The sequence below is a fragment of the Uloborus diversus genome, chromosome 4 (assembly GCF_026930045.1).
Source record: "Uloborus diversus isolate 005 chromosome 4, Udiv.v.3.1, whole genome shotgun sequence".
Classification (NCBI taxonomy): Eukaryota; Metazoa; Arthropoda; class Arachnida; order Araneae; family Uloboridae; genus Uloborus; species Uloborus diversus.
In genome coordinates, this window is record NC_072734.1 from 122,139,561 (window position 1) to 122,263,312 (window position 123,752).

The 123,752-nt window shown below is 32.5% G+C and overlaps 1 protein-coding gene across 1 annotated transcript; it reads right to left on the reverse strand.

Annotated features, from left to right (window-relative positions):
* Positions 1-21,439: 21,439 nt before the first annotated feature.
* Positions 21,440-107,476, reverse strand: LOC129219852 (host cell factor 2-like). Its single transcript, XM_054854163.1, has 24 exons — positions 107,317-107,476; positions 102,047-102,356; positions 96,241-96,449; positions 95,957-96,148; positions 93,883-94,028; positions 91,529-91,646; positions 88,207-88,422; positions 86,416-86,475; positions 80,099-80,211; positions 79,093-79,270; positions 76,277-76,449; positions 71,165-71,317; positions 65,897-66,173; positions 64,823-64,984; positions 62,816-62,940; positions 61,138-61,296; positions 57,539-58,103; positions 54,543-54,743; positions 53,843-54,012; positions 52,753-52,890; positions 50,757-50,939; positions 48,342-48,657; positions 26,863-26,917; positions 21,440-23,208 (listed from the first exon to the last, which is right to left on the reverse strand). Exons 1-24 carry the CDS (start codon positions 107,474-107,476, stop codon positions 23,163-23,165), a joined length of 4,425 nt encoding a protein of 1,474 aa, XP_054710138.1. The 3' UTR covers positions 21,440-23,162.
* Positions 107,477-123,752: the final 16,276 nt, after the last annotated feature.

Sequence of the window (123,752 nt, forward strand, 5' to 3'; positions counted from 1 at the left end):
CAATATCGTTACACAATTCAACTCCTGCTTTCTGTCTCAGTCTAACATTATAAATTTTCATTGTAAAATTTTGTGCTTAGTTTCATTATACTTTAAGAATTAAGATCCCCGTTAAAAAACTAACTTGATAGGTACCAGAAAAAGATATTGGAGAAAATTCCTAACTAATCAACAACAGACTTAAACTGGTTTGACAAAAATATTTCTAACAGGTAATGAATGTTTTGTTGAATAATAACTAATGATAATTGGCGAATCAAGTTACAAGTCATTGAGTTAGTAGCTTCTGAAATAAACCAAATTAATATCAATTTTTAAGTAATTTTGATTGTTTAGCGTTTTAACCCGATGATTTATGAATTTTAGTTCTGTTGTTAAGAGAGGGAATTGTTTTACTTTCCGTTTTGATGTACTCGTCACTTGGTGGATGAGAACTGAAGATTTGATGTTTAATTTGGAATGTGTTCTCTAATTCTAGGAACGCCGTTTTTAGGTTTAATTAAAGTATAATTTTTTTACATGTCAACTAAGTTCTAACATAGCATTTTACCTGCAATTCTGCACTACATTTTATATAATGACACCTAAGTCATTATATAAAATGACATTTTCTAAGTCTCAAAAGTTTTTTCAAAAAGAGGCCCTTTGGCTATAAAGTTTGGTGACCTTTGCTTTATAGAAATGATTGTTATATTTAACTCTTTAGTTTTATATAAAAAAATAAACTTAAATACATCTAAGCAAGTATGAAATGTTTCTAAAATATTTTGTTTTGACAATTGAGATAAATCCTTCCCCTATTTTTAATCTCTAATATAAATGTTCCTTTTTGGCTCTTTTATTTGCATTTTTAAGTAATTAAATTACAGAAACTAAAGTATTGTGATTAACCGTCCAAGTTTATGAAGTTGACTACTGGTAAAGAAACTACGATAGATAATAAAATGGGCACTGCTGTTGATGCTAATTACTCTTTTTAAGATTCAAACTTACGAAAGATTTAGCTCTATAATTATTTTTATTCATATTATGGATAACTTGTACATAATCTCCCCCCCCCCCTGATATTCCCCTTTTTTTTTTCTTTGTAAAATAAAAGTTTATAAAGAATGCCAAATATTTAAGGTGAAAAGAACAAACGTTCACATAATGTAAAGCCAAATCATTGGTCTTTCACAATAAGTGTAAATAAATGCCATTAAATGTTGCATTTCTTTAACTGCCCAACATTAGTTAGATTTTCTTTAATGTTTAGTCATATTTTATAAAATGCCCAATACGTTTTTGTAATCTTTAAAAGTATTAAGGTTGAATTTTATTATGTGTAAGACATAGTCCTTTATCAGTTTATGTGTGTTGTATCATAAAATTATAGAATTTTTGCATTGATACCCCACTCTGCATTTTGCTTTTAACTAGTCAGTTCTGAGAATTGTTTATAATTATTTTTAATTTTAGCTGCTAAGCCAAAGATTTTTCTACTAATGGTATTTTGTGTTGTATGAATGTTATACATATTTTACTGCTACGTTTTATGGTACCTTTTACAGATACTTTTATTATGTTTCCTGTTCAATTGGTGTAAATACATTTTTAAAAACTAAGTCAAGCCCGATATTTTTACCCTACTAAAAATACTTTTTGTTCCGAAATATATAGACTTTTAAAAAGCGAGTGGTGAAAACAGATTTTATTGTTTTGTTGGATGTATGGTTATATATATTTATATTATTCCTACAAAATTTGTGATAAAGTGAATACTTTTAAAAACATTAATTATGAAATATTTTAATGTGTTTGAATATTTTGAATGGGGCAAATTTTAAACAATTTTGCACATTTTTTATATTTTTTGATAAAGTAAGAACACAGACATTTTATAGTGTTAATCACTATCTGTTAAGATGTTTAAAAGTTTGTGTTGAAATACAAAATTAATATCAAGTTAATGAGTAGTTTTACTACTATTATTTTATTTATTTACAACTTATACTCATATTATCAAGGCAGATTATTTTTTATAAATGATTCCTTTTAAATTAGGTAGCATTTTAAATTTAACAGTTCTTTCATTATGTGTGATATTTTTTTTAATGATAATCAAACCTGTTATGATGAACATTCAGATAATTTTTGCAAAAATACATACATAATTAACGTTGTTATTGTATTTTAAGCAGATTGTTAGGGTTTGAAAAATCTTATGACTGTGTTATTATCAATATTGATGTTATGAACAAAATATTTTTGTTTTAATGTGAGAACAATATATTAGAAATTTATTTATTCCCTTTGCATGGTAGAAAATGTAAAGAACAACTTAAACTTTAGTGTCCAAGTGTTTAGCTGTTATTTTGTGATAAGTATTCTACTTTTAGATAATTCCTTCATTCTGTATTAGAGTTATCTGTTAGAAGCTGTGCTGACTATACATGGGCAATAACTGCTGGCTGGCCAGCAAAGACATCTTGGTTTTTATCTTACTTTAATGTTTTTATCTAATTCTGCAAGAGTAGATGCATGACGTTTCTCATTCCCTGATGCTAGTTTGATTCATTAGACATGTTGCCAAAATGGATTTTTATATCTTCATTGTAATTTTATCATCTGTCACTCTCTCTCTCAGCTCCAACTTTAATTATATTCAAATCCAGGCCCCGGATCTATAAATTTTTGAACCCCTCTGCAACAAAATCCATAGGGCCCTCTCCCTTGAGGCCAGGAGTGTATATTTGCATCGTTAATGAGTCTTAGTGCTATTTTTTCTCCCAATTTCATGGGCCGTCGGGCCCCTTAAGGGTGTCTCCCCCCCCCCCCCCCCCCCCCGCTGCATAGTCTGTGGGTACGCAGATCCAGGCCTGTTCAAATCATTAATTAGTGAGTTACTACCAATAATTCCACTGTATGTTGCACTCTGAACTGCCTCCTTCGTAAATGAAATATTAAATTAAGACTTTTGTTTTGTTGGAAAAAGGGGAGGGGGCAGAGCTAAACAGACTGTTAGATTATGAAGGAGTTTTAAATATTCATCACATCGGACAAATCAGAACAAATATATATATATTCATGAAACAATGGAACTCTTCAAAGATCCGCCTAACATAAGCAAAAAACTTCTAAAATTGGGTTTTTTAAACTAAAATATTTAGAAATGGTCAGAGGTGTTTCCCTGAACCCCATACCTTTCCTTCTGTTAAAAAGATGGTCAATACAATCTCGTTTTAAAGATTTCAATTTCAAAAACAAAAAATAAATGTGGAAGACCATCGAACTTCTCTTGTTCTTATCATCACCAATTGTCTGAAAGTGCGTTTTTTAAAGCTACAATATTGCAAAATTGCCAGGGGCGCTTTCTTAAACCTATTCATTTTGCAAAGATGGCCTACAATTACGTAATTTTGACATAAATTTCAAAAATGTTTAGGGGCTGGCCTAGAGGCAGATAAAGGACTACCATTTTGGAAGAAGCTGCTGAAAAATTATCCCCTCTCCTACAAAAAATCAATGGTTTTGGGTGCAAAAAATTTCTGAAGCTGCTTTTGTATTAATAAAAAAGCCCCAAATCGGACAGGAATAATGCACTTAATAGGGCAAAATTTACTAATTTATGTCACAAGCAATGAAAAGAAGTAGCAGTTCAATTGTTCACATTTTATTCATAAATTATTCACACCTGTGAAGGTAATGTCAACGGTTCAAGGGGTCATGATCCCCATGGGCCCCTCTGACTGGGCCTCGAATCTTGTCCCTTTAACATGGCCAAAAATCGTCTACAATTGCGTTTTTTTGTTTGCAACTATTATTCAGAAAAATGTTCGAGGAAAGTTCCTGCTATTCCCCTACTTTTGCTCAAACCTGCATTTACAACTAGAAACATATTACTGATGTAAAAGTGTAATCAAACTTGTTGTCCTTGTAACAAAAGATATATTAGTAATATATATATATATATATATATATTATTTCTTTCTTTCACAAAAAGTTTATTTGAACACTGATGACTTTAAAATCGAAATCTAATGTAAAGGGCGTAAAAAAAATTGTTATCTTCTCCACCAAAAAAAAAACGGCACTGGTATAGCATTAGCCACAATTTTAGACTTTTGTTTACTTTGGGAGGGCAGCGGTGAAGGGAGGCCAGTGAAACGGGTCTTTATGTGTCCGGGGAAAAAAAATCCTGCAATACACCATTGTATAAATATAATACAGTAGACCCTTGTTTTATGCGGATTTATTTTACATGGTTTCGATTATACACGGTTTAAGATTTGACACCTTTTTTTACGCGGATGAGTTTCGGTTTTAAGCGAATTCGGCAATGCAAACAGATTAAAATTTTCCCCTCTTTCAAAATCCAAACTCCTAAATACTGCAGATAACATGTAACAAACTGCATTTTGGCGTGCTAATAATCGAGCTTGGGCCACTGTAGGCATTTTATGCAATTGGTTCCATAGCACTTTGCAGAAGTGAAGTTATTAAACTCACACAGTTCAGAACTCGCTGGAAGAAGAGCTTTTAGGAGGGATAAAAGAGGACAAAACCTACGAGGATATCGACATCCGTGACACACTATCAAAACCATTCAGATTGAAAATTTTGAGCCATTCCTAGACAATAGAAATGATCTTTCTGATTTGTAAGTGAAGGAAGATTCTATTATGGAAATGACGCAAGTGATCATGGATGCGTTAATGCTCTGCAAAGAATTACAGAGAGAAATTCTTAATGACTGCCAAAAGACTATCATAGCCAACTCCTCTTTATAAACAGAACACGAAATATTAATTCATGTTTTCTTTATGCATGTTGTGCATAAAAATCGATATAAGTACACATTAAACTTATTATACAATTAGTCATCACTAGAATGAAGTATTCTTTTATCTACGGAACCAAACCCCTATTTTAACTCTAGTACAGTAAAAACCTGTAAAGTTGACCACCCTTGTAAGTTGACCACCTGTCTATGTTGACCGCTTTTGTCGGGAACGGAATTAGTCTTATCTCATATAATGAAGGAAAACCTCTGTAACTTAACGACCTCTCTATCTTGACCACCTGTCTATCTTGACCACTAATGTTCATCAAATTTGGTTAGGAGTATTGTAAAAAACCCTTTGTAAGTTGACCACTTGTTTTTTTTTTTTACTTTCTTCAGCAAATTATTTTATTTTATATTTATTTATTATTATTATTATTATTATTATTTTTCATAGCTTTCTAAGAATGATTTTAATGCTTTGATGACGGAACAGCATTTTACTAACTAAACAGCAGCATAAAGCTTAACGCTGCTCTTTATTCTCCAAACTTGTTTTTCATTTGTTGTTCTATTTGAGATAGCTTTTTGTACTCTGTTCAATGAAAATAGGTGTCAGTAGTAAAGTTCAAAGTCTTTTCTTTCAGCGATTGTTGTGACAACACAGGAACTGTGCTAAAAAGAGAAGGGCCCGGATCTATACATTTTGATTCCCCTGCAACAAAATATGTAGGGGCCCATACCTACAGGCCAGCAGTGTCTCTTAGTAAAGTGAATAAGTCTTAGACTAGTTTTTTTTCTATTTTTTCTTCAATTTCTAGAGCCTTTAGCCCCTTTAAGGACGCGGGCCTCTCGCACTGCGGGTACGCAGATCTGGGCTTGCTAATGAGTAAAGTTACATGTTTCTGGTGCAAGGGATTAAGAGATAGGACATTTTGATTTTGCCTTTATGAACTGGGAGAATCGAGCTTGTTGCTCTTTGTGCTATAAGTTTTACATAAAAAGGCTTCAAAAAGAAAATTAGCTGAACTTGAGATTAATAAAAAGTATGAAATATTAAAATTAACTGAAAATGGAAAAAGCCAGAGAATATTAGCTGGCATATAAGAAATTTCTAAAATTAAAGTGTCTAATATAGTTAAAAACAAGGAAAAAACTAACAAAATTATTTGAATAGTATTTTTAATTATTGTTTCACTTTCAATAATATTAAACAATGAAAATGAGTTGAACAGAAAGAGTAAGGGTGAATTCCTCAAAAAATGAATACATAGTGCAAGAAATGACAAAAAATAAAGAAAAAGTATTACTGCCCTTTATAAGTTGACCGCCAAAGTACTGCACCGCGAGTGGTCAACTTACACAGGTTTCACTGTATTAGGTTTCAATTTACAGTTTTGATTTACGCGGCATTTCCGTGGAACGTAACCCCCGCGTAAAACTGGGGGTCTACATTATTCACTGGATATATTTTTTAATATAAAGATACCTGTATAAGTATACAACTAAAGGAAATAGTTTTAAAATTTTAAAATATAATACAAATGTAAGCAATTTTAACTAAATGAAAGCATATGAGAACTCATACAGGCTTTGGTTTATTTATTAGTCAGAAAATGTCTGCCGCCTTTGGAACTGTAAAAGGCCTAAACACAAAGGTGAACCCTTTACCAAAAAAAAAAAAAATCTTGATAGTGGTAACGGACCATTTTTAAATACTAGTAGATGTAAAAAACATTAGGAATAATTGATTTTGATACTTTAATTAACAATATTCAATCAGGAATGAATGACGAAAAAAATAAATATCTGTACAAACTCAAGATAAGGCTGACCACAGACAGAAAGAAAGGCTCAAATAGGGTTGGAAGCATGCAGGGCTAGAAAAATCTTTAAATATTGATCTGTTTGTCTTAAAGATACATGCCCGAACTTGCATTTGAATTTGTCGTGCAGCATTAATCAAACAAATTATTTTTATATAAATCATTAAAAAAATAGTTTGAATAAATAGTACATAATAAGCCCGTCGTTGAATTTAACAAAATTTAAATTATATAATGGGAAGGATCGCAAACTGGAAACAGCAAACCATCTTAACAGTAGGTCTTGAAATAAATTTTGAGCTCCAAGTAAGGATACGGTAATTTTTCAATAAAATACGAAAGGGGGCATGTAAGGGTAAAAGATTCATGCTCGATCGGAATTTTTACATACCCCGGGCATGTCGGGCAGTACAATTTTCGAGCCCTGGAAGCATGCTGTTCTAGCTTCTTTTCAACTAAAAAGAAACATATAATCACCACTTTTAGTGACTGGAACTTTATTCTTTGGTAGCCATTTTGAATGGAATAATTGCCAGTTGGCAACCACTAATCTAGAGCTTTACTTCCAGAACAAATATATTTAATGATAAAAGATCTTTAAAATTTTAATTTTTTTTTTTTTTTTTTGTGTGTGTGTGAAAAATACCTTTTACTGTATACTTTTTCCAATCATTTTGATTGAAATAGTTAATGTCACTTAAATGAAAAGGTTTTTTAAACTGACTCACTACTGGTTTTCAAAAGATATTTAATGTTGGGTGGCATATTTGAGGAAAATTTACAAAATGTAGAAGTTTGAAAAGCTGACAACAAAATTCGCAAGCTCCAAAAGCATTTATATAATTGAAGTTGGAGTCTGAGGTCTCACTGCATCTTCATTTACCATCTGTTCACAGTTCTTAATGTATAATTGTTCATCATCTCTGCTGGTTCTTGAATCTGTTTTGAATACTTACAAATTGTAGCTAACATAACTGATGATATCCCTAACAATAGTATGATGTGTTTGTTCCACACCATGATAATCCATGATTTTTTAAAGGAATCTTAAAAGTTAAGAAAAAAAATGCAAATTATATTTGTTGACTTTCATTTAATCAGGCATACCATGCTCCTGGGATGAATTTACTTTTGGCCAGTACCGTAACACCGTGAGAAATAATTGAATCCTGAGTTGTGACCAGCTTTCTGTGAAAGAGTACCAGAACAACGGCGTTCTGGCTTCAACTCACCCTGTACTACACATCAGTTAACCATACCAATGAAATTTTGCTTTAAATATTGAAAAGAACATCACTTTCTACAGCAGAAATAATATGTTCATTTTTGTAAAAAAAAAAGTTTCCCTGGTTAGACTACAGCACTCTCTTGCAGGCAAGTCGGTGTCCTTGATCTTTTGAGTAGCTGGTAAAGCCTAAAAAGATGCTTTTTGATTCAAACCTTGGTCTTATCGGTGTGAAGGCGACTGTTTATGGGTATATTACTATGCTATTCATTAACAATAAGCTCGAAAGTTTCATGTGAAAAACAGTTAGAGGAACAAAATTTTAAAACAGGGTTGGCAATTACATGCCAAACTTGGTCTATCAGAAAAATTTTCTGACAAAAAAAAGAGGGTCTATTTAATTAATTTCAATTAAAATTAATTAAATAGACCAATATTTTCAACATCACAAAATGATGCTTTAGCAGTTGATTTTTCTGCCAAAGGCTAGAAACATATTAGCCGAGGGCAACTCTGCAGCATATGTTGTTCTGGATTTCACATAAAGCAGGAAACTCATACTTATTAAAATATCATATACTTTTGCCACCTATATTCTTTTAAAAAAATAATAAAGGACAAATGTTGTATTTTATCAGGTTTTAAAGAAATATTTCTTACGATAAGAATAACTATTAAGGTACTGTGCATATAAATGACATTGAAAACAAGGGTGAAAGTTACAAAAATTATCAAGACAGAAATTTTTCAAATTAGAAGGAGCTGTGTCTGAAAGTTAGTTTTTAAGTAAAAGGATTGAATACAGAACTTTATACTTAAAAAATAAAAACTTATTTTCTGAAAAAAGTGTTCAAAACAGAAAATAGTAAGGAACAAACTTAAGAATTATGATATAAGAAAGAAAATTAGAAGTTATTTCATTGTATTTATTCATCAAAACAAAATTCTCAACTTCCTAAATTTAACTCACTGATTATTTATGTACTCTTATCTTGTTACTCCATTTCGAATTTTTTCAAACAGCTGGAAACCTGTCAAGAAACTGTAAATTTTCACCCTTGGTTGAAAAGCATTACATTAGATTTCAATATACAGTAAACTCCCGATTATCCACAGAATAGGGTGGCACAGTAATCGCGGTTAAGCGAAAACTGCGGATAATTCGAACAACGGGTAAAAAAGATACTACTGTATACAATAGCTAAAAAACTCAAACATACATTTAAGTTATAGCTAAAAACATTGCATGTACTAACATTGAATGCAAAAAATATATGCATGTAAAAGCTAAAAACAATCAGTAACACAACCATAAGTTTAAAAAAATATTTAATGAGTTTAAAAAAGTAATAAAATAAATTGTGAAAAGAGCCAAGGAATAATCTGACCACCGATAATCAGGAGTTTACTGTATTTTAATTTTGATAAAATCCTGCTTGCCATCCCTGTCATGGAGCAAAATTTTTACAAAGAAAAAGAGGTGGGAGGGAATTCTGCCATAAAAATTAATATTGAAAAAAAAAAAACCTTACGAAAATTTCTTGGTTAATGCATGTACAAAGTTTAAATACGTATCTGTACATTCATATTGTGGTGAATGGTTAAATATGTTAGTTCATGTTTTTAATGCCAGTTTTGTACTTTTGTGATAAAATAAATGTCCATAACTATTTTAACATTTATCATGAGTGTTATTGATGTTGTGCAGCACTGTTTAATGAAAGGATCAAAAGATATTTTCAGATCTGTTTGTATAAAAGTCGATTATGAAATTTTTGTCTGTGAAGCATTTTTGTGTAAATGCATGCACTCATCGCATTCATAGATGGCTTGTGATCTATACTCCAGTACTGCTGTAAGGGAGGTGAGTAATGTTTGTAATAAATTATTTTCACTATTTTTGTCTCTTATTTTTATGTCTACTTCTCTTTATTTAGCATACTTGCGAACCTTTGAAGAAAGAAAAAAACAGGAGATTCCACTAGAGGTATATAGGTGATTCACCAACGACATATCTTCACAACATAATTATTAAATTGTGCTTTTAAATAACATGAATACTAAATTTAAAGTGAAATGGGGATTTTTTGCATATGTAAGCTAATTGGTAGCAGCAAGAAAAACATACTGCAAAGGAAAAACCTAATAATAAATAGTAAACTTGCTTAAAAAGTTCTGTACATTCCCCAGTCTCTTCCAGAAAAGTAGCTACCAAAATTTAATTCCTAAAATCCGAAAAAAAAATCTATTTCATGAAAATAATATATATAATAAGTAGGTATAGGGTAGCACATGTTAAAATAACTTCAAACTTTCGAAATAATTGAAATATTTTCAAGATGCAAAAAGATTGAAATCTGCTAGGACTCGACCGATGCATCGGCGCCGATGGTTCAACAATTTAGCCATCGGCATCGGCGGCCGATGCTAACTTGCAGGAAACATCGGCCTATCGGCCATAAAAAAACATCGAAAAGCCGATGGAATTGGCCGATGTTTTTGAAAAAAAAGGATCTTTGTTGTTTTACTTTTCAATACAAAGTAAATTGAGTTACCGTTTTCATATAAAATCGTTTACTTAAATTTCAGTATAAATTTCTATTTTAGTCACCCCTGAAAGTTTTTAATACCGCATTCAGGTACCGAACAAGTTAATTGTTGCTTTGTTTCTTGCAGCTGGATGTACGTATGTACCTCTCATAAGTCATAACTCAAAAATGGTTAGCTGTAGAATGCTAAATTTTCGCATGTGGGGTGTGCGTATACGTTCCAGTTGTGCACTTCCCTTTTTGTTTTCGATTGGGTGTTCTAAAAAGCCTATTTCCTTTTTTTTTTTTTTGTGGCTATTAATTACTTATTTCAATGCAAAACTAATTTAGCGTATCAGACTGACGATCATTTGGTGATATTTTGCCGCATTGGAGACCATGGAAACAAATATGAGATGGCGAAACCGGTTTTGTTTCATTTTGTTAGATTCCCGTTGAACCGACGGTAATTTTTAATTTTTCGATATTTGTAATATGAATCACAGTATTGCAGTTTTTTCTGTATTGCTTCGGCGGAGCTACAAGTTTGAGGCCCGTCGAAATACATTCTGGGGCCCTATTTCTCTATCACAGAAGTTGTAAAACATTTATCATAGGCATTTTTGTAATTCCTACGGTTCCCCTATGGTTATGGGGCCTCTCGCGCAATTGCAACATTTGCTATATTTTAAATCCGCCACTGCACATCAAAACAAACTCGGGTGCAAGTATTAAAAGGGTTTTTCTGCTCAATGTTTATGATTATTTTGAACTCTATTTTTTCACGACTATGTTTGTATTTCCGAGAACACTTATGTGCCCCTCCTCCCACTCCCTCAATTTCTGAAACTAAACCCTAGTTGCACTTCTGAGTTGTTTAAAACTAACACCATTCATAAAATTAGAGATTTTCAAGTTTTATCTATTGTTTAGGAAGAATTTCGAACATTAATGTAAGAAATTGATTAAAGACGTTTTGAATGGTGACATAATTCGGAAATCAAAGGGACTTTTGAATTTTTTTCTTCGGAAGTGCTGACGTAGATTCAGAAACTCTTCCGAGGCATTGGTGGTAGCGGTTCTGTGTTATAAAAAGGGGGCCGAAGTTGGGGCCAAAGTTTAATGTTGTGAATTACTCCAAAATCAGAGGTTGACCCCCCCTAACCCACCCTCGTCGTTTCAAGCATTTCTTAAATATTTAACGATAATTTGTTTTGGTCAAGAAATGTCATTTTGCATATTTCTTATACTTGTTTCACCTATATTTCATAATGAGCCATCTTTTTTGCATCATTAATAGCGATCGATTTTTTTTTCTGTTGTAAGTAACTATTTTTATGCATTTATGTAAAATCAATGAATAAGTTATTTTTGTTTTTATCATATTTTTAATAATATGTTGTAGAAAAGTTTCAAGGATTTTCTATTATGCATTTTTTTTTAACTTCAGAAAATTATTGTTAAATTTAAAAATTTAATTTGAACTTGTTTCTAGTGCTTCAAAAGAGATTAAACAATCAAATTGTTCAATATTACGTGTGCAAACATCAGATCAAGTAGTACAGTAAAACCTGTAAAGTTGACCACCTGTCTATGTTGACCGCTTTTGTCAGGAACGGAATTAGTCTTATCTTGTATAATGAAGGAAAACCTCTGTAACTTGACCACCTTTCTATCTTGACCACCTGTCTATCTTGACCACTAATGTACCCCAAATTTGGTTTGGAGTATTGTAAAAAACCCTTTGTAAGTTGACCACTTGGTTTATTTTTTAAAACTTAATTTAGCAAATTATTTTATTTTATTATTATTATTTTTTTTATAGCTTTCCAAGAATATTTTTGATGCCAAACCAGCATTTTACCAACTAAATAAAACAGCAGCATAACTAAACCTCTTTGTAAGTTTAACCATTTTGGAAAACTACTTAGAACCAGATTCTCCAAACTTGCTCTTCTTTTGTTGTTCTATTTGAGATTACCTTTTGTACTCTCTGTTCAATGAAAACATGTGTCAGTAGAAAAGTACAAAGTATTTTTTTCCAGTTGCAATATTTTGTGGCAGCACTGGAATTGTGCTAGAGTAAAAGTTACTTGCATTGCAATATTTCTGGTGCAAGGGATTAAGAAATAATACATTTTCATTTTCAACTGCCTTTTAGAACTATGAGAGTTCAGCTTGTTGCTCTTTGTGTTATAGTTTTACATTAAATGGCTTCGTAAAGAAAGTTAGTTGAACTTGAGATTGATAAAAAGTATGAAATATTAAAATTAATTGAAAAAAAGAGAAATCCAGAGAAATTTAGCTGACTCATATGGAATTTTCAAAATTAGTGTCTAATAAGTGCGCCAAACTTTAATAAGGAGTTATTTTGTTGAAAAGTAGATCATCAGGGTTATAAATGTATTAAATGTATATGAGAAAAAAAATAAGCGAAAAATTTGTTTTTTTTTTTTTTTTTTTGATTAGCTATGAATTTTTAGAAACTATTAATATCAAATAACTTTTTATAAACAATGCTTTTTTTTTTTTGATCAATTTTCTGAAATTTTAAATTTACATGACACATTATACATCATTCTGAGAAAATAACCTCTAAAAATAATTTGACTAACATTTTAAATTATTGTTTCAAAGTATTGTTAAACAATGAAAATGAGTTGAACGGAAAGAGTAAGTGTCAATTAGTCAAAAAATGAATACATGGTGCAAGAAATGACAAAAAAAAAAATCATTACCCCCTTTATAAGTTGACCACCTGTCTAAGTTGACCACCAAAGTACTGCACCGCAAGTGGTCAACTTACACAGGTTTCACTGTATATGTATTCAGTGATTAAGTTGGTGTAAATATTGAGTTTGTTTATTTTGACTGCGTTTTAAGAACCTCGCTCTTTTCATGGCTATTTCTTTTTTTCGTAAAATTTGTGTCACTGTTATAGTTTTTATGAAAAATGCAAACTTTTCTGTTCATAAACTTTAATTAAGTATAAAAATATTCCGGTTAGGATTTAATATTGTAATTTATCTGCTACCTTTTTTGTTTAATTTGATGACTAAAAAATTTTTATGGTCTTCCACTTTAATTGCGTAATTTGTTGACGGTTTCATAGTTTTATTCTTATTATTTTTTTGAATGATTAAACAACATAATTTAATGTTTTTTAACTATCTTTAGTGTACCTAAATCCATACATTATTACAATATTACTGAAATCTTAGTTATATGTTCAATTAAAAAGGAAAACAAATCAATTGATTATTAAACAGTCTCGTTGTTTTTCTTTCTTTTTTTTCTTTCTTTCTTTCTTCTTTTTTTTTTCCCCATCATAAGGTAGTCAAAAAAGGAGAAGCATAACTACACCCTGTACAGATTGTACGTAGTACGATCCAAAAGTTCGAGGGACAAGCTGTACTATCAAACCTTACCCAGAATAGTTCACATTACCGAAGCACATCCACCTTCAAAAGGTCACCTTGAGGGACTATGTATTTCTGCCAGTCTTCATATAACTTTTAGAAACACTCCTGGAAGCCACTTCTTCGCTACCTTCTGTGATGCAGTTTTATCTTCTCCTGATGGAAGAAAGCGGCGCCCATACAAATGTTTTTTTGCTGAGAACAGGTAAAAGTCACACGGAGCTAAGTCCGACGAAACGTTATGTTATTTGTTTGTCATATCAGAGTATTGACTAATCGAACAGTGCATTCTCAACATGAAAGTCGACTTCTTCCCCACGATGAAGTTAATGCAGCAGCGCAAGAGACCTTACAGAAGGTTGCGACAAATGTGTTCCAGGAGTCCTTCTAAAAGCTATACCAACGTTGGCATAAGTGCATAGTCGTTCAAGGTGACTATTTTGGAGATATATGTACTTCGGTAATGTGAACTATTCAGGGTACGGTTTTATACAACTTATCCTCGAACTTTTAGATCATACTACGGGCGTATGAGTTTTCAACTTACTATTTCATAACATTTTTGAGTGACACAAGCTTTCGCGCATAAAGACATCACAAAAGAATTTGCGATAATTAACTAAGGAGGTGTTCAAAATGGATATTTTGGTCATCTATATGTTCTTAGGTACATATGCATGTACACATGTGCCGAAAAAACTTGTGAAGTTTAAATTGGGTAATCGTAAAGTAGAAATTTAGGTCGAAATCTGATTTTTTTTTTGTTTTGTGATTACAATTCCTTTTTCGGAGCAAGGAAGCAAAGTGAAAAGAATTAATGATCCTTTAAATCCCTGACAATCTTATCAATTTATTTCTGTTAGTTTTTTTTTTGGCATCTGCCATTTGGAGGAAAACAATCGGCAATCTGCCATCTTTGAACAATCGGCATCGGCCCATCGGCCAAAAAATGCCATCGGTCGAGCCCTAAAATCTGCTGCAATTTTCGGCAGAGCACGTGCTTCGTTGAACATTCAATGTGGAAAGCTTCCAAAAAATTAATTTTTACTAACGGAGTTATTAATTGGAAAAATTCTTATCCCCGGACATTGGTAGACTAGAAAGAGGCGCCATCTATTGAGAAGAAAGTGAAACTTTTTGATGATTGACTGATAAAACGGGAGAAAATCGTAAGAAACAGGAAATCGGGAGATGGAAGCAAAAAACGGGAGTCTCCCGTTAAATATAGAGTTGGCAAGTGTGATTTAGTAACACCAAATTATTTTTGATGAAATTTATGACTGCTTCTGAGCTTTTAAAAACTATTCATTTTTATCTATTCATAAACGATCTGACTATCCAAAACTCAAAAAAAAAAGTGAATGAGGTGTGTGTGGATTAAGTACAATGCTTTTATGCCAGTGAGGCATAAATTGAGCTAAATTCTGAACCATAGCACCAGATTGACGCAAGTCCAAAAATTGCGATTTTCTGTTTATTAGTGCATTGTATGTAGAAGCCTATTCCGCACCAAGCCATGTAAACTTAATTCTGTGGTAAAAAATTGAAAAGGATTTTTTTTTAGAGTTAAAAGGGTGTGCGTTCCATCCTTTGCATGCGTCCGAAAAAAGTTTTCCCTTCTCCTGTAAAATTACCATAATGTAACTTATGGCCTTTTGGCTCTCAGGTACAGAATTAACACTATGCATAGCATTAAATCAGTAGCGGATTTTAGGGGGGAGGGGGCCCGTGCCCCCCCCTAAAAGATGAATTAGTTAACTAATTTATTTTTTAATTGACTACTCTTTTGCATTTTTTAAATATAATGTAGTTAATTAAAAATAACACAAAACACTAGGGCTCGACCGATGGCACTTTTTGGCCGATGGGCCGATGCCGATTGTTGGCCGATTGTTCAAAGAGGGCCGATGGCCGATGGCCGATTGTTTTCCTCCAAATGGCCGATGGCCGATGCCGTTGGCAAAAAAAAATCAAACAGAAATAATTGATAAGATTGTTAGGGGTTTAAAGGATCATTGATTCATTTCACTTTATTTCCTTTCTGCGAATAAGGGATTGTAAATCACAAAAAAAAAAAAAAAATCAGATTTCGACCTAAATTTTTATTTTACGATCATCCAATTTATACTTCACATGTTTTTTCGGCACATCTGTACATGCATATGTACCTAAGAACATATAGATGACCGAAATATCCGTTTTGAACGCCTCTTCAGTTAATTATCGCAAATTCTTTTGTGATGTCTTCATGCGCGTAAACTTGCGTGACTCAAAAACGTTATGAAATAGTAAGTTGAAAACTCATACGTACTAGTATGATCTAAAAGTTCGAGGACAATTTGCATAAAACCTTACCCTGAGTAGTTCACATTAACGAAACACATCTATCTACAAAATAGTCAGCTTGAACGACTATGCACTTCTGCCGACGTTCGTATATCTTTTACAAGCACTCCTGGAAGAAATTTTTCGCAACCTCCTGTAAGGCCTCTTGCGTTGCTGCTTTGACTTCATCGTGGGTAAGAAGGCGACTTTCATGTTGAGGATGCACGGTACGATTGGTCAATACTCTGGTATGACAAACAAATAACATAACGTTTCGTCGAACTTAGCTCCGTTTGACTTTTACCTGTTCCCAGCAAAAAAACATTTCCAAGGACGCCGCTTTCTTCTGTCAGGAGAAGATAAAGCTGCATCGTAGAAGGTAGCGAAAAATGGTTTCCAGGAGTGTTTCCAAAAGTTATATGAACACTGGCAGATGTACGTAGCCCCTTAAGCTGACCTTTTGAAGGTGAATATGCTTCGGTAATGTAAACTATTTTGGGTAAGGTTTTATACAACTTGTCCCCAAATTTTGGACCGTACTACGTATCATCTGTATAGGGTTAAGCTTCTCCTTTTTTGACTGCTGTATGATGAAAGAGAAAGAACAACAGCCAAAAATAAAAATAAAAAAGGAAGAAGAACAAAGAGACTCTTTAATAACCAATTGATTTGTTTTTTTTAATTGAACATATAACTAAGATTTCAGTAATATTGTAATAATGTATGGATTTAGGTACACTAAAGATAGTTAAAAAACATTAAATTATGTTGTTTAATCATTCAAAGAAATAAATAAATAAATAAAAAATAAAACTATGAAACCGTCAACAAATTACGCAATTGAAGTGAAAAGATTTCACGTAGACATTTTTTAGTCATCAAACTAAAGAAAAAAGCTAACAGATAAATTACAATATTAAATCAAAACAGGAATATTTTTATATTTATTTAAAATTTATGAATAGAAAAGTTTGCATTTTTCATAAAAGCTATAACAGTGACATAGATTTTGCTGAAAAAAGAAATAGTCATGAAAAGAGCGAGGTTCTTAAAACGCATCTACAATAAACAAACTCAATATGTACACCAAGTTAATAACTGAATACATATACTACTTGATCTAATGTTTGCACACATAATCTTGAACAATTTGATTGTTTAATCTTTTATGAAGTTTACAAACAAGTTCAAATTATTTTTTTCAATTTAGCAATAATTTTCTGAAATTTAAAAAACTGCATGATAGAAAATCCTTGAAACTTTTCCATAAAAAACAAAAGTAACTTATTCATTGATTTTATATAAATACATAAAAATACTTACTTACAACAGAAAAAAAAAATCGATCGCTATTAAAGATGCAAAAAAGATGGCGCATTACGAAATATAGGTGAAACAAGTATGAGAAATACGCAAAATGACATTTTTTGACCGAAATAAATGATCGCTTAATGTTAATATTTAAGAAATGCTTGAAACGACGAGGGAGGGTTAGGGGGGTCACCCTCTGATTTCGGAGTGACTCACACTTCGGCCCCAACCTCGGTCTCGTTTTTTTAGTACAGAACCGCTACCACCAAAGTCTCGGAAAAGTTTCTGAATCTACTTCAGCACTTCCGAAGAAAAAATTCAAAAGTCCCATTGATTTCCGAATTATGTCACCATTCGAAACGTCTTTAATCAATTTCTTACATTAATGCTCTAAATTCTTTCTAAACAATAGATAAAGTTCGAAAAAAAAAATCTCTAATTTTATGAATGGTGTTAGTTTTAAAGAACTCAGAAGTACAACTAGAATTTAATTTCAAAAATTCAGGGAGTGGGAGGAGAGGCCTCGCAATGTTCTCGGAAATTCAAAAAATAGTCGTAAAAATAGAGCTCAAAATAATCATAAAGATTCAGCAGAAAAACCCTTTCAAAACTTGCATCCGAGTTTGTTTTGACGTGCAGTGGCGGATTTAAAATATAGCAAATGTTGCAATTGCGCGGGAATCCCCATAACCATAGGGGCACCGTAGGAGTTACAAAAATGCTTCTGATTACAACTTCTGTGATAGAGAAATAGGGCCCCAAAAGTATTTCGACGGGCCCAAAACTTGTAACTCCGCCGAAGCGATACAGAAAAGACTGCATTACTGTGATTCATATTACAAATATCGAAAAATTAAAAATTACCGTCGGTTCTACGGGAATGTAATAAAATGACACAAAAACCGGTTTCGCCATTTCATATTTGTTTCCATAGTCTCCAATTCGGCAATATATCACCAAATGATCGTCAGTCTGAGACGCTATATTAGTTTTGCATTGAAATAAGTGATTAATAACTTAAAAAAATGAGTAAACAGGCTTTTCAGAACACCCGATCGAAAACAAAAAGGGAAGTGCACAACTGGAACGTACGCACACCTCACATGCGAAATTTATCCTTCTACAGCTTACCATTTTTGAGCTATGACTTCTAAGAGATATATACGTACATCCAGCTGAAAGAAACAACGCAATAATTAACTTGTTTGGTACCTGAATGCAGTATGAAAAACTCTTTCAGGGGTGACTAAAATGGAAATTCATCCTGAAATTAAACAATTATATATGAAAACAATAACTCCCTTTACTTTGTATTAAAAAGTAAAACAGCAATGGTCCTTTTTTTTTTTTTTTTTTTGTCAAAAACATCGGCCAATTCCATCGGCTTTTTGATGTTTTTAAGGCCGATGGGCCGATGTTTCCTGCAAACTAGCATCGGCCGCCGATGCCGATGGCTAAATTGTTGAACCATCGGCGCCGATGCATCGGCCAGGCCGATGCATCGGTCGAGTCCTACAAAACACACACAGCATATTTTGAATAACAGCATTTTTGTTTACTCTTCAGAAGTAATATTGGAGTCAGAGGCCCAGAGTGGCAGAATACATTTAACTCACGGGTTTCTAATTCAAGGGGACATATTTTCGCAATTCATTCACCAATTCTTCTTTAATGGAATCGATATTTATCATTTTTTCAAAAAATGTGTAGGCACACCTAAAATAGTCATTTTGATCCAAGAACCTATTTGCAATATAATAGATTTCTTTTTCAGCTCATCAAAAATGCAAAATGAAGGAAATCATATGGTAGTTTCTTGAAAAAACCCTAATTATTAACGGAAACGGCATGCAGTACCAATATGTTATCTCAACTGTATCATGGTTTTAAAAACAAATCAGCAACTGCTTTGGAATTCATACATAAATAGTTTCTGAATTCTTCAATAAAACTTATATGCTATGAAGTTGTGATTTTCTTAATCAAATAACATTTTATAGTTAAAATATATAAATTAATTTTAAAAAACTCAAATGAGGTATGGATTTATTTAATAACATTGCCATCATGTTATAAACATCATGACAATGTACCTAATTAAAACCCCACTCATTGTATAGCATCTCGGTGACATTTGATTGGCTAGAAACATTAAAGATAATTTCCGTCTACATTCAACGTATATTAGTGCAGCATAATATTCATGTACTTAGAAGTAGATTCATTGACCTAAAGGAATCCTTAAAAAATAATAATAAATAAAGTTATGAAAACTATGTTATGAAACATCAATTGTGGGGAGGGGGGGCTGTTCAATCTCCCCGAGCCCCCTCTAAAAGATTTTTCAGCATGCACCCCTGCATTAAATGCTATGCTATATCAGAAACTTCCAAATGAGTTTCTCTGAAATTCACTAACCAAGTATGATACAATATTCCCACTTTCTTTCGTGACCAGTAAGTATTTAAAAATAATCCCTGCCGTCCATCTGTCTCCTTTAATTTTAAGCAATATTTTAATTGGTGTAGTTGTATCATAGTTTAAACATACATATACACTCAAACCTGTTTTTATGCGGTAGATAGGGACCGCATAAAAAAAAATTGTTTGAAACTTCACAAGTAGCTATAAAAAGTTGTTTTTGCAACACCGTTTTTAAAACAAAATTTTTATGCATTGGATAGGGACTGCATAAAAAAGTCTAACGTAAAAAATAACTCAATAAGTTATCTTTATACGAAATCAAAACAAACCAAGTGATGATAATTTTGCAGACTCTCCAAAAATTTTCCGAATAAGGAAATTTTTGGGAGGTCCCTGTCATCACTACCTTGCACTCGTTTTATAAATAATTTCCGTTCATTTTATAAATATTTTTCATATACTGCCTAAAAACAGGTTTGGGTGTAATGTTTTAAATTATGTGATTCATAATGCTCTTACAATACCATCAACAGTGAGAGGTTAAACACCATGATGTCATTGTTGCAGCACATAAATTACAGTAATTTTACTTTAAGAGGAATTGTAGATTTTTTTAAAATTTAACTACACTAAAATAGTGAAATAAAATTTGTTACTGGTTGAAGTTTTTGTATCTAGTGATGAAATATAGTTTTGGAGAAATTTTAAATTATACTACACTAATGATGTTTTTCAAGTTAATTTCTTGTCAAGATTTCTTACGTTTGGAAAGTAGTGAATCGCAAATATTTATAGACAACTTTTGAAAAACAAAAGTGCTTTGTTTTTTTGATCATATAACTTACAAAAAGAATCATTCTTTTGAAATTTTATGAATTATTACGCAACCTGAACTTGATATCTCAAACCTCCTTATTTTGAAAAAAAAAAAAATCTTTCTCTGCAGTTTACATAAAAACTCGTCTCAAAACTTAAGACTTTAAACTTTATTTAAAACCTTGATAGGTCGAAATTTTGCACAGATGAATCAGTCAGATAGATTTTTTTTTGGTAAAGACTAATGAGAACGATCAAATGCAGGGTTGCCAACCTTGGAAAAACAATTGGAGGAGCATTTTGAAATTTTGTGAAGCACCTCAGTATTTTGCATAAAATTCAATAATGAAACTAAGATCTCTTTTCAAAAATACTTTTTAGCTTTGTTATTCATTTTAAGGACTAGCGTAGAAATTAAAAAAAAAAAAAAAAAAACACTATTTCATGCTTGAGGAGCAAAATAACTTTTTGTGGAGCTATGGTGTTTTGCTATTTTTGCGGAGCAACTCCGCAAGATGCGGAGCAGTTGGCAACCTTGCAAATGACTAATTCGACTATTTTCAAGGGCATAATACCAAAGTCCCCACCCTTAAATTCAGCACCTGCAAATACCAACTTCAATTAGTCAATTCTAAAATTTAGCAAAAAAATAAATTTCATTACATTTTTCAGCTCTAGAAGAACAATGCATTACTTATTGTGTGTTAGGAATTATGTTTTCCAATAATTTAACAATCAAAATATCTGATTTTCGAAAACAATAAAATTTTGAACTCAAGATCTTTGACAAAACAAACTCAAATAAATCTAAAATTCATCTTTATTTTACACAAACTGGAATATGATTTAACAGCAAATAATATAAGAGTATTTATTGAAGATGGTTTAGAATATACACACAAAGTGATGTGAAATCACATTTCTCTAAAAACAGATGAAATCCTATGTTTATTTTTCATGACATATGAAAAATGCATTTAAAATCATAAATTTAAACAAACAAGGCAAAAAAAAACAAGTATGGTTTAATGAAGGACTTTCCATGTATATATGTACAATATGTTTTCAATTCTTCAAGTTACAATTGCGGCATGTAGCATTTGATGATGAGAAATACAGCATACTGTTTCCTCTAATTTTAAGGACTTCGGAGTTAAAACTTTCCAATAAGTGCACTTGCAATATTAACTTTTTCACTCACAAAAATTTACAAATAAGGTGTGCAAACATACCAAATTCATTGCAGCAAAGCATAAGCAAAAACATAGCGAAGAAAAAAAAATCAGTGTGACCAGCACTTCTTTTTCATGTTATTGCATCTTTAACTCATTGTGATAAATTAGTTCTCAAAATGAAAGATATCAAAATTTTAAAAGTTTTCAGCTTACAAATGAAAACAATGCGACTTTATGAATTTGAATCAACATGAAGTAGCATCTGGCAAAAAAAAAAAGCCAGAAACGTGATGCTCTCTTTCCGAAAAGAAACAATGTATGCTTTTCAAATATTTTTGAAAATGAATTGTTTTTGTGAGTCAAAAGTACTACTTTTAGTCACTGGAATAGATAGAATAAGCAAAAGAAAAAAAATAACATGGGGCCAGAAAGAAACTTTTTTTTCCCTAACAGTTATTTTTTATTTAGTTTTTTTAAATGTCTGATTTTGGAAATAAGGTATGATCCTTATGACATCACAAATGGTGTACTTTGGCGCACTAATGTTTACGCTTTGCTGTCAACCTAGTTGCCAGGACATGATAATTTGCTCTGTGCGCTAATGGCATTTCATCACATGTGATGTCCTGTGCAGAAGCATAAAAAATGAATTTCAATCTGCGCAGTTTAAAATAACTGTTAAAAAAATAAACTTCTCCAAATTATTTAAAAAGTGGTTAAGAAAAAATGCTTCTAAAATTTCGGAAACAACCAAATCATAACACAAATTGATAAAAATATTTATACTTGGAATTGGGGAATTTTTTCGCACATACAGTTAACACAGCAAGTGAATTATCAGTAAATAATTACAATACGCAATTAAACATTTAATTATGAACCAACTCACCCAATAAACATGTTGGTCAAGGTTTATATGCAAAAAATATCATGCATTAGTAAATTTTGTCGCAGGAACTGAATGAAATCCAGAATTATTCAAAATGCATAGCTCATGTATTGCATAGAATGCTAGATTTCATACATTGCTGGTAATACATATATTTTGTTTTAAAACTAGAGGGATATTGATGATGCTTTATGAAAACATATTGCATAACTTTGTAATATATAGTGGAGTTTCAAAAATATGTACAATCGTGGTACATAGTGCTTAAAATAGGGTCTGGGGAGTATTTACAATGTCCTCTCATCAATGCATTTAAACTTGAAGTAGAGAAAAGATGAGCCTTTTTACAAGATGTAAGGTGACGATGTAAGATTAGAAATTTACAATAAGCGCTTGCAGCATTTTTAGCATGAAGAAACAAAATATACAATATTTTTTGTGGCACAAGTGTCCAAAAATTATTTATGATTCATCAGATTTGATTTTTTTCGAGGCAGATGTATTCCTCCTAGAAAAGGAAAAAGAAAATGTATTCCTCCTAGAAAGGGAAAAGGAAAATATATAACAGTAACAGTCTTCAAAAATTATAAGTAAAATTTAAGATCATAACACATTTCACACCCAGTCTTCAAAAATTATAAGTAAAATTTAAGATCATAACACATTTCACACCAACTGTTCAACTATAAGGCTAAACAAACAACACAAGCAACCATGAGTTTAAAGTCATTTAAACATTTGGAAACTCTTTTTTTTTTTGCACACTTAGGGAAACATAGTAGAGAGCTTTTTTTTTTTCTTTTTGTGTGTGTGTACTATTTAATTAAATAAAGTGCAAGTTTTTTTATTGCTCTTTGTTTTTGTTAGTTCATATTTTGTAAATTCTTCAAATTTTTATATGCTTCAATTCGTGCTTTTGTTTCTAAATGAATACTCTTTTGCTCTTTATACTTATTGCTATTTTACTTTTATGGGTGAGGAAGAAACTTTATTTTTAATCACATCAAAGCGGCATATTTTCAGTTCTTTCAGTTAAAACAGAAAATGAAAGAACATAGTGATTGTTTCTCACAATTATTACTGACCCAGGCAATGCCGGGTATTTTTGCTAGTGATATATATTTATCCATCACTGGAATGATTTTTTTTTCATCTCTTGAACCTAACCCCTATTTAAAAACTAATATTAAGTTTTAACACAGCATTTCCGTGGAACCTAACCCTCGCGTAAAATGATTGTCTACTCTATTTCAATGTTAATACAAGCTATAAAACTCTAAAATAGGAAGATAGTATCTTTTTTTTTTTTTTGGAAGAAAGAAGAATGAAAAAAAATTAATAAATAAATCTTATTAATTCAATAGAAATTTCACAGGAAGAAGAAATCTTGATTCAGTTACTGAGAGAATCTATTTCACCCCATACTCCCCCCCCCCTTCCTCTGTTCTTCAATGTCCATCCAGACATACCTATTTAATAATGGTACATGACATAATGCTGAAAATGTCCAGCTGATGCTTTCTAAATGGCTGAATGCAAAGGACGTATTAGAAACTTCAAAATTAAATTCTCATTTAGCTCGAACTTTCGTAACAGAAAAGAGAAGCCATTAAAAGGCGAAGTAGAGTGTAATCTTGTGGTTAGGACTGTTTAAAACAAAAGTATTAAATCAATTTTCCTACGTCAACTGACTATCTATGAAAGTATAGCAAAAATTGTGCTGAACACAATTTACTACTTTCAAAAAGGATTTTTTTTTTTTTTTAAATCCTTTATTTATTAAAACCATAAACATCTGAGGACAAATTTTAAAATTCAATTAATGATTACAGAGACCTTTCAGTGAAAGACCACTTTTTTTTTCTTTTTTTGAACTTTTGGATTCCATTTAACACATACAAATTTTATCTGAAGAAATTATAAATTAATTATCATAATAGAACTTGGTTACGTTTGAAATGGAAAAGGTGACCAAACAGTGACCCCTGAAATACAATTTAAATCAGTTTTCTGCAGTGCAACTAAAATTGAATGTTATTGGAAAATGAGTAGAAATTTTTCCTTGGATAATTACCACACATTTCAATAAACATTTGAACTTTTATCTACACAGGGCTGAAATTGCCTTTAGAGTATAACAAATAGTAACTTGTAAAATGTGATCATTTCCTCGTTTTGTTACAAAAACGGAATATAACTTGTAAAAGAGCAGTTTTGTCAAAGTTTAGAACATTTATTTTTTCATTTTTCAAAAACTACAGTCGAACCTCCATGTATCAAACTTCCACATATCCAAATTTTTCTATATATCGAAATTCCAGCAAATTTCTACGTTCATTACATAGAAAAATTGTTTCTATATATCGAAAAAAAACCTCTATATATCGAATTTTTTTCGAGACAATCGTAGATTTTTTTCCTCTTTAGGTTGTTTGTCCCATGAAAAATAAAGGTTTAGGGAAGAAAATTATGTTCACTAAAGGTTGCTACGAAACTCATAAGGAATCTGGGGTTGAGGGGTGTGTAGATAGGTCATTGTTTCATTCCAGAGTTCTTAAATTCCCTCAAGTTTTTTTTCAAATATCTTAGTTGTAACCAGTAACATTGTAAAATCAGTTTCAAGTCATCTCTTTTGTCTGTTAATTATCGTTCCTAGTCGTTTTAGCTGCAGTAAAAATCATTTAAGTTAAGTAGAAGGGGTGATAGTGAGTTTATCAAAAAATACCTGAAAGTTTTAAAGCAAGAACGGGGGGGGGGGGGGGGGGGCTATCTTTGGCCCCTGTTACTTAAGTGCACCTTTGCCATAGTATTAAATGTATTAAATAGTTCTGAGTCAAAATATTGTGTGTACATTTGGTTAAATTTTTAATGGCTTACAAAGTTACTTTTGAGCTGGTGTTATACAAGTTATCTTGACATTTGTCCATCTTAAGGGATAGGTGTCCATCTTAAGGCTCTTGCAGGTATATTTCATGAGTATTATATAATTTGAAAAGATTGCGGAGGTAGGGAGATAAAAGCATAACAAAAAAAACCCACATAATTCCGGTATTTCCGGACATAAAAATACCGGAAATACTTCCGAAAATACCGGAAATTTGGTAAAATACCGGAACACAATCACCCCTGTAAGTAGGTTAATTTTTTACTTTTCTCCCGATTTGTCAAAACGAAATTCCCCTATTGTTGCAGATAAAGTTGAATTGCCGAAGAATGAAGATGCATGAAGGCGGTAATTTCTGTTATTTTTTTGAATTATTAACTTTTATTTAATATGGTGCTCGTATAAATTAGAAATTAGGTTTCATACACAAAAATTAGCTTTAATTTTAATGTTTTAGGAGATTTTTAGGATAAAATAAGATCATTTCTATATATCGAAATTTCTATATATCGAATGTTTTCTGGAAATTTGCTACTTCGATATATGGAGGTCCGACTGTAATTCATAACTTACTCAGAAACAAGAATAACTAAAATCCACGCCTATATTCATATCATTGTCATTTATTAGAAGGCCCCTTACAATACTGTCAAGCTTTAAAATAAATACACTGATTATCATGAAAAAAAAAATCAAAAATAGCGATAATTCCCACAAAAAGAAGTCAATCCTTGTAAAATTTGAATATAGTCCTTCTGTGGTTCATAAACTTTGGAGCTAATTTCAAACCACAGATGCGAAATACAAAGAGGTTCAGCCAATAATGACTATTACGAGCGCCGATGACTGATATTTGACAATGTGTACATGTACAAATCGAACCCCTGCTCTGATTCATCTCAGATCCTCCCTTGCTGCAGCCGGAAGGTTGGTGTCAACATAAAACATGCACAGAAGGTTTCTGCTTTATTTTGATAGCATTTGAAAGCCTATCTGCAAATGATCTGCACATTGCATTTTTTTAAAAAATATGTTTTAAAATCTTTGCATTAAATATGAATGGGATGCCAAATAATCTTCAAACTTGTTCATACTTTAAATTAATTTTCCTTAAAATATTTTAATAAGTTGCTAGTTCACTTTGTAAAGAGTAGAGCAAAATACGTTTAAAAAGGAAAATAGTTATCTATGTCTAAAAACGGTAAAATGTACTATGTTGAAAAATAGCTGCATTTTTAATTCAAATTCAATTGTTTGATAAAAAGAAAGTTAACTTACTCGGTTGAGTGTGACTTCTTGCTTGTTGATTTGTTGCCGACAGAATTCATCCCATCTGAAAAAAGAAAAAATATGATTAAAGTATCATTTTTTTAAACTCTATAACTACTAATTATAAAAGAACATAATTGCCAGGCATGAGAGAAAAAGCTAGAAAATAATAAAATGTGCATAACAAAAGTTTGCAAATGTGCAAAACAGCAGCAGCCTGAATTATTTTTCATTACAACGTTCATTATTTGGTAAATTGAATGCATAGGTATCGAATTCATCAGTGCTGAAAAATCATGCGAAATTGTGGTTACAGTATCTTCTTACCAAGAAACCACACGATAGCATTATAATGGAAAAAAAAATAAATAAGTAGCAATCGGAAGACTAGCGTAACACCTTTCTGGATTCATAAATTATTTGCCTTTGTATCCCTGTTATCGAAATATGAAGTTTTAAGGTCTGCCAAAATTTTAAGAAAAGAAGCCAAATTTAGCGAGTTTCGGTGAGTAAGGGAAGACATCTTTCGCACGATTTGTAGATGGATGCAGACGGTGAAATTGAGGAATCAATGTCTTGCCAAGTATTTGAATTTGGTGCTTTTCTCAAAATTTCAGCATATTTTACATCTTGGTAATAGGCAGATAAGGGCAAATAATTTTTGTGTGAAATTTTTTCTCCTTACATTGTTACAGTGAAATCTGTCTATAACAATACTGTCTATAACAATAAACCGGTTTATAACGCTACTTGCCTTGGTCCCAGCAAAATGGCAGCATAGATAATAATCAAACTGTCTATAACGATAACCTGTTTATAACAACATTTTTTTGAGGTCCCCATAATACTGTTGTAGACAGGTTTTACTGTACCATTTTAAGCGTTTTTTCATCACTGTACTGTTCCTACGGTTCCCTGGTTAGTATCAAAGAAAGTAGGTCAATAAACTAAGTTGTCCCACTCTGCAGAATTATGACTATTACCTATTTCAGCCAAATACATGTTCCTTAAGTTTGCAGTACATTTTGATAACTGGTTATGAGAAGAATTTAATCAAGTTCTGAACTGTCACAGCTTATGTCACATTCAGTACAGCAGATAGTACTTACTCAATCGCTTTTAACACTTCAATTTTTACACAGCCTTTGTACTGTCCCAAAAAGAGAGAAGTTTAAAAGAGAAGAATTGTCAGTTTTCTTCAAATATGTACCAATCAATCTCATTTGTACATGCGTAAAGACGTTTGTCCAGATAGATTTTTATCAGGCAAGAGATATACAGTAGAATCTTGGTTATTCGAGGTAATTGAGACAATTAGTACCTCGGATGTCGGAAAACTTGGTTAATGGAAACTTTGTATAAAAACTTGTCAGGATCACAAATTGTATTAACTAAAAATACAATAGAATATTTTTTAAAAGATGGACAGATAAAAAGTAAAGTTTTACGGTTTAAAATGGAAAATAACGTGCAGTAAGTTTTAAAAAGTCAATGGAACTTTTTTTAGTCATACCAAGTTAAACATTATAATATGCATTAAAAAACGCTAATTTCCAGAAAATATTTTTATTTTCCAATTGGAAACTCATTATTTTATAAAATTTATGTTTAAAAAAAATAGGCTTCAATATTGGCTTGATTAACAGGAAGCTCAGTTAATTGAGGTTCTACTATACTTTAAACTTGAAAATATAATAAAGCATTTTAAAATTCAGTGAAAATTTTAATTTTGTGTAATTTCATGAAAGAAAGGTTTTGAATCAGTAATTTCTTACAGTAGCACCTCGTTTAACTGGTCTCCATTTATGCGCATCTCCAGTTTATAAAAAAATTAATATTCACTTAAATAATAATTCTAAATTATGATAGAAAGAACTATAAACATGCCAAATATAAATTTTTTATTTTGATTAAATGTAAAATTCCTGCATACGCATACAATAAATAATAGTTAACTAACAAACAACATGATGTACTTGGAGCTTCAGTCCCAATACCACTGCAGCTGAACTATAAATGTTCATATGTAAAAGTTGTTGTATGTGACTATCTATGTATGTCATCGCCACTCCAAGTGAACGACAGAAAACTGAGCACTGAACCAGGTATCGATATATTCATAATTTTCTTGGCTACATGTTTAACTATGAGGCATAGTAGTGCGACTTTATTTAGTGGAGATATTAATTAAAAACGATTAAAGCCAAAATCTTTTCCCCTAGAGGTTCTTCTTCGGAACACTTTTCCCTTCTTTTAGAACACTTTTCCCCATAATATTCCCAGTCATTCTGGCAAGTGACTCAAAGAGCAAAGGTTTCTCTTTATCTCTAAGCCACGTTATCCTGCGCTTGTAATTTCTCTTTTTTTTTCTGCAAAACCTGAAGTTATTGAATAGTTTGGAATCGACTGATTCTAGAGCTGCACCGCAAAAAAATTAATACACTAATTGTACTAACGCAGGCGATGTGTTTTTTGATGAGATACTTTTTTCATCTTTCCTCTAAAAGAATGTAATACACGTATCAAAAACATTATTTACATTTATCTAAGGAAGTACAGTGCAAAGGCCTGTACTTTAACATTTTCAGGGCTCATAGCAAGCGAGAAAAACTATATAGGAGTTTAAAAGGGAAAATATAGGAGTTTTGAAAAAAATATAGGTTTTAGAGTATGTTTAAAGCACAAAAAAAAAAAAAAAACACACACACACACACAGCTCCATTATGAATACAATTTTACAATGCATGAAGTTATAGCAATGTAGAGAGTAACAAATGTGAGAGCAAATGAATTTTTGAACCTACAGGAAATAGTGAAAGTGAAACACTCACAAGAGAATAAGCGGTTGGAGCACATTTAGAAAATTATCAGAATCCTACTACACTGACCGCTGCTTATATGAATCATATTTGCAGTAAAAAAATTTGATTCCATAAAGCAAAATTCTGTTTTTGCTTTTATGTAGAATTCTACCGAAAATTTAAGATAACTTTATTCAATTTTTTGTCAAACGAGATATCATTAGAAGCATACGGTTCACTCAAAATATACATTCTCTGATTATACTTCTTATATAATTATTTATTCATTAAACAATTATTTAAAGAATTTTATCGCAAAACAGTATGAAAAAGCATTTACAAAGTTAAGATTTTACTTATGTTCTTCGAAAAATGCATCTCTTATTAATTGCTAAAAACAGGTAATAATTAAATTAGACATTCTTTTTTCAATGTCATAAATCTACCTATAGTCCTTGGTATTGGTACTTCATTGCTTCAATGCTAACACAAACAAATAAGAAAGCTGAGAGCACAGAAGTCCCGTGGACTCCATGACTCTTCCCTTGTTTCACTATTTACAGATTTAAAAAAAAAAAAAAAAAAACTTAGTTTGCTAAAACAAAGGCAAAGAAAAAAAAAGTACTAATGCATCACTTTTATGAGAGAAATGGTCAGTCACATATGCTCGATTCACTTAAGCGGCATGTTCGATTCAAATATTTAGCAATTTTTAAATCTTAAAACTGGATTTCGTTCTGATTTTGAGGAATCAATTCATTACAGCGACTGATTCAATTACCTGGAGCTCACTGTAATGGCATTTTTAAGTTAACATCCATAATTCACAGTTAATATATGTATTGTACTGTACACACATTTATATAAATGCATGATTTTTTTTCTGTTAAAAAGAAAAGATAACATGGATTGCAGACATCTTTAAATATTGAACATTTTTTATGTTTGAGAAAATAGCTGTTATATGCATTTTAATATGTAAAAAATTAATTTTTCTATTTTTTTCAGAAAAAAAGTTTTTTCCCCCTACTTGCTCAAAATTTCTGGAAATTTTACATTTTTAACAAAAGCAGAATTTTTTTCTATGCAGTTTCCAATCAGGAAATGAATATGATCTCATATTCTAAATTTGTCACATGTAGCTCAAAAACAGAGTATTTGAACTACATGTAAGATTACATGAGACAAAATTAAAAGCTTTTGAAATCTTTACAGCAGTACTCTTAAAGTTAACATGTTATACTATTAAAATTGCACAAAATAAATTCATTAAAAGAAAAAATGTATTAATTTATGAATATGAATCAAAAACCAGTTTAAAAGTTGCAAGTAAAATCATCTATATTTTGTAGACAGTAAACTTCCAACTATGTATGAGCGGATCGAATTATCGGTGAGTCAGTCAACAAGAAAAAGTAATATGTATTTTCGTAGCAAAAAACAAATGGCTTTTTTTTTTTTGTGTTGAAAAATTGTAAATTTAAACTCAGTTGCTTTTGTTTTATTTAGTTATTTGCTCATTTATTTATTTGTTCTTTGTTGATCCGTCTTGTTGGGAAAAATACAAAACATTTTTACTGTATTGTATGTAGCTTTGCTGTTTGTAGAAAGAGTATTATTAATCATTACAGCCACTTTTAGGGGGAATTATTTTTACCTTATTTGTCCTTCTAGCCTTTTTGCGGTTTATCAGTGTTTTCTATTATCTGTGCCACTTAACTCCACAGATAATAGGGAGTTTACTGCATTTCATAAAAGCAAAAAATAAATAAATAAATAAACAGAAGTTTAATACATATGCCAACATTAAAGATGTATAAGTGCACAGTGCAGGGAAGAAAAAAGAAAGAAAATGGGTCCCAGGTTTTAGCATTTTTTGGTAGCATTTAACATCTGATGAAAAAAAAATATAGGATATATAGAAGAATATCTGAAAAACTGTGAAAATATAGAAAATATAGGAGGACTATGAGCCCTGTATTGCGGAAGAAGAGTTGTACATTAACCCACCGGAGGCGTATTGTGCAAACTGCCATAGGTGGCGAGGCCGAGGTCAGCGCAGCAAGGGCTAGTCCTTTATATGCAGTGAAATCCCATTAAAACAAACTTGAAGGGACTGCGAATTTTTTCCTTTATAACAGGAATTTTGTTGTAATAGAATTTAAGCAGCGCAATGGAAAATGAAATTAGGACTGAAATTGTATTTCATTGAAACGGATATTTCATTGTATTGGGATTCATTGTAACAGGATTTCACTGTATACAGACAAAAGTGTTTGCAAGAAGGGATTCTATGTCATATTGTTACAAAGTTTGTTTTATGCTGTAATAAAAAATAAGTCTTTTAATTTAAGAACATGTTCTTCTAACTACCCATACTTCCTGGGTTCTTTGTATTTTCATTTATCCGGATTGCTTTTGATCCTAGTTAGTCTGGATTAAACAAGTTTGTACTGTTCTAAAATATATCAGCACAATAGATTGACCAAAAAATATGCTGAAGTGAGACAGATGCATGAATGAAATTCATCTTTATTTTAACTCAATTTTAAAGGAAAATAAATAGTAAAAATCCAGGTAAATAAATGGTAAAAATCTAATTTGCTGGTTGCCGGGTAGCAAGTAAAAGCACATTTATTACTCAGCATTCCTTTTTCTCTAGTTGCCACTTTTTTAGAAACCAAAAAAGATTGTTACTACAAATTAGCTTTTAAATTGCTACTGAAACATTACAATTATCAGTTAAGTAAATGTAAATGATTAAAGGCAGCAATGTTAATTATGTAATCAGGTTTTAATTGTGTGAATGGTAAATTACTTCATTTTTGTTTTCTGAAAATTTACACTTTTATTCATAATTTTACTCGTCTATCACTTATTAAGAACAAAAAAAAATCTCCCTAAAAGGAATTCACCCTCCCTCCATTCCCCCCCCCCCCAAAAAAAAAGAGGACTTGTTTGCAAAAGGGAAGTTTTCGATTTTTCAATTTTATTTTTATATGATAGAGTAACATGTATGAACATCATAGGTGAAAAAATTTTTGCGATACAATAAGTAGTTTTCTTTAAATTAATTTTTAAACTTCAAGCGCTTGTGATGTCAAATGGCGTAGGAAGTGACGTCATGCGCTCTTCCCATAGGGGAGAAGCCGAAGGTCATGCATTCGACTTCGAAGACGAAACGTAAAAGGCTTATCTCCTCGCGTTTCTGGAACATTAAACCTTTCATCCTCTCGGAAATATTCGAATATCATCATTGATGTTACATGAGGAAGATTATTTAGATTGTGCTTGTGCGATGCGGTCTCCATAGCGTGTTCAAAAGGATTATTGAATTTCTAAAAAATAAAAATATCAGCACGCTCAAAATGTCCCTAGCGAAAACAAGGGATCTTCGGCGGAAGGCTGCCCATTCGCGCCCTGTGACGTTTCAGAAGAGCGCACTTTTGCGCATGGATTTTTAAAAATTCATTAAACAGGGTTCATACTCAACTTTGAAAATGAAAAGTAAGGCGTTTTTAAGGAGTTTTGCAAGAGTTTATTTTGTTGTTTAAGGACTAGTTTCTTGTTTAAAGATGCATTTTTTAAAATGTATTTCAGAAAAAATATGTACAATCTAATATTTATATTTGCTTTTATACAATACATAAAAATAATAAATTTATAGTAAAATATACATTTACTGCTTCTTAGACTTGAGCCATCTTGGAATCAAATTCAAATATGGGGGGGGGGGGTAGCCATTGAGATGTGTTTCATTTTGAAAATGAATAAAAAATAAGTGATATTAATTGAAAATTAGTACTTTGTCAAAATCTTTAATCAAAACACGTACTAACAATTTCCTAACCAAAACATAAAATAAAATAATTGATAAAATAAGAACTATAATAAGCCGACTGAAAGTAATAGAGGCCAAAATAACTTCCAACTGTCAAAACAATTGAAATATTTACAAGATACAAAAGGACAAGTTTCAAATACAACAAAAAAATTTCGGAAAAGCTTGTGTTTGATTGTGGCATAGGAACCATAAGGTTACTCATACAAGACTGAAATACAGAAAATTCAATTAAAACATTAGGAATCCTTTTGAAAAAATTGTACAAATTTTGAAGGCCATTTCAAAACTTTTATGTGCTGATAAATATATAAAACTAACTAATTTTAACAATTTTTCTTCTAAAAAGTATGAAAATTATTATTCTAAGAAATAGTGGTACCACTGTTTATCTATTAAGTTACTTCTATTGCTTAAAATATGTTATGTTTATTCATGTTTAGTAATTAATATCTACAAATTTTTAAAATAAAAAAAATTCATTTAAATGAAAAAAGTAAGATTTTTTTTTTAATCTAAAAAATCAAACTTTGCTAACTACAGATGTTACCTATGTGTTAAAACACTTGAAGTTAAAACAAAAATTAATTTCAGTCATCAATTCCATGATAAACTTTCTGATATCCAAAAATCTTAAAGAGCATGAATTTAGTTAGAAACTTTTCAATTTAATGATTTTAATAAAAATACAAACGAACTTAATTTCTTTACCTCTTCTCAAGGCATAGTAAGCATCATAAATGCAAAACATCTTACACCCATGGTGGATGCAAAGGGATTGCGATTTTCAATTTGAACGCCTTAAAAGTATAAAGAACGGCACATAAAAGAATCTATTTAAGTAATTTTTTTTAGAATTGAATTTTAGAGCTCTACAATTAACGTCTTATAAATAACAATCGATGTAATTGAAGCAAAAATCAAATTAAACCAGCGATTTAGATTTCAACTTTTTGACTCTCAAAAAGAACACAGAATTTGGCTTGAAAATTTTAACCTTGTGATTTTCATAGGAATAAAAAGAAATTTCATTTATTTGCCCTCCAAAAAAGCATAATAAGCATCAAAAATCAGAAAAATTCGATTCTCATATCAAATGCAAAGAGATTGCTTTAATCGAAATGAAAGCACCAAGTCTAAAAACGGCAAATAAAAGAATTTATTAAAGTAAAAAAAAACTTTAGAATGGTACTTTAACAAGTCTACAAGATGTTATATTATTAATAATTATCGAAAGAATCGTCAGAAATTTGGAAGAATATTTCGGATGTGGGAAGTATATAGTCTTACGAAAAAATCTCATATCTGGAATTAACAGACAAAAAAAGAGGAATTTCTGTAAAATTTGGTATAACGTAATCACTTGTATAGGATTAGAGACAGAAGAAAATCTTTAAGATAATGTAGAATAAAAAATAAGGAGTTTGTAAGGAGATAATAGTGAAATTCAGGAGTTTTAAGGGCCCTTATTTTCTTTTCTTAAAAAGCAGGAGTTCATAAGGAGTTTGTAAGGAGCGTACGAACCCTGTTAAAAATCAACCACGGTGTTTTAAAATTCGGCAATGGTGAATTTTTTAGTTTTGAGGGTCAATTAACAAAATCCAATAGCCAAAATATGAACATTAAATAGGTTGCAACTTCCCTATTGTTATAAATCAAGCTATCTGCACTGCAGCATCCAACCACCATGACCTCACAGCATTATTTGCATAAAAATCTTCCAACTGAACTTTAGATTGCTTTGTTTTTAATTGAAAAAGTAGCTAGTACGTAACTTTTTTTTTCATGTTTGTAGTGAATATATGCTGTTGGGTTGAAATTGCTGTAGATAGAAAGGACTAATAATAACATAATGAATGGCAAATTATAGAAAATATTTTAACAGCCCTTTTTTTTACTTAGTCACCAAGTGGCTAAGCTTGATCTCAAATAAAATAGCTGAAAAATACCGAAGTGATATCAACCTTTATCATCTTCCTTCATCTAAATTCTTTTCAACGTTGTTTCTGGAATTTTAAAATGTTCAAACAATCTGTTCATTACATTGCGCTAACTTCCATTTTAAATTAAATAAAAATTTCTGACCGTTGATAATTTTACAGCATTTATTCTTCAGCCTGATACAGTTCACAAAATGAAGTTATTTAATATAAATTAAAGAACATAACCAAGGAAGAGGTCGTTTCGGCAATCAAACATAATGAAATTTTGCATTTTGAGGTTTTTTCCATATAAAATACCTAGAATATATACCCTTTGACCCCCACCCCCTGGAAAACATTGAAATGATGGCCTGTTTTCAACCAAAATCTCAAACTTTACATTCCAGCTATGTCCCAAAGTCTCTAAGTGGTCTAGTTGCTGAGATATAAGCAAAAGCAGGCCTCAGATTTTTCTGTGACAATCAGACCAAGTATAATAAAAGTGCTTAATAATAAAATGAAGTCCCCAAAAAGTGTCTGTTTGTTTAAACGCACAAAACTCGAGAACTATCTTGCCGATTTCTCTGAAACTTTCACAGTATCTTTCTTTTAGCACCGGAAAGGTTTACAGACCAGTTCGGAAAAAATTCAATGAGTAGTTCTTTTTTTACTCCAATTTAGGCCCAATTTTTACATAAATTCCCGAATGTGGGGGTGAAAAATTATTTGCACATATTATAACAGATATCGTTGGAAAAGGTAGAATTTTCTGCGTTCTACGCAATTTGTTTCAATGCTTAATTGGTTTTTTAGCTCAAATTTTTTTAGGCTTAGCTGAAATTTAGGCACTACTTAGTCATCAAAAACATCAATAAAAAGTGAAGGAAAGGTCCCACAGTTTTCTTTCTGACATCAATGGATAGAGCGACATTTTTTACTCCAAATCTATCTCTACCTATGGTCGAAAAACTAAGCTTCTACCTCCAAAGGAAAAAAAGTTATGAGCCTTTTTAAATCAAGTTTGAAAAATCTCATTTGCATTCAAGTTGTTAACTATTTTTATTTTCGCATTTCCACGGTTATGCTTTTTGAATCCATTGTTTCTTTCTATCTTTCTCTTTAAAATATTTTGTTTTGTGTTTCTATGGTTACGCTTTGTAAATCCATCTTTCTCAGTTTATTTCTTAAAAGTATTTTAATATCATCTGTTGCCATTGTTTTAAAGGAAAGTTTTGCATGATCTTTTTTCTTTTATTTAAGCCTGATTGTTGAATATATGTCACTTAACACATTTTTTGAGCAATCACATTGCTTATTGTTCTCAGTTGACTGTTTTGAATTCCTGTGATTTTATCCCCCCTCCCCTTCCCGGCTCCCTCTGCAGCACCACCGTCGACCGGCATCACGATGCTGCTCCTCTAGCGAAAACCGTCTCCAGGTTACGTGCATATCCTACACACACATACACACACATTCATGCCTGCACACAGACACAAACAATCACGCCTACATACACAAACTCATGATTGCGAAAAACATAGTTTGAACTCAAGATGTCAAAATCATTATTTTTTTCTTTTGGCACCGTCGAGCCTGTGCGCCTTTGCTTTTTTTGCACTCTCAAGCCAGTGCACCTTCATTTTCTTTCATTCTTTCTTTCTCTTTTTCTTTTCCCCCGCTCTCGAACTTGAGCTACTCTGGTTTTTCTTCTGCGCCCTTGAGTCCTTGTGGCTCAGTCTAGGAAGATTGGGCGCTGTCAATTGGTCAATGCGTGAACTTACATAAATACGCACACCTGCTCACACATACACACACTCATGCTTGCACACAGACACAAACACACATGCCTACATACACACACACACACTCGTGATTGCGAAAAACATAATTTCAAATCCAGATATCAAAATTCAAATTTTTTTTTTTTTTTTTTTTTAAGTAGACCGGGCAAAGCTGGGCAACGCAGCTAGTATCAAAATTGAATTGTCTAAAATTGAATTTATAGGACTAAAATTTTGAAAAACTTCTGGGAAAGCACAAACAAACACACACAAATTGTTGCAGGAAAGTCCGCGAACCCTAACCTCTTCCCAACTCGCAATAGCTTGGCTTGGTTTCTGCATATGCAAGATGTTAAAAGTTTTTTTGATGCTTTTTACATTAAAACAAAAGTATTAATAAGAAAAGTGATTTTGCATGAGACATTTTAAAATTTCACATTTTGCTTAAGACAAAAATTAACAAAAAGCAAGAGTTAAATTTTACAATTTTATTTACATTCAATTTAATATGCAAAATATCATTACAGCTCATAAAACTTTATGACTTTTAAAACAATAGTTTTAAAAAATGAAAAACAACAAAAATAATTTGATGTTAATTTGTGAAAGAAATGTGAGTGAAAAATATGTACAAAACATGATACACAAAACATATAAATTATATTACATTACACAGAAAATTAAAACAATTTTTTTTGTCAACTAAATGCCCAATATTTAAAATGAAACAATCTCTGAAACTATAAAACTTGGAACACTTATAATTTAGTTATGTACATTATATACAAAGCAAAAACATATGGGTTAGGACTCCCAAAAAAAAAATCAATTGATTTTTCAAGTCACAGACCTTCATATTTTTCTCCTTCTGATGTCAAAGCAATTTGAAAAGAAGTTTCATATAATTTAAACAAAATGGTGGCCTGTACCAACTTGCGTCTGAAAGTGTGAATCAACACTTGTGTACTAGGTCGAATGGAAAAAAGAACTTCATTTATGAACTCGAAATTTCATGTTGATAAAACCTTGCCCCTATAGCCCCATGTGTGAAACAAAAACATTTCTTCAAATTAAAAAATATTTAGTAATCCTAGGACTAAAAGTTATAGTTTTCTTCTTTTTGTTTAATAACATTTATTTAAAAATGTGGATTTAAAAATGCATTCTCTCACAAGTAATTTCTAACTTGTTATTTTATTTCAATTTATATGTAATTTTTTTAGAAGATAATTAGAAAAAATCTAATTTTCTGAAAATGTTTTAAATAGTTTGCCTATTTCAGGATACCTAAACATTTTTTAAATTTGGAGAAACATATTTGTGGTACCTGTAAGTTACAGGAGCCAGTTTTTATCAATTCGAAATTTCGAATTCTCATAAAAAGTTTTTTGATTCCACCTAGTGGGCATGTAATGGTTCACACTTTCAGGTCTAAGATGGCATGGGTTGCTGTTGTTTGAATTACAAGATATTTTTAAGAATTTTTTTGACTTAAAAAGAAAAAGCTGAGTGGGTATGCAATAAAAAAATGTGTCCTTTTACAGTAAAAACTTTATGGGATAATTCATTTAACAATGATTTTTAATTTTATCAAAAATATATCTATTTAAACCTGCCAACAATTTTTTAATGATAATTTTTATTTGAGTATATTTTTGGTTCAAAACATGTGAATTCTCACCTCTGTGGCATGTCACGTACCTTGTGTGACTGTTTATGTTGCTTAATAACTTGTTTAATTAAAAGTATATACTTATTCATTATTCCTTTCACAAGTGTCTCAAATACTAATTGCTTAAATATATTTATTTTTTAATATTATGTTTTAGTTCGTTTTAGTAGGACAAGAAGTCATGTTACACAATAAATTCTCACCTCCGTTACCTAAACACAAAATGTCATTCCTCATTAACACGAGGCAGTAATGACATCAAATTTTATTTTCCATGATACAAGGGATCCCCCTTGTTTATTTTCAGCCATAGTTGAAGTTGTGAAATTTTCGCTGAAAAACAAAAAGATAGATTCTGCTTCAAAAACTTAGTATGGTTATTCTGACTTCTCACCTCTATGATTTTGAATTTCAGGGATGTAAATTAATGTAAAAAAGAAGTGAACATGTTTTCATATGCTTAACATGTGCAGATTATAGCAATGAAGAAAAAAAATTCCCTGAAAAATGTATCTATTAGGCCTATATTAATGGAAAATTCCTCACCTCTGTGACAGACCTTATCAATGTCATTATTTCTGAGACGAAAATAAATGATGGAGGAGAAATACATTAATAATAGGCATTCTGCCAAAATTATAAATTGCCAGTAATCCTTAAATTTACTAAATACTATTTTCAACATACAGTTGAAACTATTAATTAAGCCGTACTTTAATTAAGAGAGCTTAATATTATATTCCCACTTAACATTAAAATAGCTTATTAACAAAATTACTACTTTGATATTAAATTGTCCTTGATTTTTAAATATTAAAATTTTATTCTTTTTTTATTTCTATGAACAAGGCATTTTTTTTTATTTATGAATAAAATAATTGGAACTTAGCTGGGCCATTGTTTATGGTTACTTCTAATAGGTAACACTTTCATGTAAGAACGGGAAAAAAAAGAAAACAAAAGGTTTCGAAATTGAAAAATATTTGTGTTCGAAAGTTACGGTTTCTGGGGAATGACCCATATACCACACAATAAACATTTATACAATTTTTTAAAAAAACATTTAGGTATCCAACAGATTTAAAATTTATAATTTTCTATTTAAAAAATGATTGTAAAAAAATTGTAAAGTTAAATAAAACCCCAAGTTTAAAAATTATTGGCAAATGCATTTTTAAGTCACCGTTCACAAATAAAGAATTTAAAAAATATTACTTAAACTTGAAAAAAATCCACATTTTTTTAGTACTATGTAGAACTAAATATTGCATGAAAGCAAAAACTTCTATAAAACGTTCTTACCTCCCCCCCCCCCCTCTCAGCTTGAGATATTTTTTTTCTTTATTTTACATTTCTTAAAATGTATAGAGGGCAAAAAAAAATATGAAGGAAACTATAAAATTTAGGCATAGTGCTGGATACCTGAATATATTTTTTAACTCGGATAAATATCAATGGTACATGTGAAGCTATAGGGGCAACAGCATTTCATCAACATGAATTATTGAATTTCCACCAAAAAAAAAGGTTTTTTTTCATGATTTGGCCCAGTGCACTATTGTTGGTTCACTTTCAGATGCAAGTCGGCATGGGTTGACGTTGTTCAAAATGCATGGAACTTTTTTTTACAGTTGTTTGACATAAAAGGAAAAATGTAAAAATCTATTTTTGTTGACCTTAATATGGATGTCTGATATCAGAAATTGTCAGTAAAATGAACATTTCATCTAGTTCGAGGTAAGTTTATAATTTTGAATTTCTCTTTTAATAGTAAGAATTCAAGCTATTTCTGTAAAAATTTTATTTCTTCATTAAAATTCATTATATTTCTGTAGCTGTAAGAAATTTACCTTTTCCAACTGCAACTGCTTTATTATTAAATCATTACTTTTCAATGCATTTTCCTTCTTTCTCCTTTAGTCAACTTGAAAGATTCTTAGACAAAAAAAAAAAAAAAACAATTGCATAACAAGCTGCATGAATTATTTCTAGATTAATTTAAATTGAGGAAATTCCACCTTGCTAATTATGAACCATTTGATCTACTTTCTTTGCAACTTCAACATTTTCAATCCCACATAATTGAGCAAAATTTTTAAATAAATTGTACAAAGCTCAAATAAATGACAAGATCCATGTGTAGCTGAAAAGGCTTGCTTGGAATGCAGAATGGAGTGTATGTAAGTCCCAGCTTTTGAGAGGAATAATCATTGATTCATCTTGAGAATTTTTTTTTTTTAATAGTCACTTAAAAATTTAAAATTCACATGGAGGTCAACGGTGGATATTAGAGTGATTTTCTTGATTGAACCTTCTACTGCTAGGTTGAAACCACTTTCTATATCTGAAGAAGCAGCGTGTCTCAAAAAACAGAAATGAGAAACCTAAATTTGCCTACATTTTTTCGAAGGAACCCACAAACTGTCAACAATGTCCATTAGTTGTTTTACAGATATTTTGTTAAAACTTTCATCGAACAAGATGATTAAAGAATCAGAGCTCATACAAGCCTAAAAATTTCAGAAAAATGTCAATTTTAATGTCTTAACAGTCAATATCATGCTTAATTTAGTATTAGAAAAATATAAAAACAGAACAATTATGATGGCCTTTGGCAAAATCCAAAACTTGTTTGCAGAAAATTTGGAAAAGTTTTATCCTGTTTTGGGGGAAAATGAACACTTTAAAAAGAATGAAAAAGAAATGAACATGCTTCCAATCAGATCTAAAAATGATAAGAATACTTAAGCATAAAAAAGTTTCATTTTCTAATCTATTTCTTTTTTTTTTCATGGCCAATTTTTATAAGATATTGCTTCTAGTCTGTATTAATGCATGCTATTAATTTTTGTGCACATATGTCTGTGTGTGTGTGCGTCTGTAACCCGATCTTTTTTGGACTGGCAATGTGTACCAGGTCGATACTGGTATCCTCGGATGCAGGACATCCAAAGGACTTCAGAAAATCAATATAATTGCATAGAATTTAGAAGACAGAAAAAAAGATTCTTTGACGAAAAATGTTTGACAGACAGGGAAGAGAATACTCGTTCTTTTAAAATTGTTGCCAACTTTTAGAAATGGATATCAGTAAAACTTTTTCGCACACATGATTATCTTATCCAACTTACATTTTGTTCAAATTTATTTAAGAAAGCACAGAATTAGGAAGGATGCAAATATATGAATGCAAAGGATACTATATCTTACATTAAAACTAAGTTATATGATGACCAAAACTTGGTGATCATTAACATTTTGAAAACCTTCAGGAACTTCAGGAAAAATAACAGAATAATTTGTTTCTTTTATCTGCTTATTTAAAATATGCAATATATTTTATATATACAATTTAGGTTTTCTGTAACAGCGTTTGAATGTCACTATAAAAAAAACATTTTAAAATGCAGGTAATGCACGCAGCGCAATACTGAAAGACATATGTTCCACAGCACTATGTACAAGCACCATTTAGCTTCCGTAACATTACACTAGAAATGTTTTAATGAGATTTTGTGAAAGAGCAGAGCTTTTGAAGTTTGGTGCAGAGAAACCATTTTATCAGATGACACACTGTTTTGAGATGTTCTGGACAAAGAAATGAAATTTTCAACTTCAATTAGAGATGCAATTCATGTTTTGCAATGACATTTCATGTCTTTTGCTTTTTGTATGGCTTGTTAGAGCTTGCTTGCCCATATTACTCAAACTAAATATAGTATTGCAAATTTTACAGCCAGCAGAAAATTCGTCATTTTCCACTGCATGAAGCCAAGTTGAAAAATCTGGTAACGAAAGCCATGCATCACAAAATACTGTCTTCTTACGAGACACTATTGTGCGTAGCCAGTGTTTTTCTGTAATGAAAAAAAAAACATGAAAAAAAAAGAAAATTATCAATTTAATTTTATCTTTCAACGTGAAAGATTAACAAACTAGAAACAGTTGTGCTTGAAAAACAATTTTAAAAAAAAAATTCTTTAACTTAAAAAAAATAACATGACAGCTGAACTAGCATAGAAAACTAGCATCACTAAAATTTCTTTGTATGTAAAATTTATGTATTAGATTCTTAAAACATATAAAATTATTGTATTGGAAATGATAGAAATATGATATCATTAGTAAATAAATTAAATTTTAATAGCACAGTTTACAGTAACGGTGACCCGCATCTTGTAATATCACGTACGACTTTTCAGTTTCTAAAATTTCTAACTTTCTATGTCGTAAACAATCTTCCATTCAATATACAAAAAAAATTTATTCAATTATCTATATAAATACTCACTCATTATTCTATCAATTTAATAGAAAAAACAAAGTTCAAAGTTGGGAGGTAAACTTATACATAGGGAAGAATTTCCAAAACAACTTTAAAAAAAAAAAAAGCCTGTAGGCAGTGCTTTTACTAAAAACTAAAGAAAGCACAACACAATATGGTATAGTTTTATATTGTTTGACGATTAACAATGCTAGTTAAAGTAAAAGACAGAGAACAAGAAAGTGCCTGATTCATGAATTTTCCATATAATTAATCGAATGAAATTAGAACTCATTTTTAAAAATAATGTACATAACAAAGATTACAAGAAATTTTTAAAGAAAATTTCATTTTTATTAATTCAGAACAAAAACAATAACTATAAAAAATTGTATCGTGGAAACGGATCATATTTTTGTGTGATCGCAAAAAAGATTATTACAAGATATCTTTTTTGTTCAAGAAAATAAAAACCAGATTCCCTATTATTTTTAATTAATTTCATTTTACTGCTTTCTATAACTTTTAATTCCGAAAACAAAACTTTCCAAAACATTGCAGATGTCTTTTTTTTTCTTTCTTTTTTTTTTCAAATTTTTCTCTGACAGTAAGGGATTACTTTTAATTAGAATGATTTTAAATTTTTCATACAGTGAGTTTACAATCTTGAATTTTTTCTCGGCAGGAAAGACACGAAAAAAAACAGCTTGAAGTTTTTGACCAGTATATTTTATTACAGTGCAACCTTGATTTTGCGTATTTCCTCGGGACTAGTAATAAAAAATGCACCAAGCGGGGAAAACTTAAAAGAAAGGACTGGGCTTAAAATCAAAGCTTATTGATTAAAAATTAACATCTTCCCCTTAGACTAGCAGACGAAATCTGTAATCTTTACTTGTTTTTATTTATAGCATGTTTTATAAGAGCACTTATTTATTTTATTTTTGTTACAAATTTGCTTCTTAGTTTGCATTTGCAAATAAAAATTCAAGTTTTTTATGCTTTGACAATAAAGACTAATACGGAACAGAAAGAATACTAGAGCAGCTTCAAAAAACTTGATACAAATTTATCTAGAAAAAGAGTTTGAAAAAGTTCATGTGAATCTTGAAGAGGAAATATAATTTCGATCAGTTCTCAAAAAAAAAAAAAAAAAAACCTACTAAGCAGAGTTTCGAAAGAAAGGAAATTTAAAATGATGACTACTTTAAAATTACCGGTACAGGAATTTTCAATGCTAAGCAGAAAATGACCTTGGAAACGGGATAGCGTATGAAACGGACTATGTAAAATCAAGCTTCCACTTTTTTACTTGTTTTAAATGACATAGCAAAAGAGAAGGTGGGAAAAATCCTATAAGAGTGACAAACATCTTAGCTAAGTTATCCCAAAAAATATGCCTTTTTCTCTTCCCTGTGCAAACAAAGGCGATAGCAACACATAAAAATGAGCCATAAAAAAGAAAGAAAAACACAAGGGTAATTTCATAGCGACGATTGTAACATTCAGAATGTTTCATTGCATAACATGAGTTTTAAACGTCTAATAATCATTTACTTGTGGTTTTGCAGAATTTTGTGAAAAAATAAAACTTTTGTGTAATATTCATGCAATAAAACATGGTATAAATCACATAAAATGGTTTTTGAAACTAAATTACTTTAGTGTGACAAAAATAGCATTTTTGCAACATGAAATTCAGCTCTCATTTTTTCGCAAAATTTAGGTACTTTTTTTTGTAAAAACAATAATGCATTATTTTCATTCCTTAACTTTATTCTTCATGCAGAATAATGCTCATTTTTCTTATAATACAGAAATAAATATTTCTTCAAAATATGAAGTGTGACGAAGGTAACTCTGAAATTACGTTTGTCACAGGTACTGAAGTCCAATTTAAAAATAGATTCGTTTAGTTTTTTAGCCTGTTACAGGTCAAAATATTAATTAATAAGTAAGCACTCTCAGATACTTTGTCTTAAAATTAACACTTCTATCAACAACTTTTCACCATGGATAAAATCAATGCTTTATTATTGGTTTTTTGCAAAATTTATTTTTTTCTCTTGTTTTGAAATTAAACTTTTTATGCAAGAGCTTTGAATTTCTTATCATAAACCTTTTTGTATGACGGAAGTGACATAGTAGATTTTCAATTGCTGCCAAAAATAATGAAAAGTGATAATATTTATAAATTCAGTTTTGTTAATAAAATTAACAATTTAATTTCAAGGCTAAACTTAAGTATATATTTGTGGATTTTCGTCGCTTTAAACGTTTCATATAATGCAGGTTTTTGAGGATTTCTTTGATTCAAGTCAAGTCATCAGTTTAAGAGCGTAATCCATATTGCTAAGATTTAGCCTTGAATTGAGTTTGTTAACTTTTTTGCCAAAATTAAGGTTTTTTTTTTTTAAACTGTTTTTAGTAACAATTAAAAAGCTGATTTCAAGTAATTTTTAGTTTTCTCAATATTTATAATATATTTTCTTCATTAAAATATACAATCATGTTGTGAATATGCCTAAGTAGAAAGAACAAGAACTTGGGGTGAGAGAAAATGTTCAAGTGAACTTCTTTTTCCAGAAAACTATCGAGAAATGTACTCTTCTTAATGAAAACAAAATCCTTTGTAAGGATTTTTTTTTTTTTCAAGAAGGTTTCTTCCAGGAACTTTTTGACATTCATTTCTGCCACACTAATTCCATAGTTATCATTATTATTTAGCAAGATAACATATAAGAGCCTATTTTTTTCCTGGGACTACTTGGAACAGCATGCTTTTTGAATCTTTCCGTTAACTTAGCTTGTTGAGAAAGGCGAAGTTGCATTGGTTTACAACTCTATACAACGTTAGCTTACTAACTCCTCTGCAATTGATTCTCATCTCCTGACTTCTCATTTTTGATTCCTTAGTCTTCTTAATTTCTTTTTTTTTTTTTCTTTTATCTGAACATGAAACAGTTTCTCTGTGCCGCCCCCCCCCCCCTCCTGGCCATGATATTTGCATACACTCTGCTGCTTTTTTCCTGTTAGTTTTGCTTTGTTTATCTGATATTCTTGCTCTGCTTTACCTCTTTTTTGGAGCTGCCATTTTTTCCATAAAATGCGACCCAAGAAAATTCCACAAATATGTGTTAAAAATAGAGTTAATTGTTGTAAAAATTGCAAAATATTATACAATGACATTTTAAAAAAATAAATTATTTCAATATATACATTATTTCTTATTAAACTAAACATTCAAAAGATGCAGTGTTTGTTTCAAGCGATTACGTTCGTCACAATTTGTTACGTTCGTCACTCTGATAACTAATTGATTAAATGATTTAATAAAAATTCAACATTTTAAATGCATTCCAGATAGCTCTTGGGAAGAGAATTAGGCAAAATTTTTCTTTTTATAGTTCTATAAAAAGTGTGGAAGGGAAAATACAATGTTTTGTGACGAACGTAACAAAATTCAAATTAGGCTCCATGAGAAAAAATAAATAAAATTCAATGAAAGAAATTAAAGAAACTAAAATCTCAAAATATAAGCAATAACTGAAAAAAAAAGTACATCAAATGTAAACTCAAAAATACAAGTCGCGTTTCTTGAATGCTTTATAGTTAAAATTAACATTTTGTTGTTGAAGATCTTCAAGTAGTAATTATTCGACGCATGGCATCTTTCTTGAAAAACCTTTTACCAGATTCAAAAATTAAGAATGTTATCTCTAAAATTATGTATAACATATTAATATTGATTGAGTTTGAAATTTTGGCCTACAGGTTGACCTTTTCATGGAATGACCCACAAGCAAAACAGCAAAAGAAATTATGAGATAAATACCAAACTGTTGTAATGCCTTGGAATAGAACAGTATTTCCCAAAATAGGTCTACTATGACACCGGAACCGATTTAGCAGCAACTAATATGCACAAAAATTGTGACTGACAATTCTAACCCTCCTTTCACCTTTTGGTTAAAAAAAATATGCAGCTATGTAAGTAAAAAATGAAATAGTTGCATAAATAAATGTTAAAAAATTGCTGGATATGTTATTTTGATTTTTGAAATGTCAGATGCGGGTTCCGATACTGCATGAAAGAAATAATTTTATAATTGGATTAGTAATTAACATAACATAAAACAGTGAAAAATTACTCACCTCTTAGTTTGGCTATCAAAGATATCACTGGATATTAGATCGACACATAATTTAACAGAAATCAGTTCTGTTCAGAGCTGTCTGTCTACCTAAAGTCACACTAATAAATTGGATCCTCACCCCCCTCCCACCCTTTCTTCATCTGAAAAAGAATCCTTTCAAAAAAAAAGGCAAATAGAATAGCATCAATAAAAAAAGAAGTCATTCCAATGCTGGCTGATATTACAATCCTGATGTCAGGAGCTCGAAGCAAAATGAAAAAAAAAATATTTTAATTCTATTTTTTTCTGCAAATATCCATGATTTCTCCCCAGGCTTGAAATAATGAACTACATATTCCCATTTGGTGGCCATCTTAAGTTTTTTTTTCGTTTCAGAAAAAAAGTTGTTCGGAAAATAGTGATCATAGAAGTTTCACACATTTTTTTATGTTCATTCCACTTTTAGTAGAGGTTTTGAACATAATGAGAGAATAAAAAAGTACAGTATAAATACTTCAATGATGGATAGCTAAAAGGCACATTCTGTATCAGCAACACAAAAACAAAATTTATTTTATGCTCTGACACATAACTTTCAAAAACCAACATTCTACTGAAATATTCAGTTTTTTTTTTTTTTTTTTTCTTTTCTTTAAGCCATCTTATGGCACCATCGCCAACAGAAATCTATATTTTTAAGGAAAAAGATGTTTTTAATGTAATCATCGCTAGCACTAAATGTACTGCTACGGTTTGCTGTGTTCAGTGAAGCTTTAAAAAAACAGGCCTTTTTTAATTTACAGCCTATTTATTTACATCTTTGTACTGTGAAAGAACTCTATGATAGAGGTGTGCGCAACTTAAAATACAAATTTCAACTTAATAGTAGTTTTATTTATTGGAAATTTTAACTCCATTTTATAAAAGAATAAATATGTATTACACACGTTAAATTCAATTCAACTGCTCACAATGCAAGCACTAAATATTTTAAGTAAACAACAAGGCATGCCAGGAAACTCAATATAATATTCAAAAGAAAGAAAAAAAAAGTCATTAAGAACTTCTTACCTTGCAACCACCTCACTTGGGTGGCTGGTCCATAGCCCTTTTCATTACGTGCAGCGATGCGGAAGATGATTGCAGGTTTTGTCGTCATGTCAATGTGAGCAGATGATAGATGTGTACCACTGACTGTACAAGATGGTTCTGGGCCACAGTATACACGAACGAATGCCAGTTGGGATGTGTTGGATGTCACTGTTTGTTTGCTGTCCCCTTGACCACCCGTCGTTGCTGACCTCATTGCAAGATAAACAGAGTATTCTGTTATTTCTCCCGAAGTAGTCTGAGGTGCTTCCCATGACAGGTGCGCTCCATCGTTACTCTAAAACACAAAGTATAATTCACTATTATTATTTTTTTAATAAAAATGTAAAAATGTCAATAAAATGAATTTAGAGGACATGCAAAAAAAATGTGCATTTTATATTTTGCTTTGTTTAATGAGGAAAAAATGTAAAACTTTTCTCTAGAAGAAGCATTTTTCAGAGACAAAATAGATTTCCAGCTGCGAGGATTATGAGATGATATGCACTTAGAAATTGTATATAACATACCGAAATTGATAGTAAAATGTAGTTTTACAGGTTGGAACAACTTATGGTCACTTTCAGTTTTAGCAAAACTATAATAAATTATTCATCATAGAAATAATTTTAACAAAGTCTAACAGATACAGTAAACATTCAAATATTCTAAACTCAATCACACAATTTGTAGAAAATTAAAAGTCAATAAAAATCAATTATAATTATTTTACAAAACAGTTAAAGGTTTTTTCGCTTTAAATATAAAATTAATATTAATGAAAAATCTACAAACATGTGTACGCAATTTATTTTACATGTACATGTGTTATGTTATACAGGTGTTTCTCACAAGTAAGAAATTACTTTTAAAAATGTATAGTGCTTGAGGTATTCCTTAGCAGTGCATTAAAATGATTCCAAGCTAGGACATAACAAAGTTTTGTAAACTCCTTATTATCCACGGAAAAAGATGGCACAGTAACCAAGGCAAATCAGCATATAATCCTAAAATTAGGTGTAAACGATGCTAGTCTATGCAATAGCTTAAATTTATAAATAGCTTAATTTTTTATAGATGGCATTCACTTAAATATATTTGGATGCAACTAGATTGACATTTCGAGTGGGCGTGGCAAGAAAACGAACTTACAAGTGTTCTTCTAAAAACAAAAGATAAGAATGGTTGAAAATAATGGTCAATACAAAATTTTTCAAGTCAAAGGAACAGAATCACATAATAAATTAAAACAATCGAGTTTTTCAAAAGCGGATGCAATCGGATTTTGAAATGCGCAAAAAATCGTAAAAACAAGCTTCAAATGCACAAACTTGATAATTAACAAAAACTGCCAAATATGTCTAAGGAACTGCAACATTCCAAGTAAAATCTCACTTTTGGCGCAAGTTTGTCCGATTTTGGTGCAGAAAAGTCCATTTAGTGGTCTTTTGGAGCAGTTTGGTACAGGATCGGCAATAGACGCAGTTTGGCTCAATTGGCGCAGCTAGCACATCCCTGACCCAATCTATCCATGGCTTCATTAATGATGTTGTGAGTCTTTACCAAGCTTTAGGCCAAAATTTAAACACATATCACTACTCCAAGAAATACTCAAGAATTCTTCATGAAAAGGTGTTGACAGGAGTTCACAGTACAAGCGATCTTTTCTCTCCAATGACCAAGAGCCGCATCTGCCCTCCTCTGCTCATGCACACGCAAAAAGCATGAATCCTTTATCCACCCGCTAGCTAAGGAAAAAAACCAGTCCTACTGCTTTCAGGACACACCTTGTATATACCTTACATGTTAAAGAATATCTTTAAAAATTGGCATAATTAAAAAAAAAGAATTTCTGAAAAATATTATTAATGTGTTTTAATTAAATATAAGATGCATGGGTAATTGTAATTCAATATTTGTTAAGAGGAAGATGAAGTATTTTTCAATCCAATATTGTTCTTCAAGAATAAGGGTTTTTGTAACATGGAATTGATTCCATTTATTGGCATCAAAAATGTCAGCTCTTACGAATACATTACAAACTAATAATTTCAATATTTTTCAATTTAATGATTTTTTACAATATATCTATAGCAGAAGCAGGAACAATTTTTGTAACTATGATTGACACTTCAACATGGTTCAGAGCTTTAGAAAGAGTTATAGAAAGAATTCAAGAAAACTTTCGGAAAACACTTCACTATATCTTTTAATTTCTAATATGCAAAAATATTTCATTCACAATATTCAAATTTTAATGCATGTTCTTACCTGATAAGTTTTTTGAAACAAAGATTATTAATTAAATTTCAGAAGATAAGCAATCAAGTAAATGAAAAAAAAAATAATGCACCTAAAATCAATTCATGTTACAAAAAAAAAAAACACAAGTTATACCTTGCTGATTTTTATAGCAGAGGGTGCTCCAGGATAACCGGGCAAACATGTCTTGAATGCTGATACTTCACTCCAAGGACCTCGACCACAAGCATTAATTGCAGCCACCCTAAATTTATAGGCAGTTCCTGGCTGTAATTCTCGCTTCTTGAGGCTAGAGAGATCTGGCACTGAGTCTGAATCCTAAACAAAAGAGAAACTAAAATATAAGATTTTGAAATCAAAACCAAGAAAATAACTAAATATGGTTAACTTCTTTGCTAATAGTACACTCATATTTGTTTGCTTCATCATCACACATCTTTTTTTTTTATATATATATACTATGAAGGGGGAAACCCATATTCCTAAAAAAATATAAAATATGCAGAAAAAAATTAAAATTGCATCTGCTTTCGTTAGTTTCAGTCTTTCCACAGCACCACACAATTTGTATCTGTATTGTGTGTATGTATGTAAATATATATATTCCAGAAAAACATATCAAGAAACTGAAATATGATAAAAATATCAAAAATACATAATTGATCAAGAAATCATAATATGAAAAAAATATTTAAAATGCAAGATTAGGTAAAAATTTAAAAGGGGGGAAAGAGTAAAGAAAGTACTAGATGCAAGGACTAACACGTTACCAAGGGGAAGACCTGACCCTACATTAGAAGGCTCTTGCAGTCCTGTATGTGGGAAGGTTTCAGAAACATGCAACCTTTCTCCGAGAGCCTTAGACAGGGTTCGTACTCAATTTCAGAAATAAAATGATGGAGTTTTGAAGGAGTAAAATGAGATTTCGAAGGAGTACTAATGGGCTGCCCTTAAATGATGTCGCCCTTTTTTCAATATATTTAACCCCCTTCTCCCTGAAATGAAAACAATAATCATAAAACTTGAAAAAATAGCCAAGCATTATTTATAAGCATGTTTTACTTCACTTATGAAATATCTAAGTCATCTAATAACATTTTCACCTTCAACTTTTATGACTTCTATGGTAAATTTGTAAATCAAATCTTTATGAAAAAATAAATATAGGAAATTGCTACAGTGAAATCGCCTTAATGGCGAAGTTAAGTTGTCGATCGAAGTATTTTAAGTTACCGTCATAGAGGAAGATCATGCAGTCTTGAGCTAAAAAAGAAGGAGTTTTGAAGGAGTTAAAACCAAAATGGAGGAGTTTGAAGGGCACTTCAAAAAAATTTCCTGAATGAAGGAGTATTGGAGGAGTTTTGAAGGAACATACGAACCCTGCTTCGAGCACCAACAGAAAAGGAACAAAATTCCTAACCTGCTGAAATCAAGTGGCTCAGTCAAAAATAGAACCAAATTGAGAATGTCAACCAGTAAATACATAAGCAAAAGTTACGGTTACAGGATATGCAAGATTCCAGGTAAGAAAACAGTTATAAAATCAGAGGAATAAAAAATGTAAATAGGAAAAAGCAAGATATGGCACAAAAGCAAAACCTATTAGATATTTTCAGGATAGATCCCATCGTCTTAAATAGCTTAGGTGCCCTTTCTGCAATTAATCAATTGAGTTATACATCATTCTAATGGACAATTCTCTACTTGTCTAACACAGCATAAAATAAACGAAGGAATATTATTAGTATCTAAAGCATTTTCAGTAAATTAAGGTTAATAAAACAAAATCTTTTTTGACACAGTTTTTAATCTATTGATTTAATAAATTAACGTATTATTAAAACCTTTAATGGAGGTATTTGAATTCCATGAAATCAGACTATTAACATGGAATTCAAAAGAAAATCTTTTATCAATACAGACAACATTGGACGACAAGTATTATAAATCAAGGAACTCAGTTTTGTTGATTTTCATTCGTGCAGATAAGTTCTAAATCAGGTGGATATATATTTTTTGAATCACTTGAAAGTTATGATAATTGAAAATAATTAGGTCATCAATGTATCAAAGGCTAAGGTAAGTTAACGACCAATTATTTTCAATTGCACCATATTAAAAGAGCACTTACTGAATCTTTTTTATCACTGGGTTCAGGAGGAAGATAAAAATGTGAAACCAAACCACAGCATTCTTTAAAAATTCCAACATCATACCATTGATTTTCTCTTTTAGGAGTTTCTTCTGATTTCACAGGAGTGGTACATTCCTAATTACAAAAACACATACATTAGTTATTTCATAAACATATACAAAAACTTATATTGCCATGGGTAAGTAAAGGGCAGTAACTGAAAATTTTCTTTTCTTTTTCGTTTTGCATTTTTGTCGTCTATTACACTCTAGTTTTATTGTACAAGCTTGCTTATTTGGTTTCCAGAGAAAAAACATCAAATTCCAACATTTCCTAATCATATTATATTAAACCCAAGATGCGTTTCTTCACACACCTCGAAAACACGTTTCTCGCAGATGCTAACATTTATCTGCTCACTGTAACATCAATGCTTATATTTATATATTGATAATGTGTTACAAATACCTAGAACAGAAGACGCCGGTTGATTGAATCAACCGTTTTAATGAATCAAATTGAAATAAGGCTTTGAATTCTTGATCTTGTGTAAGGTGTTTGAGTTAAGATTCAATAGGTCAATGAAGTATTTTTATTAAGCTGTCTGGCTGCACACAATGGAAATCTCAGGAACGATTATCCCTTTCCGAAACAATCTATTGCCAAATGTATCCTAATGCATGTATTGTAAAATGCCCAATCTATTTTAAATGCTTTAATGAAAAACATTCATTAAAGGTGGGCATTGAAAGAGCTCTCTGTGAATGCAACTATCATTTCCATTTTGTAAATGTTGACAATGTGGTATGATAAAAGAAGCATCTAACAAAGACATAACCAGCAAAATATTGAATAATAATTTAGAGGTTGTCTAATGAGACAGAGGAAAATGAAGACAGAGAGAGATTTTTCTAAATTCATGCCTAAAAGGAGACTCCAAAAAATGATCTTTAACATCTTTAGAGATCCTCATTAAACAGAGAATCAGTAATTGTAAATAAAAAGAAGATTTTATGAAACCCGCTTTCATGACTACATATTTCTTAAATCACTAGCAAATTAAGCTTTGATAAATAGTGTTAAATACCTGTTTAATCAAAGAAAGGTCAACTTTCAGGTTTAAACTTGATATGTCAGAACTGTCAATACTGTTGTTGGTAAGTTGGTTATTAGGGAGCAAAACATCCTTCTTTGCGATGACTGGTGAGAATGGACTACCAGAAGAAATGGCTGCAGCAGAAAGTGTAACTAATGACTCTATTAGAAATAAAATATATCCATTAAATTTCTATTTATTAAAATTACATTACACATATAGCAGATTAAGAACAATTTGTAATTAATGTTATTTTAGTTAAGGTCAAAAGAGTTCCACCTCTTTTGACTTCAATTGCAAATTATTGAGGCTTGTGAATCGAATTCAATACTATATCTCATTCCATCCCCCCTCCCTCCTTGGGAAAAACAGAAGCCGAAATTTTTAGAAAATACACAGCGAAATGGAAGGAAAAAACTTCACTATGCTGCACTGCTTTCCATTGTCTGAACACAATGAATAGCAAATATTGTTCTTGATGATATCAAGTTTCTCCAATAAAGTGCATTTTTGACCGAAAAGAAATAAAGGTTTTTAGTTCATTTTGTAAATTTTTTTACTGAAAATCTGCAAAACTCCAAAAGTTTGTTGTTGCACAGAAGGACACATACCTACATAAGGATTTTACAATTATAACTTTAAAAAAAATTAAACGTAAGAATTTTAGGAATCTCTGCTTCAAATTACTTACGTCTAGCAGAATTTTTGGACACTTCAGCGGAAGAATCAGATGCGTTGACTTCTGATCGTGCGGGAGGATCATCAGCACACATCTGAGCAGGTGGCTGAGCACCAGGCTCTTCTAAAGTCAAAGCTGATTGGCACTGTGCAGGCTCCAACTGAGATTGCGCTTGAGAGCTTGAATCTGGAGTTTGATTTGATGATGGATCACCTTTGAAGAGAGACACACACAAAATAAGTCTAAACATTAAAAATAAGCAAGAGTCGAACACAGTAGATTCTCATAAACCTGGCACAATTTGGTCAGGAAGAATACATAATTATTTCACACACACAAAGAAAGTCTTTAAAAATGTTTATGCAATCTCTGCCCTTTTAAAATCTCCAGAACTTAATTTCTTACCTAAGTATTGAAAGATGCTTCATTACGAAATGACAAATGATTTAAACTTCTAGCAATTCACAATATAATACTGTGGTCGCCACTCATTTGAATTGTGTTTGATCTAAACAGTTTTGATTCCATAAAGTGGCTGAATTCAAAAAAGCGGCTAATATAAATGCAATATAGAAACAAATTCAGTACTAATATTCATACTTCACGTTAAATAGCTCTGATTACAATCAAACTAGGAATAATATACACCCTTGTGCAAATTAATTGAAATAAACTCGAAAAATTGAGAAAACTAAGAAAATATGGTATTTTATTTAAATTTATATAAAATCAATCCAGGACTTTATACTAACATTTGGACAAGATTCGGCATGCACAATTTTTTTACAATCATTTATAATGTACGAGTACTTGTCCAGGGGTGATTGCGAGTTCATCAAAAAATACCCGAAAGTTTCAAAGTGAGAATGGAGGGCGGGGGTGCACCTTTGCCATAGTTTTAAATAGTTCTGAGTCAAAATATTGTGTGTACATTTAATTAAATTTTTAATGGATTACAAAGTTACTTTTGAGCTGGTGTTATACAAATTATCTTCACATTTGTTCCTCTTAAGAGATAGGTGTCCATCTCAATATATTTATAATTATATTCTGGTATTTTCGGACATGAAAATACCGGAAATACGTCCGAAAATACCGGAAATTCGGAAAAATACCGGAACACAATCACCCCTCTGCTTGTCCCAAACATGAATTAGAACACTTATTGGCCTCTCCATAGTTGTACAGTCCATATGCAATAGACGATTCATGTATATATCACAAAGACTTTAAATTAGCTTGATATCAGGAAAGCTCCCAGGCCATTCCATGTAACAATTTGGTTCTCAGATATGAATTTTTTGACCATTTGGAGAGAATGGAATGGCATCTAAATCCTGCTAAAAAATCCCCGTTCCATATGGCTATCGTTTTTTCAACTCTGGTAAAACCCTTTTTTCCAGAATGGTAATATATTGCTCAGAACACATCATACCCTAAACAGGCTGCAAAGAACCAACCTTATCGTAACCCAAACAACCCCAAAACATAGTTCTTTTAATATAGTTTTACAAATTGGTTCATGTTCTTTTCCCCCTGGAGGCACGTGTTGAGTTTTTTCGTCTAGGGCAAAGAAATTATTTTTGTCACTAAATAGTACTTTCCTCCAATATTTACCAGTCCAATTCTTATGTTTTAACTCCCACAAGTAGCACTTCTTCTTCATTCGTTGGATCAGAAGCTGTTTCTTCATCAGCCGACAGTCTGAAAAAAGGCGCCTCAGAACAGTAGATGAGCTAATATTTATTCTATTCTTTTTTGAATCTCTCTTAAATGCTGCGCTGGTCTTTTGAGGGACTACTTTGCATAAGTAGAAAAGAGTCATCTCTCTGTGTTAATTTGGATTTTCGGCAACATTTCCCTCTCCAATTTGAAAATATGGATCCTGTTCCTCTACTTTGTTTTATAATATGGCTCACAGTTGCAATACTAACGCCAAAGGACTTGGAAATCTCTCTATAGGCGTTCGAAAAGAGTAACAATCCTTGTATGCTTTTGCAATGTCACATCCATTGCTGACAACAGTGAAATCTCAACTGACGTGATCATGCAGCTTTCTTGGAGATTCATGCACATGCGCTCTCAGAACCCCTTTGATTGGTGTAAATTGATGTCAGGTAAAGGATTTATTCATCCCATAAATATTTTTACACATGTTAGTTTGATTGATGAAAAGTACTTGGAATTATTTTAAAATTAATGGAAAAAATATTTTGTTTCAATTAATTTGCACAAGTGAGTAAGTATGAAAGCAAAGCAGAGTCATCTTTTCCAGGTTTATGTTATTAACTTGAAGAGTGAAATACTAATAACTTCATTTACAGCAAACTTGAAAATTCCGTATCAATTTCTCAATTTCACGTAATATAAAATGAGATAACATTTAGAGCTGTGTATTCAATAAAATATATGTTTATACATATATATATTATAATTCTTAACGATATTTAGTCTGTAATCCTTTTAGACAAAAACAGGCTAGTTTGCAGTATTGCATACGATACAGAGATGCACAACTAGTGTACAGAACATTTTGACAAACAAATATATTTTCAGTGATTATATTTGGACTAACATTTTTTTAAGCGGTAAAAAGAGAAAATTTATTACATTATTATAAATTTGAATGGGTCCCTAGAAGGAGGGCATATGTAAAAAATTAAAAGTTCAATTTTTAATCTCTAACATATGCCGTTCTTCTAGGACAGGAAGGAATAAATATTAACTAACATCAAGTGTAACATATGCTCTTTTTCTAAAGACCCATTCAATAACCAAATTAGATGAGAAACAGAGTTTACACAAAACCAATTATCAACTACAAAAGTATTTTGGACAATATTACTTAAAACAAACCATTTCACATTTTGTGGCATGTAAATAGTGACATATCTAATTGTTGTATAACTATTTGTATTTCCTTTTTCTGATACAATTTTTGAAAAATAGTAAAAATTAACATCTAAAAAAAACTGAAGTAATATTTTAAATTTTCAAGCTTGCAGTACCTTTGGTATTTTCACCACCAGTCGTAGAATTGTTTGCAAAATTTTCTGCATCATTCTTAGCCTCAACAAATGCTTCACTGCTGGTTGCTTTTTCATCTTCATCATCTGTTCCACAATGGATTCCATCTGAACACACCTGTTTAGAATTTGAAGTGTCCATTTTCTCCCCATCATTAACTTCATCTTCATCATCCGTTCCACAATGAATTCCGTCATCACACACTTTTGAAGATTTCTTTTGTATAACATCCGCCTCGCCACAATGAATACCATCTAAACACTGATTAAGAGAATTAGTCCTATGCTCATCATTATTTTCAGTAATTTCACTTAGTGGATCTGATTTTGGAACTGTTGATACATTATCGTCCTCACCACAATGCACACCATCTAGACAAATTTTTTTTGCTTCACTTATTTCTCCAGATGGACTTTCAAGTGTCCGTTTAGTTCCATTACCTTGACACACGCTTAAAGTATTGTCTGAAATTAACAAAGAAGGCTGTTCTGTTTTTCCCAACAAGGAATTGGAGGCATCTGTAGTTTCAGAATTTTCTGAGCTAGCCTAAAGAATAAAAAATGCAAAATTAGCAAAATTTTAAAATGGTGCAGCATTAACATACACTGCAGATGTTTAAGACATTTTTTTGGATAAAAGCACTTACAATTGCATAATGCTTCTTCTGAAAAAACGATACAGTACAACATTAATAGTTCCAATCTCTCCTGAGTAGAAAAAAATTAGAAATATCTAGTTTTTGAGTTATCAAGGTTTTGAAGAAATTACCTCAGTAACTCTCACATTACAAACATACGAATGTCATTATTTTGACACCCGGATTTCACGACACTCTGGATGTCACGTCCCTTTTTCAAAGTCCTGAACTTATGATATACAATCCTAATGTTACATGGCTCTGGATTTCACGACGAGTTTTAGCTGCTCACACAAAATTGAATTTTTCTTTGAAATTGAAATATTTTTGGCAAAATAAAACAAATATCTGGAAACTTTTATTGTAGAAATTTCTGACTCTGACAAGAGAAAAGAGACAAGTGTTATTATAGACCTTATAGATCACACATGTCGCCTCAAGAATGGCAGGGGGCAAGTAAGTTCTATAAGCAATAGATTTTAGCCTTTGACAAGAAGGATAATCGAAAGGAATGCAAAGCAGGTGGATTTTAATACAGTGAAACCTGTGTAAGTTGACCACTTGCGGTGCACTACTTTAGTGGTCAACTTACAAAGGTTGATTTATATGATAAACTCTAATTCCGTGCTAAAAAAAGCATAGACTAATAATAAGTAGACCGAGCTTTCTCATTCTTGCTGATGAAAAAAATTGGTTCATAGATGTATCATGTGACTAGTGGAAGGGCTTGGCGAAGACTTTGGCAGCATGGTTGCTAGATGGCAGCATTATCCATAGTTTGGCACTCGACATGTATTTTAAGACAATGTGTTTTCATTTAAAAAAACTTCCAGGTGCAGAGATTGAACTTTTTTTCTCTTAGTTATGCATTATTTTGACATTAGTAATAGTTTTTGATCAGTTTTCGGTAACTTTTATTTCATTTGGAGCTGTCAGCGTTGGCGTGAACGAAATGGCTTAAACGTTTTGCGTTAACGCAAAAATGTACTAATCGGTATCTTGAATTGAAACTGTAGGTAAAAATCTTACCGTTTGCTGATTCTTCTTGGTCGCTTGCATCTTTTATTGCTTAGAGAGTTATTGAAATTGACTAAAGAAAATGCACAATACTATCTAAACGAAAAACTCACTATATTAACAAAATATTTACAACAGAATAACAAATTTACAAATCGGACTCCATAAAAGATCATTCTTCCGTGTTCCATCAATTCTATTTATTTTATTTCGCGCTGGCGTTGATCGTCTGCTACGATTAACGCCCGCTGTTGCTAGGATATCCACCAGTCACATGGTTTGGTTTATGAGCAGCAAAAGGGTTGCCATAGCTCGGTCTACTCTTATTATTAGTCTATGAAAAAAAGCGGTCAACTTAGACAGGTGGTCAACTTCACAGGTTTTACTGTACTGTACTAGGGAAGCAGCAGGAAAAGAAAGTCCCTAGCTGTAGGTGGTCACAGCTAGTCTCTCCCATGTGAGAAAAAGATAAGAGCTCGGGTCAAAAGATTGAAAAGGAACACACAACTTTAAAATGGGGAAAAGAATCAGAAAAGGTTTTTCCACTTTTGAAAGGTGGAGTTTAGCCATTAAAAAATCTAATAAAATTCTGGCCAAAAGTGATTTTTTCTTGGTTTCTTTCTTGCTGATGTTTGCAGGAAACCCTTTTATTTATTTATTAATTAACTTCATGGAAAGTAGAAGTGTTAAAAATGTCATCCAGAAACGAAGCGAATCCTTATTGGACTATTTTAGAATTAAAAAAAAACGAAGCAATTTCTTTTCTTATAATTTTAGTTTAACCCACCTAGAATTCAAAACTATATGAATTATATCAAATTAAAAACATGAAAATATTAATTTCTTCATTAAATCTGTAATTTTATTATAAACTAATGTTTAATTACGAATTTTGAAACTATTCCGGTTAAGAGGTTGCTCCGGCTATGACGACATTTTGTTGACAGTCCCAAAGGTGCCGTGATAACGAGGTTCATTTATTTATGTTCTACACTACCACTTTGCATAATGATGAACAAATTATTTGGAAATGAATAGCAATTTTGGCTTGCTTTTTTCATCCAACACCTTCAAAGTTCAAATTTTAGTGTCAAGTATATTTAATTTCAGCTTTTCATTAGACCTTTTGTAGAAGGTAAAAATGCGGAATACTGAGGAACATGTTTTCCAACTTTCGTTTGAAAACAGGTCAGCCATGAAAACGTGACCCCTATTCCCAATGGCGTGGAAAACTAAATTTCAAGATAATTAATGGAAATTTTTATATAAAATGTAGGGGGGGGGGTCTTTCCGAGACACCTAGGGTTTTGAGATAATGTGGTTCTAGATATTAAGGTGTGATTGTATAAGCAAATACTGGGACTTTTAAAAAAGAAACTGTACTTAATATTTAAAATAGAAAACCAAAACCAGCAAACTAGGTTTATAAAAATCCTAATTTTATTTCATGTGTGAGTCTTGTTATTAAAAAAAAATGTCAAAATAGCTCTCACTCATAATATACATTTAAACACGAAAAAACTATAAACTTTCAGAGGCATTCCAAACAATGTAGCAGTCTGAAATGTACAAATGATTTAATTGTTTTAAGAGCAGAAAAATTCGTAAAGAAGTAACATTACTCTCCACTATTCAATAACTAATACCTACATTCTGAGGTGTTGATAAAAAGAAATTGAGCTGTAGCTAAAATTACGCTGAAAAAAATTCTTTCAAAGACATGTAGCTGAAATTCTACTAATAAAGAGCAAAGACGAAACAAAACATATAAAAATTAATAAATATACATGGGATTCATAACACGTTTGATAAGCAGTTCATAAAAATCAAGTGAACAAATAAAAATACGTAGAAAAACATGCATCAGAAATAGATACAATTTATGAAATATTTAAGGTTACAAAACAAATATGAGCTGAAGAATACCTCAGATATTGCTGTAGTTGAGCTGGGTGGTACAAGAGTAAGAATTTTTTGACCACCCACTACAGTTTGTTTTGCTTGAAGCGCTCCACCAGAAAGAATACCTTGTGCAGGTAACGCAAGGATTTGAGCTCCTGGATTCACTACTTGGCTATTAGAACTCTAAGAAAACAACAAATTTCAGTTTTAAAATTTACACACTTAATGCTTTTAATGAAATAGTTTCTGAGAAGTCCAGTTCCTTCTGCGTGGCAAGAGAAGGGTCAAGGACTTATCAACTGATCTTAATTTTTTTAAAACAAATTAGCATTTCAATGGTTTACTATTTAAGAGCCATACAGGTTTGGCATTAGTTAATCCATTTAACTTTAGTCCAACAAATCATTAGCCATGGTTTTGTTAAATAAAACGTGTATGGTGAAAAGAAGCTTTTAAAAAAGCTTTCTGATTGATGACTTAAATTGAGAAAAATCTAAAAAATCCAATAAAACTTGAAAAGTTCCTTAAGTCCAAAATTCACAACCATACACTTTCTGAAGTTCAGACTAGAAACTCATTTGTTTTTATTGTAACAATAAACTAAATTATAACTATAATTCATTTTTGTTTCTGGCAACAACTAAACAGCTTTGATTCTACTGCTGCTGGAATTCCTAAGTAACAACTATTGAGTTTGAAAAATAATATTTCAATTTTCATTTCTAAAAGAACTTGAATCATTTTCAATGAAGATTTTACGAGAGTATCAAATATTTTGTAAAATCATGAATGTTTTTAAAAACTGTATATAAGTAAGAACATGGGCTGTTTTCTAACAAATCATATGTGATAGCATAGTAAATTCAATAAATTATATGACGCACCATGCTCAGTGGGCACTGTTGATTAGAACTCACAAATTCCAAAATATTAATACAAAATAATGATTAACAAATTATGATAAATACAAATAAATAAACTACATTCCAGGCAAACCTAACCTGCCAGAGTTGAAATGCTGTGATTAATATCGGCTTAGTCTTCACAATGTTGCCAGGTTAGGTTTGCCCTAACTATAGAGATGTGTCATTCATGAACAAATGTGTCTAAAAGACCCATGATCAAGCCTTAAAATTAACAGCATAGCAGAATCTCCTAAAAGAAACGAAAGGTCATTTGTTTGAACAGTGTAAATTCAGAATATTGCACTATAAGCACATTGGTTTTGGTTCAGTGGTTTCTTCATTTTCACTTTTATCAGTCTTCAAGTTATACTACACAAGTAAAACAACGTTAGTTGTTTCTCTCATTCTATTTCATAACATTCAGCATCACTTGCTCTTCAGCTTTTCGTCGCCATCTTGTTTAAGCTAATAAATTAAGAGTTTTATTATGCTTAGAGCCTACTGTCTAAAATTATTTAAAATTTAATGAATTTATAATTTTTAATTACATATACTTTTTCATTTTTAAATAAATGAGTTCAATTTACTAATTTAAAAAAAAAATGAATTATTCAGTTATGAACTGATCATAAAAATGAACACAACCCTGTTCATTCCTTAATATAAACAATTGTAACAGTATTGAAAATCACTTCCACAACACCTTAGAAATATTAAATGGAGACAATCTAATTAATTCTTTCAATTTTAGATTCTTCATTTTCAAATATAATTTGTATATATAGTTTCAAACTTACTTGATTTGAACTTTGGCTAGTGAGACTTTTTGCAGGTATAGTAATACTGCTTACTTTACTTCCAAGAGCTGATGTTGGCATAGTGAGAGTAATGGGGGATGCTGTTGTATGAAGAACTTGAGACCCTATAATTCATTGTAAATTTAAAATAGTTAATTTAGATTTTTAAATAGACAATACTTTTAGTTAATTTAAATTTTAAAAGTTAAGAACTGAAAGGCAATTCATAATCATAAAATATGTATTGGTCGGTGGGGGATCAAATCATATAAAGTTACAGCACCAATAACTAATTTAATTAGTGTCCTTTAAGTTGCTAAGTGTAATTGTAGTCATGTGAAGAAAACAATACTTGTGGTTGAAATTACTTAGTTTTATTTTTCGCCATGGTACTGATATAAAAATGAATTTTTTCCGCGAGCAATTTACATATGAAATATTAATTGAAAAGGGAGTTCTCTCGAAGCATAAATAATTTAGTAAACTTGCATTACCGTTATTGATCAATTTGTAATATGACTAATAAAGAATCATTTAACTAATCGTAGTTCAAATAATTTAAAAGTTAGGTGTGCTGTTAAAGTTTACAATTTTAAACTGCTTGCCCAGTCAATAAAGGTTTCTTGTCGCAACTAATTTAGGGAAAGCTAAGTTTTTGCAGAATGTTAATACATAAAGTATACACTAAAAAAATACAAATTCCTAACCCCTACCCCCTCTGAAACACTGCAAGAGCAGTACTATGATCATACGCTTTTCGTAATGCAACTAATTAAGAGAAAGCTGAATTTTTGCAGGATGTTAGTACATAAAATATACACTAAAAAAACACTAAGTCCTTTACGATATTTCATGACGTAAGGCATGCACGTGTCTGAGATCAGGAAATACGTTATAAGCACTGAATTAGCATTTGTAACTTCCCAAGATAAAAGAAAATAGAGATTTTATTACAGCCAAATATTATATCGAAATAAACATGAATTGTTAATATCATTTGAAATTCCCAACAATATGTACCTCATATAGCATCTATTTCTCAAAAAGTCTCTTTAAAAAGAAAAATCTTAACAAAGTTGCATCATATTTCTAGAGTATTATAATGGTGAACTTCAGCACTGAATTAGAACATAAAATGTTTGCTTCATTTCTTTTTAATTAACGTAACAGGTGTACGTCTCAAGTTTTTGCTCTATTTATGTGCTTGGTCATTTCTTAAATTCACTGGCAAAAAGATTTAAAGTTCAAAAAACAGAAAATTACAGTCGGAAACAAAATTTAATAAACATTTTTTTACACAGGAAATATACTTTTTAGTAAAATGTAAAAATGATTTTAAATCTTTCACAAAACAGGGATAGATTCTGATTCAATAACCAATTAAATAACCACTGATGATATTAGAAAAACAAATAAGTGATGAGAACAAAAGAAAAAGAATTGATTTAGATACCATGCAAAGGAACTCTGAGTAAATCAATTTCAAGTTAATTTAAAATCAGAAGCTACTCTTCAACTGATAAAAAAAAATCAGGTACTAGAGTAACCCCTCGTTATATTGTGCTTGTCAGGAGACAACAAAAAAGCAATATTTACCCAAAAACGAGATATTATGGAAGTCATAAAAAGTAATGATTCAATCATCGTACATGCACCTACAAAAACGTTTTATTGTCAAACTAAGACTTTTTTTCATACGATCAATCGAAATGTTAGGATAAAGTCTGCACTTAAAAAAACAAATAAAGATCACATTTTAATCCACAAAGTAAGTTTTTTGGCTAAGTTAATACTAAACAGGTAAACATTTGCGGCAAACTACTTAATGTTTTTAAGCAGAAAATAATAGGGAACTTCATTGGTCCAAGATCGAAAGGGGACTACAAGGACCTAAAGGGGCTTAAGATTATCATTAAACACTGTTTACACAAAACAGGTCTTACAAAACATTTTCTTATCTAAGATATGCATATTATTTTAACCTGATGAAAATGCTAGCATGAGTACCTGATGTAGATGCTGTAGTTATAATCGTGATCGCTTGCTGTCCAGATGATGTTAAACCAGATGATGAAACAACTATCATTTTCACACCTGATGGTGTTGTTATTGTATTGAGAGGAGTTGCACCTCCAAGAGGCAGTACATTAACTGATCCAGTAGTTTTCACTATTAAAAAGAAAAACATTTGATCAATTTTCAAACATATTAATCATTCCACGCTTAAAATTTACCTCATATTTAGTTTGCACTATCTGATTACAAACTGAGTGTTTCATTTTTTAATTTACATGTTGTATTTAGTGCAGAAGACTGAGGAGCAATGGTTTGCAATGTATAGGATGCGCCTCCGCAGGGAGGCATAATTTATTGCAAGAAGGGTACAGCAACTGTAACAAATGTATCATTTTCAAAACACACACACACACACAAAAATTAAAGTCGGAAAGTAAGAACCAGCAAAACATCATCGATATGGTATTCAGGTTTCCGCACCCATACTAAGAACATTGATATCTTTTCAATGACAACATGGTTTAGGAAATTTTGCTTCAAAACGCAAGCTCACTCGTCGTTGTATTAATATTGTATTAGTATTTCACTAATGCTGTTCTTTTAACGAATGAGTACTTAAAATCATCAATACTCATATTAAAATACTACTATAAAACTATATGTTTGGTGCATAAAAACTATATTGTGTGAAAAGGGTATTGCTTGTCTAAAGCAAAACTACTCAAACTATGGTTCCGGAACCCCTTAGGGTCCGCCATCCTTAGGTCGGCAAATGTCGGAAAAGGAAAGTTTAAAAGATGTTGCATGATATATGAGTTATGCATTTGCACTCGAAAACCAGAATTTTTAACATCAAAGTGTGGAGCTGTATTTGAGCATTACTTTCGGATAGCACGAGATACAATGCTGCAGAATCATGCATAGGTGGTAGAAATGTTTTCTGTGTCGACTAAAATAAACATACCCTTGTCATGTGAATATGAATGTTTGTTAGACATAAGCTCCAACTGCAACTTGAAATCAGTCCTCCAGGATACTTACCAATGTACAATGAAAAATATTTACCTTTATTAGAATCAGATGATACGGTTGACAAAACGGATTTAACACCACTGGAAGCAGAAGAAACAATAATTGAAGCAGGTGACCCGCCCAATTTTGGAACAGAAGAAATAATTTTAGCAGGGGTGCCAGTTTTTCCTGTGCCTGGAGATGCTATAACAAATGTTTGTTTAGGTGATGAGGACACGGTAGACACTGTACTGGTGTTTGTTCCCGATGGCTTAGCAACACTAATGATGTTTGTGGGTAGAGTCCTGAGAACTTTTTGCCCAAGCAAACCCTAAAGAAGGAGGGAAAACAACAATATGAAAAAAATGGCAATACATTGATTTTCTTATTTAATTTGATGGTGAAAAAAACCAAAACATCTATTGCACAACAGAATCAAGTTTTTTATGAGGTCAATTCACAAGTGAGTAGCATATGAGAGAAGGTATGTGATGGAAAAGAGGGGGGATATTAATCTCGTAGCAATACCTCAGGCAGACTCCACAAAAAAAAAAAAAGCATGGAATTTGTTGATTACAAAGGAGACATGCACAATCATTATACAGCGTACTTCTAAAGTGGTGGTCTGCAAACCAGCGATCTCAAAACCATTTTTAGCTGATTGCAACTACATCTCAGACATTTTTTGTCAGAATAGTATTGATAACACTGTGCGGCAGAAAAAACCCCTTCAAAATACTTGGGGGCAAAATATTAGAAAAATCACAAAAAAAAACGATCTACTTTTTATTCTGCTTTTTTAACAAGGATATTTATCAAAAAATCTATGACTCCCATGCCCAAAAAAGTTTTCGCGATGTAAAAAAAATTTAAAAGAAAACTTATCTTGTGAATGTTGCATACAAGTTGAATTGCAGGTCTTCATTCAAAAAGACATTCTTCTGGCTGGTTCTTATGTAAAATGTCCCCTTGTTTCCAAATATGACCACCTGCCCCCCCCCCCCCCCATCACGCCCTCTTTTTTAGAACCTCCCGCCTCTTACCCTCCTCCGATTGAGAGCCATTTTTTAATTTGGAGGGGGAAAAGAGCATCACAATAATCATAAACATTATTCTGAATGACTAGAGAAGTGCAAACCTCAAAATCTTGCGCATATGTAGCAAAAAGGAACCCCTCCCCCCCCCCCCCCAAACACACTGTGCAGCAAAAAAAGTCTCAAATGCTTCTGAGGCTATTCCGGCTGATTCTTCTGCTAATTGACCCCCTGAATGCGAATATGGTCTCCATTTTCCCCCTACACATACGATTTTTGTAGAAAAGCTCACCCCCTCCCATTTTTTAAACATTTTACTTAGTTTTAGATCTATTATTTTACTTTGGGGGAGAAAGGAGCATTATATTAACTGCTAACATTGTTTTGGAGAGCAAAAAAGGCTCAATGTTCAAAATCGTGAACACTGATAACAAAAAAGGAGACTTGGGAAGATTAATTAGGGGGGGGGGTGGATATCCCCTCAAGTAGTTTGTAATCAAAATAATAAAGGGGGACTGGGGGTATACCCCAAGTCCCTCCTTTTGTTATCGGTGGCCATGATCTTGAATTCTGAACTTCTCTTGCCCACCAAAACTATGTTAGCAAGTAATATAAAGTTCCTTCAACCTCCGGAAAAAAAAAATTGCTCTAAAACTAAGGAAAATTGATGAAAACGTGGGGGGGGGGGGGCTTTTAAAAAAAATTGGGGGAAACGGAGGTCATATTCAGATTCAGGGGTTCATTTTACCTAAGAATCAGCTAACAAAATGTCAAAAGCATTTTGAAATTTTTTTTTTTTCCGCACAGTGTAACCTATACTCTCTGTGAGAAAAAAAAAAGAAAACTTAATTTTGCCATAAAATGTTATTTGAATTCTTTTACAACACTCAATTTTCCACAATCACTTTAAATGCTACAATTTTTTTTTTGTAAAAATTAGCACACTAAACGGAATTATGGATGCCGGTAGCAGAAACAATGGACTGTTGCGACGCCCATTGATCATTTTTGAGGAGGTCTGCAGACTATTTCTGGAATTGGAAAGAATTTTTTTTCCTTCATAACTTTCTGCGCAAATTTTCCAACTTTAGAGCAGAAAAATGCAGCTCAGAGTAAAATAGAAAAAAAAGGGGGAAATAAAAAAAGACACCTAAATTTATGCAGGAGACCTCGGTGACTAAGGGGTCAAAAGCATTTGCTCACGCAGCTACCTATGTCTGTCTTCTTTTCTCTTTTTTAAGCTTCTTTGTTTACCTCGTAATTTTTGAATTTAAAGTTTTATTTTCAAGCATTTCTTTTTGCTGGTCCATTGTAAGTATTACGGCTAATTTAATGCTGATCTACCTTGCAGACTACTTTTGGATTTTTTAATCTCCGTTGCAGATTACTGAAAAAGAATCTGCCACTGGGTTAAGGATTTAAAGATAAACCTTAAAATGAATGATGTTTTACAATTTTCTTAAGCAAAAAAACGTCATCTTAACCTGACTTTTAGTTTGTGTTCAGTGATTAACACGTTTGCATCCACTAGAGTACCTGCACCTATCATGTGTGAAAATGGACTCGCCAATGATATTGAAAGCAAGACTCTCATTTACTATTTTCATAGTTAATTTGAAATTAGTTAACGGCACTTTAATCACAGGTAAAAAAGAAAAAAAACTCAACAGTAGTTTATCATGTTCAAAACAATTATAATATATGAGTCCAAAATTGTTTTGATGTCAGCTATTGTTGTTCACATAACCTGTTAACAATTGAAAGCAATTATTTACTCAACCTGAAAGCTCATTTTGATAATAGTAAACATACAATTTCAAGTCCAGCACAGTCTCAATGCAACAACTGTCTATGCACCATAATGACACAAAGTTTCAATTGTGCATGACCTAGTAAATATCGCATTTAGGTAAAATATGTCACAAAGAACCACCTGGTGACAATAGCTCAACCTTGTTAAAAGGTGCTGATATGGCTTCTGTGCTTAGCCTTGGCAGTATTCTGCCTACTGACCAGGGGGTTTCTCAATTTTTTAAAAAATGCAGCCTTTTATCTAAGGATCAACTACTACACTTAAAATATGAGAACCTTCATACTACATTTTCCAATATCAAAAAAAATTTTGTAGCAAAAGCTTTTTTCCTACTGGTAATGCAGAGCAAGGGAAATTAGAATATTAAAATACTAAGTCATCATTCAATAGAATGCTTCTTCATTATGAGTTTGCGATGACACCATAGTGTGAATGAAAGCAGAAACTTCTGAGTTCATGTTTAAAAAAAGTATGGCATGTATGGTTTTTGAAAGGAAAATAAGAATGAAACTGATGGTCACATGAGCCACTAGGGTCATTCCATAGAAATGTCAACCTCAACCTCAGAAAAAAAAATTCCACAAAGCCTTAATTGTAAACTATCGTTTCATTCAGCATACTTTCTAGTTCATATATCCAGTAACAGTTTGCAAAAATTTCATTCAGTGTTTTTCTTCTGGCTCTAAACGTGCGAGGTTGTAGAAAAGGCTTAGCATGTGCAAAAAACATGCGTCTACGTTTTCTTGTGTAATGTAAAAATTTTTGCAAATTTTTAAAAGAACCATGTTTATTCTAAATGATTAGATGTTGGCCCAAGTAAAATTGACTGTTCTTTTTGTATACGTTATAAGATAAATATTTTAATTAGATTGGTTATTTTACTGAAAATATTTACGTTAGTGTGACTAACGTAACAGTTTGCATGTGACTAACGCAGCATTTTAAAAATGACTGCTAAAATTTAAAACTTATTTAATTTAATGTACATTTTCATGAACAATTTTGAATATGTAGGCATTCTATATTGATTAAAAATATAAAGAGTGAAAAATACCAGTGATATTACATTGTAGAACTTCTTTTTACTTAGAAAAATACTTTTTTAAAAAAGTATTTATTAAAAGAATTATTAAAAAAGAAAGAAAGGTGAGTAAAGCAAAATGAGTACTCTGCTGAATGTGTATTCAACACAAGAATCCAAGCTTAAGAATTAAGATAATAGAAATACAGTCTTAACAAAAGAGAACGTCTCTATTTTTTAGAAAATGCATCTCCCCCTTTATTATTATTAAAATGAGGTAATGGCTGCTCGTTGGAAAACATTTGAAGATGTTACATGATATAGTGACAATAAGCGCTGCTGCCATATATTTCAGAAAATGCAAGAGTGATCATTTAGTAATTCAAACATTTGCGGTCATATTTGGAATTAAAATGCATTCTGCAAAAACGTTTGAATTTTTTTTTTCAATATTACATTTTAATTCAAAAGGATGCACAGCACTATTCGTTCGATGAATCAGTAAACCTTAAAAAATAATATGCCATTGAAAAGTACTACGGAGTTTCTTATGACGATAACTAGTATATCGGCAGAACTAGAATTCGGTGAAACTATCAACTTACATAAAGTAATTTTTTTTAAAGAGAGATGTTTAGGATTTAATTAGCCCAAAATGATGTTATTCAGTTTGTAAAAGCAGTTTTTTTCTTATTTGTTTATTTTTTTATTGCACATTCAAATTGAGTTAATTGAACTGAATCCTTCCATTCAATTTTTTACACTAATATAGAAAAAAAGTAAAGAAAGAATCATAATGCAACACAAGGAAGGTTCATAAAAAGTGTAAAAGTAATATAAGGGCAAGAGTTTAATTACAAAATTTTTTTATATGCATTCATTGAATGTTATTCGATGGTTATGTTAGTCACGTTACGTTAGTCACACACAGTTTTTCGTAAAAGTACCATTAAGGGCCAAAAAATATTCATCTGTAATAAATCTGTGGTACATTTTTAAAAATAGATTGTTTACTTCTTACAAATTTATCGGCCAATTTTAAATGCCTGCTTAAATTTCAGAAAAATTTACCTCGTAACATAATCATTGTTTCTCAGGGTTGCAAAAATGCTACGTTAGTCACGATGCCTTTTTTGGTGAAAAAACACCTGCCAGCGCTTATTTTACTTAAAATTCTTAGTAAAAATTAAAAATAGTCACCTTGTACATTTTAAATCTGCATATTAAACCAAAACACATTTATTTTTACTCCCGGTCTAAGTAAAAAGAGTTTGAAAATCAGCTGCGAATGTTACGTTAGTCACTATGGAATGACCCACTAACATTTACATTCTGCTGGTTTGTTGAAAGTTTTTGTTCCTGGGTTTCAAAACATTGATTTGTAGCAAAATGTAAAACCTGGAACAATACTTTACAATTTTTAAAAATTAGATAAATAGGAAGATTCTAATTACTTGTGAAGTCATAGACTGTATGCCCAAAATTGTAGCTTGGCTAGTATTTGGCTGAGAAGATAAAACAGAAGTAGCTTGTTTAGTGCCACTTGCATTAGCTTGTGTCGTAACCAACTTCACAATTGTTGCACCTTGTGGGAGGCCCCCTTTTGCCTAAATATAACATAACATGTCACACTAAGAGAAAGGTATGTCATAAAGTTGCAATAAATCACAAGATCATAAAAGCATATTAGACAATGAAAAAGTAATTCAGGCAAAAAAGCAACAAGCAAAGATGGAGGGTGCTATATAGAATTTTTACATTGCAAGTCAAGCACATTACAAACCAGTTCAAGTGTTTACATGCAGCATACTAAGAAAAAAAGCTTTGGTTCTAAAACAGGGTCCATACACTTGTGGTTAAAAAAAAATTATCGTTGTTTCCAGGTTGTTTTTTAGAAAATCCCAGATTATTTGCTTCAGTCAAAATAAAGATCAAATAAATTTTTTAAAAGTAATAAAAATTGTTTAAAGTAGCACTGGGGAAGACCCAAAACTTTTCCCGAAGATTTCTTTTAAAAATCTTTGAAATTTTTTTTTCTCTCTCTCAAAATGTTAAGTTTTCTTTTATCTTTTAAATATTTAAAATTGTTAACATTTGTGGAAAAAATAAGGTTTTCATCAAGTACTTCTAGCTTAAAATAGACTAATTTAATACATGAATTTAATATCCTCTCATATTTCTAAAAATTCTTTTAAAACAGCATGCAAGTGACATTATATAATGTGTTTAACATTTATTTACTAAAAAGAATACCAATACAATTAATATTAGTGCGATTTGAACTAAGAAAAGGCATTATTGTCATCTTAACTATAGTTTTAACTAGGTTAATAAGTTGTAAAAATAAGTAATTCAATTGCAAAAATAAGGGCCATTATATGGGAAACTAAAGTAGATAATCAACAAAAAAAAAGTCATCCAGGAATATTTTACAGCAGGATATTTCAAGTGGAACAATAAGCTTCAATTTCACACACTTTTTTTCCGGGGGGGGGGGGGCAGAAGCAAGGGATGCGTAAAATACCATTGTATTTTAGCTCTGAAGACTTTTCACAGAGCACAATTCAGGAAGTTATCAGAAAAAGGACAAATTGGAAGTGGAAGCTAACAGATTGCTGCCCAATTACACACATGGCATTACAATTGCATAAACCAATTTTCCAAGTGCACACGATATATCAACAGTGCGATTGGGTCTTATAATGATCAACAAGCTATGGAAGTGCTATTTATTGAGCCTCAAAAGAATTTTTTTCCTTTTACAAACAAAAATTTCGATAATTTATGAAACAAAAGTAATAAAATATCTAACGAAAAATTGGAAAAATTAATACCTAAAACGTAAAACTGAGAAATACTCAAAAAACGCGAGTCTCCCTTGAAATACAGGGGAGTTGGACGGCATGCATTTCGATTGCAGTTTTGCCTAAAAATTTACCAACTTTTTCAGGAAACATCGATAAAAACGAAGATTAGATCTCATGGTACAAAATTCCCTGGGAAATAATTGGAAAAAAAAAAACGAGGCAAAATTGGAAAATTCCCAACTTTTTCCTGACATTTTTAACCATGTCATTTTCCCTGACAATTAAAGATTTTCCCTGTTTTCCCGGAGCATACGAACCCTGCTAAAGTAAATGACTATTAGCAAGCACATTTGATAAAGAAAAATTAGTTCATGCAGGTCATTGCCCGACAGTGACAAAACTATGACATACCGGAGCACCTTGTATAGTCGCTCCTTTACTCTGCACCAAACTAACTTTAGGCATCTACAAAGAAAAATCTTTATAAAGAGATCTGTAACTCAGGTTTTGAAAATTATGAGGGGATGGGAAAATGCTTCAGGTCTTGTTGTATGTTAAAGAACTTAAAAAGAATGACACTTTACCACATTAAGGCTGTTGATTTAAGCTTTACTCAGCTAATATTTTAATAACAAAGTAGGGTTTTAATTCTTAAAAATCAACTCTCTAATTATTCACAAGCAAGGAATCTGCTTTGTGAATCATCCTAAGTCTAAATTCGACCCCCCTTCTTCCCCCATCTTTTTTTCAATTCCCATCCTTTAGACCAACAGTTCCCAACCTTTTTGCCTCGTGAACCCCTTGCAAAATTTGTACCAGTTTAGCGTACCCCTTGTGCACTAAGTACAAGCACCCCCAGTAAAATTTGGGAGATTTTTTTTGTTTGTTTGTTTGAGAAACAAAAATAATAATTGTAAACTATAGTAGTACAAACACTGCAACAAGCTAATTTAAAACGAATTTCACCAAACACACCCAGTGATAATTCTTTGAGTTTCAGACCACTTTTAAAAAAATTTTACTGGAATGGTTGTGGAACAAAATATTTCAACGCTTGGCTCAAATGTCTTGTTTGACAGTTTTAGTCTTACATTAGGTTCAGTATTTAATTTCCTTCTGCAATTATCTCTATATGTTGAAATTCATTTTTCCCATGGAAACTTTGTCCGAAAGGGGTAATAAAATTTAAGATGTCTTTTTCCTGTCACAACAGTACATTTATTTGAAACGTTTAAATCAGTCAATTAAAAAATGATCTATAAAAATATCTTTTAGGGAAAATGTCTCGGATTAAATAAAATATTTTTCTTAATCTAATTGTTTGATAAGGATACACTGTGTACACTTAAGTTAATTGTTCGAGTGCTGAAGCATGTTTTTTTTTCTTTATTTCAAAATGCGGAATAAAATGCGTAGTTATTTTTTATTTTATTTTTGAAAAATAAGAGAAACGTCTGCAAAATTAACTCTAATTATTACATAAACGGTAAATTTTACCAACAAAAATATTTTTATGCTCACTAAAAACAAGAGAGTTTTTGAATAAAAACTTCGTGAGTTTCTTTTTTGCATAGAATGCAAATTTTCATGTTTTCATTTCGTCATTTTTTTTACAATGTACTTCACTAAAGCAACAAACAGCAGCACCATTGCACTTACTGTGTCAGTCACATTTTAGGTGAAGCACAGGAGAAGCACTCTTCATCGCACTCAAATGGGAAAGAAACTAAACTTAGAAAATTAAGTAAAGATGGTTTAAATGCTCTCACTTGCTCCATATAATGTTTCCATCAGGTTCTATCAAATTTTCCAATTAGACGGAGAAAACTAAAGCATTCACATGTTTTCATCTAAATACATTATGTTCAAAACTTCTTCGGCACGGGCTCAATTCTCTCATGCTGAACAAAAAGAGTGAAAACCGGTGCCTTGTAATTACAAACTAAATTCTTTAAATTTATAAAATAGAATGTTAGCAAGTGTTCTAACATTTGTATCCAAAAAGTATTGAATGTGAAAGGGGGAAATGAATAAATAACCAAAAAACGCTTGAGCTTCAGACTTCATCTCGAACAAACCCTGTTAAACTTCCCCCATTACAATATTATTTCAGCAAACCCCCTTTGAACCTCTGACGAACCACCAGTTGGGAAATGCTGCTCTAGACTCAACTAACTTTGGCAAGGTAATTGATTATTTTTACTAAACGCTAATTCTTTTTGAACAGGGGAAATCTTTGGTAGGTACTGAAAAGAAAAAGGAAGATTTGTTTCACAATTTAGCAAATTTAGGGAAATTTGCTGCTGGCTTAGAAAATGTTAAATAAGTCTTCATTGACTGGATTCATTGTGACACTAATGATCAAAGTAGGAAAAAAGCCCTCAACATTGTTATCACATCTAGAGACTGCAGTTTGGTCCTTTTTATGGATTCATCAGTCCGGAATTGTGACTAACCGAGCTGGAAGCAGATGTCAAAAAAATGGAAGATGAGAGTGAAAACAAACTGGTAGTTATATACTTGCCGATACATCACCATGTAGTCGGCGAATTGCAACTACAATAACTTGAGTTTGGATTGATTTGTTTCAAAAATGTGTAAAATACTTCTTTCGGAACATTCAAACGCATCTAAATGGGAAGGTGCACAATTCGAGCCTACTCAGAATCTACAACCAAAATTTCAACCTTCTAGGGCATGTTATTTTTAAGTTATGTGAGATACATACGCACATTCATATAGGCATACAGAAGTCACGAGAAAACTCATGGATTGTCAAAATGGGTATTTTGGGTGTCTACACGTTCTTAGGTATACAAGTACATTTGTACAGGCTGAGAAAACCACTTAACATGAGTGAAAAAAATGATACGATTACAATACTTAAAGAAGTAAAAAGACTTTTTGGGACTGAGAGCATGTAAAAGACATGGGACTAAGAGTAATTCCAAAAAGCTACATAAAGAGTACAAAAAGCCAGCAACATACAATAATTATGTTCACATTTAGTTAAAGCTGCCAGTAAATGTTTGTAGCATGCTTAGGTAAAAACTAGCACATTTATAAGCATGTTTCCAAGGTCAAGAAAGAAAACTTAGGTTTACAAAAACTACAGGAATATTTTAGCAAAACTGGAGCTGAGCCAAAATGATATTGAGTACATGAACATAAGAGAAAAAATATAATGGAAAAGAATAGTTCAATGGTTTCATGATGCCAAGGAATAAATCGGCAGGCATGTTATGCAGCTACAGTTCTTGTAAGTCAAATCTAGTTGCGCTGAACAATTTATGCCAAAAGATGAAAATATATTATTGTTGTTAGTTGCATACAAAATTTAGTTGCTCAGTTTTGGACTGGAGAAATAGCTGGAATTGGCATGCTGTCATGCATGACAAAAATGGATCTTGATCTCAACAGATAAAATTGGGATGCACTGAACAACTAGTGCCTGAGCAAAATTATTTAAAATTCTTCATGCCAAGGAAAACACATTGGTTCATCCAAGAAAATTTGATTATACAGCACCAAATATTTGTTAAGGAAAAAAGCACACAATGAAAAACAAAAAGAACTTTGAAATTAATGTAGACAGAAGTATTTAAAAACAAAGTGCTTTAGAAGCATTATTAAATTTATCCTACATATCAGGATTGATACTTTAATGTCTCACTAAAATTGTTTGAAATCAAAAGTAAAATCTAAGTAGAGCAGAATATGTTCATACAAAGAGGGGGAATAGTAATAACTGTTACTCACGGCTGCAACAGTCACACCTTGACTTGTTTTAACTAATGTAACTATTTGCGGTTGGTTGCCTGCACCAGTTGCTTTTTGGACAATGATTTGTTTGCCTCCTGCAGTAGTGACTTGAGTTCCTTGTTTCAAAAGAGTTCCTGGTGAACCCATACGAACAGTTTGTCCAGTTAGACCTACAACGACAGAACACACAATACTGAAGAAGGAAATAAAAGGATATTTAGGCTAGTAACATACACTACTGGCCATTAAAATTGCTAAACCAAGAAGAAATTTCCAGAATGAAGCTAAATTTGCACACATGATAGCAAAATTGACATTAGAAAGTGATTACAAATTGAAAGCAAATTGATCATTTATTGTTGGAAAAATCTCAAATGAATGGAGGTTTAAATACCCTGTTAAGACAAATCTAGCATGAATGTACGATGTACAAAGTGATACAATCAGGTATTGAGGCATAGCACAGTCTCCTACGATATCTTACATCATCTCCTACCACAGTTGCTGTAAACGTGCCACTCATTTGATCAAACTCACACGCATGTGTTAGTACTCACGACGGATCTCCCAGGAGTCATTTTTTAACATCAGTCACACACAGCAAGGGTGTCAAGGGACTCCCTCTTCCACATTATCACTTTCTCTGATCTGCGCGATGCACTGATTTGTCACAAATTGAGCATATCTGAACCACTTGAGACAATAAATTGTACAGCCTGTAAGTTTAATTGAATTAGTGGCGCGTTTACAGCAACTGTGGTACGAGAGGATGTAGGACATCGTACGAAACTGCTGTATCTGTAAAAGGTGGACCATATGGATTCTTACATTCACGCTAAAGGTGGTGTAACAGGGTACTTAAACCTCCATTCATGTGGGATTTTTAAAGTAATAAATGAACATTTTGCTTTCATTTTGTAATTGTTTTCTAGTGTCAATGTTGCCATCACGTGTGCAGAATTTTGTTTAATTCCGACAACTCCTTCTTGGTGTAGCAATTTTAATGACCAGTAGTGTATATTACTCATCATCAAAGTTAAAAAAATAACTCGAAGCACTCACAAAATATTGAAACATTAACAAGATGCAAAATGATTGAAACCAATTACATCCTAGAAGTCTCTGTGAAGTACATCCATTAATGCCCAAATAAATTGAAAGCAAAAATTCAAATTGACATTTTGAGTTATGTTTATGGTAGCAGGAAGCTAAGTTTACTAAGAACCAAAGTAACATTTTAGCATGGGCGCCCATATTTGGGGGCAAGTGGGGGTTCGAGCCCTCCCCCCCTTAAAATTAGAACTTCCTTACTTTTAGTAGTTATTTTACAAAAATAATAACAATTCTTCTCTGGCCATCAATAAATGAGTTATTAAAAATGTCAAATTTTAATAACTCTAATCTGTACTGGAATTGGTTTCCATGGGAAAATCTCCTGCTAAACCATGGGGAAAGTATCTGAGTCCCCCCACCCTACAATTTTGTATATGGGCGCCCATGCATTCCAATCCAACTTGTGGTCTTGAAATGCATCTAATCTATTCTTATTATTAGGATTTGCAAAAATAGAAACATAGGGAAACAATTTGCTTCCTTACAAAAGTGATTGAAACAAAACTTCTATTAATGTGAAGTCAAGTACAAATTGACATTACACTAAACCGAATAACATTGGTTAGGTATATTGGAATGTTTCCCAAACTGGTTTTACATATGCAAGTTAGAATTAAGAGACATTCAATTTTAAGAGATTTTGTTTAAAAGTTTATGACAATTATTCTTATTTTCAAAAGAAATTATAATTTTGAAGAATGGTAGGAAAGTAATTCCAGCACCAGACGTGTTTACATTATTACCGATCAGTTTTGATTACATTAACAGTACATTCTTGAACTTATTCCGTTAATGAACAGTTAAAAAATTAAAGGAGAAGAAAGTGAAGCGCCTACTCTTAACTTGTATAAATATTTCAATGATTTTCTGCTTTGTAAAAACTTTTAGTGATGCAGTGAGAGTTGATAGGAGCCGAGAGAGAAAATAAACCACAGCAGCAAAGGAGAAGATTTTTAGTCAATTGTTGCAAGTAATTTGACAATGCAAATAACAATTGCACAGCAAAACATTAAGGCTTCCCGAACAGAGATTCTTCAGGAAAAGTTAATACAACCAAAAATTGGCACAGGCCTGACCTGTTTAAGTTGACCACTAAAGTAGTGCACCGCAAGTGGTCAACTTACACTCTTTAAACTCTATTAAAAAAAACGTTGGTGTTTCCATATTAATAAGGGACCAAATATTGTACAATCCTTTCATTGTTATGATTAGAAACAGAGTTAGCAATCCCATTAATGTCAGCATATATGTAATTGTTCAAAAGCAAAAAAAAAAAAAAACGCTGGATGTTTTGTGTGGAATTCAGCAAATCTTAAGATTAAAAACAGTGGAATTCTACTATATACAGGAAAATGCCTATTTTTTTAATCTCAAGAGAAACATATGTTTTAAAACAATATCAGTTTTTTAACACCAGCTTATTTATTCATGCTTCCATTTGATTTATTGTTACTACTGGTTGTTTAAATGATTTATTTACTAGTTGTCATGGGGCATTTCATAAACTGATGTATCTTATATTTATTTTTATTTGCAATCTGAAAGATATGTGGAAATTTCTTGTGCGGTCTCTTTTTAACAAAGAATATTTCTCTTTTTACTTTTTTTACATTATTAAAACATTTGGCCTTTTATTTACTCATTGCACCCCCCCCCCTTTCAGTCACTAAGTTTTTCAATTAGCTTTCACTCAAATTTACCTGCAACAGAACTAAGCTTAATTCCTTGTTGATTGATAATAGAAGGTGAAACAACTCGAATGTTGCTCATAGCTGTTGTAGTGGTGGTGGTAGTAATTTTCTGTGTAGCAGCTGCTGCAGCAGCTAACGCAGCCATTCCACTCATGGTTGTAACAGGTGTGGTAGAGGAAGTTGACACCTGTATAAAGGTGGGAAAATGAAAAGTTTTTTTAATTTAAAAACGAATGCTTCAAAAATAAAACACAGTACATAATTGTTCTAGATACATACTTTAATATAGTTCTATTTGGTTAACAATAGAATACAATATAGATATTCAATTATTTTTCATTCTAGACATCACTTATTGATGTTTACAATAAATTTATCTTTGATTGCTTCTTAATTTTTTCTTCTGCGTTTTGATCCACCCTCACTTCCCATTTTTGTGCACAATATAATAATTCAAAATGAATCATATTTTTAAAGTAAATAAAGTTGATCTCTTTTAGAAATCTTTCAATATTTATATGCAAAATTTATGAAATATGAAGTTTTTTTGTTTTTTCTAACTTTCAACTGTTAAATTTCAGTTCTGAATTGCATGATCAGAATACTGTTAATAATCTTTCATTAAATCCTTACACATTATCCTTAACCAAAATTTACATAAGTAAAACTATAATCTCAGTAGCAGAAATTTCCTTACCCCCTAGCTTGCTAAGCTGATTAGAAACCACAAAAATAGCCTACAAAGTAAACCAACATTAAACAAGTAATAAAATTAGAAATCAATACTAAGTAATACTTAAAAATTAAATGTTGCAAGTAAAGTATACAAAAGTTAGTTTCAAAATATTGTCTATTGAAAATTCTCGTTCATTGCTTTCTCCAATTCAGAACTAACAGTGTGCTGACCTTCTTAGAAATCTGCGAAGGACATTTTAATGTCATCTTTCTCCTACCGGGGGTAAAATATTATATATTTTCATCAAATTATTTTTAAAAAAGAAAAATCTTGACTTACTGCATTTGTCACCAAAGGACGTACTACATGTGTACCAGTTGGTGTTTGAGTAACGACTCTGATTTGCTGGGTAGGAAGAGAATTTCGAGACTGCATCACAGTAAGAGTCCCAGCTGTGAAAATTGAAAAGTTAAAATATAGAATTCAAGCTTATAATCAATTAGCGAGCATAAATCAGCTTAAGCAGCTGCCACGTCCAACTTCAACGAAAATTAGTAACACACAGTTTTACAAAGTAGGTAGGGGAAGCCTTATCCAAGGTATCCCAAAACTATTTTTGGATAATTTGGTAAAATTTGGTAATATTTTAAATTGCAGAAAGAACCCGCAATAATTGAAATTTCCCAAAATAACTAAAGCAAGTATAGGAGGATTACGGGCAGCTACATTTTTTTAAACAGTTTGTACTTCAATAGCCATATAGAGAAGGTTTCAGACATTTAAAAGAAATAAAATGGAGGGAGTTAAGACTTTGATTCATGAAACCAAGACCCCAAGTCACGTGATAGATTTCAAAGCAAAGCATTGGAAGGAATCAGGTTTCTTTGTTTGTTTCACGCAAAACGTACCAACCATTCGTCGTTGTTGAATCACGTGACTTGGGCTGTTAGTGTCAGCTTTTGCTAAGCCAATGATTGGACTTGCTCCCTCCATTTAAATTCCTACTTTAAAGTTTTAGACTGATGTTCAAAGAAAAAAATCATAATAAGGATTTTGTGGAATTAATGTCCTTATTTTAATGGAGACATTAGAGAATATTGTTTTTTTTTTTTTTCTTGTTTTGTTTTTTATGCTATCAAACCTTTACTGATGAAGATTTTTGGAATTAATCATGACTGAGATTTTGAAAGGGAGGTCGATTTTATTCGAAAAAGCTGAAATCACCATTCTAATAGAGACTTTAGGGAATGATTTTCTTTCCGAAATGTGAAGTTTTTTGTACTATTGTCCTCAATATAAAATGGGAATTTAAAATGGGGGGAAAAACCTGTTTTGCTTACACTGAACTTTTTTGGTATTTTAAACAGGACTGTTGACGTTAGTAAGAAACAGTTGATTTTCTTCTGATGGGAATTTTAAAAAGTTCGATGCTCTCACTCTAAAGGGACGTTATTGGAATCAGAATTCGTTGTGACTGTTGACCCTATTCTGGGACTTTTGCTTTTACAATTTTAAGCATATTTCTCTTTGTCTATTCAAGAGGGACATGCGTCACCAGAGCTCCGTTCCTTTCTTTGGCAAGAAGCTATGCAATAATTTAGATAGCTGGCGTAGCGCTGGACACCATTTGACGGTGATTGGGATTATAAGGGAAATGTTTGACTATAGCTAAGAATTATTGACCTCACTTGAATTGGAATTTTTAAGAATTACCCTTACTAACTTCCTTATTGCTCTTAAATGTTTTTCCAGGGTTGCCACGGAAGTTCAAGAATGAAATTCCCTGACATTTCCAGGTGGTTTTGAGAAAAATTCCAGGTTATCGATCTCCACCTTCATTTTGCAACATTAATATATACATCTCAAATTTTGATAAAACTCACCTCATTTTCCAACTTTGCAAACAATGGTTACCAAATTTAATTTAATCAAGCTGAAATAGTCAAAAATATGTACTAAGGTTGGTTAAATTTTTTTTTCTCTCAGGTCGAGTCCAAGACCCCCCCCCCCCTTATCTTTTTTAAACTTACTAATAGTATTGTGCTGCAAAAGTTTTAGCTTCTTACACAAATTTTAAGAGGTTGCTCAATGACCCCTATATTTAACATTAGCCCTATAATATAAAAAGTCAAATTTAGAAACATTTAATTTCCCTAGCTGTTTTTTTATGTAAGTAATTATTTTATTGCAATGAATATGCATATAACGTGCATATAATGCGTGTAGATTATAGTGTGTAACATTGTTTTTTCAGTTCAATGTATTTTTTAACCCCCTCCCCATACTTATGAAGTTTGGGGAGGGGGTCGAGCACCGGCTTTCAGTTGGGATAGGAAGTTGAAATTCTTCCAGTATTTCACTATCCACATGTCTAAAAACATTTGAGTGGTGTCCTGTTTTCTAGGAGAAACCTTTTTTTAAGTGTATTTTTGAACTACCCTAATGTACTAACACAAGTGAAGCAAATAACTGTAATAAACAATTAATGTAAATGTAGCATATCTAATTTTCAATAGCGAGGAGCCACTGCCTTACATCAAGTGAAAGAACTGCGAAATTAACAATTGTGAATAAAGTTAATTGCTAAAATAATCTGAACTAAAAAAATATGAAACCTAAACTTTTTCAATTATTGCCTTCCATCCCTCCAATCCATTGAATTCACAGCGCTTTTAGACTTTGGCCTGTAAAAAAATCATGCATCTTTTAGCTTCACATATTTCCCCTGTTTGTTGCTCATAAAACAGGGGTGCTCCCCTCCTCCCCCCCCCCCCCCCCAATATTTCTGAACGCCTTAGCGCTTTTATTTTTTACCCTCTTTTTTTATTTATTTTTTTTCCTATTTATTTATTTTTAATTATTATTGTTTTGAAAGAAAAGTGTGCTCGCTCCTCCGCAAAAAAATACATACACACAGATGAAAATAATAAAGTAAAATAATATGAGTAAATAATTTGAATAAAAATAAAGTTAAATAAATAATTAAAAAATCCCCCTCCCCCCCCCCAAAAAAAAAATTTTAAAGCCGCAACTTGCGCCATAATCATTCCTGTGGTTGCCCTGTCATAAAGTTAAATTTTGAGCAATGATCAGAAACTTCTCTGATGTGCAGATTTTTTTTTTAATCGGATTTCTTTTATTTTGAAAGAAAGAAGAGCATTGAAAGTCTTTAAAGATCACTACTAAAATACTAAAAGATTATGATACTTCTGTAAAAAAGAAACTTTCTAAGTTTAAAATTGTCTAATGAGCTAAATTTACAGAACAAAATTGTTTAGAAGAATACGATTTCATTAATCAATTTAAAGAAATAATATAAAATATGAAAAGATTATTGCAGCTCATTAAGAACTTCAGTCGCAGACAAAACAATGTACTGTGTATCATAACAACTTCAGAACTGCAGACGTAAACAAGCAGCGTTGCATGTCCGCTCCCGACTGCTATGGCGCAAACGCCAATGGCAGAGAGTTGATAAAAAGAACTGCAGGGGGAAGAAGAAGGGAATGACAAAACGACCAATGGGGAATGGGAATGGTGGCGAAAAAAACAAGGTTGAAAGCTTTTTTTTTTTTTGACGTCATATACCACGGGCCGCGCTAAGAACGATCAAGATCTATCGGAAATATGCAATTTTTCATTTTCCCTGACATTTCCCTGATTTTCGGCCATTTTCATTTTCCCTGACAATTCCAGTTTTTCCCTGTTTTCCCGGTGCATGGCAACCCTGTTTTCTGATTTATATTGTGTGATTTTTGGGTGTCTCCCCAGTTTTGCCGACATTTCATCCCCCCTCCCGTTTTTCAGTTTTAGTCATCCTTTTTGGTATATTAAAGGGGGGAGGAAATTTAAAATGTCGGTGAAACTGGGGACAAACCATTTTTGGTAACGATTTTACATATGCCTATGTTGACCATTAACATGAATCAATTAAAATAATCTATATTAACGTGAGCGAAGTCACGGGTAAAAGCTAGTATGAAATAAGGGCCAATGGAGCTTGGGGAGAGGAAAATTGAGATTATCAAAGCGTACTAACTTGGATATATACAGCTCCTCCAATTCCATTTGAATTTTTTCCCCTTGTAACTAATAAAGGTATGATTGTGAGTACTTGAAATGTTTAAAAAATAAAAATCAAAAGAGGAGAGGATCATTTTTCAAACATAGTTCCCAATATTAAAAAACGTGTTTTAACTATTTTTAATGAATGAATGAGATATATTAATTACATAGTTTCTAGAATTTAAAAAAAAGGGGAAAAATAAACAAGTTTGATGAAATCCTTAATGAAATATGAAGTTACTGTCTGCCCACGGTTACTATGGAATAAGCAAACGTACCAATTAATACTAGTCTTGGTCACAGAACTTCCGTAGGGGTTTTTCGTGCGACTGTTTTTGTTACTGTCTTCTCTGCTGCTAAGAAATACTTGTAATATACCCTTAAAGTAGGCTTGCCAGATTTCTAAAATGTAAAGCCGGGACACCGGAATGCCCCCTATCCCCTCTTGTTGCTAGTATTCAAAAGGGTAAACATCTTTGGCCAATTTTTGCAGTGTTTTATTGGGCAGTTTTTTCTCTATGCTATGAATAAATGGTTGCTAAGTATAAACCTAAAATGGGTAGTAAAAAGTGACATAAGCAGATAAAATTTGAAAATTTTACTCCTTTGATGTAAATATTTACAATTTATTTTAGTTAGAAAAAACACTTTGAATGCAGAGTAAAAAATTGAACAATACTTAGACTTTATATTTTTTAGGACTTTTTAGACAGTTTTTTTTTTAAATTTAATCTTGTTGTAAAAATTCTCACAAGCTAATTCGGTATTAATTTTACGAGTGAAATTTACAAATGATAAAGTAATTATCCTAAATATAATCCTTCACAGCTAATAATGTTTAGACCATTTTGGTCATTTGTAATCAAATTTATCTTTTTCCGGGACGTGAAGTAAACCAGCTGGGACATCGGGATTTTGTCTGAAAACTGGGATGTCTGGCAAGCTTACCTTAAAGGCTTCCTACCTTAAAGTCTTACTTCCCTTTAAACTTTTTTTTTTTTTTTTTTCAAAAACAGTGATTTTCATAATTGCGCGTACTTGAAGAGCCGTTAAAAATTCTCTCCTTAACCTTAGCTTCAACATATCTTGGAAATTTTCCTCTAAGGTAATGGAAACCCATCTTTCAAGAAGTTCTTCATTATGCCCAGCAGAATGAGCATGGGTGGAAGCAGACATGGGGATGGATCTATAAAAGGCTCATTTTGAGCATTTCTCTTCCCAAAATTTAAGTTTCTTGTAGTCAATTTCTGTGTAATGTTGTGAGATTGTCTATCCTGACCATATATCAAAGTTTAGAAGACAGCCTCATGGGGGGGGGGGGGAGGGTGCACCCATCTACCATGGAAAAAGAGCATTAGTGAGATTTCACTGTCCCAGTTGGCTCTGTATTTTGACAACTAGAGCTTATCATTTGTCAAGATACAGAGTCAACTTGAGCAGTGAATCATCACTAATAATTTCGGATGGTGATTTTCGTGTTTAGAGAGGCAAAATACTTTAGAAATTTAGCTATTTTTGAATTGGATGCATTTCTGGTGTTGAGTAGGGTAATGGAAGAAAATTTCAAACTACTGGAAAAGATACTGGGATCTCAGTATTTAAATACAAAAATACTAGAATTCTGGAGTATAACCAAAACAGCACCCCTGAACTAGCGTATTACCCTGCATTATAAAGCATGGCGCAAAATTCAAGGATCACCAGATTTTCAATAACACTTGCCTGGTCTTTTCTGGCATGCCAGAAAAATTGAAGCTAGGAAATAAAAATTAATACGATAAAAAATATAATGAATATAAGCTTTATACATATCTCATTAGCATTAATAAACAGTTTAAAGAATTTATCATAAATAAAAATTAAACTTATCTCTCTAAAAAGAACCTAAAATAATTTATTTAAAAAAATTTATGAACAAATCGCAGTAATGATGATTGCTTCTGAATTGATTACTTTATTGGCATATAATTAAATCCATTAATAATGACCTACCAGAAATGAATTATATGCAATACACATTTTTTGAAAGAAGGTTACTTTTTTTTTTTTTTTTTTTTTTTTTTTTTTAACAGTGGTTGCTTTCTGATTGGAACTGAATGGGGAAATTTACTTTTGTTTTGTTGCAAAATAAAGCTTGAATTATCCAGCATGCTGGTCAACCTCGCTTTTTTCTGGCATGCCGGATAATGTGGGGCAATACAGTAGTTTTACATGTAAATAGATGTTTTTACTTGATACATTGACATTTCTATTTTTCCTTTAACCCTATTTCTGCTTGTATTTTAATAATGAATTACATAAAATTTAGAGAAAGTTAGAAGCTTGAAATATTGCATAGTAATCATTTTATTTTCATTATAATCTAATTACATTAGCAAGAAAAATATTGTATACTTATTTGAATACTTATTTATCTACTACATGCAGAGCTGAAGCATCGTTGCTTTCTTATGTTCATGAAAATTTGAACAATTTGAAAACTAATTTTTTGTTTCATGAAAGCAAGTTCCAGGACAGTAGTATTTTCAATTAAAAGAAAACAATAATTAGTATGCATAAATGTATGCATAGTTCATATGTATATGACTTACGTTTTGCGGCTTGAGTGCTTACAGGATTCATTGCTAACCGAACCAGAGTTTGGGCTTGTGCTGGTATAAAGGATTTATCAGTAAATAACACAGAAAAAATATATAAACATGAATTTATATTACATGAATATTCAAATATTGTAGTTTCTCGATTATTTCGAACAGCAAGCGGTCACAGATGAAAAATAAATACAAATCAAGAGCTAACAATTGAGAACTGCAAATTCACGAAAAATGTATAAACAAAAACAAAAGATTAATTATTCGGATAAAAAATAATCTAATCTAAGATAACACATCATCCCTTAAAGCAAGAGTAGGGTACTAAGTACCTGAGATTTGATGCCTTACTGTTGCTGTGGGGTGACGACAAGCTGAAATAACTTCCAACTATCAAATTAATAAAATGAGTATAAAAATACTAGCGGGCTCTGCTCGCTAACCTTACCAACCCCCAAAGATTGCTTCACAATCTTATTTGATTCGCAAAGATTTAAATCATCAATTAAAAAGAAACAGATTAAAAACGCCCTTCCCTTGGTTTCAAAATAACTGGTACCAACTTGCAGAGCCATAAGGGCCAAGGGGCTCATGAGCATTGAAAAACTGCAGTTTTGTACTTTTAAAAAGTCGCTTTCATATTCGTGGTCTCTAGTAATATATTTTGCACTTTAGCTCGGGGCTTGAATTGAGTTGAGCCTAAGATTTTCTATTAAAATCGAAACCCTTAAAGTTTGTGAATAAGAAAGAAGAAACATGCAAATCGAAAAGATGTAACTATGGCAACGCCAAATAAAACAATAATTTTAATGGAGACGAGATTATTAAAAAAAATTTTATGGCTTGTAACTTTCTTTCCTTTTGAGATAGAAGCCAAGCTTTTCGACCATAGGTCAAGTTAGATCTGGAGTAAAAAAAGTCGCTCTTTTCAGTGGTGTCAAAAAGAAAACTGTGGGACAATTCCTTTGCTTTTTACCGACAGATTTAATGATGAAAGTAGTGCCTAAATTTTAACCTAAAAAGCCTAAAAAAGTTCGAGCTAAAAACGCGAATAAACTACACTGTATTTAAGTTAGAGCATTGAAACAAATTACGTAGAATGCGGAAAATTCTACCCTTTCCAACAAAATATAGTATTAATAAGTGAAAGTAATTTTTCACCCCTTTAATAGGCAATAATAGGCAATTTACACGAAATTTGAGCTTAAAAAATTATTTACCAAAAAGGTCATTTGAATTTAAAAAAACAAAACCCCAGGTGCACACCCCCGGGGCTCGAAGTAATAGTGTACGAAATTTCAAGAATGTAGGTGCTATTGGGTCTCCTGGACGCAGCCCGCCACAGACTTCCTTCAAAAATTTCTTTGAAACCTTACTTTTATTGACTATAAAGAGAAAATGTTTCAAGCAAGTGGTTATGAAATGGGGAAAATTGTCAGGCACCACTGGTGCAAAGTAATGAAAATTTTAGGATATTTAGAACAAAACTCAAAATTTCAGGAAAGTTGTAAAAAAAAATTTAAGAATTTAAGGAAAATTAAGGTAACTCCAACCACTGCTATAGTAAATAGAATTGTTTAAAATTTATGGGCACCTCCATTTTCTACTCATTGCTACGATTGTATAAGTTCAAATAATCAGCCAAATAGGTTATCAGTATTCACACGCCAAAAATGGTGAGGTTCAAAAATCAGCTAAATTATGTAATCGGTGTTCAGCTGAGCAAAAAGGCAGAATGCCAATTATTTCTTACACCCCTACATTAAAGTTCTCAAAAGTTCAAAATATTACCAGTTGTCACTGCAGGTGTTGGTGAAGCAAGAAGAGATGTTGCAACTGCAGGTTGATTTTGAGTGTTGGCAATAGATGGCGTACTCTGCGACTGCACAGGAGTCAAGGGAGCGGTTGTAACTGGCGACGTAGGAGTTGGAGCGCAGCCAGTCCCTGGCATCTGTGGAGAAGTAGGGGGCATGTCGTACCTCTGAAGTTGCAATAGATAAGAGTCCGCTAAAAGAGGTTTACTAATTAGCAAATCACAGCACAAAGAGCATAATCTACCAATTTTAAAAAAATTGCTGAACAAATTCATAAACTTGAACATTTTAATTTTCATTGATATCCCACTTTGAAGATAGTTTTATCATGGCACCTCAGTCTAATTTATGTATAACATATATATTGATATCATGAAAGAGGCAGCCATTTTGGGAACCCCTGGCATAACCATGGCCAGGAGGTTCCCAAAGTGGCCCACCACCCTCACCAAGAGGTGAGTTTTTAGGGTTTAAAACCCTTACAAAATTTTTCAAAACTATTCCAGCAAATGCTTTTCATTATACTTTGTACTGCTAAAAAAGTTTATGCAGTCGAACCTTGTTATCACGTCACTTTTGGGACTGTCAACGTGTCCTCATAGCCAGAGTGACGTCATAACCGGAATAGTTTTTTAATTCATAATCATACATCAGTTTCTAATAAAATTACAGATTTAACAAAGAAATTAGTAGTTTGATGTTCTTAATTTACATTAACTGATCTAGTTTTGAATTAATGGTGGATAAAACTAAATATTAAGAACAAAATTTCACATTTTATTATTATATTTACTAGAAAGTCGCCCATCATCATATGACGGGTGAAAATTTGCTTTTATATACATTTGAATGCAGCAATTGCCTGGTTGGTGATATTTTGGTAGTTTAAGTAACATTTAGCAGTCTAACCCTAACCCCAGTGGATTAAACATTAACTCCAGTAGATAGTGGTCATTGTTGACCATTTTTACGTTTCTTTATTCTCCTAAAATGACCAGTTTTACCAGTAAAACAGTTAAGTCACCGGATCAAGTTCTGCCTTGTCACAATAAAGCATTTTCCTGTGTGTTAAACATTACCAAAACATATTATCAAATTATCATGCCGTGGCGCGAGTTTCATTGTTGAAACAAGCAGGCTACTTTATCATTGGCTATTATTTATATGAGGATTTCCCTTTTTTTTCTTTCATTCTTAAATACTTCCCAATAAGGGTTTGCTTGATTTCTGAATAACATTTTTAGCACCCCTACTTTTCGTGAAGTTGACTATTAAGTGAATAAAAAAAAAGGTTTCTTGTAATCATCAGCAAGAAAGAAACCGAATAAGGCCTCTTCACTTTTGGCCACAATTTGATTTGATGGCTAATTTCCACCTTTAGAAAGTGGGAAAATGCTTTGTATTTCTTTTCTCCAGTGAGTCTAAGCTGTGTGTTCCTTTACAATCTAATGAGGGGCTGAGAGAAGCTTGCAGTGACCCCCTGCAGCCTAATATAGCTATGGTCTTTTGTTTCACCAGTTCCGACACAGAGCAAAGTAAAATAAATACAGTCGAGCTTGCTTAATGGAATAGCCAAATTTCTACGAAAAAGTATTCTAATAAGTGGGATATTCCACAGGGTTCATACTCTATTCGGATGAAAAAATTCCATGACTTTTCCAAGACTTTTTAATGACTTCATAAAAAAATTTCATGACCTTGTTACATGAAGAGAATAGTACTATTTAATTTCAAACTGGAAATTTTTTGGAAATGAGCATTAGCGAAACTTGTACGTGAATGCTTCGACCTCATCGAAGCACTTACTTGTGATTGAAAAATTATCAGTGTACATCTAAGAACTAAACTATTCTTATTTGTCTTCATCATATAACTTTTAGTAAAGTAGTAAAAGTAACTAAGGGCTTTAAGTAAAACTACAGAGAATGAAATATAATGGTGCTTAAATGTCTAATAATCTTCATAAACAGGTAAAATGATCATGAATGGGACAAAAGTTGAATGAGTCATTACTAAGTTTTCAATAAATTTGCTTCAAAGGTTGCCTTTTAGCATCAGCAGTGCATTTAAGCATACACATAGCTTGACAGTACTTTGGTTCATTAAAGAAAAGCCATTCTTTAGTAAATTCATGTTTCTAAACCAGATATTTATATTTAAAAAAAAGAAAGAAAAACATTCAGTAGCGAATAAATCTTCTGATTCAAATGTACTTATTTAATAATTTGCACATTTTCAAATGCATATAAATTAGTAGGTTCAGAAATTCCTGAACATAGGGTTTGATTCCTGACATTGAAAGTAGCAGTGGGTCGCATGGATTAATTCTGCGGGCCGTATGATGGGCAGTACTATTTTAGAGTATTAGAATTTCCCTATTTCTGTGTTTTATCACCTGACTAAAGATCTTCATTTTCTAAAACTTTCAACAAATTGAGATAAACTCTGATAAATTTAGTAATCAAGTTTTTACGAGTGATGGAAACGAACTCGGATGCAATTGAATTTCATTTTTTAAGTGGCGGGGCAAAATCAAGTTCACTACTACAGAATATAAAAAGTCTTGAAAATAATGGTAAATGCAAAACGAGTGATGTCCAAGCAGTAAAATCACATTGCAAAAAAAGACGAGCGACTGCTACAGAAGCGGATGTAATGAGATTTCAAAATTCAGAATTGTTTTTGGGATCATTCAATTTTTCAGTTTTAATATGTAAGACTGTTAAATCACTCACTATTTCTGATGCTCTTACAGCAACTGTTACTTTTTCTTTGCCCCGGACATTTTTTCATGAGTTTAAAAAATTTTCCATGACTTTTCCAGGTCTGAAATTCCCTACATTTTTTTCCATGACTTTCCAGGATTTCCATGACCCGTATGAACCCTGATTCCATTAAACAGGATTAAAATAATAGACATCAACAGTTCGGTACATTGAAAATGTATTACATTAAGCAGGATAGTCTTTTAAACGATATTCTAATAAGCGGGCTTGACTGTATGCAAAGACAAATTCATTTTGTTCAAATTTTCCTGCCAAATAATGGATCCCTAAGTTTAATGATAAATATGAATTCTAAATTGGCAACAGTGCATATCACATTTCACAATTGTAATCAATATTTTAAAACCATGAAAAGATAAATTTAACAAAAAACATAAATTGATTACTATAACAAAGAATGACACCTGAAATGAATTTCTTTCAAAGAATAAAAAAGATATTTCTTCATCAAAATGACGATAACAAAATATTTAAATATATAAAAATTTGAAAGAACTGGACTTAGGCCAGTACCTGTTGGAACAGAGCCCCAATGAACTTCCAATGAGTTGGTTGAAGCTCGTATGAGCTGAACTCGAGATGGCGAAGAAGGTTTTTCGGTTTCCAAAAACCACAGATCTTTACAACACACCTAAAATTAGAAAGCAACTTTTAAAAACTAAAGTTGTACACATTTCAGGGTTCTCATCCATTACTTGCATATTGAAATTAGGTTCATTTATTCAATAAAATGAGAGTTCTTCAATGCTATTTTCTTGCATTTTATAACAAGAATTCTCAACCACTGGTTTGAAGGACCCCAACCAGTCCACAGTGTTTGCCAGTCATCAGATTCTTACCATATTTTGCTGTTTTCAAAAATGTACGTTCAAGCTCAGCTCAGCAATGGAATTGTTAATGCTGTTTTCATGTTAGTTCTTTAGAGGCTAAGGATGTGAAAAAAAAAAACTAAATGTGCTCAGAAGGCCAACAAGATTTTCTTCAACTTCTTAAACCATTCCTTTGACCTTTCAACTATTTCCACCCTTCGTAAGGGAAGATTTATCTATAAAATTACCGTATGAATTCTTAACATGAATGGTGAGGTCAGACTTATGAAAGATTGCGGCATCCCAAAAACTCCTGATCTCCCACCCCCTCTTCTGGAATACAATCACCATTACATAGGTTAAAAGAACATAATTATTTTTAGCTTTACAGGATACAAAATGATGCAATTTAAGCATGACATGCAATTTTCAGTGAAGAACTTGTTCAATGTCAGCATGTGTCCAAAATGTAGGTTTTTATTTTACAAGTTTTTTTTTTTTTTAATCAATTCAAAGAGTAAGGATTTTTTTTTTAATTTATAACTATTTTTTAATTTTAAAAATAAATCAAAATTTCGAACAAAAAATGTTAGTAAATAAAGTAATTTTTAATGAAAAATGTTTAATTCATCAAAATTTCTTTCTAATGTATTACCACTTAATTTTTGTATTTGTTCTAGATGTGGAAAACCAAAAATGCTTCAGGAAATGAAAAATCGAGCAATTTTTAAAAATTATCGTCGCTTTGTTCAGTCTACCAAATTTGCTGTCGATTTTTAGTGAATGGAAATTTTACATATTTTAATTAATGCATTGATCAGTGAGAGGGGGAAGTCTCAAATCTTATTAACTCCCATAGTAAAATACTGCAACAAGCAATTAATGGTCAAAACTTATAATATTAAATTTAATCAAATGATCAAAACTTTAAGCTTTTTTTTTTTAAACAAAAAGTTTGTTTAAAATATATTTTAAATCAGGAGAGATAAACTGCAAACAAGGAGAGCAAGATAAATAAAATCTATTTTGATTCAAAAAACAGGAATTGCTTTCCCTGAACATAATTATTGGTTTGCTTCAAAATATAGATATAGCATTAAAAAGTTAAAAACAGGAGTAGAAGTGATTGATTTGTAATATATAGGACATTTTCCACGAAAAATATAGGACAAATGTAGGACATGTTTTATTAATGATTTTGATGTGAAAAAACAATACACAGTTTATTTTTTCTAATTATCTTTGCACCAATTATCATCAATGAATCATACTGCATACGGTTTAAAAACCGAAATAAAAATGATACTTAGAATGAGTTTCCTGTTCCTGAAAGAATAATGTAATAAGAAAATAAGTTTACTTATATACAAAAAATATTTTAAAACAAATCTAAACAATCTGAAATCTATTTACAATCATTGTTTATATATATATTTTGGAAAAGTTTTTGCCTAACATTTTTCTGCATTTCAACTTTTGCCAAGTACATCAAATCTCCATTCCTCAAACATTTTCATATAAATCTCTCTCTCTCTTTTTTTTTTTTTTTTGCATAATTACCTACATTTAAATATTTTAAATAGATTTTTTTTTTTTTTTTTTTTTTTGTATTCATAATGGCTGAATCTTCACCACATTTTGTTGTTTGTGAAGATTCATTAACAAAGTGCTTTATCAAAAGTTTGGAGAGCTTGTCATCAAATATGGATAACTGAAGCTTTCTCTTAAAACAATTTTTAAATTTTGTCAAAAATACTCTACACTTACAACAAAATTTAAACAGACGGGTGCTGGCAGATACTTCAAAAAAAAAAAAAAAAATTATACATATATCTCGTTTTTAAGCAGTCTTGAATTATCTTTTGTCAACTTGTAAGATAAAGTGCAAATCAAGTAACCTAAAGGCTTTTCAATAGTCATTTTCTATAAATCATTATAACAAACTAGGGTAATATAGGACATATATAGGAAATATAGGATATATAGGACTACTTCTACCCCTGTAAACAGTTGTAAATATTATAAAGAGTTGGAAAACTTTGGTCAGATATACACCACCTGGTTATTCCATGCTTTCCGATATCCGTCCCGTCCACTCCAGATGTACAAGCGAGAATTTATCGCAACAGAACAGTGTCCAGCTCTAGCACGTGGAACAGCATCTTCAAACCCATCCATTGCAAGTGCTTCCCAAGTCATAGTTTCTGCAAAAAAAGTAATGTTTTTGTTATTAATATATTACATTGTTCAAAATGCAATTTTTTAAAACAATTTCGCATCAACAGGAAGTAATTCCGTTGCACTAATACTTACCACTACTAATAGACGAATTAGTAACCCTAATGCTAATGAGATGTCTAACTCAATGGTAAAATTATTAAGGTAGATATGATAAGAATTACTTAAAAACAGTTATCAGTTTTTTACAGACTGTATAATACACTATTTGCAGAATAAAAATATCACATTGGAACCTAGTGAAAGAAATTCGTTGGTTTCCATAATTTTCCTACAATTCTAACACTAAATTTAGTTTTAACTAAAGAATTAGAAAGAGATCATTTTAGCTGACTTCATGCTAGAATTGTAAAACTTTAATTTCCAATAACAAATAGATTCTCTTCATACCTAAAAAATAAAACATTATGCTTCACATTATTACTAGATCCAAGGTTCAAGGTGGAGTTTCAAAGTAACATGAAGACCCAAATAGAAAAATGGATCCTGCATATCTTAGAAAAAAATCCTGAAGATTAATCAAAAGATGCTGGCTTGGAATCATCACTAGATCCAAGGTTCAAGATGAAGTTTCAAAGAAAAAGAAGTAACATGAGGAGCCAAATAGAAACATTGATCCTGGATAGCTTAGAGACAAAATCCTGAAGATTAATCATCAAAAGATGCTGATGGCTCCCAAGAAAACGTAGAAGAGAGTGGAACACCTAGATTTTTTTTTTTGAGTTTTTCTGAACTATTTGAAGAACTAACATCTGAATCAAATAATCCATTGCCATCTAAAAGGAGTAATCAGGAAAGTCTTTGTCTTACCAATGCTATACAGCAGAGCTAGAAAGCTATAAATTGTTGCCTTAGCAACCAAAAAATTAAGATCTATGTTTATGGTGGAAATCAGCAAAAGTAAAATTTCCACATCTAAGTAAATTGACGATGAAATTCGCAAGTGTCGCTGCATCATCTGTGGAATGTGAAAGATTGTTTAGCATGGGGGTATGGGGGGAAATATATATGAACCAGCGAGAAATAGGTTATGTCTTGACAATGCTGAAATTCTCATTTTTTGCATTGCAACTTAAAAGTACTAGGATATCATTATTTATAGTAATGTTAGGTGTATGTCAGCTATGAGGATTATTTTTTGCAGTTCTTGCATGACTAGTTTTGTTTTTATTTGGTATTTTTTCCATACTACATGTTATACTCATGATGCAGAAAATTATATCCATTCATTGTTAATTTATTCATCAGTTTCTTGCTAAAAGACTATGTAAAACAATTTTATTTAAAAAAAAAAAATTCCGCTGGTTAATCAGCAAAATTTAACCAATTATAAATAAAATGAAATTCTGTTTTTCACATTTCAGTGTTAAAATCCTGAACTCAGACCTGGAAGTGAGTCACTTTAAAAAAAAAATGGAATTTTAACAAAAAATATAGAGATTTTTGGAGAAAAATATAGAAATTTTTGCAAAAATATTGTAACTTCTCAAACACAATAGCACAGGAAGTACTGTGCAAAGTGTACTGTGCGAAGTCCTCAAGACTTTGGTATGTTCAAAGCTTGAATTTTTCCCTACTTTTTGAATATTTTTACTATTTTTATATTACATTCTGTTTTATATTCTTATGAGGTAAAAGGGAACTACCGAGACACAAGGAAATTAGTCAAAAACCGAGATGACTTCCAACGTCACTCAAAACATAAATGTAATGTCACTTATAAAATGAAGAAAAAAGAAAACAAAGAAATTAAAATATATCCTTCTAAATTCCTAAAAGAATGGTTTAAGCTGACAATTTTTCAAGTCTAATAAGTTTAGTATCCTGCTCAGGATTGTTTTATTAAATCATTGATAGGAATGAAATTAACCTTTTAAATAGGAAAATCACATACCCAAATTTAAAGATGCTAGAGTATTTGTGCACTTCCACTCCTTTTCATGTGCAGCTGCTTTGTTGTCATCCATAACTAAAGGAACCCATCCACCAAAAACCAACATACGGTGACCAATTAACGTGGCTGAATGAAGACTGCGTGGAAGAGGTGAAAGACCTTGAACAACGGGTTTAGACCATGTCATTGTATCTGCAATTAATAAGAATTATGCATTGGTATTTATATACACAAGAAAATAACTGAACAAATTATCAAGGCTCAACACAGTATTCAAGCAATACCTATATTCAACTGCCATAGGTCTCCCAACCTACATCCACTCATTCCACCATACACTATCAGCCTAGCATGCTTATCACTTTTACCAGTGTAAGCCACTGCCGTATGAGATTCTCTTGGAGGGGGAGGTTGGCCACAGTACTGTGGAATGTCCCACATCATGGAATTGGAGTAAGAACGCAATTCTAATGTATACAAGTCATTTAAATACCTAGGGAAAACAAACAAACTTTAGTAAACAAGCTTAATATATACGAACATAAACTTTCATTAATTACAAAAACACATGGCTTTTTGGTAGAAAAACAATTGTTTGCAGACTGACCAAGGGATAAGACTTTTCAAAATGAGAATATACAAAGCACTCAATAAAACATTAAAAATTTATACTATTATAAGGGAATTAATATCAATGTCAATGTTTTCTAAAATATACAATTAATATATTAGGATCAATGATTCTATAACACGCTTTATGCTTCATATTTCTTTTCGATGTTGATATTTTATAATTGATCCAAAATTATCAAAGAAGAAAATTAAAATTCGGATTGTTTTTTTGGAAATAGTTACTATAAAAACAACATCATTCATAAATGATTGGGACATCCATTACGTTGGAATGAGCTTTTTAAATTATTTGTTCAAAGAAGTCAACTTCCACTGGAGAAATGTAATCAATCCTTTTTTCCAGCTAACTGTTAGCGAGCATACTGAGAAGTTATAAGTTTGGTCCAAAAAGTCATGGACTTTTTACAATACAGTAGAGCGCCGATTATCCGAACTCCAATTAACCGAACTTCCAATTATCCGAACCGTGTTTTTCGCCTTTTAAAATTTTTTAACCGAACTTCCAATTATCCGAACCGTGTTTTTCGCCTTTTAAAAATTTTTTCCGAACTTTCTTTTCTTTCTTGGCATACAAATTTTAATTCGGAAACTGCAAGGTATTTTTGGGGAGTTTTGTTAGTGGGAAGAGAGAACACAAAAGGTTTGAAGAAAGGGGTTGAGAAACCAAGGTCAAAGCACAAAATTCCTGTTTGCATTCTTCTCCCCCCACCCTCGCTGTGGACACGTGGGGAAAAACTGGTTTGTGTGACGTATCTACGTTGACAAAGTGAGTTGCTCAGAATCATGTGCTCTGCTTTTTTAGAGTTTGTTATCGTCGATATCGGTTGCTAGCCGCTGTTAATTCTTGTTGTTAATAGAGTTGTTAGTGGTTGTTACTAAAGGTTTCTTGATAGCGGTTGTTGATTGCACCAGCGATCTAGCTCATTTCTTTTTCTGCAACGAAGGTGAAAAGATGTCTGGAAAGCGAAAAAGAGTTGTTCTTTCGCTAGGAGACAAAGGAAAGATATTGAAGAGGCTGAAAAATAATGAAGCCGCTTCAAAATTAGCAGCGGAGTTTGGTGTAGGAAAGTCTACAATATCAGATATAAAAAAGAATGAAGAATCAATTATGAAGTATTTAACGGGACTTGAAAGTGAGCAAGGAAGCTTAGATAGAAAATCGATGAAAAAATCCTTTGATGATAAAGTAGATAAAGCTTTGCACATGTGGTTTTTGCAGAAACGCTCATCTGGTCATCCCATTTCTGGACCCTTATTATGTGAGAAGGCACTATTTTTCAACGAAAAGTTGAATGGAGAAAATACTAATACATTTCAAGCAAGCTCTGGGTGGCTTAGAAATTTTAAGCTACGGCATGGTATACGCGAAATCGGATTGCATGGTGAAAAATTATCTGCATCTACAGAGTCTGCTACGAAATTCGTAAAAGAATTTATTGAATTTGTAAAATCAGAAAAATACGAAGAAGAATTTATTTACAATGCAGATGAGACCGGCCTGTTTTGGAGATCTTTACCCCGAAAAACATTAGCATCTGGGTTCGAAAAAAGTGCTTCTGGAACTAAATTAAACAAAGAAAGAATCACAGTTCTTAATTGCGCAAATGCAACCGGTAACCATCGAATACCATTGTTCGTGATAGGACATTCAAAGAAGCCTCGATGTTTTAATAATTGGAAAAATCTGCCAGTAATTTACACTTCTCAAAGGAAGGCTTGGATGACATCAGAAGGTTTCATTGATTGGTATGATCACACATTCATTCCTAAAGTTAAGACACATCTAGAAGATATGAAGAAAGAGGGCAGAGTACTCCTACTTCTTGATAATGCACCTTCACATCCGTGTGCAGATACCCTTGAACGGGAAAATGGGAAGTTCCGAGTAAAGTTTTTGCCACCTAATGTTACATCACTGATGCAACCCATGGATCAGAGTGTAATAGAGACATTTAAGCGCTTTTATAGAAAGCAAATGTTGAGAAAGATGCTTCTATCAGAAGACACTGAAGAGCCTGATTCCCAGAATGCCAAAAACATTAATTTAAAAGATTGTTGCATTATGGCTGCCGATTCCTGGAAGCTTGTAAAATCATCAACGTTAAAAAATGCCTGGAATAAAATTTTAAACAGGGAAAAAATTGATACTGGAGCAGAAGCATCTGATAAGGAAAATGAGGAGTGTAAAACTATAAAAGAGATGGGAAGAATCCTAAATTATGAGGAAAAAGAAATTAATGAGTGGCTAAATTGTGACATGCAAGACCCTGGATATCAGATTTTAAATGACAATGAGATTGTGGCTGAGATTGAAGGCGAAAATGAAGAAAATAAAAATGAAATTGAAAATGAATGCTCTGAAAATGACCCAGGTCCATCACATAGCGAAGCCTTTGAATGCTTGGAAAAAGCTATGAAATGGCTCGAAAGGCAGAAAGACGCTGATCCTATTCAAGCAATGCATTTAAGAAGCATTAGAGATATGGCAGCATTGAAAAGAATGTCTTCTTTGAAGCAAGGAAAAATCAAAAGCTTTTTTACTTAAATTATAATCTTTTTAAAAAAAAGACAAAAAAAAGTTTAAAAAATGAAAAAAAGACAAAAAAAAGTTTAAAAAATGAAAAAAAAGACAAAAAAAAGTTTAAAAAATGAAAAAAAGACAAAAAAAAAAACATTTTTAAACACGCCAGCACTAACAGTGTTGCCAGTCCTAAGCCTGGATAAAGTGTGAAGGTTTTTGTATAGATAGTGATATCCTTTAAATTGTCTGTCCAATTATCCGAACTTTTGCTTATCCGAACTAGGGTCGGTCCCGACGTGTTCGGATAATCGGCGCTCTACTGTATGTAGTTAAATTAAAATGCTTTGGTTATTTGTTTCGTTGCATCACTTCATTTGAAATTAAGGTATTTTTAAAAAGTCATTTAAGTTACTATTATTAAGCTAAGTAGTACCTACAGCCAGAGCTAAGGCAGAATTGCAAGCAAATACTGAAAAGTGGTTATAGTATCCAGTAGAGTCCCTGTATAGAAGCTACGCTTCAGAGTCGCACAATACGCGACCCTCCGCTCATTGGTCGAAGCCTCTAGTTTACCCCCGCAGGCGATAAAGATTTTCCTCCTGTAAACTTAACATGGAGCGTCCGAGAAGCTATTAAAAATAAGCAGAATCCGATGAAATACAACATTGAACAACTCTTTTGCTATTTGTTATCAATATATGGATGTTTAATCTATATGCATGTGCAATTTTTATCTGGAAAATTTCTTTTCTTTATTTTAAATCTTATTTTTTGTGTTCCGGTAGTGAAGCATCCATACGTTTATACTTATTTTTTGCTTAATATCCTTATACAATCTGCTTTTTTAGATGCTATACGATATCTATGCATTCATTTTGTCATTATCACTTAATTGTACCACTGTAAACGCAGTCTACTGTTTTAAAATTTGCTTTTACATTCGTTTTTGTGTGCGCTTAGCTTGGCTAGCTTTTGAAAGCATTTGGCGAAAGCAACGCACGCCAAGGTTTTGCTGTGTGCAAAGAGGATTTAAATTTACGTTTTGTTACTTTCTTATGAATATGAATAACTATTAAGTAAAAGTGACTAGACATTCTGAATTGTAGCTTTAGATGTGTGATTGCTGTATTAATGTCAATAATTTAATTGTAATATAGATGCATTGCGTAATTTGTAGTTTTCTAAGAAATAGTTAATTGCTTGAACTATAGAAATGTCATGCATGAATCACTTTAATTCTCACACCTATTTATAAGCATATTGAATTATATTCCGTGAGAGTTTTAGTTTTATTAGAATTAATGTAATGAATTGTTTTGCTGTAAGGTTAGATGTAATGCAGTATTTTTTTTTGGTTCCTGCAATTTGAAATGAAGTAAGTCCCTTTGAAACGGTTTTAAGAAACCACAAGATGAAAAGACAAGGGGCTTTTATCGGATGTCTTTTCATCCACAAGTTCACTTATTTTGCCTGTAAAGAGGCGTTCCTTGAAACCCCGAAACACGGGTATGCAATTATCTTTTTTTTTTTTTTTTTTCAATTATATTGTTATTTCTTAGTTTTACTTTTTCTGCACAAAGGTATTTATTCAACTTTAAAAGTAACTTAACTTTCCCTAAGACTTAAGGTACGTAATTCTTCCTTTCTATTCACAATTAATTTCACCAAATTAATAATTAACTTATTTGTTCATAACTATAATCTGCAAACTGTATTCTGCATTCTTTCCTTCCCCTTTTTTTAAATAAAGAAAACATCTTTTATTTTTTGAAATAGAGTTACCTCTATTAGTTTTTAAAAAATAACGTTTCTTTAATATAAATAAATATTTTTTTTTAAGTGCAGATATACAATTTCAGACTTTATTGTTAGTTTAAAGCATGTTTTCTCTGGGGGAGAGGGCGGGGGATGAATGTTTTTCTGACAAATTCCAAGTTTTCGCTATCAAGGATTGCAACCAGCTTTAGAAAGATTTCTGAAACTCTCTTTCTTCTATCTTTCCGTATTAACACCAGGGGTGTCCATCCCCCTAAAAGCAAGAACGTACCCCCTAAATATTGCAAAGACCCCCTCCCCCCAAAAAGCAAAATCTCCCCCTTAGAAAGTAAAAAATCTCCCTTAAAACAACATCCCCTAAGAATTTAAATGGCGCAGTCTGCACCATGACTCCCCCCCCCCCAAGTGGGCACCCCTGTTAATGTTTAAAGTTGATTAATTCATTTCTCAAAGTTGTAATTTTTATTTACACTAAATATCCACAAAAAAAATCCAATAACGGGTAATATTTAGAATGTTATACCATAATACATAGAGGAATCACATAATAAATTTTAACAATACTGCAAGGAATGTTCAATTTTGATATCAAATGAAGATACTGGTAAACTAGTTTTAAAAAGATCACTAAATTTTTACGCAAACAAAATGAAAAGAAAAAACATTCGAAATGAATTCCTTTAAATATAACTTTGGTATAAGAAACGCTTAAGAAAGTATAATCACTCATAACTACCCCATCTAAGCCTTTAAATTTTCATAACATTTCAAAAATATGAGGGGGTGGGTGGAGGGCTGTCTTTACGACGCATCGAAAGGTGTTTTGCATAGTAATCTAACCGCCCATGTACTGGTTCTGCAGAAGTAAAAAAAAAGAACGGGAAGAAAATGAAGTGAGCGATTACGCGCCAATCTTGCACGCGCTTAGCCACAAAGCAACCCCTCTTGGTTAAGTCGTTCTTCGTATTGCGCGACTCTGAAGCGTAGCTTCTATATAGGGTCTCTAGTATCCAGAAGTCTTTGGACGCTTTAATTTTAATGAGTTATTACTTATAACTATATACATTAAACTAATTAACAGAATTCCACAAGAAAATTTTAAGAATAAAATAATTTACTTTAAACTTGCATTTAACTATTACATAATCAAGAAGAAATACCTTGGAATATTATTCTTAGGATCATCACTGTCGTTTGCCAGACCTCCAAACAAATATACTTTGTTTCCAATAAGGGTAAAACTGTGTCCGAGACGAGGGCATGGAGGTGGCTGATTTTTTGGAGTTCTTGGCTTCAATCTTTTCCATTCCCACCTGCTGGCTTGGAGTTCATACAATTCATTAGAGTACTTGCCATATTCAACCATGCCACCAAAAACTAACAGACGAGTACCATCACAAACAAATCCATAAGCTGCACATCCAGGTGGTATGTCTCCCTTAACAGGAGGAATAAACCACTGGTTGCTTGCTAATAAATAGAAAAAAATACAGTTAAAAAATAAATTTCGCAACTCCAGCATAACATTCAATATTCAATAAATTTTAATTAATAACAAGGGCTAAAATTCTGGTGGGTCACCAAGTTTTGGAATTAAGTTTTGTATTTCAAATTTTCATATCTAATTTTAAAAAAATAAAAGATTGGTTAAAAAAAAATATTCATATCATACTATTCATTTTTTATACATATTTAATTCTGAGCGAGAAAAAAAACCTTTGCTTCATATATGATTTTTGCTTGTATTTTATCTACTTTAATGTATTATATAATTATTTTAACATGATAAAATAAATGTGATCCTTCCTAATATGCCAGAAAAAAGTCTTGTTTTTCAGCTTTATCTGAAAAGTTTGAAAAAATTTATTTTATCCAGTGGCAGAAACACTGACAATGTCGAAGACAATTTTTCAGATTTTGGTTTGGTTTATCCTATTTACCTTAAAAATTGCTTGCAGGATTTATTTCTACTGTGGTCAAACATGGTATCCAATAACCTTGCATTTTTACACAGGGTGGCGACAGGAATTGTGAAAAAAAGTTCCCTGACTTTTCCCTGATTTCCCTGATTAAGTTCACCAAATTTCCCTGATTTACGTTACCAATGGTAATGGTTTTCTTTCTTTACTCTACTTGAAATCCATTGTATGTTTGTATAAAATGCAGTATTTTAAACGTTTTAAGTTGTGTAAAGTTGTTGAACTAAAGATATGTTTTTAAAAAATGCTACTTTTTTAATAAAATGGTTAAAAAATAATATCAAGTCAATTTTTTTGGGAAACAGTATATTAATTTTTTCTACATGGAAAGATTATAGAAAATTAAAAAAAAAAAAAAATACTTTACTTCCAGAAACCACTTAGCATAAGAATTTTAAGAAACTATTAAAATTACTCTTAAAAACATATGTGTATTTCTGATAGAACTAAAAAGTAATTGAAATTATTTTGAACTAAGTTTTCAAACAGTATAATAATTGTTGCAAGAATAACAAGTAATAGTGAAAGAATAGAAGTAATGTAGTTATTCTTATATAACTAATTGACATATTTATGCAAAACAGATGAAACCATTTGACATCCATTCATAGGGAGCTTTTCTCTAATCAAGAACATAGGTTTTAATGAATGAATACAGCATTTTAACAATAAAAAAATAAAGATATTTACTTAAGTACACAAGTTAACTCTATTTCAAATGATTTCAGTACATAACGAAAAAAAATCTTAGATTGCTTTTGTAACAAACAACTTTGAAATGCAAGAAAAAAAGAAGAAAAAAAAAGCAATTAGTTAATTTCAAAATATATAAAAGAAGAATACAACTTGGTTATAAAATTAAAGAATCACTTCTGTCTGGAGAAAAGAAAACCTTTATAATTTGCGGCGACAACAAATAGTATAACGGCAAAAAGCAAAGTTTTTTTAATTGGAAGTTCAATTTTAGCAATTAAATTAAAAACGCTAAGAAGTAATAACTTTTAAGCTTTTATAGTATTAATTCAAAAACCAAAGATTTCTTCTTGAAATCGTGATTACAGTGCGCTAATTACTTCGAGACAATGGAATAAAGGCAAAGGAGCTAAGGCATTAATGAAGGTTTCCTCTTTGCCTGTATGGTTGTTTATTTTACGTAGCATTGAAAGCGTAAAAGGAAATTTCAAGCTAGGTAAAATAAACAACCTAACAGACACAGAAGCAATCTTAGGAAGTCATCCTGTGGTTAATAAGTAAGATTCAGTACTTTGATGTGGGGGAAAAAAGATGCACAAATATGCGGTAGTGTATAATCGCACCTCATTAATTTTACTTTTTGTTTGAACAGATAATTGGCGGAAAATGCATAGGAAATTAAAGTACTAAATTTTGTAAAGCAAAAAAAAAAAATTTTTTTCTTCATAAAATAAATTTTCCCTGATTTTTTCAAAATTCCCTGATATTTCCCTGACTTTTCCCTGATTCATAAAGTTCCCTGACTTTTCCCTGATCTCCCTGATCTGTCGCCACCCTGTTACACTAAAGCACAAGTGCTTTATTAATATTCTACATCTATTCTTGTTGAATCATGCTCACAAAATTTGCTTCTCTAGACTGGGAGCTTTCTCTGAGCTTTGAATAAATACAAAGATCCAAAGATCATGGGCATCTACTTTTTTTTTTTGGCTGAATATTTGCTGCATCACTAGTACATACTTTAAATGCTAATTACTGATTCTAAGAATTAATGGCCGAGTTTTGACAGTATGTAATCTTGAATTTGAAACTGAAGCAAGTTACGTGATTAAACGCATTCTTTCGGCACTAACCTTTGACTCTTATATTTCTCTCATTGCCCAAAAAAGTGATTTTATTCAAATATGCTTTGTGTTTAATGTTGTGGAGAAACGATTTTAAACATATAGTTGAACTTGCAAATGAAATAAGTGTGAAGGGATCGTAATGTTTATCCCATTGTAACAGAGTACTCATTAAAAAAGAATTAGTGAAAAAAAAACAATGAGATTCTATAAATACTTGCATTTTTTTTTTTTTTTTAATGTTTTTTTACAGTACCGAAGAAATTGGTTAAGTTACATTGAACTGTTTGACTTTTATTTTCTCTTTCATGTGTAATTAATTTGGGGGAAAAAGAAAACTCAGATCAAAAGCCGGAAAAACATCACTATTTGCTGAGCAAGAAATCAAGAGAAATTTTATAAATCAAATATATTGCTAGCTTCAAGCAGGAATGGCTTTCTAAGAGCCAGTTATGCAGCAGACTTAGTATTGCACAAACCAAATCTTTCAGATTTTCTTGCTAAATCCGAGTTTTACTTAAATCAGGACTCATTATAAGACTGCATTTAATGTGACAGTTAAATTACAGTATAATCTAAATTTAACGATCGTCAAGGGACTAGAAAATGTTATTGCCTAATCAAGGATACCATTAAATCGAGGAGCATGGATATTCGCTGTAGCCAAATCTGGGCCAGTAAAATGTATCATGAAATTGAGGGAATTGTTAAATCCAAGTTATACTGTAATTTTATCCTGCTATTGTGTGTGAATTATGCTTGTATTTATTTAACTTAAAGCACTCACTCTAACTGCAATTTTATACAACATAGCCGATATTTAAATATCTGGTAGGGAAAATAAACATATACCAAGAGTGTATTAAAACAATAAAGTGGGACAGTCAAAACAAGGAGCTGTCTGATTTTAAGTGAATTTTGAGTCCTATAAAACATTTGAATATTTGAAGGAAAAGTACAGCAGCTAGATTTCAAAACTAGTGATTATTTGTCTATGCTCAAGAATTCAAAGCAAGACCTTTATGTGTTATCCCCATGTCACACGTCTTTCATTCTTATGAATAGAGGAATGCAGGGAACTATTTGCTATACTTATTTTATTATGATAAACTCATTTTTTTGATTTATGAAATAAATTTTTAACATTTTTACAAAAGTTGAGAGTACAAAAAAATTTTAAACTTCTTTTTTCCATTTAAAATATGATGCATAGTAGTAACACGTCTCATGTGCCATACTTTTCTCCACACCATATCATTTAGTGTAATTATGCCTTAGCTTTTTTATTGAAAATAGTAAATCGATCTAAGTCCAGGGCCTGGGTAAAATGGCTACTACTAATGATAGCAAGGTGGTTTAAAAGTCAATTGAGCATTGGCTACAAACTGAAAACTCAACCTTTGAAGTCTGCCGTTTACTATTTCATATGCTCAAATTGCAGTGACAAATCCACTGAAGTCACATCATACTACTTGCAGTTCTTCAGACAAATTACTTTTATGTATCCGGATGTAAACAGTAAGTGAACAAGACTAGTAAGAAAAGTTCATATCAATTTCAGATAAACTTTCTTTCCTTTTTGCAAAAATGCAAGGTAAAACACTGAAAATTTAAGAATTTTTAGGACATAGTTCAAAACATTAGAAATTTTAGAAGTTAAAAAAAAAATCAGGAATTTGACAACTCCTTCTCCTGCTCTTTCTAACTTTTTAAAACTTCAACAAACCAGCAGTTTTCTGAAAATTTTCATGTTCTTCTTTATTTTAAAAAGTCCATTGAATTGCAAAAAGTATTAATTTAAATTTAGAAGAATAGGTTAACTAAAAGATATCAGTATTTTACACCGACTTTTCTAAACACAATAAATTAAAATATGTTATAAAAATTTTAACAATGTTCAAAGATTACTAGGGTAGAAAATTTTGTTTTAAACATTTTGAGTGAGCTTCAAAACTAACAACATTTTCAATCACACACAACAATAGCAAGTTAAAATAATAAACTTTTATAATTAGAAAATTAAATTTTCAAATGCTTCAAAGTAACAATTTTCAAAACAAAACAAGTGATTTAAATTTCAAATACATGGCCATATTGTACGAAACATTAATAGTAGTAAAATTTACATTATTCGAATTTCAATCTCATTTATGATTTACCGCGAATATTGCACGCCACTACAATAAAGGAGTCTGCTTTGAGAGTATGGCGGCTAAATGAGGCTGTACATGACATTTCGACAACGGACGAGACTGTTTACGCTGTGATTAATCTGTCCGACATGAGATCACAACATTAATGCTCAATTTATATAAAGTAAACACTGTAAATGCTATAGATTACACAAATGCAACATTTCATAGCCGCTTTGGCTTTAATTTTACTTTTGTTATCATTTGTCACGACGCACACACGGGCGCCGCCATCTTGGAATAGTATAACAGCAGTAAATTAGAATTAAAACATTGCACATGAAATATATTTCATCAATTATAAAATATTAGAATCGCAATTAAATTTTTCTGCAAAAAAACATCAAGCAATAAAATTATTTCAGACTCCGGCAAAATTATTCAAAAGTAAACAAGTAAGTTGATGTACGGCGGCGAACATAAACGTCAGTTATTAACTCACTTGTGTTATATACATGAAGTTCATCAACTATTCCTTCATTACCACCACCAAAAACAATCATTAGATCTTTAATAGCAACTGCTCGATGACCATGTCGGGGCCTAGGAGCTTGTCCAGTTGTGTTTGTTACCCGCTTCCACTTCAGTATGGGTGCCGCCATCTTGGCTGGTTCCCACAATGCACAATCCTGAATTGACGCGATCCTGCTAATCTCAACACCATTCAGAAAGAAGAAAAAACAACTAAGTTTCAAAATAATAGAAATCAATATTTATGAATATTTTATAACTCTTCTTATTAAATTTTTAGGAAATATTTATTTGAATAACAAATTTGGAGATCCACTTCAACACATTTCTGTTTGTATTTACAGAAACAGAAATGCACTTCCGGAATAAATCTGAGAAATTGTAAAATGCGAGACTGTTGTTGTTTAATGACGTCACATGAAATCAAAATAGGCTTCAAATAGTAGTTGTAGTTTCTGTTCGCACTTTTCAGCGGTTGCTGTCAAAACTAAACATATTTTTCTGCTATTGTGATAGGAGGCGTCATAAGTTAATGCATTTTTGAACTTTTTTTTTTTCTCTTAGTGTCGGTGAGAAACTTTAAACACACGAAAGAGGGATTCGCAACTCCAACCAAAACAAACTATAGGGGGCACTGCAGGCTCCGTCTAATGGCGGATGAAAAAGGTAAAACAAACGCACGCCGTAGCGTAGAAAATGCTAATAAGTCAAGTTTTAAAGTCTTGCGGATATTCTGGCCCACGTAGAAAGAAATGAGTATTCAAGAATCATAACTAAAAACATAAAAACTTAAGTTAGAAATTAATGCAAATTTCGTAGTTCGTTCGATTATTCCATATTTATCAATTCTTGATGGAACTATATTTTAAATGTGGCCATAAGAACACTATAAATATTTCATGTAACAAAACCTTTGTTTACCAGTGTTATCAAAAGAGGAAAATGATACTTCTTTGTCTTGTTTGGCTAGCGGTAATTGTTTTACATTTGTAGAGTTATTTCTCAAATTGCCGAATCGGATAATTTTACTTTTTTCTGTTACGTATGTTTCTAATTTCTGAATTATGATGTAATTCTGCCATGCATCATCAATAAAATTCTCACGGATGCTTGGTGGTAGTTTTCTTTTTAATTGATCTTCCATTATTTCTTTAAACTTATCGAATTCTGTAATCTTTCTACCATTTTAATCCACAAATGATAAAAAATAAAAATGGTTTACGATAAGACTGACATGCGAAATCTCGCCAAGGGTTCTTTACTCGCACAATACTAAAACTATAACCCTAAATTATAATCGCACTATTTTGCCGATGAAAATTCTCAACGTTAAACATTTTTCATTTCATTCTACGATAATCATAAAGAAATTACATAGAGAGGCGCCGCTATACTAAGAAATTGAAGCCGTAGTTGCACCGCTGTATCCCAAGATGCTTAGCTTCTTGAGATACATCTTGATTCAAAACACTCCATTACTGAATATCAATTGGTTGTTAATTTAAACTTAGATATCGTTGCAAGTTTATGAAACACGTTTTTGAGTTTGCATTAAAACATGAATTAAAATGCATACCAATCTGCCAGCTACTTTCTACGGTCCCTTTGCGAGATTGGTAAAAACTATGCTCTCGCAGAGCGATCATGTTATCATAACCCCGCTCATCATTGCTCCGCTGTATCCCATAATTCCGGTTTCAATTTCATCTCTTTTTTACCATAGACGGGGCCTCTCTATGTATATTTCTTTACTCTATGACGATAATATATTCAAGAAAATATTTTTTATACTAGTTCATTCCAACTAAATGCTGCAGTAAAATAAGGTTAGTTAAATTAATTAATTTTAAACTAGGCGGAGATGAAAGCCATTATTCTTCTGCTAATGTCATCAAATCCTTCTTTCAAGCTTAAGATTTAAAAAAAAAAAAAATTAATTTGTACTTTGACATCGTGAATTCAAATTATGTTTTTCGCAATCACGAGTGTGTGTTTATGTAGGCGTGGATGTTTGTGTGGGGGGGTATGTGTATGTGTGTATAGGTATTTGTGTGTGGGAGGGGGGTATGTTTATGAGTGTGTAGTTATGTGTATGTGTTTGTTAGTGTGCGTGTAGGTGTGTGCATGTGTTTGTTAGTGCGTGTGTGCATATGTGTGTGTGTAGGTGTGTAAGTGACGCAATCTGGAGACAGTTTTCGCTAGAGGAGCAGCATCATGAGGCCGGTCGACGGTGGTGCTGCAGAGGGAGGCGGGAGGGGGGGAATAAAATCATAGGACATCAAAACAGTCAAGTGAGAACAATAAGCAATGTGATTGCTCAAAAAAAAAAACACCATATTCTTACAAATTCACACAAAACAATTAAAAAAAAAATTACCTGGTATGAAGTTATCCTCTTTCAAAAAAAAAAAAAAAAATACATCGAATAGACGAGCATATTCGTTGATAATTTCATGCAATGCGTTAATAAATACTCATAACAAACTGCCTATGTTTACCAACAGACACACGTGAAACGCAATGTTTTACCCTTTTTCTTTAATTTAACAAATCACCGCAAGGTAGCATATTCGAGCGCTGGAGTTGCGAATTAGGTGATAAGTCACTGGATTTGTTTGTTTTACCTCTTTCAGCAGGCAGTAGCCAGAGACAGCAATGCTGCAGAAAAATTAAATATTTAAATGAATCCAAAATAATGAATTCGGTGCTGTTTTCGATTTTTAAAATTTCGAATTCGATTTGCAATTGAAATAAACTAAGGAAGCGCTGTCGTCTCTATTGGCTAATTGTATCTGAAAGCGTAGAACCAGGATATGAGCATTTCAATAAGACATCCTCGTCCATACAAAATTTATTTTTTTTATCACTGGCTATTTCTATTTAATGTTACCTATATTTTGAGTGAAAACGTTTTATGAGGAAAATTGGTCGAAAGTGTCCCGTCCAGACAATTTATATTCACGAGAAGGGAACCTGAGAAATTCTGACAGGTATCCCACCGTCACGTCTTGAAATTTATAGCGGTTTAGGTTAAGAGAAAAATGCAGGTGATTATAAAAACACTATAAAGTTGGTTAGAGTAAGTGTGACCCCTTTTTAGAACAGTTCGTTTTGTTGTCTTGTGTTAGAGTTTTGAAACAAAAAAATTTACGCTTATTGACTTTTTTTTATCTAGGATCTATTTATAAACAAATTTTGTAAAAAATCAGATGAGTGTCCCACTTACCCCATAATAAGGGGGTAAATGGGCCACCCCCCAACCTTTTTTTTTTAAGTTTAAAGCTAAAAAAAATGTGTAAGGGGATTAACTGAGAAAATATGTACATTTTTAGCATGATTTTTTTTTTTTTTTTTTTTTGTAAAAGCATCCTTGTATTACATATGTACTGTCATTTTTAATTTGTATGAAGATAAAAAATATAAAACAAAATAATTACACCTGTGAAATTTATCAAAAGCCTGTAGAAATATATTTTACTTTTACACATAAAGTTGCGTTTGCGTTCAACAATCGAAATACAGTTCATTCAGATCAATTTTGGTAAATTAACCGAAATTAAAAGTTGAAAAAGGAATACTCAGTGGCAGCGTTTATTTAAAGTTGGTTTAAGAGGGAAAACCATTATCACTTCATCCTCAATAATAATTCCAATACAAACTGCATCAGACCATAAAAGTGTCGCTATTTCTATTCATTCCTGCAGGTTCAACAGTATTTTTTCCTTAGAATCATCAACTTTGAGCTATTTAATACTTCATTGTTTTCTTTTATGCAAGTTTCGCAAATCTCACCAGCTTTAGCAGTTTTTGTAGCTGAAATATCAATTTCTATTAGGTCTTCTTAGAAACTTGTGTTTCAGCAATAGAAAATTTTCATCAGCGTTGCTTTTGATTTTAAAATCGTCAATATTATGGGAGCACCCATTACCCCATATATAGTGAGGAGACCCATTTACCCCTTATAACGAAAATTTATTGGATAATTGAAAACCCTCCTCTTAAACACTTATTAATAACTAGCCACTTGTGGTGACCAGCTGGTTCACCTTTTTACGCCATTACCCTTTATTGCAAATAGCCGCCGTAGGCGGCTGTTTAGCTTATTATTTGTCATTCACCTTTTTACTCCAAGACTGCCACCCATAGTGGCTGTTTAAATAAAGTTCGCTGCGGTATTAACTATTAAAGAATCTATATCTATTTTTATCAATATGAGTATGAATAAAATATTTTCTATATCTATCTCTGGTTATGTTTTGAGCCATTCACTTTCTTACACTAAGAATGTCGCCTATGGCGGATTCTCTCTACTTATACGATCTCAAAATTTTCTAGTCCATCTCTATTTTAACCTTACCGCCCATCTCCTCACAAATGCAAAGATTTAAAAAAAGTAAAAAAAAAACCTCTCTCGTATGTTCCCCGTAAGTGTGCAAAAAGTAGCCTTTACAAATATATATATATATATATATATATATATATATATATATATATATATATATATATATATATATATATATATATATATATGTATATGTATATATATATATATATACTGTTTTTATTAAAGGAAGCCGTCAAAATCAATTGTATTTTTACTTAGCCCCGTTATCGATTATTGGCATTGAGGCTAAAAAGCCTAAGAAAGCTTATGATAGCGAACAAATTTCATGCTATAGGAGGTTTTGCCCCCCCATTGCAGGACGAATAGTACCCTATGTGTTATCCTGATGCATAAGTTATATTGTTGTAAAGTTTCATTAAAATCCTTTCAGTAGTTTTTGCGTGATATAACAAACATATTCACAAACATTCACATATATAATAGTATTAAGATTTACGGCTTTGCTACGTAGTAAAACATTAGTAACACCTATAAGTAAAAATTAACAGGCGGCGAAAATTAATCATCCATATGCCGCGAAAATCATTGTTCAAGACGAAGGTAAACCTTTGCTGTGAAAATACACCGGTCACGGAAAAATCGCGTGACCTGTGACGTATTCCGCCCGCTGACGTAAGCTGGATTACGTATCCACAACGAGTGAAATTCAAAGCTTCTTGGATTTCTCCGGGACCCCTTATCCGATCCAGACCAAATTACCATGGGACCATTTGGGAAGTATACCCTTTCAAACAAAAACAAAAAAAAAAGAATTTTTCAAATCGGTCCTGTCTTGGAATAATACGAAAACATACATAAAAAGCCGCAACACGAAATCATAACCTCCTTTTTTGAAGTCGGTTAAAAGGCAAATACAAACCTCTCCTGCTCAAAAGAAAATGATGTTAATATTGGAAAAGTATCGTCTCTCGGAAAGAAATTGCAACTATTTCAATAATATTTTGTAGTAAGTTACCGCCCTTAAGCCAGGGCTAAGGCAGAAATACTTAAAATACACCACCAGCTCAATTATTCCATCCTAGGACTGCAGTTTCGTGCTTTTTAGCACTCATCAGCCCGGAATAGGAACCACATGAGCTGATGACGGAAATCCTCTTAAGGGAGCCAAGAGAGCCAAACAAACTGGTAGGTAATGTAGAATCAGCACACCAGATGAGTGACCGCAGCAATGTTGCGGTTCAACTCAAAGATTGATGGCAAGGCATGGTATTTTGTAGTAAGTTACCGCCCCTAAGCCAGGACTAAGGCAGAAATGTGAGCTGGTGGTGTATTTTAAGTATTTCAATAATAACAATAATAATACACACAATGCAAAAAGAAGCACAGACATACAAAAGGATTTATTCAAAAATAACAAGAAAGAGACCCAAATTTTTGAAGATGAATGACTTCTAGACAGTTGGAGGAGGTGTATCGCAAATTGTTAACAGTATCCTACGTGAACTCAGAAAGAGTACTTTCAACTGTAGCTAAATTGAACACTAAAATGAGTTCCAAGCTAGAGAAAAATAATAGACGCATTATGTTTTTTTTTTTTTACAATTTTTTTTTTAATGACATTTGTTCCTTCATTTTATTTGTTCGCAATACGTTTTCATAAATATACAATTTTCGTACAAAATTATGAAGTGTGGCAACAAAACAATATGTTTTCAAGCATTATTGAGAAATTTCAAATACCGGTATTGCGTTTTACAAATACCGAATACCGGTATTGAATTTTCGGTCCGGTATTTCAATCCCTATTTGCACATAATAACTTCTTAACATTAAACTTATCTCAATTTTAACGAATTCTTCCTTTTTCTGCCTTTAAAAATAAATAAATAAATGAAACTTGATAAAGAACCTTGAAGGAAGATGAATAGGGAGACAATATCAAGTTTTTTCCCCCTCCCCCTCAGAAAAATGGAAGCTATGGCGCTGTTGCTTCCCCCTCCAAAAAATTCTAATCACAAAAAAAAAAAAGTGGCTCAAGAGGAGGGTGGGGTGGGGGGGGGCTAAGCTTGTCCTTCTTCAAAATAAAAACACATTTAAGCCACTTTCCCCACTCTGCCCCCCGATTCCTTTTGTTGTGGGGAAGGAAAGTTATAGTGCGGCATTCATTTATCTCAATCGAATCCCAGCCGCGAAAGGTATCTTCTTTTCAATACCCACATCCACTTGCGCTAGTTCAAAAGTTAAAATATTTCGACAGTTATTTATGACCATTCAAAATTATTCAGTAAATTACCGCCCATTAGCCAGGGCTAAAGCAGAAATACGTGAAATACACCGGCAGCTCAGCCATTTCCAGCCGAGGACTGCAGTTTCGTGCTTATTAGCACTCATCAGTCCGGCATAGGAAAGTGACTGAGCTGGAGATGGAAAACCTCTTAAGGAAGCCAAGAGTGCGAAACAAACTGGTAGCTAATATAGAATTAGCAGACCAGACGATTGACAAAAGCAATAGCTCAGTCACTTTCCTATGCCGGGCTGATGAGTGCTAATAAGCACGAAACTGCAGTCCGCGGCTGGAAATGACTGAGCTGGCGGTGTATTTCACGCATTCAAAAATAGTTCTCTAATGTCCGGGGAAAACTAAAATTCCATTATTTTTCTGAATTTAAACATGATTATTAATGCTGGGTACTTTCGGTTTTTCCGAGGCTGTGGGCTAAGACTTGATCCATATCTTCCTTTACACACAAGTTCCGATACCAAATATCAAATTTTAATTACAGAAAACAGAGAGAAAAAGGCAGCTTTTAAAACGCAATATGAATTAATACTGAAAAACTTTTTATGTGCAATTCTTTGCTTTGAGGTCCTAAAAGCGCAATTTTAGGTGCTCTTTGTGATGTCATCTGAACAGACGTCATTACTTGCTTGTTATCAAAAATAACAGAAATTGTATCATGGCTGCGCTTTATATTGGTCAATACATGGATAATGATTTTCGGTTCTTCTATCGACCTCATTAAATATGGGATGATACACTAGTATGAGCAATGCAGAAAATTGCACTTATTACTAGAATATGAGCTGAAAAAATCATGAGATTAGCGTCATAAATGTGTAGAAAGAGAATTTGTAATATAATATTTATTTGAGATGAGTCAGGGGATCCGGCGGTTGATTCTCGGAAAAGTTTCGAAATTGTACCATTAAAAACCCGATTTCAGGCGATCTTTGGTGAAGTTAGGGAGAGGGGAGGCTCGCTGGTCCGAAATTAAAGTTTTAAAGGCGCAACTGTAGCCAATCGTTTTGATGATGTTAGAGGGGGAGGGGAGGTTCAAGGGCTCTGTCCTGGCAGTTTTTCGAGTTCTAAACACAACATTTTAGTCAATGTTTAATGATATTTTGGGAGCGTCTCCGAAATTTTTTTCGAAATAGAAGTCATAAATTATAAGTTAATATTTGTTATTATTATTACTAGAAGGTTTCTGCTCCATGCTCATTTTGCTGGCTAACCCCATTCGCCTCCTGTGGTGGCTCAATATGCCGCCTGTGACGAGTGACAATTGATGACTTTAATGATTTTTACTCCTGGATGTCCGACCCCTTAAGGTTTAGAGGGGTGAGACAGAGTGAAATGCCTTCCCCTGGATGTTCTGCATTTAACGGTACAAGTATTGACCCGGTAGACATTACCAGTCCGGAGGACATCGGGTTACAGACACACAGGCAGACGCGCCCAAAAATTAATAGTATAGATTTTTTTGAACCGCAAACCATCTGTGGCTTTACTAAAAAAAATCCTTTTAGATTGAATTGTTATTTTGTGATGACACATTAGGTCACTTTTTCCATTAAAAAAAAGCCATACCTCTTGAAAAAAATTTGCTTTGTTTCTGTTTTTTTACCTTCAAACAGAAAGAAATACGAGTGTGACTTTTCACTACAGTATTATAATGTTTTTGTCTTTCTCTAACATTTCTTCTATTCGAAAAATGTTTCCGCACCCTGTCTTTTTCTCCCTATCTATTATTTTTGTAGTTAGATTTTCATTTCAAGAAAATACACTCCTGTTTGTGAAACTTGCAACACCATGAAGGAAGCATCATAGTTTAAATGAAATTTAATACACAGTTGAGTGCTAATGGTACAAATAAATGATTACATTTTCAAACCAAACAAACAATAAAAAAAGATAGAAATTAGTATTTTGTGTGGTCATGACGTGCCGAAATAAGAGCTGCTACACGACTCGGCATGGAATGAATCAAAGTTTAAATATCTGCCTGCGGAAGAGTATTCCATATTGTTTGTATGCGCAACCAAAGTTCGTCTGTCGAAGCAACAGGACGAGGATCACGAGTGAGACGCCGCCCAGCGAAATCCCACACATGTTCAATCGGTGACATATATGCAGGCGAAGGAAGAAGCTGTACCTGCTGCGAACCTAGGTAGGATTTGACAATCCTGGCGACATGTGGAAGGGCATTATCCCTGGCAATCCTTGCAGGAAAGGGGGAAAAAACTTCGTTTATGTATCGGGTACTGTTCAAATTTCCCACAATTCGTAGCAATTGTGATCGTCCATGATATGCTATGGCACCCCCAGATCATAACTCCGGGTGTTCGTCCACTTTGCCGTTCGATAATGCACTCCGGAATGTGCCGTTCACCGGCATAGCGCCTGACACGAATTCGGCCATCATGGTGCCACAAATTGAAGTGGGATTCGTCAGAAAATACGATTTGCTTCCAATCAGCACGCCAGTTCCTATGCACATTGGCCCACTGTAGCCGCAGGCGGCGATGGTTTTGCGTGAGAGGAATCCTGTATAAAGAAATCCTTGCGTGCAGCCCACGCTGCAGCAGACGTCTCCGAATTGATGAAGCACACAATGAAACACCTGTAGCTGTTGACCACTGTGCTACCAATTGTCTAGAAGAAGCTGTGCGGTCCGTCAGCGCCATACGCACCAGATGTCTGTCATCGCGAGCTGACGTCACATTTCGGGGTCCACTCCCGGATTTCCAAGCCAAGCCGAAGGCCGACGATTCTGCACCGTTCAAACTCCGAAATTTGCTCAAATTTCCCTTACTTTCGTCGAAGAGCCATAGTAAAGATTCAGTTAACGTTCATTCTAGCATATAAGCACCGATAATCATACACACGCCTCGCTACAGCCGTCTATTTATATTCGGTTCGATCTGCCGTTCAGAGGGCGCCGCTCAGCATACGCATGCGCTACCGGTCTGCAATTCTAATCATTTGCATATCATGCCCTACTTTACATTTCCTGCAATTTTCAGCTGACTCGCGTAAGTTCTTCGTGGTGTTGCAGTTTTCACAAACAGGAGTGCAGAAATGTAGAAAGTCAGCGGCCTCTAAAAAGCTACCATGGATTTTTTTCTATTCAGCTTTTTAAAATGTGGCTTCTTATAGGTTTCTATAATGTACTAAACTTTCTCTTCGTTGAAAATAAATAAAATGTTTCAAACGTGCAATTTAGACAGCCTTTAAGATAATCTTGACATTAAAGATTCTCAGATATTCCCGAGATTGCTTCCTTTAAAAAAAAAAAAAAGTAATAATAACAGAAAAAAATACTTTATATGTCGTTGTTATTTGCTTTATTCTTTATTTTATTGTTTACTTTGAACACTGTGACAGTTTTAATTTAGCTACAGTATCAAAATGAAAGTGGTTCAGAGCATTTTTTAACATAGGGACTGCGCGACACTAATGTCGCCTAGTGAAAAAAATCTGTCGCCTAGAAGATGCGAAATCAAACCACTGGGCGACATTGGAAAATCTAAAATTGGTACACTCATTTTTGTAAACGGATTTCAAATCTTTGTAAAAATCTTAGGAAGACCCTTGCCTTCTTTAAAAAAATAAAAAAAAACGTCGACTCGTACATGACGAAAGCCTTCTTTTTCTTCCCTTGGGTACCGGCCCACCACGCACTCGGCGCCAGATTAAGCAATCGATTAGCACCCCACCTCATTAGCTCTTTCATTGATGATAGCCGATAACCATTTCACGGCTATCTGTGTACAGGGTACAGGGCCCTGCAGGGACACTACTTGTTGGGACGGGACGGCAATAAAAGCAGTTTGCGGAACGAAAACAGCTGTTTTTCATTCAAAGATGCAAAGAGAGAGGTATTTTTTTCGAAAGAAAAGCCGAAGGCTGAACGGTCGGGGTTGTTTCCTGGAATTCTTTTCAGTAATTTTTGCTTTAGGGTAACTGAGGATTATACCACAACTACCACTTCCTTTTTTATGGCTTTTTGAATAAAAGGGATTCGCGCGTTGAAACTTGTAGGCACTGGCAATCTATTTATTTTTTCTCCAGTTTCGAGGCAACAGGACTGAAGAATGATGGAGTCATTTGTAACACGTTTTAGCTGTAATTGAAAATCCTTTTTAAGTTATAATGAAATTGAAACTCATTTTGATGATTCAAACAAAGGATTTTTAAGGGTAAGTTTGGTTCGTAAGAAAATTTACTTATTTCAAAAACTTTTACTTTAATTATCCATTACCGCTTTTAATTTGTAAAAATGTTTTTGAGACATTTGTTATTTATACTATCATTTCCAGGGCCCGGATTTACATTTTAGTTAAAAGCTATTGCTTATCACGAAAAGTTGTGTGAGTTGTCGTTCCTAAAAAAAATGAAAATACTTGAAAAAAAAATGAATTTCATTTTCAAATGCTTGAAATTTTACAAAAATGTGGCTACAAGCCTTGAATTTTAAAATTTTTAACAAATTGGAGTTGATAAGGAGGAGTGCCAAAATATGTTAAATTCAGTGTGTGCTTCAATGGAATGCCGGACATCACATAACGTCCAGATCCAAAACGTCCATGGACATAACGTCCAGGTCCAAAACATCCGAGGGACATAACGTCCAACGGACACAATGTCCGACGGACAATAGGTCCAAAGACAGAACGTTCACATTTTTGGACCCAGTGTGACGTCGTGAGTCACAGAAGTAAAGATTAACAATTCCAATCTTTTCATTAAATCAAGTCACACCACGAACAAGGAAGGACTAAACCCCTTTTTAAAATTAACGAAAAAAAAATTTATTTACAAAAAAAAATAATAATCGTTACATTGATGGGGTTACAAATTCAGGCAAACTCAGTTGCCTCCGTGGTGGTCACAAAAAAAAAATCACGGTTTCCAACGAAACCGGAGAATGCCAAAGGGCACCTGTTTCTCTCAAGTCCTAGAGCAATCTGCTTTCCAAAACTGTGGATCGAGGTCTTTTTCGAAGAAACGGGGCTTGTCCACTAAGCCCCCTTAAAATATCCCATTGGTGGAAACTTGGTGACGAACACTGCTACGTTGTTTTTGTAGAAGAAACCAAGGCCCGGATTCGTTGGTCGACCGGCGCCTCATTAACATGGAGTACGCCTCCCCGTCTGCGGTTTTTCGGCAACGACAAAGTCGGACACCGTCCAGGGCTGTCAGGCAAACTCGTCACACCCAATTTTAAAACTGTCCGAAGTGGTGCCAGACAGTCTAGTCCTTTATTTAGAAGCGGTATTCCAACAAAGACACAAAGGCGTAGAAGAAAAGGCTGTCTATGTCTCGTCAACACAGAGCTCAGTCGGCTGCTTGAAGAGATTGTTTTCACGAAGTGGACTCGCGGCATTCAAAACGGGCACATATCTGAGGATGCCACAGCTCCTCCCCCCTTAGGAAGGAAATTTCGTTGTGCAACCACATCAAATTTCAGGTGACATTGTCGTCCAAAACACATTTAGGAAAACGAGGGTGTCCCAGGTCAGTGAACTAGACTCCCGAAAAGGCAGCCTCAGTTTAACAGAACACATTCAGAAAAAAACAAAGACACCCTACCCGTGAACCAACATCAGGTTCACATGACCTAAAATTCTCTCCTATTTTGTTCGTCATTGCCAAAATTTTCAAAACTAACCTGCGCTACATTAATCAGTTTGGAAATGCACCATACTCCTTTATGATTTTCATGACGTCCAAAACTTTTAAAGTTCTTAATAGTCATCCGAAAAATTAAGTAACACAAGCTCTCGAGCATAAAATCCCCAAAAATATTTAACACAAATAATTGATCAAGTACTTCTTCGACCAAAACAAACAAATACATATATAAATACCAAATCCAAATAAATTTCGATAAATGGAAATTAAATAACCCAAAAAGGTATGTTAATTTACCAGAATTTTTTACAAATAGCCTCGGGGCCCGTTATGGTTCCTGTCTGCTCAAACCGTCGGCATTACCATTTCTTTTCCCCGATTTGTGTTCAATTTCGAAATTGAACTGTTGTAGACATAAAGCCCAACGAGTAAGTCTGGCATTCGTTCCCATCATTTTTTTAAGGTATGTGATAGGGGAATGATCGGTTTGTATACGGAAAAATTGGCCGTTTAAATAGTGAGCTAGTTTCTTTAACCCATAAACTATAGCGGCTAACTCCTTTTCGATAACACTGTAATTTTTTTCAGCTCTCGAGAACTTTTTACTGAGATATAGAACTGGATGTTCTTCCCCATTATGCATCTGAGCTAGTACAATCCCCATTCCATTCTCACTTGCATCAGTTTGGAGAATGAACTCTTTCGAAAAGTCAGGGGCATAAAGAATAGGGCTCTTTAGTAAACTTCCCTTTAAAGCACGGAACGCCGCCTCGCATTCATCCGTCCACACTACCTTTTCTTTTCTGATCCTTCCTTTCAATGCGCTTGTTAGGGGGGCTGCTACCTCGGAAAAGTTCGGAATGTATCTGCCGTAATACCCTACCAATCCTAAGAATGACCGTATCAACGTTTTAGTCGTGGGGGTTGGAAAATCTTGCACGGCTTTTAACTTCGCCTCGCTCGGAGATCTCTTCCCAGAACCGACATCATGCCCCAAAAACCGGACACTATCTTGTGCGAAACGACACTTAGAAGGTTTTACTGTTAATTTTGCGTCACCCAATCGCTCTAGCACTTTGTCCACATCGATCACATGCTGTTCCCAACTTTGCGAATATATGGCTATATCATCAATGTAGGGTGCCGTAAAATGTTCAAAGCCATTCAAAACTTGCGCTAAAAGTTTTACAAAATAATACGGAGCGTTGAGTAGTCCGAACATCATATTCTTTGGGCGATACGTCCCAAAGGGCGTGACAAAAGCCGCGTAACGGCTTGCTCTTTCGGTCAGGGGTATCTGAAAATATCCCTTTGTTAAATCCATCAGCGTTATGTAAGGCGCTGCGCTCACCCGCTCAACTACTTCCCCAATGTTTGGTAAGGGGAAAAACTCAGTGCGCGTAATTGCATTCCACTCATTTTTTTTACTGTCAAATCCTGACATCTCTTTAAACGGTTGGTCAAATTTAGTATGTATTCTACCACATTTGGGTCAGACTCTTCTGGCACCATCCAATTCTCGTAGAGCAAGGTTTGGGGTGTCCTCAAATTTTTTCCATGAACGAGCTCGGCGGGGCTAAATCCCGTACTCTCATGATTTACCGTCCGAAGGGCAAACAAAGCCAACGACAAATTCTTCTCCCAATCTTCTCCCGACTCCACGTATAATGCTTTTATTATTCGTTTAATGGATGAATGAAATCTCTCCACTGGGTTGCTAGAACGGTGGTAAATGGAGGAGTGCCTAACTTTTATTCCGAATCTTTCGAAAAACTCTGTCGTTAAAACACTAGTGAACGACCGCCCTAGGTCACTTTGTACCTCCCGGGGAAACCCTGTCCTCGAAAACGTGCTCAACAGAGCATCTATCACATTGAGAGACTTAATATCGGCCACCGGTATAGCTTCGGGATACTTCGAGGCCATACAAATGGACGTTATTAGGTATTTATTCCCATTTGTGGATACGGGAAGTGGTCCAACTGCGTCAATATTTACACAGGAAAAAGGTTCCGAAATTATCGGCACAAGTTTCAATGGTGCTTTCTTCCGATCACCTTTCTTTCCTACACGTTGACAAGCATCACACGCCCTCACATACGACTCAATTTCCGCACATAACAATTCGGCCAAAAAAAATGACGCAACACTTTATCCTTCATCTTTGTAGCACCCAAATGGCCTGACGCGCCATCATGACAAAACTTCATAATTTTTTCTGTCAAACTCGATGGTATACAAAGCTGCACCTCTCCCAGCTTCGATCTACTCAGACGGACCAGTTTTCCTTTCATGCATTTAAAATCCTTTCCCTCCCCTTTCGAAACCTCTTCCCACAAGGGCTTTAGAACCGAACACAATTTCTGCTCTTTCTCGAACGATTCCGAATTTATTTCAGCTAACGCTAATCCCTCAAAAGGCTCTATGGGGGGTAAACCGCAAATTTCCTTCCCTTCTTCTTCGCAGGAGGAAAACGCGCTCGCTATCTCCGAATTCCCTAGAGTCCCAGTCCCAGGGTCCAAGTTCTCCTCACGCATACGCTGACGTAAGACGCTCCGAGTCTCTTCCATGTTTACAACTTCGTGGGGACTTGCTTTCAACTGGAAAAACAATTCCGCTGTCCTGTTGCCCAACAGATAAACTTTTGAGTCACTATCAGTGGTCTTAACTGCCGCTTTAGATATCACACAACCTTCTTCTGTTTCTATGCAAACTTTGGCCAATGGCAAACATTTGCATTCTTCGTCCAGCGGTTGTTTTACATAGACATACTCTCCCGTAAAATCTTTTGTCTCGATCCAACTGCAGGGACAGACGTCAATGGAAGCCCCACTGTCTCGGAGAATTCTCCGAACCTCCCCATTTATTTTCCCCGTACTCAGGTGAGGGGCAAAACACTCACTTAATTCTTTAGTGTCACCAATGTGATTAATTTGCTCCCCTTGCGCTCTCTTGAATTCAGGGCAATTGGGTTTTATATGTCCCTTTTGTGAACAAAAATAACAAACAATTTCTTTTCTTTTTTCGAAATTACTGTTTTTTTCCCATTTGGGGGGCTCTTTCTTATTAGCACTTTCCGATTTAGTATTGCTAGTTTTTGCCGGATCATTTCCTCCCCCCCCCTTTCACCCATTTTTCTTTTTTGTGCGTTTTGGGGTCGTTTTGTTTTCCCTCCGATTTTTTGAACGTACGCCGAAGGCTCTCGTAGTGATCTAACTTTTCAGCGAGGTCTGACGCCGTACGGAATTCTTCCCAGGAGTCCAAAAAGTGTTCCCTCACCTCAGCAGGGGTTCTCTTTTTTAACTGCTCCGTGAGCAATAACTCCTTTAACTCCTCGAAAGTATTTACCTCCGCCGTTTCTAGCCAATTGTCTAGATAACTTCTTAATTCGAAGGTGAGATCTGCCCAGGACGAACCAAATTTCCGATTATGTTCTTCAAACCTAATCCGCAATCCCACAGAATTTAGTTTGAACCTCTTCATTAACAGGCGCTTCATGTGAGGAAAATCGTCGCTTTTCTCAAGGGGTTCCTTCACAATTAACTCCGCTACTTCCGGGGGCAACAAAGGGATAAGCTGGGAAACCCACCTTTCTTCCTCTATCTCCTCTTTCTTAGCCTGTCTCTCAAAGATTTCAAAAAATAACGAGACATCTAATTGCTTCGGGTCAAACTTTGGGACCAGGTGCTTTAAATTTGATCTCCTAGAAATAATCTCAGGACCCGCTGACCCATTTGAACTCAAACTAACCGTTTCTGCTGCGGTAGTTAGTTTCAGTTTATCTAGCTCAAATTGTCTTTCTTTGTCTCTTTCTCGACATTCTCTCTCTAGTTTGTCTCTTTCCCGCTCTCTCTCCCTTTCTATCTCTTCTTTCAAAAGTCTCCAAGTCGATTCTGCAAAATCTTCGTCATAATCTGTAGCCCCTACAATCGCTTTAACTATGTACCGACGCGTGTCTGAGTCAGACGTTTCCACGCCAAACTCCGAGGCTATCTTTCTCAGATTATCTTTTTCGATTTCAAAAAGAAAAGAACCCATTTTGCTTAAATGAGATTTTTAGAGCGTTCCCTTTTTTTTTTTCACAAGCAAAACTCTATTTATTTCATGCAAAATCCAACTAATCACAAAAACAGCATGCACATAAATA

Excerpts from the sequence above, each read along its gene's own strand:
- LOC129219852 (XM_054854163.1), bottom strand. The coding sequence starts at position 107,476 with ATGGCGGCACCCATACTGAAGTGGAAGCGGGTAACAAACACAACTGGA. Across the intron at positions 88,423-91,528 it reads TTGGGGCTCTGTTCCAACAG|CGGACTCTTATCTATTGCAA; the intron begins GTACTGGCCTAA and ends AACCTCTTTTAG. Across the intron at positions 54,013-54,542 it reads GTCCAAAAATTCTGCTAGAC|AGTCATTAGTTACACTTTCT; the intron begins GTAAGTAATTTG and ends TATTTCTAATAG.